Genomic DNA, 130,507 nt, shown 5'->3' on the forward strand with positions numbered 1-130,507 from the left:
TCTAAGAACCACACTGTTATCCTTCTGGAGAAGATAAAAGAATAGATGATTGCTTAATTAAAGTACGTAATTTCTTTAGATCAGTTCTATTGCAGACAGAATCGTTCTATCCTCATATTATTGTATGGCATGCCATAATCTTAGATTCATGTGACAAAATGGAAATCATAAAGCTTAGAAGAAAAGTTACACAATACAAATAGGCATGTCAGATTTGAGAAGCTGAAGAGAGCAAAATCATCTGTCTATTGTTTCCTTCCCGAATGCTGTCTTGTACTTCCCCTACCTCAGTTGGAATACCATTAAGGCTGCACATTTGCTTTTCAGTAAGGTGTAATTTTCCAAGAAATGATCACACAGTAGCTTTAATTCTAGGAAGTCCTGTCCTTCAAAATAACGCCTCCACCCCAGTTCAGAGCAACAGTTCCTTGCATTTGTTTTTACATGAGTTATTGTCATGGATGGTGGCTGTGATTACTGCTGTGCAAGGGTACAAGTAAGGGCAAAACAAGCACCATGTATTCTTCTTTCAAGACACATGAAAAGATAAATGAAGCCTCTGTGTCAAGCAGTGCACTCTGAGTCGAGTCTGAGCAAGAGTAAAGCCTGATGTCTGGGAGTGTTTGGAAAAGCAGATAAACCAGAGGAGAGTGGAGGGGGTGGTTGTTGGTGGGCTGTGTGTAGGCTACCCTGAAGAGCCAGGTGGAACGTGTCTGGAGTGACAGAGAGCAAGGCACAGAGTCACAGAGTTCCTTGGGAAGAGTAAGCCTGCTACGGGCTTTGTGTTTGTTGGCAGAAATAAGACTTTGCATCCATTTCTGTGGGCCAGCAGAACTGCACCTGCAGAAGTCCTTTACTAATACAGTCATATCTCCTAATAGGAACATAGATAGGCCTCTGATACTAGCAAACTGCTTAGCTGGAATGTGCAACAGGAAGAAGAAATATGCTATTTTATTTATCTATTTATTTTAGTTTAGTTTCAAGGCTTTTACCAGAAACAAGCTGATATTGCTGTCTTGGGTTGGTTATGGCTGTACTTGTGGATGAGTGTGCTTTAGGGTTCATGGCACTAACAGTTGGGAACAATCGAACTCTGATATTTGTTTGAAGCAATGCTGCCATTTTTATGTACTGAATTTCTTCAAGCTCAGTTATGAGGACAATCAGTTGTTAGAACAAGTGAGCTATTTGTGCCTTGCAAAATTATATGCTTGGGCCTGTTGCTTTGAGTTTTTCAGTGATTCAGGGCTGGAGAAATCTATGTTAACATTGGAGCTTGTTGATAAGGATGCCAATTTCACTTCATTAATTCCTATATTATAGGAAGCTAGTCCATTAGCCTGCAGTGCCACCTAGCCTTCTCATCCTTTGGAGAGCAGAAAGTATGGTATGACTATTTAAGAAGTTAAAAATAAATAGGAAAACATCTATGTAATGAACCTTTTCCTCCTTTGTTTAAAGATATAATTCAGTCTCATCAGAAGATATTCACTAGCATTCTGAAAAATCATTATGCCAGTGTTGGGGAAAAAGCAGTGGTGAAATAGACAGTTTTTTTCAGAATGTTAGTTCTTTGCACAGTGCAAGTATTACTCATAACTTGTAAGGTCTGAGCTTGATGAGGAAGCAGCCAAGCTGGTGCGCGACTATTAAATATTTTAACAGTCTGATTCATCCCAAAGTGATTCAGAGACTATTGATAGTTGCTCTGTCAGGAGTTACCTTCTCTGTGGTAAGTTGCAGTGATTAGTGACATACCACTAGTGCTCTGTTTAGTGTAGGGTCATGCTCCTGGAATTGGAAGAAAAGGTTGAGACATAAGTACAGAACCAGGCTGGGAGCAACAGCCCCCGCTCAGGTTGGATGCAGGAGGTTAATGAAAGATAAAAAAAAACACGTCTTTACACCTATGAGCTCTGTCAGCTTCTGGCACAGCTCTGTGCTTCCATCAATCTCTCCATCCTGTCAATTGACTCTTCTTCCTCACTGTTAAAAGGCAGAATTGTGTTTTCCTCACTCTTTTGGTGGTTAGGTTCACATTATTTACTTGCTCTTCAAGTGTTGATCTGACTTGTGTGTTGTTAGTAGGTGAGAGGAAAAATAAAATCATCATTTTGACCAGTACACTTCCAGGGCATCTGTGACAGCTTCTGCTTTTCTAAATAACAAATGCAATTAATCTGAACTTTTGATTGTATGGCTCTGTGGAAAAAAATGCACAGCTTTTTGCTTTGGCACCATTAGCCTGAATCACTTTGCATTTAGAGCTGAAAGAGATTAGAACATCAGGTTCTTTGTGAAAGACAACAAATGGTGAGTAAAGCTCTGGCCACACTAAAAATGTAAAGAATAGGCAAAAAGTGGAAAATGTGCATTGCCACAGGCTGCTTTAGTGCTGGGGATTCTTTCAACTAGTTTGTGATTGCCAAGTAAAACCTCAAACCAAGCCCAATGAATATGGATAGGATGGGGCAACATTACTGTGTTTCTGTGATATGGTTTTCAGCTTATATTATAGCAGTATTCAAAAGAATTGGTAGCCAGATATGTCACATGTACCACAGCAGGCTGCTTCAGATTTGTGGGTGGGAGGAGTGAGAAACAAATCTATTTCGTTCCATCTCCAAATCCTGCTCTATTTTCCTCTGTATCTGTAAATCTTCCTTAGTATTTGATCTTATTAGATGTGAACAGTTTTGTTTGAGAAGGTACTGCAGTGGATTTGGGCTTGATTAAATAAAGAATCAGCTGAGCAGTGCATGCGTATCTGATGGTTAGCCATGGCCTGTTTGTACAGATGATGTGCGAAAGCATATTAGAGTTCCCAGGGTGTATCTTTGCATTAAACAAAGCCCATTGCTGAGTAGAATTGTAAAATGCTATCCATAGCAGCTTACAAGTTGCATTTTACTCTGCTCACCTTTCAATATTTTTATGATTTCTTCACTTTTTATATTCAGGTGCTGATCAGACTGCAAAGAGAATAGATATAGAGAAGGGAACACTTGAATTCTGTGAGTAAGGTATGATGCTTACATGCATCTTTTTATTGGTATCCTATACCCTTGATAACTTTTCTGGAATGCAGCTATGATTTGACTGCAGAATATGATACTCAGCCGGACAGAAAAAAGAGACCTAATACCCATGTATCTGATACCTGCACACTAATCAGTATGTGGTTTGAAGGTGCTGGACCAGCCCAGTTTAGCATCTAGTGAGCATGAATGTGTCTTGAGCCAGTTGACCAAGCGTGCCAGAAAGGGTATAAAATGCCATAATTTGAAGTTTTTGGGTGCTGTATTTGTTGGAGTGTGCTTTAAATCTACAGGAGTAAGAGCCCACGTTTTCTGCTCCTTGTAATGTTACCGCCAGGTTATTGTATGGAAAGCAGGCAGTGATCCCAGCAGGGTGTGGACTCTGCATTTAACTGGTTATGTGGAGATGGAGAGACTGGTGCACATCAGGCAAACCTGTTTTCTGGGTCTCTGCTCTGAAGACCGCCCCCCCCATTCCCCTGGCCTGTCTGAAAGTCCTCTAGCCAGTGGAGTTTAGGGCGTACACAGCAGAGGGATAGATATAGTCCTAGTCCAGGAAAGAGACAGCTTACACACACTGAGGGCTAAGCTGCAGCTAGCTTTTTGGATCTTATCCTCATCTTCACAAGTATAACATTGCACATCAGTTCAGTTATCCTTGATCCTGACTGTATGCACTGCAAGTTTTCTATTCAGCTAAATTTTGGTCACTTTGTTTCTGTGTACCTCTGTGATGGGGAGCTGGTGACATATCTTTTCCCTTGCTGTTTATCCCTGCCATCTCTTTAAATTATTGTACTGTCTTTTGGTGTGTTTGTACGGTATGTAATAACATGAGTCACCACGTTATCCACTGCATGCTGTTACTGTATCATGGTGCAAGTAAGTAGTCTTAAGATGTGACTGAAAAGCTGTTTGAAGCTAAACCTGTTTATCTCCTCCGGTATATAGAAAGTTACTGATATTGCTCTTGTCTGCATGCAGTGGCTGATCTTGAGCTATGACTTAGTGCCATTAATTTGTTAATAACATTCGTAACTACTTGTCTAATCTTTACCATCAGAATGAACATGGATGTTCAGCATTTCCACCCTAGTTTCGCTCTTGTATATTGATTGCCTATCAGCTGACAATGTTGCTTCATGTAAACAGAGTCCAAACTGCCAGGGACCTGAGGGCACAAGTGGCCCCTAATGGCCTTGCCCGTTCTACCCTGAGCCTCTCCCAGCCCTATCCATGGCCCAGCAGCCCCATTTCAATCCAGCCCAGGACTGTCAGCCTCTGCCCCAGCTATGCCTGCCTTGGTAGGATGTTGGACTCCAGCCCTGCCCTGCTGGGCTGGACCTGTGCATTGGTGTCCCAGCTTGACATTGGACCTTCCTCCCTGTGAGCCTGCCTGACATTTGGCTGAACGGGGCTGCCATCTCCAGGCCTGCCCTGTGCACCTTGTTCATGAATTGTGGGATGGGGCCATGAATAATGAAGGTTCTGCCGTGCCAGTCATGTTACTGCATTCAGTAATCCATACCAGTAGGAGCAGCCAGCCTTCAGTGCTCCCTGACTAATAACCTAATATTTAAAAGTTGGGAATTGTTGCTGCAATGAGAAAGGAGACAAAATGCAAAACTGAATGGAGTTGAATGCAAATATTAATTTTGCTACCTTGAGCTACTGACACGTACCTAGCTTTCAGCTATGGCTCCCCACAGTCTTGCTAAATCTTTTAAATGCCTAATTTGACAATTTTTCTTCCCTTTTTGGTACAATCTGAAGGTAACTGCTTCACCTATTGCATTAACACAGGGCAAAGCATAGGCCCTCTGGCATTGCTGGCATCCTCTGCTGATTTCATCTCTCTGTTTTTTTTCTATATCCCACACTCAATAACTAGAGTGGAATCAGTCATCTCAATGTTATGTGCTAAGTCTCAAGTGGAAGTGAGATAAAACTCCTTCAATCAAAATGCTTCTTGTGACGTTCCTGGAACAAAGCTGCAAAGCTCCAGCACCCACCCAAGAGGTGATTTGTTAATATAGATGGAGGTAGAGCAGTAACTCTCTTTATATCCTAGCATATCCTCCACAATCCTTAGGGATCTGATAAAATACCATCTACTTTCTAAAATACTATTTTTTACTTCCTTAAAAAGGGTAGTCTTGGCTAATGTACTCAGAACAGGGTAAGAATGACAACTTGATGTGGGCAAAAGCACTGTATACAATCCAAAATAACCAGATGTTAATATAATGGACAGCCAGGGATGGTGCACCTCATTTGGAGATAAAACCACTGTGTGTCTTGGTGTTTAAACTCGGCAGCCCAGCTGTGAAACATACTTGAAATCTCCATTGTCTACTGGGTTTCTAAGAAGCTTTGGAAAGTGTGTGAGAATGAATTAAGGAAAGGTGTTAATTTAAGCTGGGTTTCCTGACTAGTAATGCGAGTAGACAGACCCTCAGGTGCCACCATGAACTCCAATGCTTCCATTAATTCTTTCTTGCACTTCTGTTTTCCTTTTGTTCTTGTCCCCAGTGGAATATTGCAATGCTATTTAGACTGTCCAGCAGTGCCACTTTCCTGAATGGGAACCTGGAGGAGGTGGCTGAAGTGCTTTCAGTTATGACCTTGATACTATGTAATTACTAAAGCTAATACCTGCTTGGTGGTTTTCTTTTTCATGTTGGTTGGTAACATTACTGTCTACTTTTAACCCTTTCACTGTGTTTTTTTCTTAACCTAAGAATGTCTTATCTGATTTACAGGCAGTGATTCTGGAAGGCACGCAGTTTTATGTTACAGATAGTAAGTGAATAACCAAAATTGAACGTAAATGAACACCTTCTAAGTGGTTGCCAAGGATGTGGAGAAACTTGGGAAACTAGTCTTCTAAGAGGCTGTTTAAAAGTGAGCTTTAGACATAAATCTGGAGAAATGTTTGTTTTTGTGATGTCCGGAAAGTAGCCTCGGGATGTGCTTTGATCCTGAAGCTACTTTTAGGACACAGAAGAAACAAACAGCTTTGGGATCAAAACAGATCCCGTGTAAGGAGAATCTTTCTTTCCCTTTGTATTTGCAATTAGTTTGAATGCTTTTTAATGCTTAGACTATGATACCTGTTAGCAGTGACTGTCAGCAGCATTGTACTCACACCTCTGAAATAGAATAGTTTGGTTTCATGAGTGATATCAGCCTGAGCTTTTGGTGAAACATTTTAACACAGTCCAAAGCAAACCATGCCTTGTAAACAATTTACGTGACTAAGTAGCTTATATGAATGTTAGGACACTTGTATTCAGGCTGATCCCTTCTATCAGGAGTTATAGTAAGTTTGCTACAATAGAATGAGGTAAAAAAGGGTCCCTCAAATACTGGGCGCTGTGGAACAGCTTCTTTCCATGAACACTAGAGAGCCTAGAGCAGGTACATTCATGATATTGCTCTTGCAGTTATATTTCAAGTTAGGTGGAGTGAGTCTTGGTCTTCTTGTATGAGTGACATTTACTCTCACTCCTATAGCAGAAGTCCTTTAAATAACAAAAGCACATTTAGACTGGTTTTGATCACCTGAATTTAAAATAAAGCTCTTAAACTTTTTTTTTTTTTTTTTTTTTTTTTTCTCCTTCTTCTGTCTCTAAAATTGTAAGTGGGTTTCTGGTCTTTTTATTTTTTTTCTCTATAGGTGATTATTTTAGAAATGTTTTTAGGATAGAGCATGTAAGATTGTGACTGTCTGTCACGTTCTGAACTACTGAATATTTATAGATGTCTGTCACTGGAATATGGGCCTGGTTAAGTCTCTTTCATTTATTTTTAGTGAACTTTGGGCACTGCAGACACTAGAGTTAATTTAGCAAGTAAGCAAGTGGACAAATGTGGGAAGAGATTGTGTGCTGCTCATCTTTTCCAATTACATCAGCTATTCTCTCTCATATTTTTAAAACATCATTGCCAGAACAGCAGAGAGAGCCAAAAGTAACAATCTCAGGATATCTTTGACAGTTTAGCAGGAGCCCTGTGGGATTCAGTAGGAGGTTTGCTTTACAAGTGATGGCACAAGTGAAGGAGCTTAGCTCCTTTCAGTGGGAGCCTTTTATTGCTTAGCAGTCTTTAGAATGATGCCTGGGGTTCAGTCTGTCCTCTAAGCAATATCTGGACGTTGTGCTGTAAGGGAGTAGGAGGCACCCACTCCCACCTGCACAAACTGTTCCTGCAAGCCTCAGACTGCTACAACCAGATGGTTAAAGGTGCCTAAACAGGGTAACTGGGGGGTGATGGGTTGGAGAGCTGGGGTGCTAGCCCCAGCATCACGTGTCTGAAACTGCTTAGCCCACTCATGGAGTAACCAGCCTGGGTGAAATTGCTGTGCTGGAGTCCCTACCACGCTGCATGCTCAGACCAAGCTGTGGTATTCCCCTTTCAAAATACAAATGTATACGGTTAGACCTAGAACTATTTCACCCTCCTTTGGCACCAGCTGGGGGATAATTTTCATGGCTGATTCTCTGGAGCTGGCAGTTAGCTATGCAGGACGCGAATGCACTCTCTTTTCAGGCTTGCCTGCCTCCAACACAAATCCTCTTGCAGACTGTGTAACAAGTCGTTTACAAAAATGCAGCTCTATGGTCTTTTCCTTCTGCTCCTGACAAAGAGAAGTGAGCCCTTCTTGCAGACGGGATGGTTCCCGTGTGACTCAAGACAGTGTCGGGATGGGCTGGGGCATGCTGGGCTTTGCTGATGTAACAGGCTCCCTGCAATTTTCATTCAGATCTGGTTGGCTGAGAGCTGGCAGAAAGCCTCAGATACGCCTCCAACGCAGATGAGGTCATCTCTGCTTTTTTTTTTTTTTTTTTTTTTTTTGAGCTGCTCCAGAAAGTCTGCGGTGTCTGAACATTTAAGGTCATCATGCCAATTTGCACACCACCTTGTATCTCTGCATGCGGGAGCCCATTTCTCCATCTACTACACCCCTTCCCAGCACTATCACAGACCCCTCTCTCCCTTTAGAGGGAGAGGAGGAGCAAAGGGAAGATGAAATTACCGCAGTGGATTTTATAATTGACTCTTGCATCCTGATCAGAGGAAAGCATTTGCTGGAAAGATGTTGCAGGACTGCCCAGATCTAACACGAGTGTGAAGTAGCTCCAGGACAGAAGAAACTCCAGACCTTGCCACTAACAGTAGTGAAACTACTCGCCGTGCCCGGTCGCTTCATCCCTTCCCCGCCCTCCCACCGTGTGCCGCGCAGAGATGCATCCAGCCAGCAGAGGAAGGGGTAGGTCTCCCCGGCTGTCAGTCATCAAGGGCTGCCCGGCCCGGGACGAGCTGATCCCGAAATAAGGACTCGCCCTGGCGGACAGCAGAGCGCTGGGAAGCGCCCGGAACCGCACCGTGCCGGGAAGCGTCGCCCGCTCGGCATCCTCTTCTCTCTGGAGCCGCTGATCCCTCGCTACCTCCTTCAGAGAACTGCCTGTTAACTTCGGCGCCGAGGCCGGGTCTGCCCGCCCGGCTGCGGGCAGGATGGTGGCTATACCATCCCCACTCTGCCCTGGGGGCAGCCAGCCCGTTCCTCTTTTTCGTCCCACCGCCGAACCGCGCGCTGGAGCCACTGTGGCACCGTCGCTTCTCCACGTCCTGCCGGGGACGGAGAGCCCGCTCCGGAGCGCCTGAGCGCGGGCCGAGCCCCAGCACCGCGGACAGCTCCCAGCGGACAGGTGCGCCCGGCTCCGTGCCTCGCAGCCGCCGCTCGTTGCGTTCTACAGCCGCGTTGTAGCAGCGCGCTGCTCTGCCGAGGACGCCGGGGCCCCCCCCAGTCACGGTGCTGCCCACGGCGGTAGAAGAAGGTTTATCTCCGGGCTCGGAGGCTGTCTTCTGTAGATTGGGATTTACGAGCCTGACTGCTGCTTGGTTACACAAGTCTATGGACTCCAAGGTGTGCTACTGAGTTAGAAAGAAATCTGGGATCTGTCACGCTGTGGAAGGGTAAAAGCAACCCTATAGAGCCAGCAAAACAAGCCCAAACCTCCCTACAACCAACTTTACCCCCCACCTACTGACCATAAGCATTTCTCCTCCCTTCATTCTTCTTCCTTTGGAGGCTGTAGGATGAGGCATTTCCTCTGTCTGTCTCGGGGTAAAAGGATACCCTAGGGGCAGCAACACACATCTGGCAGGGATTGAAAGGTTTAAATCCAGCCTCCACGGCAATCAACAATGGCCAATGAACCAGTGATTCTGAATGTGTATGACATGGTGAGTACCAAACAGTTTTGATTATGGGGAGCAGTGGGGCTGGGTGGGAGCTTATGCTTGGAGGCGGACACTGTATGAAGAGAAGCCCAGCACAGTTCCTCAGGGAGGATGATATCCACCCTCCTTCAGCAATCTCTTCATCTAGGCATGTCATGTTCTGGCTGTCAGAGATGATGCTGACCATGGCATTTTTCTTTGAAACGTTTAGCATATTGTGCCAAACTACAAGTAAAACTGTACTGGATTTTCTGCAGAATTTTTCAGGAGCAGCAGTGGGTGAGGGGAGGACTTTTTAATTTCCAGTGTCCCAGTTAAGGAAGGACATATGATCACCTCTCTCTCTTTGCAGGAGCCACTTGTCATTTAATTTTGAGAGATCGTGCACTACCAGGCTGTGGAAAGAGGGTTGGGATGTCATCCAGGGATGAGAAGCATCTGTGGAATTGTAGTAGGGATGTTGTTTCCAGGTTAATAGTAATCTGAATCAATCCCTTATGCATGAGATCATAGTTAATCATAGTCTCTGAAGGTTAATTGCAGAAGAAGGAGTAAAAAAAAAAAAAAAAGTCAGAACTGGTGAAGTTTCAGCATAGGGAGGAGCATAGGGACATGCTCCTTGGAAATATTTTTTGGAAGTTCATAGTGTAGCAAGTTGATTCTCTTGCTCTGTTCTTGAATAGATTGTAATTGGAAACTACCTGTGCTGAAAAATCAGAAAATCTGAATCCTATCCTTGGCACAAAGACCTAAAGAGAAGATGGCTTGGCTCAACCTGTTTTTCTCTCTGACTTAGCACAGGCTTAGGATAAGCATGTTCGGATAAGGAACATTTTGATAGTGATTTACTTCCTCCCTGCATTTGTTAGTGGGCTGAAAGACAATAAATACTTTTCCGGAGAGTAGCCACCAAAGAGCAAAGAGTAGGCTCTGGTAAATGCCAAGCATCTTTTTATTGCAAAAATTAAGTAGTCTTTTGTTGGCTAGAAAAGCTGAGTTATTTCCTCATGGAAGGAGGGTGTGGTAAGGACCGTTTGGGTAGGATTGTGTCTGTGAAAGACAGTCTGAAAAGCACAACTAGAATAACTTGAAGCTGCCTCTACCAGAGCTACTATAGGCAAAATTGAGCAAGTTGGTGTAAAGTCTTTCCTTAAGACTTTGGTTTTGAATGCTTAATGGTCTATGATTCTATTCTACAGATGCTTGGCAGCTTAAACTGTGAACTTTCCCAAGCTGTTCTTCAAGCAAGGGCTGGTAACCCAAGTATCTGTTGGCAAGTTCTTGGTAATCAGAGGCCAATATTGCAAATGTCAAAGAGTTCCTAGCTAATAATTTGAAGAAGGTAAAGGGGTTGTGTTGCTCTTCTGTTTATGCACTATCTTCCATTTTTTTTTTTACTTTGTTCTGCTGAAGGCTGTGGTCTAAAGTTTCTCAGCCACTATTGAGCTGTTCCAAACCAGTGATATTTTTCTACTGAGCTGAAAAAATGTGAATGCTGGACAAACTTTGTCTTTGCGTTTGTTTTTTAATGCCACTGACACTTAAGATGAAGCCCTTAGGAAGCTGGGGAAGAAGAAACTTGCTATTTATGGTCACTGTGTTCTGAGATTGGAAATCCAGGCACAGTGAACTGAATTGAGATCATTGGTTTAATTCACAATGACTTTTACTTCCTGGTAAGCCACAAAAACCTTCATGTGTCAGTACTAACTCCATAGGGTTAAGCACAAGTTAATACTCTGTACATAGGGACCATTCTATTTTCATGTTGCATCTGTTTGACTACCACTGAGTCACCTCCAGTTCAAATTCTGCATCATGATTATTGAGGCTACATGCTTTTCTATTGCTGCTATGATTTTAACACCATGGAGTTTGGAATGTAGCCATGCAAAATCTGCACTTTGTTACATTGTGGTGGGGAATTGCGGGGGAACTGGGAAATGAGCACATTTGTTTGAGTGGCTGTTGGAAAACTAGTCTTGAAGAAAAAAAGACAGCTGGGGTAACAATTAACTGGATGTAAAGCTCCGCTTTCCTGACAAGCATCATGACCCCTGTATGGCATCTGGAAGCACTTACACTGCAGGAAAGCTTACCCTTAGGGCAGAAGTTCAATTATGGGCTTTGTGCAGCCATGAAATACTCACTCTGTGTAGTCTCATGTATTCAAAGATTATAGCCATTTATCCTTTTACCCATTGGATAGTACCAGGCTTGAGAGAGAGGGGAAAGAAAAAAAAACAACAACAACAACAAAATCTTGTACTTAATAAGGTGCTTTGCAGAAATTACTGAAGCAGGTAAATCTATTTATGAGACTTGTTTTTTTTTCAGCATCAAAGAACTGAGCAAAAATCACTGGGCATTCCAAGTGTTCAGAATATCTATACCAAAAGCAATTTCTTAATCCCCCAGCGTCCAGGGTGATTATATCTTATTTACGTGTTACTAAAGAACTTCTACACACCTGTACATGCTTGCAAAAAGAGAGGAAGGGAGAGCTTTGCAGGAGTATTTTAAAGAGTATACAGGATGCTGAAGTCTACTTTAAGTGTGCGTGTGAATGCAGAATAATACAGATCAGGGGTTAGGTCATGAATAGATCTCATTCCCAGTTAGAATCTATCTCTCACATGGACTTAACATAGGCCAGCAGCTGTTTGGAAACCTACCAGAAATAACTGGGTCTGTAAGATCTGTGGCAGTTTGCTCTGATCAGCCCCTTATCACTTTACCTTTGGAAGTATAAATCACCAATTTTCTCCTGATAACTTGCAGCTCTCTTCCCTCCAACTCCCCCTGATAAGCTATTTATTGTAGATTATCTTACTTGGATCACAGGACTGATTTCCTTCAACAAGAATCTCACCCTTTTTTTTTCTGTCTTACTTTGAAATAGTTGACTAAATCATTGTAATATTAATAAATGTCACTTCTTTAAATCAGACACATGACTGAATGAAGAATGACTGCAGATATTGCCTGGGTTTAAATCTTAAAGCAAACTAGCTAAACATGTTCAACAAAAAATAATCCATTTGGCAGAGATTCAAGCTGGGGGCTCTTGTGATGTTTTCAACTTACTGCATAGCACAGTCATGCTACCAAATTTAAAGAAAATGTATTTATATCACTGCTGTCCTTCTTTTATTGCAGGTATAGTTGTTCTGAATTTCCACTGTCTTTGCAGCTGATAACACACAAAGCTTTCTGTTTGATCTGCTGGCATTTTTGCTTATGCTTTATGCCAGTGAAAATGAGACCCTGAGCTGTTTTGCAGAGAAAAATGGGAGCCCTGGTCAATCGGCAGTGTTGATGTAGCAACTGTTTGGATGAGAAGGATGAGTCTTTTTCTCTTCCTTGTCCCACTTTTATCCCATTGACATTGCTTATCATTCTTAGGTAAATAGCATTCAGGTTATAGTAGGCACAGTAGCTCTGAGATTTCTTCTTGTGACTTCTGACTTTAGAGAAGTACCAAAAAAATGTAATGATTTATAATGGCCTTCCCAAAGTCTTCCAGTCCTTTATATCCTATACATCATTTGCTATCTGAAGGGCTGATGGCTGTTAGCAAAGAGCAGCCCTGCAGAAGAGTAAATGGGCTTTCTCTTGCTTCACTGATCAATGGGTGACAGTGTTGTCATTTTGATTTCTCTATCACATCACTGAATGGTCCAGCTAAGTAGCCCTGACAGAAAGACCTCAGGATACCACTGGCCTTCTTGGTCAAAGTGCACATTTTCGGCTCACGGTCAGCCTGTTATCCATCAGGACACCTAGGTCCTTCTCTGCAGAGCTCCTTTCTGTCAGGTCAGTCCCTAATTGATGAATGCAATTATTCCTTCCCAGGTGTAGAACTTCCTCTTGTTAAGCCTCACAAGGTTTCCCTCTGCCTAACTCTCCAGCCTGTCTGGTGTGTCAGCCAAACTTCCCAGCTTTGTAGTATCAGCAAACTTGATGAGAGTGCAGTCTATTCCTTCATCCAGGTCACTGTTGAAGATGTTGTGTAAGACTGTACCCAGTGTTCCCCCTCGAGAACATTGCTAGCTACAGGCCTCCAGCTAGATTGGCTGCTGATCACAACCCTCTGAGCTCTGCTAGTCAGATATCTCGCTGTCCTCTCATTTGTTCCACACTTCCTAAGTTTATCTATGAGGATGTTGTGGGAGACAGTGTCAACAGCCTTGCTGAAGTCGAGGAATTCTCCTTAGCCAAGGGAAAATTACGTTCCATTCACTGTGACAGTAGAGTGGGCTATTAGTATTAGCTAAATGGACTGATATCCTATCTGCAAAGTGAGGGCTGAGGAAACACTGTGGAGGTACCAAAATAGCTCCTCACTCTGTGCAAATACAGGTGAATGAGCTGTGATGCTAGACAGTGACAGTACAGTTATTTGGGTACAAGTCCTAGCCTGTACTTTTTGTACCCTCTGTCCTATTGCCAGGGAGTGTGTGTGTCAAGGCAGAGGCTTTGCAAGTGGGTGCCTTCACTACAGAGAGAATGATGGGGGCAGAAGGTGGGGGGCTGACCTAGACTGTCCTTTCTCTGTTAGTGGTATTGCAACGTTTCAGTAGTAGGTAGTACCTACCTAAGTAGGTAGTAATAGTCTATCATTCTCCTCGGAAGAAGTGAAGTAGTTCTAGCTGTACCACTGGGGAACAGGGACCATGCTCTGTATAGCCAGTCAGCTTCTGATCTCCCAGCAGAAGCTGATCAGAAATTGATCGCAGCCTGTGAGCAGATCAGGTGAGGAGAAAAGCTTTGAAGAGGTTGCTTATTTCTGACTTTAGAAATGCCTTTCAGCTTTCCTAGGGAGCAAGGCTTGGCAGGATGGTGCTGTATCAGGAAGAGGAAGCAGTTTGGCTCTCTTAATTCAAGGAGGGAGGTAGGGAGGGGATTCTCAGACAAGCAGCTTGTGGTGGGGAAGGCTGCATGTGATGGTGTTCTACAGCAGATGCTGAGATAGCGTGAGAGTTGGATTTTGTATAATTTATGTGCTCTGAAAAGAGAGGACAGGCCAGTGATCTGTGAGGAAAGGCTTAAAGCTAGAGGGTCTGTATAGCCACTCTGCAAATGCAGAATGCTTTAGTGCTTTAAGCTACTTTTTCTCATACAGAACAGTATGAGAGAACAGGAGATGGGAGCTCCTTTGCTGCTTGTTCTTTGCAGCTGAAAAGGATTTTTCTTTAACATGTACTGCTTGCATCTGATTTGGAGGTAGTGACCTGTGTATATGATTAAAAACCAACGCAATCTTGCTATCCTAGCATTGCTTTTTGTTTTTCTGCACGAGTGTGTGAGACTCTGGCCACTACAGTTACCTGCTTTGGGATGAAAGGAATTAGAGGCTCCTTGTATTTCTAGCTTCAGTACACAAGGAGTCTTTGAATCTATTTTAGAAGCAGCAGCATGATTGCAAGCAGAACACTTCATTCTGTGGTGTGAATGTTTTAAGCACTGACTAGATCACAGAACATTTTATTATCTCTCTGTTTGGAGGAAAGACTAAGTCTCATTCCTCAGATAAATGTCAACACGTTTGTGATTACTGTAAGTAGAGGTCTGTGATGCTTTTTAGCTCACTTAGTCAGAAGGGAGAGAAATCCTCTTGTGGGTGGTGGCCCTGCTTCTTGCACTATTCACTAGTTGTTTGTGAGCAGCTGTGTAGAGAAATACAGCCTCACCTGACTATTTCTAAGAAAACAAATAGAAAATGGATATTTTTTTTCATCAAATAGCTTGATAGCTGTAATGTTTCTTGGTATGATGAGCTAAAGAGATGCTCTGAGTTAATACAGCAACTTGTGGTCTTGAAAGATGAATTGATATGGAGTCAGTGGGATCTTTCCTTTCTCTTTCCTCTTTCATATATTGGCCAGTTAATTTATCAAACAGAACAGAATGCTAAACATTGCCTCTGGGAGATTTTAATTAAATTCTGGCAACTCCAAATATATTAAAAAAGTTGTTCTGAAACAAAACCTCCACTTCTTAAAACACACTAAATGAAATGTTTTGACTCTTTTAAAAAATGTTTGCCAATCATCTCCGGCCAAAACCGTTTGCCAAATCTGAATTACTTCCATTCTCAGAAACACATTGTTCACTGGTTTGCCATATTCTTAGAAAAGCTTGGTAGGGGTACTATATCCTTATTTATTCTGTGACCACTCTCAAAGCTCATAGAAATTCCCTCTTCCGCGAATAAGCTCTGGCTTAGGAAGCTCTGTGTTGTCTTATCTTCTTCACAGGCTTCTTATGGAGTAAGTTTAAAGGTAAATCTTTTAAATTTCTGAATGATGAAGGAAAAGTTATGGTCTTGGGATTTTATTGCTGACTTCATTTATACAGAGCCTTGATCTTCTGTCTTCAAATCATATCACATACAGCATGCTGTGTAGCAAGACAGAATGGTGAGATAACAGTTGTCTGGTGTCTAGCAGTAGGTTTCCCCACAGTGCTGTAATATGCCCTACATGAATGCTAAACTGTTTTTGTTTCTTCAAGTAATTGAACTTGCCACTTGCAGCATTGGGAGGGGAGGACCAGGTGCACCTCAGATGCTTGTTTTCCTTTTCTTCCTGGGGCTTTCATTGGCCTTTTGTGCTAGCTCCTTTATGGGACTGCGTTTAGACTGTTGAACTGTGCTTGTGCTGCATAATAGGTCTTGGGTTCACAGTAAGTCAGGTGAATTATCCCCTGCAAAAATCTGTAATGGCAATAATCATACTGAGATACTTGTTGTTATGTGCCCAGCAAAATCTCTGGGAAGACTCTTGGTTAGAAACCAGAGACTGGATAGATCAACACTGTGGGTGAGGGAAGGCAGATAGTAGAGAGTTGCTCTAACTAGATGTGAGCAGAATCCTTAGCCCAAGGTGTGAGAGACTACTTCACCTCTCTTGGATGCAACATTTCCTGGTGCAAGTGTCTGGCTTCATAAGTGCATAAATTTGGTGTTATGGCAAATCTGCTGGCAGTACATTCAAATCTTCAAATAAGTCAAAGCTCTAGCTGAGTAGCCTGGCAGTGTGTGCAGGTGGGGGAAAAATAAGGCTTTGTTCTGCTTTTCTACCAGACTGCATCAATTCGATTAGAGTGATGACAGGCTGACCGCAGGCAGGCCAGGCACAGACTGGGATTTCTGCCTTGCTCTGCCTGAGCATGGGAAAAGGAGAAGGAAGGCAGTCCAATGGTGCAGATCACCGATGTAGTCAGTGCTTGATTCAAGCATGTGAGGAAAATGATGACGTGGAACTAGACATCCATTCTCTCTTGCATCTTTGGAGAGAGGAAATTAATTGGCAAATGAAAAGATGCAGCAGCTTACACACTGATCTGCAGCTGAGTTCAGCAGTTCAAGAAGAAGGACTCAATGCAACATCTGATCTAAAGCAATTCAGAAGCTGCAGAGTAAGTGGCATGGCCTGAGTTAATAAGTCCAGAGATGAAGTGTGCCCATTTATGCATAATAAACAGGGTTTTGTTGTCTTAGCAACAGCCTGAAGATGCTATCTGAAACAGCCTGTTTTGATGTTGTCAGGGTGACAGGCTGTCTGCCTGTCCATGTTGTTGCTGAGTTTCTCCAGCACTGCAGTCCTTAAGCTGACTCCAGCTACAGCATTCACCCCATCAGCAGCTCATTGAGCCTGTTGCCCCATGAACTGACTTGAATTGGTTCAACGAGGATAATGTGAGAATTCTCACTTCTGTTAGTTCTATATGCACTAGGGAAAACTGCTGTACAACACTCTCTCCTTTACCTCAGCATTGCAAATATAAGAAATCTTGATGAGAACAGTGAGCTTAGGAAAGGGTAACACAGTATGAAAAATGCATGAGTTCTTCTGGAGCAAAACCTCACAGGTCCTCTTGTAAGGCTGGCTCTCATGACAGTGCTGTTAATGCAGATCCTGCAGGTTCCAGTCTGACTTAGTATCTCTAAAGTCATTTCAGGTGCCTGAAGAGGAAGGATTTGGCTTGCCTATGGGCAGGATTTCAGGTGTAAGGTCAGTTGTAACTTGGAGATACAAAATTTTTTTTTTTTGCTGCTGCGATTTGTTCTTTAGACTCATCTATGGGCAATGTCACAATCTGCTAACCTGTCTCTCTGAGCATGGCTCTGGGCCATTCTGAGAAAAATGATTGCTTGCTTTTGTGAAACTGTGAAAGCTGGTGACTATTGAATTTTCTCTGCTGCTTTTTGTGTTTTCACCAAACATTTAGGCAGGCTCCTGTTAGAACACAACACTTCTGGCAGCAAGGTTTAGCCTCTGGCTGTTTACACTGTCAAGTCGTTAATGTCCCTCAGATATATATATTTTTAATTTTTAAAGAAATCATAGTATTGTTAAAAGTTGATGGGTTGACAGTACTGGAGACTGTCATTCTTAACCAAAAAGACCTGCTCTGTCTGTTGCAAAGCAGACCTTTCTGCCTTGTGTGCTTCTTCTGTTTTGAGGTTTGAGGCACTCTGGTGCCAGGGCTCAGCTGGCCATCTAGCTTCCCGTTGGGACAGCCCCTGGGGATCAATTATACATGCAGAGGGGGCTTCTGCTGCAAAGAGCTGAGCACCAGTGACAGAAACAGAGCCACTAAGTTGGAACAGCTGTCAGATCTGTTTCGATGGGTGGTGGTGGTGGGCAGCTAGATATATATTTGTGCATTAGTGAGATGGACTGAATCTATATGGGTGTTCTAAGACTCCAAGCCACTTTATTGACTTGGGTTGTGCTTATTTGATTCTTTATTTTGATTTCTCTTGCTCCTGTTGTTATGCAAAGATGATGTAGCTGAAACTGGGGAGGGGAGGCGAGGCAGAAATCAATCAGTATGTTACATCTATATTTCTGCTGGGAACTAAGAAAAGCAAAACTCACAAGTCTGACTGTTTTCACAAAGTGACTCAAATTCTTTAGTGGGATGGAGGGAGGAAATTTGATGTCGTTCTGTGTAAACAATGGATGTTCTTGAGAGTGAATGGTCTAGAGGAGTGAAAATGTCCCATTGCTTCAGAGCTTTATCTGATAATCAGTGAGATTTCTCAGGGCAAAATATGAGGTTACGTCCTAAGAGTGGAAAATTCGTCTTAATCAGTAAATAATTTTTTCAGCATTGAATATTAAGGTGTATGAAAAAGCAGTGATAAGGGGAAGAGAAATGCTTTTGTCTGCGATTGATTTTTGTTAGGCAGGGATGCTTATTTACATAAGGGATTGCCGGACACTAGAAAACGCTGAAAGCATTTCAGCCTATTTAGTTAAAGTGCCTTCATCATGTGGGTCAACACATAGGGTCATCTGCCGAGTGGATGCTGATGGGTTCACGTATCTGGGAGATGGAGGAACTGGCACCATGAAAGCTCTGTTGGTGACATGCTTTGTTTAAACTTCAGCCCTGGATCTGTTACTGTGCTTCACCTCTAGTCTTACTTAAATCAACAGCGAACTCCTCAATATCTGCTACTAGTGATTTATACTGTATGTTAATGTAAGAAAAGGTTCCTAGGGTACTGATTGCTGCCTGGGGGTTAGAGTGCCTGAGGACCTCGACGGTGAGTTACAGGTGGCCTTTTCTAAAGGTTAACTTTCCCTAGGTGCATGATGCAGGAAACCTTGAGTATTTCTAGACATCTGTTCTTGGCCTACCTGTGTGTCCTACTCTTTTTGAGGCTACTTGAAGCAGGTGACCTTATATTTGCCATATATTTGTCTTCTCCCAGCTCTGGATTTGCCTGATGAATGTTGGATATAGCAGAAAGAGAAGATCAAGAGGTTAAGCATGGGGGACTAGTGTGAGATGTCATTCTCTTTATCATTAATATATACTCTTGGTGGTTTGTAGGACCTCAGCACAATTCTAGTTGAATGAAATCTGGGCTGTAGGTGAGATGCTTTCTTAGCAAAGCATTTACATGAAAAATGAAGGGCTCTGTTTACCTGCCTAAGCACAGGCATTGGGGGCCAGCTCAGGATATCAACCCGATGTCCGGTTTCCCCTCTATGAAGGTCCAGGTCTCTTCTCTCATGGATCCTGTTCCACAACTATCAACCTTGTAGACATGTTTGGAGTATTCTGAAGCATGATATGTTGAGAGGTTCTGACACAACTGTTAGATGTGTGCTGGGGGAGGATCAGTGGTATTTCTGCATTTGACTACTACCATCTAGCATGCTGATTCATCTAGAGTGACAGAGACCTGGTTAAAGTCCCTGAGGGAGTCAAACTGTCCCTTCATGCAGGTCTGCCACAGAAGCAGACAGCAGGACGCTCAGGATCTGGTCATTCTGGGCCTGTTGTGTCAAAACACATAATATTTGTTTGAAATATTCCTTTAGTGAAGAGTGGATGATTCCAGTGGGAGCTAGCTGCTCCAGGAGGGCGTCTAGGCTGGAACCATGCTGTGGCATTATTCATACTTGTTCTCTGGTCTAGTGAATATGTATTTTATATAAGAAGGGATCTTTCCTTTGCTTCATGTGAAAGGGAACTACTTTACCATGAAGTGCTGAGAAGTCTTGACTGCAGACACACCATGAGAGTATGGCTAAGTTGCTTCCTTCTGAATCCCTTCTACCAGGCTAAGGAGATTTGGAATTTGGTCCGTGTCCTCCTGAACTAGTGCTTGTACTCATTGTTACTGGGTACAAACAGAAACCACTTGCTATTCCTTGTAAATAGAGGCCAACTGTACTCCTATTGCTTTGTTTCCTCTTAAGACATTTTCAGATAGAAGTCAGTCTTTGTTTGCCCTGATTCCTTAGTTGACTATGCAACCTGAAAGATAATGCAGCCTCTCTTCTGAGTCTATCCTAGCATTAAGGATAGGCAGGCTAATGCATCATCTTAAACTACCCTGTGATGATGGCATTATTGAAAGGTGGGAAGGCAGTGTTGGATGTTTTAGAATCTGCAGAGGCCGGAGCAAAAAGTGCATGTTCTGAGCGGAAATCCTCCCACTGGCTTTGGCTGATCTGTCCACAGTTCTAGTGCTCATTGTTCTTGATTGCAGTGTCATTTGCTGTGCCTTTGTTCACTCTAATTTTTATGGCTGCTTGTTATCCAAGGCAGCTGGCTATCTTCTCTTTGGAGATGTTGGAATGTTGCATGGACCAACTCCACTTCCTGCTGCTGAAGCACTGTGCTTCATGGGCTTGCTACTGTGTGGATACTGAGGTCAAATGTTTGAGCAATGGTTTGTACCAAACTAAAACAGAACAGAATAATTCTGGTGTGAGCCAAATAGAAACAGATCAAAGAGAGGCAAACTGAATCATTCCATTTCAAGCTCAAATCTTGGGACTAAAAGAAAAATATTACAACATGTTATTTTTTTTCCTTGATCTTCATAAGCGAAAGGTGGCTTCTCCAGAGCAAAAGCTTTCTGAAGGATAAACAAATGCAAACCATATGAACCCATGCAAACTTTGCTTCTTTTTCTGTCTGTGGACAGTTCTGGCTCTTCCCTTGGGTAGTGTGCTGCTGGCAGGAGACAGAGGCCAAGGTAGCCAGAGGACTTGACAGAGCCAGGCAAGAAGGCAGGATGCTCCTTGGCGGGAAAGGGAGGACAAAAAGTCATCTGTCCCACACCTTGTTAACTGGATTAGTCCTTCCAGTCTTGCAGCACTTCTAAGTGATTTTTTTTTTTTCTGTCCCTTGTGTCCAGGCACAGCTAATGAGAGGGGCCGTTTCTTCTGGGTGTTGAATCAAAAGGCAAGAGAAAAGGAGGATGTGAGGGAGATGCTTGTACTTCAGTCCCTCACAGTATTTCTTCTTCAGTCTGATGGTAACCAATCCGAATTTGAACTTTTCAGCATCCTTTAAAATTCACCCTCTTTCTGGGAGGACAGTAAGGAGCAAGATACAAGTGGCAATAAAACTGACCTCTTCAAAATCCTTTGCCACAGTGAAGTTATTCTAGGAAGCTAATGCATCCATCTGCGGCCTTAAGTGCCGTTTGCTACATGGCACGTTATTGAAATGCTCCAAGGATTCCCTTTGTAGCTTGTAATTACTTTGAGATATGCAGCTCAGTTCCTGTTGCAGCTGTTGTTTTGGATAATTTTGATACAGTTAAAGCTCTTGCCGGATCAAACAAATATGCAAATGGAAATTTTTAAAGTTTATGTGAAGAACAAATTAATATTCTCTAACATATCAGGTACTTAAAAATCCTGTACTTGGTGCATCTGAACTTGGATTTTACTTCTCACACTCACAGGACTTTGAAGCATGTTTCCAGCTGTCTGTTACCTCTCCAGAGGTCTCAGAGGTGTCTCATTAAAGCTGATGTTAAAGCCTATTAAATACATGAAGGTAGCTTCTAAGGATGCATCTCATTTAGCAGAGTTGTCACTAGGAATTGGCTGAGATCGTTCTGCTCTGATCCCCCAGTGACTGGCGTAGTGAAATTACCTTGAGAAGAGCAGAATAATACCTTCTGTGTGCTGGGAGACGAAAAGCAAAGTGTCTGGAAAAGGCTGCTGACTTACTAGGGGCGTGCCAACCTTGTCACCTTCTCTCCCTACCAGCTCCCCACCCTCCTCCTTGAAAGTGCAGCCTCAGCTTGCAGAGCTTGCAGATGGGAGGCATCTGTCCTTGAGCTCTGTGTCTCCAGACAGTTAATTATTAATCATCGCAATATCCCTTATGTCAAGCATCTGAACTGCTCGTGAGGCATGGAGAACTGTTTTATCAGTCAGGTCAGTAAGGTTTCAGTGCCCTACTGCTCATTATTTGTGATATTGTTGTTCTCTCAAAGAGCTTAAGTACTTGAGGACAGACAAAAACACCCAGAAATAATGGTAATCTCATCTGAGCCCCACATTTGATGACCTAGTATTCCTAGAAACATTCTGTATGCCCAGAAACAGGGGCAGTATGTGTAGGAACAGGGAAAACAGAACAGAAATTAAGCTTGCATCATGGATCCTGCAGTACTGGTGCTATACCACTGGGTGTGTTTGGAATGTAATGCTACTGCAGTGTAGATATTGTTGTCCTTTATGAGTAAAAATCTCCCTTGAAAGGCACCTAAATAACATTTAGATCCTGTGGATTCAACTAGATACCTGTCTGTGAGATGCAGTTTACTACTGCTCGAGGAACAGTGGGACATGTGAGCTTGTGTGAGGCACCTGCAGTTTGTGTTCAGGTAGTAGGCTAGGTGGGGGGGCTTAACAGAGACAGACCAAAGGGCGGGCATGAAAGAAGTCATTCAGCTTGTGTCAACGTGTAGGTTGTTTTTGAACGTTGGGAGTATTCAGATATGAGAACCTGACTTCCAAATCCTTCTAGCTGGAACTATCCTAGTAGGAAGGGAACAGTGCCAGCACTTTATTTCAGTTTTACTTGTGCTTACATACATTGACACGGATCTGGAAAGAAATCAAAATCCCAACTCCTTTTCATTTATCCATTGGACGGTTTTTATAAGGAGTAAATTTGTTTCCTTCCTCCTGTCTGCAGAAAAAGCGTTTTGAATAATGTCACAGTGCGAGGGTCACCCAAACAAAAAGAAAGATACAGAGCAGTGTGGCACAGGATGCCTTTACTAAATACCTTGCAGTCTGCAGCTGTTGCTAGACGCAGTGGTAGTTCTCACTAAACATCAGGCATCTGAGCTCTTTTCAAAAGTGTTCTGGGTAATCTGAAATCTCTCAATAGCAAGAGCATTTTTCTAATAAGTTGCTTGAGCTGACAAGCAAAAGCAATGTTATGCTTTCCTGCCTCAATTTAAAACCTTACTGTGTGAATTCTTAGGTATGCAAGTGAATGAACCATTAAAACAGGATCATGCATGTGACTTAGCATGCTCTTTTCTTCCACTGTGGTACAATTAATGCTAAGCTTTGCTAGGGCTTCCAATTCTCTTCCATCCTTCTGTCTTTCCCAGGATGCCTTTATGCAGAGTGAAATAAGCGATGGTGAATCTCACAGGATGCTTTTTTTTCTCAGTGAATCAATGATGGATTGTCACTGATTAGCATAGCTAGGGTTGACTTTACTCATATTTCATTCTATCCTAAGATATCATGATAGCAGCCAAACTTGAATTTGTGTGTAATAATAGAAGGGGAGAGATTTTTTTTTTCTTTCTTCAGTTCAAACATAACATCATGTTCAATGACACCACTGTGTTTTTCTGAAAAGTACAAGTGCTTCGAACGTGTGGGAATCAAAACCTCTAAATAGATTGTGTAATGCTGCCAACGAAGCATGTCCTTGGACCCTAGCCGAGAACAGACAAACCTTCATTTTGACTCTAAAGCACTGGATTTTTGAGAAAGACCAAAACTATAGTCCTAGTTTCATCACACTCAACACTCTCTTCCCCCCCCCCATCATATTCACAGCAAGGTGCTTAAATCTCTTTGCTTTGGTTTGCCTCACCTGTGGGAAGGGAAAGAGTGCTCCTGTTGGGGTGAGTAGAGATGACTGTGGGATGCCAAAGGAGTTAAACGCAAACAGCTGCTTGGAATCTGAGATGTAACTGCTTGGCCTGGGTTGAAGGAAGGGCAACCAGCAGCAGGGTTTCTGGGAGGTGAACTGGGGGCCTGCTGATGGGATCTGCCTGACCCATGCCCATAGTGAGTAGGCTTCCAGCCCAGCTCTTGCCACCTCACTGGCTGCCTCTGACTTTTATGTGCATGGGATGATCTCCCCTGTTCTTGCCTGCTACCTGGGGATGTTTTTTATTGATCAGCCCATGCACCTGCTCCTGGCCTTTGCTTTTACTGGCCTTTGATTGCATAGGGCAGATGAAGTGTTTAGAGGCAGCTGCTGTTTCTGTCATTAGCGCCCAGGCTTCCTAGGAGAATGCTGCTGGCTTTGTGACAGGCTGAAATCTGAATCAGAGGGAGTGTTTTGCTTTAGCATGTACAGAAGGAATGGGAGAGCAAAGTAAGGAGGAGGGGAAGATGTCATTGAGTTTGTTATTCATTTAATTATGCTAGGAGAGCACAGGCAGTCTGAAATGATGGTGTGCAAATTGCAGATGTGCATGTTGCAACACACTGGTATTGTTGCAGATGTGCAGTGAGTGAGTAAGAAAATAATGTAGAGCAGAGGGCCATGTACACTGTCTTGCTAGGATACATTAGTTCCCTGTGAGCAGTTCTGTGCTCTGGGGTTGCTGCCGATACTTTCCAGTTTAAAGCAGTTTTCAGTATCTGCATTGTGCTGCTGTTGCAGGTGCTGTAGTAGGAGGGTGCCCAGGAGATCTGTGTAGTCTTTTCAACCCTGGCATATGGTCCTTTCTGTCTTCTCTACTGTACTTCCCAGTGCTTCCCTGGAGAAGGAAAAGCTGTTATCCTCATCCCACAACTGAGGAGCTAGCATGCAGAGAGAATGGCTTGTCTAATGCTTCTGTGTCTCGTCGTTGCGCTGTCTCTTGGGATTTGATTCAGCGTTATGTTTGTGAGACTGTTCTTCCTTTTGTCCAGCTGTGGCTGCTGAAAGTACTCTGATTTCTTTTTAAGGATTATGACAAACATCTCCATGCTAAGCGTTTTATTGAAGCTTCCCAGTTTACCTGTGCTTTCCTTTGATGGATTTCAGATAGTTTCCAGCAGTGGAGAGGATAGTGGGTCAGAAGCACTCTTCCACAGCTCATTTTTCTTAAAATGAAACCTCAGGCTCTGTATTGCTATCGTGATTCCAGTTTGAAAGAAAACTCTTAGGACTTCATGTTGTACTGTTGACACCAACAGGATCAAAGATGGTTCTTTCCAGACCAATTAACTTGCAGAACAGCTCTGGTAATATAATTCAAGAGGCTTTTCTGAGAAGATGTCACTTAATATACAGGGGTAGATGAGCCAGAGCTAGAAGAATTAATGCCCCACTTATTTCCCATGACCCTGTATAAGCCTTGGACTGAAATAGAAAGAGATGAGGAGAAACAGTCAGTCCTAGTTTTGCCCAATGGCTAGGCAACAGGATTTGCATGTATGTTAATCTACCCAAACTCATCTTCTGCTTTAGAAACAAAAAAAAAATTGCTTCGGGTCAGCCTGAAGTCATTATGCTGGCCAGTTTATACAGATTATCTTTTAATTTGATGGCTACTAGATTTGAAAGTGGTTTTGTGTTTCATCTGAGACTTGTCAAAATAGAAAGCAACCTAGGATTTGGGGGATTGGGATACAGTGGCATTACCCACTGGGGTTACTGGAGATGGTGTGTTTAAATACTGCATGCACATCTATGCTCTGTGGATGGCTTGACAGACTGTAGGCTTTAGGAAAGAACTAGTCTAGCAAAGAAGGGGAGAGAGCATCTGTCAGTAAATAGGTGGATAAAGATGCTCTGTGCTGCTTTTAAGAAGCACCAATCATCTTTATAACTTTGACAGGTGGCACAGGGGCAGGGAGGGGAGGAAGAGATTCAGTGAATCGTGTGGGTGGTGGAGAAATTAATCCTAATGAAATGGAAGAGCAAATCCACAGTGAGCAGAAAGCTTTGGATTTCTGCCTTGCTGGATATGGATAAATGCAAGAGAATCCCTTTTGCATGCAAGAGCTAATTGGGCAATTACCATGTAATCTCAAAACCATTGCTTAAACTGTATCCCAACTATCAGAGAGCGAGAGACTCTCTTCCAGCAGTTCTCTGAATCTTCAGATAGGAGTTTGAAATAGGTCTCCACTGTATCTTTCTCTCTCTTCTGGGAAATAAAATTTTGTTCCTTTTTAAAATTACTGTTATAATATGAGAACTCACTTTCAAGAGGTTTGCTTTTCTTTCTTTTTTTTTTTTTTTTTTTTCTTTTTTTTTTTTATGTTTTCATTATTCTTTACGCAGAAGAGAACACACGAACACATGAATGGCCAAACTGGCTCGGGACAAGGGTTCATCTAGTCCAAGACTGTTGTTCTTCCCATTGCTGGAGACAGAGCAGAACAAGCATATAACATGTCTGGCTAACTCAGAGTTTATGACCCATGGCTCTTTCTTCCTTTTGGTTCTCTTGAGCAGATGCATAAACCCTCCTTTACTAGGAAGTAGGCAGGTCTGCTCTCTATTGTGAAAAGCCCCCCTACCAACTACCCTGCACTGAAATGTCTGCCACTGGCTTCTTTTGATGGATCTTGTAGCTGACAGTGACTCGTCAGTTTCTATCTCTGTTTTTCATGCCACCTGCAGAATCCTATTCTATTCCTTTGTCTCTTGACTAGCTATATGAAGAATGTCATAACATTTTTTTTAGAAATGGCAGTTAGCCATGTCAGTAAGATCACTGCTTTCTTGATATTCACTGACTTTTCCAAAGAATATCGCAAAGTGGATTTCATGGAACTCCCCTTACAGAAATTATGTCGACCCTTACTCAAACAATCATTTGTATTGATCTGTTAATTATATCCTTTATTATAGCTTCTGTTAGTTCATCTGGACTAGATGTCCAGTTCACAGATGTGTTGTTCACTGGTTCTCAACCTGTCTTCAGTTTAAAGATTGGTACTACAGTTGCTGTCTTCTAGTGTTTGATTCCAAAGACGCTTTACACAAGAGAGGGTGCCCACGATAATTACTAGTGTCCTTGTTTTACTCTTCTGTCTTCATAGTTCCTCTGAAACCTTTGCATGTGCATTGTTCCGTCCCTGGAATTCTTCAGGGCTGATTTTTGTCTGTTCATATTGTATACTCATCTGTGTCAACCTTAAACAAAGCCTCTTCTGGTTTCCTCACTCTTCCTACTCTTTCTGCAAAAAATACAAGTGGGAGGTTCAGGCAGGGGGATATCACCAGTTTTATTTTAGTGGAAACAAGAAAGCTCTGATGCAAAGATTTTATTTAGTTTCTTTGCAATAAGCATGTCAGTTTTAAGCTCCCTGTTTTACAGCTTTGCTATTGCTTGGCCCTACAGGCTTTTCTGATGTGTCGAAGGAAGGATTGATGGAATAGCTAAATGTTACTGGAGAGGCTATCCTTACCTTCTTCAGGTCTGTCTAAAAGCTGTAAGTGACAATGTCTTTATTTGCTGTTAAAAAACCCCCATACTGAGGCAATTTGAGTGAGGCAATTTGGATCAGTAAAAGAGCTCTGCATATTTAGAAGTTTTCTAACCCCCTAATGTATGGGTTCATGTTATCTAAATATTTTGTGTGGCTGGACTTGAGCTGAAACTTCAGCGTTATGATGGTGAATGATTCTATGCTCCAAAGAACTTGTCTGAAGTCTCCTCTGAGCAATGGTATTAAAGATCAATACTGAATTAAAACTTTAAAACTCAGTACTGATTCCTGTTTACTTCAGACATCTTCCCAATGCTTGCTTATGATGTGAAGCATGTTGTTTTCCATCTCACCTTTCTGTTGAATGTAGTTGGTATTCTTTTTCTCTGAGGGAGAATTTCTTCTTTAGAATTGGCACCAACACAGTGATTCAGCATTGAACTGGTCTTGCTCTTGTCCGTTATCTTTGACCATCTCATCTGACAAATGTAGAATCTGTGCCTTGCTAACACTGAGTTGGAAAGGAAAGCCAAGAAGATACCTGCAAACACAACTGCTCAAACCCCACTGGCATTAGTGTTGGAGTGAGATAACAACCATGGCTACAAGACATTTAGAAATACAGATGACTGCACTTTTTTTTTTTTTTTTTTTTTTGCTAAGAGACAAAGATGCATTGGTGGCCTGTATTTATACCTCTAGCACTGTTTTCATGCTTGGTTACTTGGAAGTTACTGCTGTTGAAGGATAGAAAACCAAGCTGTGTACTTATTCTTATGGCTCACAGTGTACAAGTATACCTTTGAGGATATAGCAAGCTGGGAGAAAGTTGAGAAAAGTGCTTTGTGTGTATTTTCATTGCTGAAAGATGCTGGCCTCTGAGCAGGCTAACCATTGACACAGCATAAGCACTTCTAGAGATTCAGCAGCACTCCTTTGCAAGTGACTACACTGTGGAGGAGGTATGGTTAGGAGAAAATTGTTTCCTTAAGGAGGCTTGCCACGGACAATTATATAGTGCTGCACCTTTGGTGCAATACTGAATGTGATTCTAGGTTTTATTACTAAAATGTATGTGAGAGGAGGTTAACTGTCAGTCTAGCTGTGGCTGACTTTGAACTCTGGGCATGTTTTCTTACTGTTAGCTGCTGTTCTCTAATCCTTCACTTTTCTGGTGCAATTCTATGTGTGTTTGTACACGTGAACAAATACATACCATTTCTTGTGCAAGTTTTAACTATATTCTTCACTTGGATGAGTCAACACTCTCCTGCTGACTGCTGGTATCTGCCTTCGCCTGCTGTTAATAAATTATTTGACAGTAACTATGAGACCCAGCTATGAACTGGATTTTCACTGTATTTCATGAAGACACTGTAGAAAGTGGAACAAGAAAGTTCTTGCTCCAAAGAGATCACAAGCTACTTTTTAACTAGATTTGATAGGATGCATGCAACGGGGATTGGTTTATTAGCTTGAGTAGGCTTAACTGTTTGAAAGAAGAAAACTTCCACAGATTCAAACATTCCTTTGGCTGTAGTGTCCAGTCAGTTACACCTTTGTTCCCTCTCTGAAGTTTTATATGGATTACTTTTTTAAAATTGTTTGGATCTTTTTCACTGGCAGAGAAGCTGAGGAATATTCTGAAGTGTGAAGGGAAAAAACAGTAAAAGGAATTATATAAATGATACCAAGCTTACATTTCATAGCGCAAAAAAAGGTTTACCATAAGATGAAATACAGTATCTGGGTTGCTGATCTTATTTGTTTGACAAATGTGTTTACCTCTTACATGCATTTATCTAACTCGGGAGAAGGCAAATAAATGGAGTGGGAACTGAATGGTCTCAAATCTATCCACTCGTCACTTCAGTGACTTTCATTCCTTCAGTGTCCAGATATTTCCTTCTCATATAGGATTGAAAATCTTCATTTTTCTTTTGGTCTACAAGATAACTAACTTACAGATTTAGTGAAAGAAATGAGATCCACATCTCCTTCATCTTTTGTGAGGGTTACGTCCGTATCTCAGTGGAGTCCAGTTGCGTGGAGTTCTGCTTGTGTTCTCCTGCCTTACTGTCTGAACATTGCATAGAGCCAGTGGATTGCTTTAGAAAGACTGGTAATTTCTCAGGTCTCTGCCTGTCAGGGCAGCATTTTTGAGCATTCACAGAACTTGTCTATTGAGTTTAGTGACCTATTATTGCATGGGTTTTTATTTTTAGTACTAATCAAAATGGGAGTGTTCTGCTTCACTCCTAGAAATGAGTTAGTTTGCTTTTGAGAGCTATGGATCCTTGTCAGCTGAGACAGAGTAAGGCCTTGGTTTTTCTGTCATAGGTATCTGAGCAGCTAGACGGTTCTCGAAAGAAGTAAATCATAGGGAGAGTTTAATCTGAGAGCAGATGTCTTTGATACAAGAAGATGTTGTGAGCTAGATGAGGCATTTACAGTGTTTACCCTGTTCTGTGTTGGCCTGGCCACAGTTCAGATTAGCTGTCTACTCTGCATGCAGGAAAATTTTTTGGCAGACCTCTGAGGAATCTGACAGATGGTACCATTTGCCTGCTGTGGTACAGATATTCAATCATTTCCCTTTTAACTAAAATAAATAGAAGCCAAAATGCCATTGTAGTATCTAATGGACTTTGATAGAGAAATAAAACTGGGAGAGTGAGGTGGGATATTACTGGTGAAATTTATTACATAAGGTAAACTATTCTCCTTGATCTTCCTGATCTGTTTCCTTATCCTGCCTTTCCCCATCAATCCTTGATCTCACTATTTGTGTTTCAGATGTACAGGTATTATGAGATGCATGTCCATGGAAAAACCAGCCTGCTGAATTGTCGTTGCATGGTCGTTTCAGGTTTTCTTCTAGGCATATGCACAGTGGACTAGCATAGAAGTTATGTTTTAGCACTAGTCTAAAGTTTTTACCATACCCAGTAGATGGAATTACTTAAAGCAGCCTGAGTGATATTTCAACACTGGTCTCACAAATGCTGTGGTTTTTGGAGGGAGGAGTGAAGACAGGTTTAGTGTTTTCCATAGAAGCTGCACTTGTGGGATGGTTGTGCCTGTCCCTGTGGTGGGGGTGTGACTCTTGTGAGAAACAATCACAGAGGCTGTCCCACTGGAGAGCCATGCAGATGGCCATGTTTCAACCTGAAATTACATGATTTTCACCCAAAACAGTGTCTTCATAGTAATAAATGCTGAATATTTGTTGCTAAGCTCTGGAACTATCTGCCATTCCCATCTTTTGATAATGGATCACCATTAAATGGCATTAGAGCCACACATCCAGTGCTGCTTATTAAATAAAGACAGTGGGAATCCTTGAAGAAAAATAAATCCCCTGTAGCCCTCAAGCAAACCAGAGTACAGCATATTGCATGAGAGTCATTAAGAAACTCCCACAGCTTTTTAATTTTTTCCCAACCATCATGTCATGCTGCATGTATTAATCACTCTCTTGCATCTTCATATGGGGGATAAAGTATCCTCAAAGCTGTTCGTCAGCATCCAAAGCTGAGTGCCACCATTTAGAAATGATTACTCAGACTTCCTACAGTATTAGTGGCTAGTGTTGTTTTCAGTCATTCTAAATAGTGCTAAAATTACCCAGTGTGGAAGCCATTTGGTCGTGAGCTATAGAGGAGTCACTATCTGCACTTCTGTGCTTGCTGTTTTGCTTTCAGTTTTGTGCTTTGTAGTAGACAGGTAGTACTCCAGAAACCAGTGTGACATTAGACTAGGTTACACGGCAACCCATTTTTTTAGACAGTGACCTTCATAAGGAAATGTTCTTTGCTCTGCTCTTGTATAGTCCTCTTCAAAGCAGCTGGAACTGGCCTTTTGGGGAAGGTGTATTTGAATTCCCATGGCACAGCGACGTTTCATCACTGCTATGGCTGAGTTCCTTGGCTTCCGCTTTGTCCCTTAAATTTTAATATAGAAGCATCACTGCATTGCACTTCTTCAGTAATTGTGATGCAGACAGAGACTTTATGATTATGGCACAAATGTACCCATATCCTTTCTCTCGTAGGAAAAGACAATGCAGAGAGATGAGGCACAGTTTAGAACTGGCACTGTATTTGAAGAGTTTTATCCAAGACAGGACAAAGCAGCATAGGAAAAAAGGACAAGGCTTGCTGAGGAAGGCTGTGTTTCCCTGTATTTTCCTAAGCTAAGCTGGTTAGAAACACTGCCAGCTAGGCATGGCCCCTGGAACCTCTCCAGGAAAAATCTCAGCTTGCACAGTTAAAGGGTTTCCCCCATGCATGCTGGAGAACAGATTCCCTTCTTAGAAGCTTAGAGATAAATATTGATTTTTGCAATAGCAAATTAATGTTAATGGCACTCGGCCAATTTCTATCATGGGCGTAGTGAGATATTTTGAAAGTGTTCCACCAAAGCCAGCAGGGAGTATGGCTTCCTTGGGTGCAAGCAGCCCACACCCCTGTCTTCTGACAGCTGCTGCTGACTCACGGGCACAATTGCTGCTGGCAAGTGGGTGAGAAGGTCAGAATGAGAATTTACAGGTCTGTATGGCATGTAAACACTGAACTTGATTTATGGCCTTACACAGCACTTGTCTGGGCAGGAGATCTAGAGAATGTATTGTTGGTTTTGTTTTTTGTTTTGTTTTGTTTGTTTTTAATGGTTACTTTATTGCCCAAGGGGATCCATGTTCACCAGCAGTAGGTGTAACTCCTGGCTGTAAGGTGCTGCTGTTGCCATTAGGAACTCCAAGGTGAAGTCTATGTCCACGGACTTACAGCAGAATATGAATCTCATGTCCTTTTTTGACATTCTACCTATGGGATTGTCCATACAGTCTTTCGGTGTTTTGTGTATGGATGTATGAACACACTTTGGTCTCCTATTTGAAGCTAAGATAGTTTTCTTTTGGATAATAATTTTCTTTACTTTAAAGTTGATGTACCTTTTCTTATTAATGCCTTACTGCTGAAGAAGTCAGCATTTGTCTAACAAATCCTAGCCTGCCAGCCAGCAGATTCCTTTGAAGTTGTCCGCTGCCTCCTTTGAGATTCTGCAAAACAGGTAGAAAGTAGTATGCTGTTCTGTTTTTTATGAAAGGAATGGAACAAAAGGTCTGCTTATTTCACTGCCTGAGGTGTTCCTGGCTCTTTGGTGACATTATGAAGAGGCTTCTTGTCCCTTTGTGATGGCTGTAATTTACAAGGACCTTGTTACCTCAACCTTCTCTGAGTAGTTATCCATATAAGAGCTTAGCAGAAGTCAGAAGTTGCTTTAACTTTCTTAGTGTAAAGAGAGCAGATGTCACTGCTTTTTGTATCTAGGAGATGCATGTTGTCCTTGGTGAAATTATTAATGGAGTAAGCTATAATGCAGAAATGATGGTAGTCTTGTAATAAGCAAGGCTGTTGATATGAAATGAAGATTAAGTATATTTGGATGATTTGGCTGTCTAGGTAAGTGTCAGAATAACTGAAAGAATCATCGTTTGTGCAGAAGGGCTCCAAGAGGCTCTGATGGCTGTACCCATGAACTGGATCCTGCTGAACAGTAGTTCATTCTTGAATTACTAATGGATGGAGAGTGTATAAGAAAAGAAGATTCAAGAAAATCTGCCCTACTTGGTCAGACATGGGCAGTTGGCGTTCCAACACAAGTGTATGTGTTCTGGCTAGGCAGAAGCAGCCTTAGGGAGAACAAGACAGAGCAGAAGAATCAGTGTTATATGAATACTTAGCCACTAAAGGAGAGAAATTCAGGTACCTGAGTAGGGTGAGAGCCTCTGGCAGAGAATCCTTAACTGCCTGTTTATATGGTGGCATGGATCTCTTTCTCTCCTGATGGGCCTGTTTACGTGCACATACATCACATTGGTGGAGAAGCTATAGTTAATGATTATGGTGTTCATCTTGGATGTGACAGGCTGAAGTTCAAATTCCTGCTACAAATCTGCCAGAGCAGAGAGAATCACTGTGCATTTGAGCACCTCAGAGCCAAGCTGCAGATGTCTGACAATTAGCTGCTCTATGGAGAGCTCAGGGTGCGTGTTCCCTATGGCCTGGTTTTCCCAACAAAGGCAAATATTTGGTTCTAAGCAAACTTGATACATAGACTGGAAACCACATTTTCAAAGGATACACTAAATGTCACTTTTCCTTCTGTACTACTGCCTGTCAAGACAGGACTAGCTTCTGGACAGAGCTGGTGAAGAACCACAGAGTTGGGCAGCCTCTTGAATGTGCCAGCTCTTGAGGAAAGCTGTTGAATGGAAAGGTGAAGCACAGAGCCCTGAGGCCATGCTGTTGGCTCTAGTTTGGCCATGACTTGCCTAATAATTCTACAGTCTGCACTCACACTTCAGAGGCCCTGTGGTAAGCTGGACTGTAGGTTATTAATCTCCCTGTGGTTTTGCATGAGTCAGCTAATATGGTCTTTGGGAAACCTGCTTCCTGACATGCCCAATGGACTGCGCTGAGGGCTTCCAATGCACATGGGTACACAGGATCCAAAATATACTCAGCTGAGAATGTTAATAGCTTCCTAGATACTACCAGTGTAAAATGTTTCAGGCCATTCAATACTTCGCCATGCACAGGTACACTAACGCTTTCTTGATATAGTTTTCGGTCATATAAATCTTTCCTTGTGCTTTCTTACTGCCAGAAAACTCAAGAATAGTTAGCTTAAGTCTCGCTTCATTTTAAACTGTGTACGATACTCCTACTTGAATTCTCTTGTACCATTCTTCAAAAGTCTTCTTGCATAATTCATGTCAAATGTTTGCAAATTTCTCATCTGTAGTCATTGTCTTGCCAAGCTATTAACTCTTTTGTATTAATTCTCTTAAGTCAGTCTGTGATCACTTAGCTGTTCTTTCTGAAAACTTCTCAATTTGTCATTGTGAATGCATCTCAGGGAAAGGTACTGGCACTTAGCTGAGTTCATAGCATACACAAGTTCTCCGGGTGTATTTCTTGCCTTTTTCCCCCTTCTAACCTCACTTTCTTTTGTCCAAGTGGAAAATGACTAATATGTGTGAGTCATACAGCAACTAATTCAGTCCTGCAACATGAGAATAATTCTACTGCATGTGAACAAATACTTTGTACAACTTACCTACATCGTCTGACTTTTTCAAGAGAGTTCAATTCCCTTTATGCTGTGAACTTGGTTTGTACGCAGACGGCAAATGAGGTACATCTGTGAAGCAGAGGATTCACTGTGCATAAGAGCTTTATCAGAAAATATGTTCAAAAATATGGCTGCCCTAAGACTGAGAATGAACCTAATTCCAACTGTATAGACTGCATCACTTGAAGCAGTGACTTTACTGACACTCAGTGGTATACTGCAAGAGGGGCAGAGTTTTAAGGCTAACCCAGGAGTTAAAACACTTCAGTATAATCCTACAAATGGACACATCTTTTTCCTTCTAGCTTCATATTCTTGAGATTGATTGTACAGGGATGTTCTCAGAACTAAGGAGATGGAGCATGTGAAGTGGTGTGCAATAGTAGGGAAAGCCTTTCTGCAAGGGTTATTGAGTTTACCCATCTCTAGCAACAACCTTTCAGTGCTTCCATCAGATGTTTGCAAACCCACCCTGGCCTCCTTCAGGCGTACTCAAAACTGAGGTTAAGGGAAGCAGGTAGAGGTTGGGAAAAGGGCATATTGCTTCTCATATGGCACAAATAATTTACTACAAACATCGTGTTATGAACACAGATGCCCAAACTGAGCTATTGATGTCATGACTGCTGTGACAAACCCTTGATCTTGTGAGTTGACTCCTGCTAGCTTCTGTGTGAACCTGCAAGTAGCAGAAGACGCAGAGATGTTCATTCTGCAGGGACAGAAAACAGTTGCTTGATCTAGCCAGCTAGCTGCTCTCTCCCTCCACTGGAAAGGCAGGTCCCCGATCAAGTTCCAAAACACTGGTTGGATGAATGTTCAGTATGCCCAGCAGGAGTTGGCTGCAATGAATGCAGCTTTTGCCAAATTGGCCAGAGCAGCAGGTTACAATTGTGTGCAACTTGAGGGAAAGGTTACCCAGGGGTGAGCTTTCTCCCTGGTATGGCTGCAGGAAAGAAGCTCTGTTCAGGATGATGCATGCCATCAGTGCAATAGGTTGGAAAGTGGAGTGGCAATGGAGAAAGTCAATGATTGTAAGAGTCGTCAAGTGATGTTAGTATGCTGAGCCAGGACTATGCCTGCCCTTTTGTAGGATGAAGTGGTAAGTGAAAACACTGTAGCTAATTTTTTTTTCATAATTTTAAGTGTATAACGTTCAGAATATACCCAGAAGTTAACAGCTGAAATGCATGTTATTTCCTTTCTGCTGCATGATTAATGTTATTCAGTCCTGCTGTTCTTCCAGTAAAATCACATTATGTCACAACATTGAAGCATAAGTAGATTTCCAACTCTCCCTCAGCAGCAACATCAGTTTTTAATCCACATGTGGAGTTCAGAAGCCACAGAAATAAGCCCTTTATGTTTCATGATTGCTAAGATTTTAGCACTGGTTCATCCATTGGGCAATTCAGAAATGTATCATGATGTCTGAAAAACCACAGCAAGCTTCAAAGAAATTCCTCCTGAAGAAACAGCTAAAGAATGTATTTAAACTAGCTTGAGAGGAAAAGAATCCTGAGCAGAGCCTGGCTGAAAAATATAAGAGCTGCTTATGACAGTTGGCTCTCACAGTCCTGTAGGTGTCTAGCCTGTCTTACCTCCCCAGAGTGCAGGTGTTTCTCTGCTGGCAAAAGGCCACTCTGACGTGTTGTGTTGCTTTGTCCCTTCTCTTAGCTTAGCATTTTATGGGGTTGTAGGAGGAATACATTTAGCATCATAAACTGTAAATTCAGGCTGTAATTGTCTGGAAGATTCCCTGTTTACTAAGATGTATTACCAAGAAGAGTGAGAAACTGCCCTCAACAGAAGCTGAGAAGGGCCAGGCTAGGAAGTTTAAACCCCTCTCAACCAAAATGCACTGAAGCGGTCAGCTGCACAAAGAGGTGCCTTGCGTCTTTCTTTCTGCGGTGTGATCCTGCTCCTGAGTTCTTCTAAAAAGTCTTAATGTCCAAATCTGAAGTGGAGTCTTCTCATGTATGGCCTTCCATCTAAGTGCCACATCAAGCTCTCCGATTGCACTGAGGCTGCAGCCTTCTCTGCACTCGGTTGCTCTCCTGTAGGAAACCCTGGAGTTTCCCAGGCTTTGATCAGTTCTGCCGCTGGTTGTTCACAAAGGTGCCAGTGACTGCTCTCTATGAATTGTTTTTCTTGAGACTTGCCTTCTGTTACCTATCACAACTGGAGACTGATCTGCGGGTTTGATTTGTAAGAGAACTGCTTACTGCAGTATTGTGTTTCTTTAACATTGTCTGGCATTTAAGTGAAGTTAGCATACCTGAGTAAAACAGAGGCTTTTGGCTAATAGGATTTAGAGCGATCTGATAGCTGATGCAGCACGAGACTTGCAGACTGATCCCTTTTGCCAGCAACAAAGAGAGCACGGCATAGAAGGTGATCTTCCAACTGAGAAGAGTCATATTCTGTGAGTTCTACAGGGTGAGCACCTATCCAGACAGCTTTTCCCAGGTATAAACTACCAAAGACAGGCCTCTGCCATCACTCTTCTCAATATCCTGTTAAGCTTCTTTTTCAGTTGCTGTTCTGCATGCATGCATTTAAATCCTTTTATGCTTAATCTGTATTCACAGTGTATTAGGGAAATAGCATTTTAGATTTGGTTAATATAAAAACCTTGACCCTCCGGGGAAGTGAGTGTAAAAGAGACACAGGTCACACTGAAATGAGCTTGGGTCTCATCCAATTGCCAAAGAAAACTTACAACAGCCATGCTATATAATTGTCATTCCACATGATGATGATGATGATGAGGATGATTTTTTATTACTAGAGCTCTGGGCCAGAAGGAATGAACAGCAGAAGGACGTGGACATATTAGCAGAGCTGTGTGCATGCTTGGGGCTGTGGGACGCAAGTGAATACTGCCATAATATGACTAAAATGCCTTGACAAAGATTACAGGAAGCCTGCTGTTCTTCATGTCTATAGTTGAGATAATGCTTCCTTCACTGCTGCAACCATTATTCAGAGAATATTCTGTGAGCTGTTTTAGGCTCTTTCCTTCCACCTCTGCAGGCCCAACATTCTAGATTTTGGTTTGGTTTGGTTTGTACAAAAATTCACAGGGGGAAGCTGAAACTCTTTTGAAGTTGCTGAGCATTTGTATCTGGCCTTAGAGGGCTCAGATTTCACTCATGGATTTCCTGAAATGGTGTTCTCTAGTTTCCTCTGTAGCTTTGTTGTTTGTGCTCTCATCTCTCAGATCTGGATCAATACATGTCAGAAAATAGTGCCAAGGTACCACTTTATTGCTCTCTGGCAGGTCTCCTGCATCAATCAGATGTTCTGTTTAATACTGGCTTTTGGCTTGAGCTTAAACAGCACAGATAAATTTTTCTGGTGTTTGATATATGACTGACCAGTACATTTATGACCATTCACACTTCGTTGCATGTTTTCCTGAAGTTGCCTAGATAAGGTAATGGCAGGGCCAAGCACTACAATACCAGGAAAAGTCTGCATGGTGTATCTAATAAATGCAGAGGAAAGAAGAAATGCTTCTTGTTGGTCAGACTCCTTTCATGGAGCATACCAATAGCAGCTAGAGCCCTGGATGTCCTGCAGTGGGATCTGACAAGCCGAGGCTCTCTACTGCGGTGAGCCAGCTGCCCTGTCCTATGGACAGTTTTGTCTCTAGTCTCAAGGGAGCTAGTTAGGTTGGACTGCTTGGTACAGGAATGCTGGGAAGAATCTGATGATTCCACAGAAAATAATGGTCTGAAATAGGGCAGATAAAGAAAAAACTAGTGATAGAAACTTTGATGTTATAGTATGGCATCAACCGAAGATTGAATTGAAATATAGATGGATCTCTCTTTCTGGAAACCTATGTTTTCAGTAGCAGTTCTTAAAAACTCATGCTCTGGAAAGTCAAAGGGTGGCATTGTCTGCAAGTGCTGCACTATCTGCTTCTTTGTATCAAGCTAACAGAGGCATAATGAAGCTCTTTAGTTTCTTATCTACAAATATGAGATATGGTTTCCCGTCCCAATAAGACTTTCACTTCTATTTCCGAGGAGTAAAGATGAATAAAATAGATAACATAACAACTGACTCAGAGCATCTCCCGAATCTAAGCTATCTCACCAGACGTTTAGAACACTGAAGCAAACTAACCATGAAATCAGGGATGGCTTGAATTAAAACTGGAAAATTCCAAATTCTACATCATCAGGGACCTGCATGAAAAGATCTTAACTAATACACTGCAGAATGCAAATGGGAAGAGGTTCCTCTCTGGTTTGAATTTGATTCCTGGGCTGTCTCCTGCTTTTCTGAAGCAGCTGCAGTCTGTTTTGCCTTCACCCTTGCCTCTCTTCCCTTCTGAGCTGTTCTTTGTCTTGGTTTGTGATGGAAACAAGACAGAATGGTCCAAGTCCTTCTGTATAGGCTTTACAGCATGATTTTGCAGGCAGCATGCAATGCAGATATGAATCACAAGTCCCTCTAAGATCCTGCTGAATTCAATCCCCCAGCTCTTTCATCTGGCTCAGAACAGGCTGCAGATTTTTTTAATTTTTTTTTAATCTAAGCAATAGCCAATTTACTCAAGAGATGAGTATTTGCTGACTGTTGCTGCTATTCATATGCTCAGAACTGCAAAGCCTTTGGAAAACGAGGCTGGCTCGTGCTTATGTCTACAAACTGGATTTCAAATCTGGCTTGGATTCTTTTTTCCAGCTCTGCAAGTGACTGACATGTTCACTTCAGAGTAGTTTCCTCCTGAGACAAGCCGTGGGCTGTGCCCCAGTGCCAGGCAGTGGTTGCTGCATGTTCAGTCGTACACTGAAGGCACATTCTGCAGTACCCTGGAGATAGGGGTGAGCTGAGGACAGCAGCAATGATTCAGAGCTGCTTTGCATTTTGGTCTTGATAATAGTTGACTGCAAATAAAAATCTTCAGTATTATCTAAGATGCAAATCAGATCACACTTCAATAACACCCCTGTGTTATTAAGGTTATTTGAAAGAAAACACTAAAAAGTGTTTTTGCTTGGTTGAAATTTAAGTATGGCTGAGGTTGTCACAGGTCTGTCCATAATTGTTCAATAAAAGGTTTCATACTAAAGAACACATCATTTAAATACAGAAAAGTCTGTGTTATGGCTGTAATCCTTCAGCACCTGGCATAGCAGAGAAATACTTCTGTTTCTCTCCCTTCCCCTCTGGTGGAGCCTCCTCACTAGCTGTCCTGCTGTCTGCAGCCTGTCTCAGCTCCCTTGGTTGGGCAGGGGTTGTTCTGGGGCTATGGCCATGCTGGGAACAAGAATGGTGCAGGCAGGTGGAGGACGGGATGGGCTTGTGTCATGACAGTGCTCTGCTTATATGAGGCGGTTGTATTTAGTGCATTATTTTTCTTCTTTGTTTGCTTATTTGTTTGGATGCAACATGGACTTTAACAAGGAAGAAGGGAAAACTGTATTTGAAAGTGGATTTCAATTTAAATTCTTTGAAATACAGAAGCCAGTTGCAGCATGGCCTCTGCGGATAGCCTGACTAGCTAATATGCAAGAACATTTCTGATTTGAAAAGATCTTATTAGTTACTCCTGTAAGCAAAGCAGCTGGTGTGACCCTGGTGTGTTGCACTTGTATTATTGCTGTGAGCCAATAGCTCAGCCTAGGGGAGAAGGTAACCTACTTACCCTCTGGAAGCAGCTACTGTGGGACTGCAGAAATTAGTATTTCTGTGACTCTTACTGATGCTATCTGAGAGCCTGAGGTATTAACCCACGGGACTGGGAGATGAAAGAACTGAACTGAGGGCATGCCCTCGCTGCCCATGTGAGATGGTCTTGGGCTCCTTAGCAGATGTGGCTGATATCATATGGATTCTTCCCATATGCATCTCCTTCCACCATAGGAGCAGGGGTATCCCTCCTGCAGTGGGCAGGGAGACAGAGGTCTGTGGAGAAGGGCAGCAGAAAACAAGGGGGCATCCATCCCCAAACACCGGTGCGCTGCTCAAGAAGAGGACGTGCTGCTCATGTCTCAACTCAGCTGGTGGATATTGAGGGCTGCTTGGTCTAGCTCTGGTTTAGTGCTCTGGTGTGTCCAGACCAGAGAGTTTGCATAATTCAGTGATGAGTTAAATAGAGGTTTGTATAACCAAGATGTTATAATGTATAACCAAGATGTTATAATTGCAATATAATCAAGAGAGTAAAGCAAAGCAGACAACGATCACAAAAGAGAATAAATGGAAGAGCTTACCCTTGGGTTGAGCTCACCAGAAGATACCAAAAGAGGGGATCTCCAGAAGAGATCCTTCCCCTCTGGTAGCCAGCTCTTAAATAGGTCCAGGAGGGGTGGAGCCTGGCTCCACCCCTTCCGGCAGCACAGGTGAATTGCCTTCACCTGTGCTCCTCTGGCTGACTCAAGGCTCACCTCAGGTGATTAATCAGAGGTTCAGGCCGTGACTCAGCAGTTCCCATACAAGGTTCTACAAAAATTGAAGAGAGCAGTGGGAAGGGGTCTAGGTTGGGTCAGGTATCCTGCACTAATAAATGATCTATGATACCAAAACTCAAAGAACAAGAAGTATTACAGGGCTTGCTGGAAGGAAAGGAAGCTGCTGTACTGCCAGAAGCAAGAATGCTGGGGAGCACAGTGTAAGGTATCAATACTGACCAACCCCACATCAAGTCAGGCTGGGGGCAGCACTTTTCACATCAAAGCTACTGTGTTTTTCCAGAGTAGCAATGGTCATGCAGAAAGCATTTCCAGGTGATTTACAGAGTTACTGCATTCAAGGCAGTCATCAAAAATACATAAAGAAAGCAGAGTGCGGGAGGTAGATGGAGTGTGCCAAACCTCTGGCTGCCTGAGAGCAGAGGGTTCTGTTCATTATGTGGAACTCCATGTCACCAGGCACCAGAGATGCTGCAGATCATTGTGGCTTCTCCAGAAGCTGTTACCTGACCCATAAGAGAATTTTCACTTAATGAACCTATCTCATCATCATACAGAGAGACAAGTGAATGCCGCTCTCTTCCCTTGCAGTGCTTGATTATAATAGGAATTGCATTGCTGAGATTTACTAGAGATGCGTTTTCACTGCATGCTAACTGTAAGTGAACTGTAAATACACCAGGCGCTGGCAATTTCCACTCATTGCCTGAAAATATCATTTCTGCAGCAGCACAGCTCCGCAGCTAACCTAATAAATACTTGTGCTGAGCAGGGCTCATTATCTCCAGTGCAGCACTGCCCTGGCATAGCTGCACAGCTCCCCACTCCAAACAAGCCCCAGCTAAGCTAATTCTGGATGTCTGCACTGTCCTTCACGGTGTGGTGGAAACAGGCCCTGAGCAGTGCTGGCAGAGGAGTGGTGCATGCGTGCTGTGGTGCTCCTCTGCTCTATACTTAATGAGGAAGAGCTGGACTCCAAAGCAGCAGTTGCTTAACAGCTCCTCTTGAAAATTTGTCTCGGAGTTGGGTAATGCTGTGGTTGCCTCACTCCTGATTTTGGAGCAGCCAGACTTTAGTCTCTTCTGAAACACTGCTTGATAACGTGATGTGCCTCTGATCAAAATGTTGACTGGTATGTTCAGAACTCCTTTTTTCCTAAAAAGCAATTACTGATGATGTAGGTAACTACTAAATGGTGCTCCTCTGACACACAAGAGAAATGGATTTGTCTCCAAAATCTGGTTGCCCAAATAAACCTGCCTAAAACTTGCAGAAGATGTTGGGAAGTGAAGTAAAATAGTGTGCAGAAAATATCTGAGAGTGCTTTAACTCAAGCTCTTCAAGATCTGGAAGATAAAGAGAAGTGAATCTGAAAAAATAGAGAAAGATATTTAAATGAGGAGAAAGATGAACGACCATGTCTTGTCAGAGCCAGGTTTATGAAGGTTCAGGTCTGTTTGTATCTTAATATAGGAAAATGCCTTATATGGCAAGGATTAGATGAGCCTGTTTTGGAGAAGTAATCCCAGTCAGCTGTGCTGACAAGGTGCCCACTGCTGTCACTCTATAAAGAGTCACAATTTGTCTCAGAAAAATTACAAAAATATTTCTTGTCCTAAAGAGAAGTTGCCTTGAGAAAAGGAGATGGAGGGATGCGTTAGGGCAAGGCTGCATGTTTCTTTCCTGCTAATAATTCCAAATGTGACTTTTTTTTCTTACTGTAGTACTGGATAAATGAATACACCTCCACCTTGGGCATTGGTGTCTTCCATTCTGGCATTGAGATCTACGGCAGAGGTATGAAGTATTTCCTTTTCATTATCTTCAGTACATGGGGAAAAAAAAACAGCGTGGCTGGTCTGATCTGGAAAAAAATCCAAAATTTATAGTTTTTGGCAAGAATGTTTTGAGCAGTGAAAAACTCGACCAGTTCTGTTTTAATTTGTTGGGTAGTCCAGCTAGAACTTCTGCAGTTCTGCCATGAACCAAGTAGCCCTTCTGATCTTTAGTGTGTAATTGCAGACTCTATAGCTTGTGCAGGCATGTAGCAGAATAGCAGGAAGGACCAGCAGTGTAGGAAAGTCTGGGGTGGGGGAAGAGAGATGGATCAGTAGCTGTATTGAAACCTATATAAGGAAAGTTTGTGCTAATTCTGTGTCAGAGTAAACCAGCTTTGTGTTAGTTTTTATCAGCGTCTATGGTCTGTAAGTTTTGAAATAACCAAGTGGTTTGAAGCTGAGTAGAGCATCCAAGGGATGTGGTCAAAGTGTCTGTGAGAAGAGATGCAGCAAAGTGAAGCTAAAGGACAGGACAGCATCACGGACTTTCCGTTTCCCCCTTCAAACAGCGTTAAATGGGACTGACTGAAATTATCTTACTCATGGTATTTTTAGCTAGTGCCATGTAGCAGATAAAATGCCAGGGGTGCTGTGCTCTATCTCAAGCACAGTAGCTTTCATAGGCCATGTGAGATGGCCCATATAACATGGAGGGGCCTCCAGGCTTAACCCACATGCTAAGGCAGCAGAATGTAATTAGCTTGGGTTTTTTTTCCAGCAAAGAATTCCTCATAGCTGCCTGCAAATCCCTCTGGAAGAAGAGGACAGATTTCTTTCTACTCTAGGAAAGGCTTCTCCCAGCTCAGTATCACTGCTGACAGCCTCTCATAGTATTTCCAGATGCCTCTGCCACTCAACTTTGTACTGACAGGAAGCCATGTGGACAGGCACAAAGAGGTGGACCCAGCAAGCTTTTCTGGCACTGAGAAGTAGATTAGCAGTGCTAGGTACTAATTAGCAGTGCAACCAGCAGTATTAGCACTGATGGAACCTGCTCTGGATCTGAGGCTTTGAGGGTATCCTCAGGCTGCTAGGTAACTGGGCAGAGAAAATGTCTTTCAGAGGCTGGCTGAAGCTGATTTTGGCAATGGCCCAGCCCCTGGTGCTGATGCTGAGCTTTAAAGACAGCTGCCATCCTGACACAGAGTTCATTCGATTACTCACACTCTGTCTGTTTTCTTTCCTTGTCAGAGTTTGCCTATGGAGGGCATCCCTACCCTTTCAGTGGGATTTTCGAGATCACACCTGGCAGTGCGGTAGAGCTTGGCGAGACCTTTAAATTCAAGTAAGGGCCCTTTTCTACATTTTCTTTCCCTGCTAGTAGCTGTCTCTGTAGGGAGAGCAGGGAGTCCTTTCCCCCCTTCTCTCTCATTAGCACTCTCACTGCCTCCTTTACACAAACCTTGTTCAAATGGAGCTCTGCAGGGGTTCTTGATGGCTGATAAAACTTACACTAAATGAGGAGTGGTGCTGAAGTGTGTTTAGAAGGGTTTAAAAGTATAGTTATAAATCAGTGTAGTTCTCTCTTCCCATTTTCTTTGCTTTCCGTGCTCCTGGTTTTACCTATCAGCAATAATGGAAATAACTGTGTGATACAGAGCCAGTGCATGGGGAAATAAAAAGCTACTCTTTTTATGAGCATCACCTTGTTATGGATATTGCAGAAGTCATCTCTTGTGTTTATACTTAGGCTGTCACAAAAGACAGGCCAGCTTACTAGAGGAGTCTGAGAGGATACTTCATTAAGGGGTTGTTCAAGGTGCTCGGGCTTTGGGGCTGTGGTTCAAGGAACTGCCCTCAGAAGATGGGACTTGACTTTCACAGGCTATGGGTTTACACTGGTGGTGCTGCAGACTTTAGAAGAACAAGCACTATTGAGTGAATACTGAGAGAAGCAGTATGTTCCCACATAAAGCTCTGTCTGCTCCTTTGTGGCCCATACCATGGAAAACGTCTCTATGACGGGAAAACTGTCTCCACTGTCCTACTGTGATTTTCTGCTGAGCAGCTATGGATATAGGGGGAAACAAGCAGATGTCCCTGAGATGTCCCTGGTGGTGAGCAGAAGGCTCTGGGGACTGCTTCTGTGCTGTAATCTGCTTTACGGATAAACTTGAGGATATTAGCATGCCATTTTTTTAAGTGAGAATCTGTCTGATAGCCCCAGATATGCATGTTGATGACTTACACCTGGCCTTCTTGCAATTGCCTTATCATTTCCTTTTTCCTGGTGACATATCACTCTCTTCATTCAAGCTTTCCATGTTTCCTGTTGTGCTTTGTTTTTACTAGAGAATCCATCGCACTAGGCACCACAGACTTCACAGAAGAGGATGTGGATAAAATTATGGAAGAGCTGGGCAAAGAATACAAAGGCAATGCATACCACCTGATGCACAAGAACTGTAATCATTTCTCTGCTGCTTTGGCTGAGGTGGGCACAGCTGTTTTCTTTCTCTCTCTTTTTTGTTTTTTGCTGTTTCAGATCTGTAGTAGTGCTTACAGAAGGGGAAACAGAACCAGACCATCCTGCCAAGTCAGAGCCAAGAGTCAAATCTCTTGTCTCAGCCCTTAATGTTTTTGACAGCCTGTTGATGTTCAAAAAGAAAGGTTAGGAGGTAGAGATGCAGCAGGTTTATTACTGGTTTGGTTTAAACTTCCTGTAAGACTTGGACGTCCTGCATCCAAGCTCATTGAATAGGCTGCAGAGCAGAAATTGCAAAGACAAACCTGGCCAGCACTCAAACTTCTGTCATTTTAATAGCAAGAGCATAAACAACCCTCCGTGATCTGAAAATGAATAAAAATGGCTTAAGTGTTCTGCTAACAAAATATTGCAGTATTCAAGAAGTGAGTGTTCTATTTTTTTATTAGCGTGCACTATTTTTAATTTTTTTTTTTTTTTTTTTTTTTTTAAGTATTGACTTTTTTCTCATACTTCTTTGATGATTATACATTTCCACTTTGCCAAAAATACTGAATTGTAGGAGAGCTGTTATTTCTGCTCAGAGAGAACTGAAGCATGGAAAAGTGCAAATTTATCCTGAATTTCTGTTAATTTGGGATATTCCATTTTTCAATTGACCAAGATCCTACAATTCTGAGGGAAAGTTGCATTTCCTCCATTCCCCGCTGAGATGTTCAAAGTTGATGTTTCATTAAGGCATGTGTCTTCAGCACTTGCATAAATCTGAATTTCGGATCTTGACCTGTGCCAGAAAAGAAATAAGAAACAGAAAGTGCAATTGACCTTCTATCTAAAACCAAGACCATGTTTCTGTGTTTTCTGCAGGAATTGTATGGCAAATACAAGGATAGAAACTTTTTTTACTGAGTTCAACTACTTTAACTGCAAAACTTTCACTTCATTTTCTGGTGTCCCCATCCTCAGTCACTGCAAATCTTTCACCTTTCCTCATTATACAGAGCAAGAGTCCAATAGTTTCTTTTGCTACAAGTGACCATTTCCAAACAAGGCCCACCATGGATCCTAAGTGAGATGAGTCTGTAAAAGAAAAAAAGCCACCACCATCAACAACAAAACATGCATGATGGTTTTTTTGTTTTGTTTTGAAGAAAACCTCTAATGAATCTGAGAACCAGCAATTAATTTGTGAGGGACTCACATACACTCTTAGGAAAACTAATTCTTAATTGATTTCACCTTTGCTAACTATTGGAAGGGAAAATGACATGAGCCCATTCAGTAAATGCTGTCATGTTAAAATAAGCAAGGAGAAAATGTGTCAGTACAGAATGAGTTTCAAGCAGTAGAGTGTCTGAACTACTGTTTTGGAATCAAATCATTAAATTACCACAGAAAGCTTACAGATTATTAAAACAAAATGCAAACTTAAATATTTTGAAGGAAACCTAACAGAAAGCTGTATGATTATTAGTGAAAGCTAAAGAAAGCTTTACTTGGAGCAGTGAAATAAGGCCATTGCTTATTATATACTTTGACATGTAAAAGCTCTGTCTCATGTCCAAGCCATAAGCTCAAAGCCCTTTTGCCTTGATTCTGCTGGAACACATCAGCAAACTTTTTACTGCCCTTTCCTTACCCAACCTTTGAAATGTAAGTCAAACAAGACAGAGGTTAATAGGAAACTAATAGTATATTTTAAGTTTAAGATTTGTAGTAAAGGTGAAGTAAACCTTCAGTGAACACCTTATCAGGAATGGAATGTAGGGTTAGGTTGTCCTACATTCACTTTCTTAACAGATTAAGCAGACCCATATGCATGGACTTGTTGCTGCCCCTTAACACACCCGGATAATAAAATAAAAGCCTAAATAGCTAGTTCTGACATTTCTGCTCTCATCCTCTTCATTACTCATATGGGTAAATCAAGGTGGGAAATCCATCTAAAATATTAACAGCATGATCTAACCACCACAGAACTCAAAAGGTCAATTTAATAAATCCTTCAGAGCCAAGCAGGATTATTTTGCTGCTCTTCACATAAGATTGTGCTCATTACCCTTGTCTAAACTATTAAAAATGCAAAAATAGAGGAGGTACACTTCAGGTCGAGGAGTAGGAGGCCCTGGATGGTCTCTAGCATCAAGATAAAGAAAAAGGGGCCTAAAAATCTTAAATAGCCAGTGTTAAGACAATAAGAAGTCAAAGCCATTCAATGTGTCTCAGTCAGCAAAACTAGAACTACATGTGACTACCTTATGACCGATGTCTCCATCCTTTTTTGTAAGTGCACTAATTTGACAATTACTCTGTTTTAGAGCTAGAGGTGTGAGAGAAGTAGCATAGCTTAGTTCGGGACAGTTCTGACCACATGGTTGAAGACTGCTTGAAATCTGATGAGGCAGAACCTCTCGAACTAAAAGCAAGTTTCTATTCTCATTTCTCAACATCTGAATGCTAGCTTTACTTTGCAGCCTTAGTGCTTTCTTTTGTTTTTGTAGTACCCATTAAAAAAAACCCAACCAGCTACATGTAGAGTTCCAAGGCAGAACCTTCAGCTGGTAAAGGTGAGCAGAATGCATTAACTGCGTGACACGTGGCTCTCAAGACTACGGAAATACGTCATCACAAAATGTAGAAAAGAGAACTGAGATCTGTGCTCTAAACCAATGCTGAGACTAGTCTTGGTTTTTATATTGTCCTTTCATGCTCTCCTTCTGTGCAGGAGTAATAGTAATACTAATTAGCATTTATTTATGCACAGTTACATTAAGCGGCAGTTAAAAGCAGAAAATGGGAACAAGTATTCAGAGAATTAAAAGAAAGGATGTTAGAAGCTTTGTTTGGCAAAATAAATGTGCCTGGGGCATAAGCAGTGTGGTGAGTTCAGAAGATTGTTCTGAGCCTCCTGCCTAATGCCAGGCAAGTCACATCCTTGCTTTGTGCATGAGTATCCTATCTTGTATGCTGGATTACTTCCTTCCTTTGAAAAGAACTTTGAAATCTTTTGATGAAAGCTGCCTTATCTGCCATGGTGAATTAGCTGGCTTGTGGCTTGTACTGCTCTGTATCAGCAAGCAAAGTGGGAGCTGGGACTTGATAGCTGTGTGGTGATCATAGAGTTAGAGAATTGCTCAGGTTGGAAAAGATCATAAAGATAATTGAGTCCAATCACGACCTCACTGTGCTACCCTACGTCTAGCAACCCTCTGCTAAATCATGTCCCTGAGCACTACATCCAAATGGTTTTTAAACACATCCAGGGATGGTGTCTCAACCACCTCCCTGAGCAGCCTATTCCAGTGCTTAACAACCCTTTTTGTAAAGAAGTGGTTTTTGATATTTAACCTAAACCTGATGTGTGAGTTAATGAGTTCACACAGATATATCCGGCAGGCCTTAGGACTCGGCTGTATGGCTATGTACTTGATGGCCATGTTTGGTCTTCCTGATGTCCTCACTTGGCTGTGGACTTGCTAATTAGTATCCATACAGACCTTGCCCTGGTGGCTGGTCTGCAGACTGGGAGGATCCCATCTGGTTACCTGCACTGAAGGAGCTGCAGCCGAAGCCTTGATTCTGCTGAGAAGATGGATGGGAAGGCATAATGCTGCATTTTCTGGCAGCTTTCATGGAGAGTGAATAACTGAACATGTATGACCAGGGTTCTTCTCCTGTGGATTTTTTGAGAAACACTTAATCATTTGGGAATTGTAGGGTACTTGAGAAGTAAAGAACTGCCTGATAGATGTAAATCTCTGCCTATTAAGTGCTGCAGACTGTCTTCAGTTCTGAATGAAGTTCTGCTGTAATGCAGTGCAGAACTTCTTAGTGAGCAGCAGGCAGTCATGTAGGAGAAACTAGAAGCACTTCCTGAGCGCATGCCCCACTTCAATTTCAGGCACCTGACACACCATCACTGGATACCATTTTGTGGCTTTCCTTCATCCTCACAATATGTCAGTGAGGGAAGGTGAGGGAGCTCGATCTAATTAGTGAAAGTCTAGTTAGTGTTGTCTCAGCCACTCTGACTGCTATATGGTCTTGTGGTACCTGTTTTTATAAAACCACTTAAGCAAATTAGTTGTGGGTTACAGTAAAGAGGTTCATCAAACTGGGATTAGGAATTTGTGTACAAGGAACTGGTTCATTTCAAGCTGCTTGTGTTGGCAGTGACCAAAATCAAATAGTATCAGCATCATGCTATCTGAGAAACTCATCAGGAGGACGGGCAATCCTGGGGGGCTTATGCCTGCAATTTCTTCAAAAGAAAATCAGTTGTACCACCAGTATCAGAGCCCAAGATTCCTGCATTGTTCTGAGCTTCCGTGCCTTGCTGTCTGTTGGTATTGCAGGTACTTCAGGGAGGGGATGCTGCAGGCACGCAGCAAAGATTTTAGCATGCTGATAGTGTTGTGTATGTGGATTAAGTCAGGACGACTTCAATATTGGGTAAAGTCCTTCTGTTTGATCATCTGCTGGTAAGTCACTGTGTTTCTGACAATCCCAACTGTACATGCAAATGGCCCTCCAAGGAACAGCAAAATATTTATATTCTTTATGAGTTGCCCTGCCTGACGAAAGAGGTTATTAAAACTCTCACAGATGGAAAAAAAAAAAAAAAAAAAAAATTGACTACTAAATATTAGAAAAACCCTTTAAAATAAAAAAGACAAAAATGATTAGATCTTTCCATAACACAATTTATTGAATTTCCTGGTTTTCAGAACAAGGACATGATATAGCAAAAGGATAGAAGTTGTAAATTGCTGTAAAGCAAACATAAAGGAAGAAGAAGGCCTGTCAGCCTGACCTCAGTACCGGGGAAGGTTATGGAGCAAATCATCTTGGATGAGATTGCACAGCATGTACGCAGTGTCCAGGGGATCAGGCCCAGCCAGCACGGGTTCGTGAAAGGCAGGTCGTGCTTGACCAACCTCATCTCTTTCTACGACTGGGTGACTAGTCTGGTAGATGAGGGAAGGGCTGTTGATGTAGTCTTCCTAAACTTCAGCAAAGCCTTTGACACGGTTCCTCACAGGCTTCTTCTGGGGAAACTGGCTGCCTGTGGTCTGAACAGATATGCACTTCTTTGGGTAAGGAACTGGCTACAAGGCCGTGCCCAGAGGGTCGTGGTGAATGGAGTGAGGTCCAGCTGGCGACCCATTTCAAGTGGTGTCCCGCAGGGGTTGGTACTGGGGCCCATCTTGTTTAATATCTTTATTGATGACCTAGATGAGGGCATTGAGTGCACCCTCAGCAAGTTTGCAGATGACACCAAGCTGGGAGGTGGTGTGGATCTGCCTGAGGTTCATGTTATGCAGATCCAGAAGTTGTATCAGAGGAGGTTTAGGTTGGACATAAGGAAGAACTTCTTCTCTCAGAGAGCGGTCAGGCACTGGAATGGCTGCCCAGGGAGGTGGTGGAGTCGCCGTCCCTGGCAGTGTTCAAGAGGCGTCTGGATGACGTGCTGCGTGATGTGATTTAGTGCTTGTGGTGGCAATGGTGATGAGGGGACGGTTGGACTGGATGGTCTTATGGGTCATTTCCAACCTTGTGATTCTATGATTCTATGATTCTAAGAATACATCTGTCCTTTCAGCAAAAACCCAGTTAAAGTAATTGCTGGCTGTAAGCTCCACTGCAAGAATCCACAAGTCTGAGGTCCTAGCCATACCACTGCTGTGCAGAAGCACTTGTCATTGCATCTTGGGGAAACAAGGAAGTACACTATGAACAGTGTGCTTGGGGTGCTGAGAAAGAGGTGCAATTATGCCATCACCAAGCCTATTCTTTGAGTATATATAAGGGTAGATGCACGCAGATGTAGGGAACTGTGAAACTGCTGTCAGAGAGCTCTTTTCAGTGCAAGAACATGGTTTGTGATTACTCTGCAACTCTTCAGTACAATTTAGACTTGTGGAAGGCAAATGCATAGGTGGCACAGCTTATACCTCCAGACACATGTAGAAAGGTTGACTGCCAGTAGACAAACTGGGGGCAGGTAAGCACAAGCCCTATTCATTTGTAGGCACATGGTGAGTGCACAGTGCCTGAGGACAGCTGCCTGAGAACACAGCAGTAACTGAAGGACCAGAGAGGGGATGAGTGCTTTCTCCTTCCAGGTTCTTCAGTCTGGTGATATTCCTCAGTACTGAGTAAGGACATTGTGTCGCTGCAAGTTAAAAGATTCTGAAAAAGCTCCTACTGCTTAACCCATTCACAAACAGGATGACTCATTTCACTTCCCACCAGCAATTTCCCGTGCTTCTGAAGCTTCCTGTCTTAGATAAGCTATGGAGCTCTTTTCTTACCAGTGACAACAGTTGGTACAGCCTGTCTCAGAAGAGGGCAAACCAACATGGGAAGGGAGAAAAACACTTTTGAATCAGTACCAGAACTGGCAGATAAGTGGAATGACTCAAGGAAATCTCTCCTCCTCCCTTCATCAATGTTATTACTGCCAAGAAACTGGAACAGTTGCTATTTAAATAAATTGTTTAGCACCTTGCAATAGGCCACATGACAAAAAATTATCAGAGAAGCGAGGCTTTTGTGAGCAGCAGGGAAAATAACCCCTTTTATTTCCCAGGAGCCAATGGTGGGACAGCAATAAAGTCTGTGAGTCTTCTGAGCCCTTTTGGCAAGATCTGAAGTTGATGCTTATCAAAAGAAATGAATTGAAAGACACTGATTTGATTGACCTTAAAGATTGTTGATGTTGAAAAACTTTGCCTGAGGGCAGCAGAGACAGAAAGTTTTATTCTTTTATCATGTCTTCTCTCACTCTTCTTGAAAGAGGAATAATTTCTTGTGATTTGTATGTATGCAGAACAAGTCAAAACACTGTATTCTGTAGCAGATTCCTGGCCTGAAATTATTTATCTGTCTTGCAAATGCTCTAAAGGTTTTGTTTTGTTTTGTTTTGTTTTGTTTTTTGAAACAAACAAAAACTTAGGAGAAGGTTGGGTCTATTAGTAGGACCAGTTTGGATTTCTAGGAGCATTTTCAGAGAATCATTAACATGGGATAAATTTGGCTCAGAAATACTTGAATGGGCTGGTATGAATTCCGCTGAAGTCAACATATTCAGAATTTGGCTGCAATTAGAGCTGGTGAAGCAGAGTTAAACATCTGAGAGTGGTCAGGCTTTGGCACAGGCTGCCCACGTAGGTGGGGGAGATGCTGTCCTTGCAAGGTGTTCAAGAAATGTGTAGATGTGATACTAGGGACTGTAGTTTAGTGGGGAACATCAGGGGTAGGTGGTTGGACTAGATGGTCTTAGAAGTCTTTCCCAATCTTAATGATTCTATGATTTCATGATCTCTATTTGCTTCCTAAATTATGACCCAGAGAAAGGTATTAAAACTGACCAGAACCAACACTGAAGTTAGTATGCAAGGCTAACTTCTACATGTGATCATCCTTCAGAAGGCTCTTTAGGGTCAGACTGATATCTCTTTATCCACCTTCCTCTTGTACTCGCTGATCCTTTTCACCCCTTTACTCCTTTAAGTACCAATGAATCTATTTTGTTATTGATCAGTATTTCGTCATCCATAGAAAACACATTCCAGGAGAAGAGAGAGGCCTGAATCAGAATCAGTGTATTTGTGGTTTTAGAAGTCAGAATCTTACTGACACAGCACTGTGAAGTTCCCCTGGGAGTTAAATAGCACCCTCCCTCCTGAAGTCAGCAGGAATCTCAATTCAGTTGACAGGGATGTTCTCCAAATGATGACGCTCTGAAGGTTAACTGATGGAGTCTGCATGGTGAATCCTGCAAGTGAGGATTCATGCAGGCATCTGGCCTCCTACTGTTGGTTGCTGACTACAGTATGAGTCTTAAATCTCCATGTCAGGTTGGATGGATTGCTTGGTAAAGCCATACAAACAGAATCTCCCTGTGGAGGCTGTGGGGTTGTACTGAAGGGACAAGTGATGGTGGTCAGCACTCCATTCTCTCTGTCTGTCACTTGTCCTTTTTCAGCTAAGGCAGAACTGACAGCATATAACAAACTTGCATCAGAATCATGCTTCCCTTAAAGTAGTTTGACTTCCTAGAGATTTGCTGAGAAAGGCAAGTTTGCTGAGTCAAGGACCAAATGAGGGCAACTTGTTAGTCACAATGCATAATTCAACCCCAGAGCTTTCCAGGTCCATCCCCAGACACACATGAGCTCTTGTAACATTATTAAAACTAGAAAACTTTCCTTAGCTGTAAGCCCAAAGAGAAGGGATTAAAGATCAGAGAAGGGAACTTCAGGAGGCCTGTGTGTCACAGTCAAAAGCAAGAGAAGCTTTTATAAACCATTCTGCAGCAGGTCCTAAGGAGACAAGTAATACCCATTTATTTTCCTTAGTCAACAGTTGCTAAAAAGTCATCTCTGTTGTGAGGAGGAGATGTGTGTTTTGTTGTGCAAAAGCATGCATGCTAGTCTGTTATTGGCAGAGGACAGAGCACTGCAGACAGGCAGGAAAGGGGGACAGAAATGAACAACAAACCGTAAGCAGCCACAGGGTATAAAAAACACGAGTAAGCCTTGGTTTCCAGGCACCTGAGCCAGTCCTCACACAAGCTGATGAAAGACGTGCTTTATTTTAGTAGCCTCGTAGCTAGTTCTATGAGGAACAGGATGCGTCTTGTTTTCTGTTTTTAAAATACCACATGCATCTAGAAGAATGTTGCTAATAACGACATCCTGCACTCATAAATTATCCTCATGATTTCAGATGGATGTCATTTTTCTCTCAATACTGCCTGTAAATATGCATGAATTTGACTCTATGCTGTTAGTGAACTGCTACATTGCATTCCAGATGTGCTACTGCATTCTGTAGTGACAAAGTGAGATTTCTAAGGGTAGTTTGTGTATCAGTTGAAATTTGTGAAGTATGTGGGGAGTCCTTGGAATGAAGGCTACAATAAAAGTACATTGTTTTCCATCATTAGCCTTTCTAGTCTTGCAATCCTGAATGAGTGCTCTATCCCAATGAAAGTGGTTAACAGAATAAATCCGAACATGCACATTCCAGGTCTCTTGGTAATTCCTTTTCTTCCATCTACCTACTTGTGCGGGGGAATAGTATGGCAAATAATTTGAAACAGAAATCAAACTCTCAAAATGTCAAGTTCCGAGGACATCATTTCAATTTTTTGAAAATGGTCTGATTGTGCTCCATGAGCCTCTGCAGTAGTTTCAGGTTTTCTCTTTAAAGTGATCTATCTAGCCAAAAATATTAAGTGTGAAGATACTATAAGAGTGAGTTTGGAGAGAAAAATGGGAAAAAAAACAACAAGCCACCACTGCCACCAACAAAGAAAACCAACACAGCAAAACATTTTAAGGTCCCTGGAACTGGTATAAATGTGGATATTTTGTGCCATCTGTTTTACCTTGTTGTTTTATTTTTGCAGCTGTCTTTCCAAACCAAAAGCTCTGTGGCCTTTCTGTTATAATTAAGCATAACAGCTTGGAGCTAAGTTAATTCATACCCTCTGGGGAGTTCATCTCATGGAGCCTTTGAGCGTGACTCTGTGTAAGAATGCTAAGAATACGTCTCCTTTCCACAAACAAAGATGGCAAGGAAAAACCATGTCCTTTTTGCCAGTGCCTGAAGTGTAAATGAAGTGTCTGAGTATGTTGATAGCTTTTGAAACTGGAAGCTTTTGCTTAGGAGTCCTGCCAATGCTGCCAGACAAAGTCTTCCCCTGTTCCTATGGCTTTCAGTATTCTCTGTACTCATTGCATTGCCATCCTCAGTAACCTGCTGCTGTGCAGTGTTAAGAAAGAAGGCTTCAGACTGAGATGGAAACGTAGGATTTTCCTGGTTACCTATTCAAGAAAAAGGCTGCTGTTAATGTCCATTAATCCATGGATGTGGATTGGCCTGGACATGTTCAACTCACACTTTGTGTGTGTGTGCACATATATATTTATGTATGTTATAACATATGGATGATCATGCTGGGCAACAGCTGTTCTCAGCCACTGGTCTTGAAACAGCACCTCCTTGGGTACCAGTAAAACCCTTTGCATTCTGTAAGACATGTCAAGGGTAATACTGTACATTAGCTCAATGGATATGTGCCCTGTGTGGATGCTACCTCATTTTCAGCAAGGCTGCTAAAGTGGAACTGGCGGTGCGTGGCTTAGCAGATGTTCAGTGCTGAACTCTCAGAGGCTCAGCCTGATGATAGGAATTGAAAGAATTAGCATGCATTGTTTGAAGAATGTAATGTTACTTCTGGGCATCTTGATTTTCACAGATTAGGGCACTACGTGGTTACTTTTGGGAGGGCTCACTTAAAAAATAAGTTCTTGACTTATGCCAGGGGTGTCCAATGTTTTGGCTTGCAGGAATTGTCTTGACACGCATATCAAATTTATAATATAGTTAATGTATCTAAGTAACAAGACTTATTCTTAATATATTTTTTATTTAAATATAAAACACAGGGAGAAACAAAAACGTAAAATTAGTGGGATATGTGACCTTGTATTTCTGAAAATAATTCATCAGTGTCTGGTTCCTTGGCACTGGTTGCAAATGTTAGTGAGTTCTCGAGGTGCTTGTCAGAAATTTTTGATGAAATATTACTTTTCCTGTGATTCATCCTTGAAAACAGTGGTTTACAAATGTATGTACTGCCAAAAAGCGATGATGTATAAGGTGTGATTGTGAAGCACGGGATATTTTTGTCTTTTAAGACAGGTCTTACGAAAATCTAGTAAAGAGACATAATCACATTTTTCTTTGTATTGAACGTCTGGTTGCAACTTCATATGTTCCATTTGAAAATATGTAGTTAATGTATTCATGTCAAAAGGAAATGGAGTTGTGAATATGAACAAAAAGATGATTTTTTTTGGAAACCTGAAACCTATTCTCAAATTCTTTTATCAAAACTGAAAAGAAGGCTGCATATTTTATGCTAGTGTTTAGCCAACACATAAAAGTGCATGAAATTATTTGCCATATCTTGAGCTTGCCATAAATTTCATTTTGAACTGTTATGATTTGAAACACAGCACAGATAAGTTGATTCTCACCTTATGCTTAACTCTTCTAAATGAGTGTTCAAATCCACCAAGAATGCTGTATCTATGAGCCATTTTTCATCTTCAATTTCTGGCACAAAGTTTCCTTTTGGTTCCATAAATGAATTGATTTCATTTTGCAAATCATGAAATCTTTCTAGCATTTTATCCTGACTTAGCCACCTTCCTTAAGAAAAGTAAATGATGTCTCCATAATCAGCATCCATTCTTTTAAGGAACTCCTGGAACTGGCAATGATTCAATCCCGTGGACTTTATGAAATTCATAGCTTTGATGACAATTGGCTTGATGTTACCATTTTTAAAGCTTTTGCACATAAATTTTCTTGATGTCTGATGCAGTGATATTTCATCAAAATGAGTTGCCAGTGGTAATTGTGTCATCTTCTATTAATTTCATAAGTTACTCTTTTTTACCAATCATTGTCGGGGCAGCATCAATAGCTGTACCAGATGAGTTGTTGACAAGAGCTAACAAAAATTGCTTTAACGTAACTTTTGCTGCTTCATACACATCATGATATTTAGTTGTGTCTTCTAACAGCACCGAAGAAGCTATTTCTTCAGTGATTCATTATCAATACCTCTGATGAAAATGAAAACTTGAGCCGTATCTGTGGCATCAGTACTTTCATCTATTGCTAAGTCATAAAAATTGAAATTGGCACTCTCCAGATTTCCTTTGACAGAAGTTCCTACTTCTTCTGTGCACCTGGCTACAGTCTGGTGAGACTGATTTTAGAAAAATCTGGTTTTTATCAGGACACATTACATCTATCACACTTTCCAAATATTGCTTAATAAACTCATCATCAGTAAATGGTTTTTATTTTATTTTATTTTTTGCAATCAGATTTGCTACCACATAACTAGCATTTACAACTGAGTCTATTTGTGTTAACTTTTTAAAAAAGATTATGTGGAGATGACAGACTTTAGTTCCACTGTTTTGTCTTTACAAAGCATTCCTTGATACGCATCGAATTTGGCAGCGTGTTTTTGCAGATAATGTCCTTGCAAATTGTAGTCTTTGAAAGCTGACACAGTCTCCTTACAAATTAAGCATAGTGCCATATTATTTGTCTCGACACTGCACTGTTCTCAACAAGCAGCACAAGCATGTGCCAGGTGTAACACACGTGGAGTTTGATGCAACTCAGTGTCCGTGATGGGTACAAGAAACAGTCAGCACTGCACTGCACCCTCCCCTTCCTCTGGTTCCAGTAACAGTGCCAGTCGCACACCAGTGCTTTGATTGTTGCCGAGTGATGGGTGCACACCAGGACACAGCTGCCACCATGACGGGGCAGGGCAGAGGGTGGCCGCACTGCGAGATGTGCGGCCTGTGGGCCGTGGCTTCGGCATGCCTGACTTATTCTTCTGTTCATGGCCTGAACTGCCCCAGGTGCATCATCCAGCACAGCACAGAGCCTATTGCATCCAAGCATTTTGTCTTAGGGTCTACAGCTACTCAGTCCTTCAGCCTCTTTTGAAAGGAGATCCTTTTGTGAGACTACCTCAGAGTAGGTCTGGCATATGCCAACAGACACAGAGTGCTTAGAGTGTAGCTCGGAGCATCACTCTCGTTTGAAAGAGGAGAAAGAGGAGGAAAAACAGCTCACTGATAGCACTGTCCTCTGCAAGGCGGAAGACTCAGCCTTGTCCATTGATGGGTAGCATTTAAATCTGAGTTTTACAGCTGTTTCTCTGCTCAAACTAAAGCATACAGGAACTTTAAGATCTTGCTGAGAAATTAACCCTAGCTCTTAGGGTTTTTAATGGAGGGAAGAGTCATGGGTTGCAGTTCTTACTCCCAGAGCTCTTTATACATTTTAACCAGGGACTCATTAGTGCAAAATGGCAGGCTTAAGATGCTGAGAGGCTCGCCTTAGGTTCTAAATGAGCTGCCTTTTGGTGAGCTGAAATCCTGGTGTGGATTCGACAGCTGAGCAGCAGTAGCACCCAACCTGTCAGGACCAGCTTCTCTGTCAGATTTGGCATCAGCCCCAAATGTCTGAACTGCTGTTACCGTTCGACTCTGCAGATGCCAGCTGGGTCACTCAGGCTTTAATGCAGTCCTCACATCAACTACAGCTCTGGGAGGCATGTGTGACTGTCACAAGGTGCCACGCAGTGGAAGCTGCGCGTACATGCAGCCTGCACAGGGGCTTCTGCCTGAAGTGGGGACTGGTCTCAGGAAGCAAGCAGGAGCTTATCCCCTTCAAAAGACAGAAACCCACCTGTTTGTCAGGCAAGAAAAAAAAAAACCTCTAAAATTCCAAACTCCAAGAACCTTTAACAAAGGTGAGAGTTCTGGTTGGGGAAACAATGGACAGTAACAGAGTTCTGTGAGTTCACTGCTCCAGTGTTTGGTTTTCAGTTGAGAACTGCCTTGAAGAGCCTCAGTAAGCACATTTTCTGTGGACTCATATCCAGTTGGAAAACATACATTTCCTTTTGCTTTTGTTGTTTTATTTAAGCTCAGTTGGCTTAATCCCATTGCAGTCGGGTTTATTTGATGTTTCTCCATTAGCTAAGTACTGCTGGGTGCTGTAGCACAGTACGTTTTATGGCAAGGAGTTGAAAACAGAGGAGCAGGTTGTAGTGTTAGTGGCATTTCCTGCAGTTGCTTTTTTGCTCCCGTTGAGCAGTGTGTTTTGCTGAGCAACTGTAGGCTTCTCTAACAAGAGAGAAGCACAACTGAGGAAAGGGAAACCACTTTGACTTCATCAATATCCTTCAGCTCCCCAGCCTGCCCTTTTCTGCTTGATGGCTTGCTGTCCACACATCTCTCTGTCCTCAGAGAGGCTTCTCCTAGCCTCACAGATTCATTCTTGGTGAAGAAGCTCCCATAAACAAATGGCAAACATCTCAGCATCGCTTCCACGTTGGGAAGGGCTATTTCAGTTGCTATGGGATCTGCTTAGAAAAGAAAACCATATCTTAAAATCACATTTCCATTCCAGGCAGTCTAACCTTGTGCTGTTCCTTTGTTTTTTAGCTTCTGGTAATTTTCTGAAGAAATCAGAATCATGCTCAGTTTTTGTTTTCCTACTGATATTTGGGGGCATGTTGTTAGTAAGACTTATGGCTTCTTGAGAACTAAATTCACATGAGTGCATATGTCCCAAGGAGCCTGAACTGAGTCACTTTCTACGCAGGCAGTATGTTGCTTAAGTTCTTGGGGAAGAAAAATAGAAATGCTACTAAATCTAGAAGCAATTCTGCATTTGTTGGCTTTGTCTCAGGATCAGTGTTTCAGTGTAAGATATTGAATACAGTTTTAAAAAATAAGGAATATTCTTGTGAAAGCAAGAGATGTCTGGTGAGAAAATTGAATACATCAGCCAATTTTCTATGAATGAGTCTTAAATGCAGGTAGAAGGAGCTAGTTTTTATTGATTCAAGCAGTAGTTCTAGCAATGGAAACCAAGGATCTGGATGGGAGAACTGCTACTGAAGGAATTAGTCACAGGTTAAAAATATTGGAAATACAGATTCATATGTTTGTATCTAAGGTTAAGTAGAATGCAGCACTGTTAAGAATTGAAGTGGAAGTTACATTTGAGTTATAATTTACAGGATATTTGGTAAAGAATGGAAATCTATGCTTGCAAGTAATCTTAGCAGCTAAATGATTCTGCTCATTCTCTGATACCTAACAATAATGTCTTTGGTTTCACACATGGATTTTTAAACCATGTATGTCAAAATAAAGTGAGTTCCATAGTGGAATTAGCATGGTCATGGGTTGACTGCCTGCTCCACACCTTGTTGGGAATTCCATGCTGTTGGAGTTAGCTAATTTAGTTGTACTCAAGGGGACTGCTGGACTGATGCAGAGATTGTTCTGGCCAGATCACAGTATGCATCAAGGACCATATGGTCATCAGTCCTTAGAACTACAAAGCAGGCTGGCCTGTCCTCCAGCAACTGCTCTAGTGCTGCTCCCTAACAGATCTCTTAGAATCTCTAAGCAAGCTCTGCATTTCCGTTGTCAATAATAGACATCTCACCAGATAAGCTCTTTAGTGGACTAGAAACAAACACCTTTTGCAGTAATTAGTATTAAATTAAGTGTAGTTTTAGATAGGAAGAGAGTGGCAGAAAGAGCAAAGTAATGTAGCATTGGCAGAAGGAGCAGCATGGGAACCTTGGAACCATTAATCTACATAAAGTGGGATTAGTGGGGTGGAATTTCCTCCCAGTCTGTCCTGTAAACTGTACTGGAAGGAGAATTCAGGTATTATGACCATTGTACCTGCCACAGACTTTAGGCTCTGGAATGCTGTTGTGGGACTGGCTGCACTGGCAGTATATTTACCACAGACAGCTCCTTCAGGCTGATTAGCTCCTGGTGCCTCTTCTGTGTCTGCTAAGAGAAAACAATTGTGAGAGTTATGTTTGTTCCTCTTTTCCCCACTTTCAGGAAATACCACACAGAGAAATTAAAGGGTAATTTGACAATAGGAAAAAGAGTAGATACCATGGCTTGACTGACTTGGTGCGTCAGCATGAGGATGAAAAGTGAGCAGAAAGAACAACTTCTTAGATGTCTGCAATCTGCCTCATTGGGCTCAGCTTCTTGACTCCTCAAAGTCTGCCCAGTAACGGCCTAAATCTTTTTGCAAAATTTTTGAGCCGAAGATGTTGAGGGCCATGAGCTGTTTTCCCCAGTCACCGCTCTGATGCTGATAAGGGCTATGGCTGGCAGAGCTCTGTGTGCATGTTGAGAAGTCACTGTGTGCAGTCATTTGCATTTAGAGCTGTTTTTAGCTGTAGAAGATGCTCCCTGCATTCAAACAGCTCTCATCAGAGCAACGGGGAATTCACCCTGCTGAGATGATGGTGAAGATGGAAATAACATTGCCACTACAGATGCCTTTTGGTACTATTAACTGTGTTCTTTTCTTGTTTGCTCCACAGATCCTGTGTGGGAAGGAGATCCCCCGCTGGGTGAACCGCCTGGCCTACTTCAGCTCCTGCATCCCTTTCCTCCAGAGCTGCCTCCCCAAGGAGTGGCTGACCCCAGCAGCCCTGCAGAGCCACATCAGCCTTGGCTTGCACAAGGAGGAGCATGGGGACACAACAGACGAGGAGTCTCCCTCCACCTCTGCCACTCCCTCAGCCTCAGGCGCCTCACGAACCTGTAGACATACCAGGGTCTGAGCTGTGCCCACTATGGCCTCTAGTAACATTCTCCTCTTTGTTGTGCTGTTTCTTCCTCAGTCACCCTTTCGCACACCATGGTTTCTCCCCTCTTTTCTCTTTTTTCATCTGACAAAGCAGGGGAGGGAAGACCCCTACTACTGAGGAGGAGAAGCTTCAGGCCCTATTCAAAAGGCTGCTACTACAGTTACTTGGCAAAATGATTGTGAACTCCAACACTGAGCTGAGGAATGTGGCAACTCTGCTGGATTCTCCTCCCAGGATCCCCATGCTCCTTGATCCATGGAGAATGCTGCTCTCTCAGACATGAGAGCTCATGTAGGAGCAGGGAGCACCATACTGTGATGTCCCTCCACTAGGACAGTTTTGTCTTTTTATCTCTTCCCCCGCACACTTGATCCCAGCAGCCTCCTCTGTATTTTGGCTTGGATTGCCACATGGCGAATTTCCTGCTTGCACCCAGTGAGGCAGGCAGAGCCAGAACTCAACCTTCTCATCTCTTAGACCAGCAACAAGCTCCACTCAGCCACATCCCTTTTGTAATTATCAGGTTTCTAATTCATGTGAAGGAATTGAAAGGTGCTGATGTTCTTACAACTACCAGTTTTCATTATTCAAATTTAAGAGCTCGACTGACTGCCCTGCTCTTGAAAATAATAACAAAGAGAACCCAGAAAATGAATGTGTTACTATGGCTTTTCTTCGGGATTAAAAAAAAAAAAGCTACTGCTTAGAGGCAGCTACTAAGTAAGTGCAGAGATGACTGTTGTCCATGTTGGTGCTTTTTGGCACAAACCCCTCTCAGATCCCCTACTTCTAGGCAGTGTTCCTGGTTACCTTTCTTTTTCCCCAGGCTGGCAAACGTATCTCCTACCTGACATTTGCGGGCTGTTTTTGAGGGAAATGGCCCTCTGGAGCAGTAAGATAAGGGGAAGAAATCTACTGGGAAGATCAGTACTTCTTTCAGCTTTTTCTTCTGCACCCATAAACATAAAACATGTCTCCTGAGCCACCCTTCCCCAGACCATTGCAGAGCCAACCCAAGAAGGTAAAAAATAAGTGATGAACCTGTTTCCTCCTCCTCCCTTTCTGGAGGTGGAGGGGGAAACCTAGGGCCACATCAAGAAAGCATGGGTGACCCTTCCCATGCATGGGCCACCATGGTGCCTTCTGTTGTGTGCACTATATCACTGGCATGAAAAATTGGCAGAGCTGGCTTGTTGGTCTCTCCAGGCAGGTTCTTTATATGAATCTGGGTGTTTCTGTTCATTCTGATGGCTGACAAGAAAGCTGAGGAGGGAGAAAAGGAGAGGTATACCAACCCTTCTACTCAATTACCTCACCAAGGTTTCAGAAGATGCAGAAGAGCATCAAAGGGAAACCCAAGCCTCTCTCCCCCTTCTAGCTCCTCTTGACCACACAAAGGAGGATAAAAAAGAACAGGTCTGGTGATGACAGGAGGTTGCAACTTTAGAAACGCTGTTCTCAACAGCTGCTATCAAGTCAGGACTTTCCCCTCCATCCAGAAAGAACTGTAAGTCCTTCAGAGATGTTGTTTCCTTTTACTCTTGAAGGAAAACCAAGAGCATGCTAAATCCAACCAGCTGTTTCTTTAGCTCAGGTATATAGAAGTGCATGCTCTCAGTGCTGAAGGTCTTGGCTATGATGCACATCATGTCTGCACAGACAGTGCTTCATGTTTTGTTACATGTGCATACCTCCAGTGAAAAAGGAGAAAAATGTGTGTTTGGACAATGAGCATTTTACAACGCACCTTCCATTTTCATCTTCTGAACAAATTGCTGCAAGTTCTGTACTGAACTAAAGTTATACTCCTTATAAACCTTGGCTACTCACAGTCAGTACTGCATTGTGAGCAGTTCTACAGCTCCTGGTATCCAATCCAGCAACCTGGCTTGTTCCAGGATGTTTAATAAGATTTCCATCCTGTTTTCCATTCTGCTGCCCAGAAACATTACACAATGTACTGTTGTGTGCTCTTTTCACCTGCAGTCATGGTCACTGTAGCCTAAACCAGCAATGCAAGTTCCATTCGTCTGAAGTTCCCAGGGTGCCTGCCAATAGCCAGCAGCACAGTATGTGCAGGGAATTTTAAAATCACTTTGTAGGTCCTTCTCTGGAGGTGAGTAAGAAAAGGCTTTCCCAGAGCTTTTGCATAGACCAGGGATTCCTGATCTGACAAAAGCCAGCCAACCAGCACCCTCAGGTTACTATTCTGCACCTGAGCTCCAGATAAAACATCATTATACATTTAGGAGAGAACTACGGCTCCAGTGGCACATTTCACAAGTAAGACCCTCACAGTATTCCAAAAGATAAAATATCTAACTGGCTGTGTTGTAACAGACAAGAAAGCTGCACTCAGCCTTCTTGGGGATGTGGATAAGTGCTTGAAGTATTGGGAGTAACACTTGGGGTGAACTGTTGTTGTCATAAAAACTAGATGTTTATCTACTTTTATGTTTGTCAGTCTTTTATGTAGGGGTCATAACAAGGAGGCATGCAACCTCTGTTGTAAGTCAAAATGAGAATATATTCCACTCTTCAAAAAGGTTTCTCCTCACCCCTCTCTGTTCAAGGTGATTGAACAATGACAAGAACAAAGGGACACTGTGGAAATAAAATATATATTGATAATAGCTTTATCTCTGTAATTTAACAGCATTTTAGATTATTAAAAATGAAAACATTTTTAAAGTCTAATTTACTGCTTATCTCTGGCACAGCATGTTTGATTTAAGCAAATCTTATCCTTCTGAACATAAAATTATTGTTATTATCATGTAATTGTATAGCATTTGCATTCATATTTGCTTTCTCTTACTCTTCTGGATTGGAACATCATGGGAAAATTTCAGATACCAGTAGTTATCAGTGGAAACAAAAGAACAGCCTATAACTCTTGACCAGAGCACTCAGTGGCACCAACACAACCCTTTAACCCAAGACTTGTTGGGCCCTTTTAGAATTTGGAACATGAGGGTGCTGACTCTGCACGTGGGCATCAGCAGCTGTGGATTATTTCTCTAACAGAGAGCTAATAGCAACAGGTGAGAAAGTAACAACAAAGGTGAGGTTAGCATAATGCTGGTGTTACATGTCAAACTGTTTCTAAGGAAAGTTAAAGTGAGAGGAATGAGGTAAGCAATAACCTCTCTTCTCAGCACTTCTATGTCTGTAATGGCAGCTGTCGTGGTTTTGGGAGATTCATCCACCCTCAGTACAGCACAGAGATGGGCACAGGACTGTTCTCTTCTCTTAGCTCCCATATGAAAGTTGGCATTTCTGGAATTCAAGTATTTGACTGAATGGTAGAACTCATTCATTTGCTACCTGGAATAAATAATGAATGGTTCTAAATCTTGGAGGAGTTTATCTGTGCAGCCAGCTTTGTTTTGAAAGGATATACAAGTTTCTGGGCTGCAATGTGATTAGGATAAGGGATAACAATGTGGGAAAACTGACAGTGTTCTGGTGGCTGTCACTTCCTTAGGAAACAAAATGAAAGATGTAGCTAATGACCAGACTTTGGGGACTGCCTTAATCAATGAGCTTTGACAGAAAGGTCAAAATCATGAAGGAAACCCTCTGGAAGGATGTCTGTTCCTCTACAGAAGCTACTGGGGGCTACAGGTGTACCTTGCCAGCACTGAGCTGACTGTCTTTTGTTGTAAGTGAAGATTCAGCTGGCAACGCAGCAGTTATCCACCAAGTGAATATTAACAAAGCCTACATGCTGCCCTGGGGAGGGCAGATGCTGTGTGTTTCTTTGCAGCAGTGATCTCAGTGCTTTATCGCCCCTGAATGGCATTGATTCCTGCTGCTCTGGTCCTGCCCTGCTGGGGTGTCCCAGCTGTAGAAGCTCCTGATCCCTCAGTGCCTCTTGCTTTCTCTAAATGTCCCTGATCTCAGTTTAGACACAAAGGCTTTTCACAGAATCACAGAATGGCCTGGGTTGAAAAGTGCCACAATGATCATGTGGTTTCAACCCCCCTGCTACGTGCATGGTTGCCAACCAGCAGACCAGGCTGCCCAGAGCCACATCCAGCCTGGCCTTGAATGCCTGCAGGGATGGGGCATCCACAGCCTCCTTGGGCAACCTGTTCCACTGCGTAATAATTTCTTGCTTTCTCATTCCTGTGGCTTCAAAGCTCTCTCTCGTGAAGGCAAAGTCCCTGCTCCTTCCCCTGTATGCATTCAGAGAGCACTAACTGTATGTCAGGGCAGGTGTGGATCGCTGCAGTTTTGCGGACGGCACTTTGATCTCACCACGACGGCCACACCGCAGCAACTCTGCTTTGCTGGAATACGGAGCGAACCGCCACTCATGAGCGTGATGCCTTAATATAACGACGCAGTACATTTATACGACGCTAGGCAACAGCTGGCCCGCCCTACGAGCCGGCCTCAGCGGCGTGCCGGCCTCGCGGAGCGCAGCGGAACGCCGTGTGCGGGCTGCGCCGGCGGAGGGAGCGGTGTGGCGGGCGGTCCGGCGCCGGAAGCGGCAGCAGCGGGCGGACGGTGGAGCCTCATGGAGCGGCTCCGCAAGCTGTGGCGGGGCCGCACGATGACCTTCGGCGTGCCGCTGCTGGTGAGCGGGGCGGTCAGGGAGAGGGTTAAGGCACGGGAGGTGCGGCGGGGCGGGAAAAGGCGCTGTGCGGATACGTTATGGATGCCGTGGCCGCAGCTTTCCGGTAACGAACGAGTCCGATTCGGTGGGGAGGCGCAGCTGGGGGCGTGATGAGGCGTTGCGGGAAGCACGGCGCGTATGTGCTGCTTCTCTTGTGGGGTCGAAAAAGTGCCATAAAGCTTGCGAGCGACCAGTCTTCCAAAAGGACAAGGTGCCTTGGCGGGTCCTGCAAGGTGCACGCAGGTCATAACACTGTGGGGAAAAAGGGAAACGTCGTTCTGAGAGACAGAAAGATGCAGGGTGAAGAGATGGACTCCTCCGAGCCCTCAGCGGGACGAGTTTAGCAGCTCCTGTAAACTCGGGAAGGCCCGGCACGTAAAAGATGCAGCAGGCGTTGTGCTGCTGGGGTTACTGCAGGCACCCGGTCAGCTTGTCCTGAGAAGTTCTGCACGGCTGTTGATACGTTGTGGTTGGCGATGCTTTTGTGGCTTGTGAAAGAAGCGCTGAAGTCCACGCACGTCGGATCGGCTGCTGAGGGAGAAGGGACTCTTCCTTAGGATGGGAAGTTCGTGGTACTCTTTAGGAAGGGATTAAAGAAGCAGCTGCCAGCACGGCTGTGGGTCCCAGACCATGGCAGCCCTTCAGCACTTCTGATGCTTTTGCACGATTTCTCATCAGTCTATAGCAGAAGTTTTGGGGTGACTGTTTTTTTTTTTTGTTGTCTTTTTTTTTTTTTTAAATTAATTAATTTATTTTTGACTTTGCACTCCAGAATTTCATTCCCCTTTCTTTACTTCAGAGATCCTTCCTCCGGAGTCAGTGTTAAGCAGAGGAACTCTCTGCTTTCTTTCTTTCTGGGGTTTCACGTCTCCCCTGCCTTAAAATTATTGTCCCCTGTGAATGTCATCGTGCTGCTGCCCAAAGACTACCTAACGAGGAAGGAAAAGGACAATTCATGTGGCTCATGGCAGCTCCCCAGCTGAACATTGAACTCTGAAAGCACCTCAGGAGCTGAACACAGTTTTGCTAAAAGATCAACTGCAGCACCAGTGGCACTGAATGTGTGTCCAGAACTGCAAAAGTGTGCCTTTGTGACCTTCAAGTTCTGCTGAATTTGGTGATAATACTGACATACAAGGTCCTGTTAGAAGCTTGCGTGCTGTGCATTTTTTCACTAGACAGAAGTTTATTCTTCAATACTGCCGGACCTCATCAGCGCTATATTTTTTTATTGTAATTATTATTATTGAAATGAATCTCATGTCTTGCCTCCTTGCACTGCATATTTGAATAAAAAGCCTCTATAGCACTCTTTAAAAATACTCCAAGGTTAAAGAGATGGTAACTCAGTGGTAGATTAGGCTCTCGCTATGAGCATACATGCACAAATATGTATTAAAAATATTTCTTCCTTTTTAGTGTAAATTATCTTCTTGATCCTTTTATTTCCCCTGTGTTCATTTGGGAGTTGTTAGAATATTGTCGTCTGAAAGGGATTTTCTTGGCTGATCCTTAAAACCTTAAACTGACAACAGCTTTGCCAGGAAGATGTGTCAGTTGCAGTGTTTGGGCACACTTTTTCCAGCTTGTGTGCTGCTGGCCAGGCAGCCTGAGGGCTGAAGTGGAGGTGGTGACAGCTGTGTTGGTGCCAGGCTGACTGCATGATGTAGCTCTGAAGTTCACTGTTAGGGTGGAGGGCTGTGCTGTGGTGGCTTAAGTGTCTTCGCCAGCTGCATTGGCATCTCTTTCCTATCATAATGTAAAATGTCTCCTTATCACATGAAGCCTACCATACACAAGCATTTTCAGGGTACTTGGTTCTATTCCAGGAGAGCTTCATGACTACTTTAAAAAACATGGTAAAAATCATTAAATTGCATGCTCAGGACACTTTCCAAATCTTGTGTTTGTGATTCAGCCTTTGGCTGATTCCAAACGAGGGTCTTTCATATCCTATAAGTTGCAGAAGCCACATGCAGCTGTGGTTCCAGTTCTCCTGTCAGCTTATCAATATGAATTTCTCAGTGTCTTCACAGGCAGGACGCACAGTCTGTGCTCATTTGGGCATTTCTGTTTTACACCTGTTTAAGCATATTGCTCTATACATGTGCTATTTCAGATTTCAAGCTTGTAGAGCATTGCAAAATCCTTCATATCTGTAGATGAGGATTTCCACATCTTTCCTTTTCTTTTGCTTTCTTCTTTTTTCCCTCGTCATGTAATGACTGCGTGTTCACAAGTGCTTTCCTTGTAGGTCTCTTCCTCTCTCTGGATCTTCAGTGTTTCAACTACTGTGTGCAGTGTTGCCAAAAGAGAAGATGAGGGCAGCCTGGAACTGTGAAAGATCTTTTTTTCTATGAGTAAATTTTTTCCTAAAATGTATTTCCACCAGCGTTCATGTGCACAGACTGTCCTACATTGCCATCTACATTGCTGCCTTGAGCAGTGCAGGTTGTCTTTGATAGACACTTCGTCCCAGGCATCAGAGGAGCAAGACATCATTGGGTAATGCTGTGACCATGTGTTCATCTCCCAGGAGACCCACAGAGAAGCCCAGCAGTGTCTCAGGCCACGCAATGAACTGCTGGCCTCCCAGCCTTATCGACCTGCTCCAAAAACCCACATTCCCACCCATCAGGATGTGAATTTCTGTCTGTGGATGAGTTTCTTTCACTGCTGAATTCGAGCTCAACTGGAAGCTGTGGCTCTTGCTCTCTCTGTAAAAACTGTTATTAAATTCACTTTTGATAGTGTATGAAAAAGGATTGCTGCAATCAACGTTTTTTTTTTACTTCTAGATATGTCAGTGCTATTGTTAACATTGTTGGCATCACTCAAGGTGGTGGGGGGGGAATGCAGGCTTGAGGAATTGGCAGGATTTTCATTAACATCCATTACTTGTGGAGTTTTACAATGAGATGTGAAATATGCAGAACTGTCAGCTCATCTGTTTCTGAGCTCACCTTTGGATCAGTGCCTTCAACTTTTCTTTTTGATTCTTAATATTTGAGGAGTATCTTCCAGATAAGTATTAGACAAACAAGTAGGTGCTCCTTTCTACTTTTTGAACCCGTGAGTGCCCAGACTGGTAATTTCAAGAAGGAATCCAAATCTTGGCTTTTAGGAGCTTCTGGAGAAAGAGAAGGTGGTACCCAGCAGCTGCAGCTTGGCCACCATGGCAAACCTGGTTTTCAGACAGCTGCAGCTGCTGAGTGAAGTTCCTGGGTCATCTGAGCAGCCCAAGCCATCAATGTGTGTAATGCAAAGTGACAGGGCTGTGGCTGAAAATGCCCTTTTTTGCTAATTGCTCACACTGAGGAACATATGGCTTGCTGTCTCTTCTGCATTGTTCTTAGGTTGGTTTCTACTTAATGCGTTTGCCATGCTTTCCAACCTGTTATGAAATGGACATTTTAATAAACAAATGTGTTTGTTTTTTTTCTTCCTAAGACACAGAATAGTAGCATTGCAAGTGACAGGCTGAGAGAGTTGGGGCTATGCAGCTTGGAAAAGAGAATGCTCCAGGGATACCTGAGAGCAGCCTGTCAGTATCCAAAGGGGGGCTGTAAGAAATAAGGGGTCAGACTCTTTAGCAGGGACTGCTGTGGTAATATTAGGGGAAACAGTTTCAAACTAAAAGAGGGAGATTTAGATTGGATATGAGGAAGAAGTTTATTGCAGTAAAGGTGGTGAAGCGTTGGCACAGGTTGTCCAGAGAGGCAGTGGATGCCCCATCCCTGGAGACTCAAGGTCAGGCTGGATGGGCTCTGAGCAGCCTGATTTCACTGTGGGTGTCCCTGTTCTTTGCAGGGGAGTTGGGCTGGATGGCCTTTAAGGAGCCCTTCCAAATCATACGACTGTAAGTCTAAGTGTGTGGACTGGTTTTGGTGTATTGTGGCCTGTAGCCACTCGTATTTGCAACTGTCAGACTGACTGCTTTGAACATACTCTACCTTGAGCTGGTTAAGGCAGTGCTTGTCCAAGTGCAGTACTCTGCCTGGAGTTCCAGGTTGCATAGCACTGCACAGGGCTGCGTTACCAGCTGGTTGTGACTGCCTCTGCTGTGTGCCAGGTGCTGCCCCAGGTGAGGATGCAGCCATCTATTGGCGTGTTTAATCTGTTTCTGGATGTGGTGCAGTTTGTAAGCTCTAATGTACACAGTAAGTCGGAGCGCTCCCTTACTTGATTGTGCTCTTGAATCAAATTAAGAAATTTGTATTTTTGTTTTTCCCCTGATCTGAGCTGAGAGTGGTTGCGGACAAGAAGAAAGGCAGACCTGGTTCTGCTCCCACTGGGAGCAGGGTGAAATCTCAGTCAGTTTCAGAGAGGATTCTGCTCCGGTTCTCTCTCAGCAGCCTGCGCAGCACTGGCAAGCAACTCCTTTGAGTGGGAGCTGGCAGAGGAGGGCGCTTGAGGCTCGGCTGATTTTCTTGGCAGTGCAAAATGCTGCTTTATTTAGGAAACAAATGGGAGACTTCAGTCCCCTGGGCTGCCAAATCGCTGTCTTTCACCAGCCCTACACTGCATACATGACAGTTCTTTAGAAAGGAAACCCCGAAACCCTTTTGACTGTGATCACTGCAAACTAAAATAAAAATCATTCATAGCTGCTCTAGTTTTGAAGCTCACAATGAGTAGTTGGAGGGTTTTGCAGCAGCAGTCCTGAAGAAGAGGCTGAAAATTATCACATTCCTTCACCAGCAATATTTATCATAACATTTTCCTGCTTTCTTTACACCGTAATATGTGTTGCCAGCACTAATTAGTGTGGTTTCATGTAGGGCTCTGCAACAAATGTAATGTACCTTCGTGATCTGCCTGTCACAGTCACTGCTGTAACAAGGATGAGTCTCTCTAGCAACAGGGATGCTTGTAACACCACCAATCACTGCTGCTGGAGAAATTGTTTCCTGTTATTGTTTTAGCCCAAGGGACTGAAAATGGCTCCAAAAAAGTAGGGATCTGCTCTTAACTATATTCTTGTGCTGTTATGAGTCCTTGGTGAACATCGTCTCGCTGTGGTTGGTGACAAACACAAGTGTTATCCATCCTAACACACAGTTCAAATGATCAGCCTGATGCCATCTATAACTAATTGCATAACATACTTCCCGACGCAGAAGTGAACAAATAGATTTTTAAAAAGAATTAAAGAGAGTTTTATGTCATTTTTTTACATAAGACATTTATTGAGGCTGCTGAGTGTATGTGACAGATGGTGCTCTTATGTCACATCCTATCTTTCATTTTGTTTTGCAACACGCAAGTCTTCCATGCATGCATAATTGTATTACAACGTTGTAGGGTTGTTTTTTGTTGTTTTTTTTTGTGTACTCACTGAAACATAAAGAAATGATCCAGCACGAGTTCTTTGATGGGAGGTTGAGCTCACTGTGCTGCTGAGCTGCTCACCCTAACGGGTGCTGAGTGCTGCTTCACCAATGTGTTTCCTGGTTTTACATCCTAAGCTAAACTTTGGGAGGAAAGGAGAAAGCACAGCATTTCATCACTCTGCTGAATGCATTCAAGTAATTAAGCAGGTTGCGTTCACTCCATAATAAAGTTTGTGCTCTGTATCTGAAGCATGTAAAACTAACGGTTCTGTTGCAGAATGCCGTTATATCTCAACTTTCCGACTTGGGTAGTCTTCAGTTGCTCATGCATTTACATTTTATGATTTAAGCATATGATTATTAAATCAGGATGGAGGAAAATGTACTTAATTTTCTTTTTGTTTGGAGTTACCTTCCCAGTTTTCACTTTAAGTGGAGCGTCAAGTTGCATCTGACCTCATGAAAATGTTGCCAACCTAATTGTTCTATTTATATGGTATCCTGAATAACTTCTGCTAGGATTTCCCCTGCGTCTCTTTTGTCTGGGCCTGTCTGGCATTTGTTGGAACATACTGGACTTTGCTTTGCCCTTGACTTACACTGAGCAATTTAATTCATTGTAATGCTTTTTTATCTTGCAAGGAACGTAGAGATTATCTCCATTTTATAAATTGGAAAACTAGAAACGTGAGTGAGAGTTATGGAGTATGCAAAGCCAACAAGCTAAGAACATTGCTGAAATTTGTAGTGTCTTACCCCACTTCTGATTATTTTGCCTGCTAAATCTAGATCTATCATTGTTTGTATGTCTGTACTGTTCCCTTTAAATACAATTATATGAACAAGGTGAGGACATCTTCCCTCATAGTACAAAAGAGAACAGCAATACTTAAGCCAAGGCCAGTACTTCACTCAACACATTGTCTGTCTCCAGGTACTTTGTTACCTTTAACGCTATTACAGTTGCACAAACTCATTGATACCTTCCTGTACTGTCATTGCTTCTTTTACTGACTTTTGAATGCAGTTAAATATATATATAATTAACTTAAGAGCTGCTGTGGCATAGAATCATAGAATCACCAAGGTTGGAGAAGATCTGGAGGAAGAGAAACTGACCATCACAGTACTGGAAGTGTAAGGCATTCGTATTGATAATGACTCTAAGCGACGCGTCCAGCTTACCAGGCTGGCTGTTCTGCTTATGCTGTATGAAAAGCAAAAGGAAACCGAAATGCAAGTTTTTTGCCCCAGGAGCAGCATAAAGATGTTGTGAATAAGGTTACAGTTTCAGGCCAAAACTTGTCTTAAGGAAGAGAAGTGTGTGTGTATCAACTTCTTTATCATGTGTATAGCTGCAAACATGAAATTAATGTATAATAGATGGCTGCTGTCAAACAAGTGAAACAGTGTGGTGAGGCCAAATGAGAGCAGCACATGATTTATTTCATGCAGCAGCTGTCTGCCTCACTTCCACTAGCTACTTTACAGAGTTTTAGATGATCTAAGCTAAAAAAGTCCCCAAACATTTGCTTTATAGTTGAACGTGCCTTTGTTCTTATTACATTTCATAACAATATACTTCATGCAATTTTGTTGTCAGACAGGCTAATTTTGAAGTGATGCTGCAAGGATTTCTGCTTTCTCCCTCGTTGAACCTGCTATACACCAGTGCATCTGCTTTGGCTCCACCACAGCCACTCTGACATCACAACCATAAAGCGCTGTTTGTAACTATAAACTTGACTGTAGTACTGCTGATTTCTTTCTTTAGGACATGACATTTGTTAAATTAACACATAAGATGTTAATTAACATAATTCTCATTAGAACTTAAAGAATATCAGCTAATGGATTTTTTTTTTACCATATTAAGATTCATTTACTGTCTGTTCCTTGAGACTTTCAGCATATGGTGTGAAGATAGCATATCATCAGCTGACATACCAGATACGGCTGAATAAATCTTAAATAATTTTCAGGCTCTTTTAAACTATTTTGAATGCTTTTATTTTCTGTTTCCTGTTACTTGTTCTTAACAGAATATTCATACATAAAGAAAGCATTATTTTTTCCTTGATATTAATACTTCCTATTCTATTGTATGTATAGATGAATCAGTATCTATCCAGAAGAACAGCATTAATGCCTTGAGCTACAAATACGGGGCTGTCCCATTTGTGGTAGGCCTCTCAAAGGATTTTCTTACCAACCTTTTGAAGCTGTAGCTCTGTGATATATCCAGCTGCCAGACCACAAAACTTTGCTCTCTGTGTTTCTGTGTCAGTATGTGGAGTGTTCTTCACAACATCTAAATGTTTAGTTGTTGTACCGAGGGACATGGTTCAGCAGGAAATGTTGGTGATGGTTGGAGTGGATGATCTTGGAGATCTTTTCTAATCTTGGTGGTTCTATGATTCTTTTTTCTGTGGTGGTCCTAACACACACTTTCATTGTGTTGTTTTTCAGCTCTACATTGTTGGGGGATCTTTTGGACTCCGTGAGTTTGCTCAGATAAGATATGATGTCCACAAACTACATGGCAAGGTACTTCAAGTGGTTTTCTCTTCATTTCATTTTGCAAATGTGCTGACTCATAAAAGATAGTTTGCTCGGACAAGCAAAATATTAGTATTAGGAGATATTATTTTATGCTCTTAGGCAGCAAGCAGTATAGATAATAGAGGCTGAGATAATAGCAAGTCTTTTTGCCAGCTGTGGAAAGTGATTAACAAATAGTTTGGTTCCTACTGTTGTTTGTAAGTGGCAATTCTGAGTCTGGAGAAAGGAAGTGTAGCACATCAGGAAGGAGGTTATTAGAAAGATTTTGTACCTAATTTAGACTAAACAACTTTATATTTTAAAAGGTGCACAAGAGAAAGTTGCTGCCCACTGGATGAGGCTGTGCATGGCCCGGTTCAGCCTGGGCTCACATGCCTGCAGGGCTGGGGTACTTTGTGAGCCTGCCATTGCGATGCGGAGGGTCACTGTGGTCCCAGCGCTGCTGACTTGCAGAAGGTGTGAAGCTTTTTAAAGATGGTAGAGTGCTTCATATAAAAAGTGTTTATGTGAGACTCCAGACACTGTGCATAAGATGTTCACTACAGAATTTGTAACATAAGTCGGAGCGGGCTTGCGGTGGCTTTCTACTGTCAAATCTTTCAGGTCCTCACCTGTTCAAGGTGTGGAGACCCTCATGTTTCGCCTTAGACAATTGTTATGGGCCGTCTGAATTCCTTCATTTGTTCTTCATTGCTCTCTGCACTGCATACCTGGCTATGGCACATGAAGCACCATGCAGCCTGCTACTGCTCAGACTCTTACGTGACATAGCCCATAAGATGGGAGAAGAATCTTAGTGCTCTGGCTGGTTACTTTTTCCAGTCCTAGGCTTTCAGAACCAGCTGTAGCATTTAAGTTTTCCTCCAATCAGGTGGCAATCACAGGAGGGGGGAGAAGATTTCTGTTGTTCCTGTCAGTTTCTTAGTCAGATCTGTACTCAGTAGGTTACATTTGACCTCCATTAATTGAACAGTGACCGCAGCCTAGGGTAAAAAGGCAGTCATGGTTATGCTTATTCAGACGTATGATGTTCTGTGTCTCAGCATTTGTAACCAAGGGAAGCATCACTGAATTAGACAGCAGTATATGGAAGCTCTGAGGGGAAGCTGCTTGCACCTTGGAGTTCTCTGAAAAGCTAAAAGAGGACATCTGGATTCTGCTCCAGCCTGTATTACTTAAGGTTGCAGCATCTCTTTTGTTTCTTTTCACGATTTTATTTTTGAATAGATGAAATTTAAATAAAGAACAGTATAGATTAGCTGCAATCTAGCAACACCAACTTTAGGCTGGTAGTTACAGAGAGACAAATGAAAGTAATGCGTTCCATTAGTTTCTGTTTCTATGTCCATGAAAACGGAGTTAAGAACCATTCTAATTCAGCAACTACGAGAGCATAAGTGATTAGAATGCAGTCTTCTCTCTCTTTATTGGTTGAAATACTTCACATGTAACTTAGGTAAAGAACAGTAATCTGTGTAATTTAAAAATGCTATTAAAAATCCAATGATCATAATAGATCTTCACTGGTTGAGACATCTTTCTGTTAGAGTAAATGTTTTTCTTATGTAACACACAGAAGTCCTTAGCAGAAAAAGGAAGAGTGCACCTCTTGGGGAGCTGGACAGTTGTATGCAAATTGATGTAGACAATAACAGAAATGGAATCTTTTTTTGTTGCTCCTTTGGAATAAAAACCTTAAATAACACTTTTTCTATATGGAGCTCAGTAGGCTTTCTCATCATTTAAATTAATGAAGCTTCATAGCCTTGCTGTCAAACATGGCAGGTTTATTATCTCCATGTTACTGCTGAAAAAATGGAGGTTGTGGAAAGTTAAGCAACCCATCTGGATATAGGGTAGGCTTTGTAATGCCTGAGTGCCTGTCTTTTCTGGTTGTATATTAAGGATGTGCAAATTATGTTGTACCACTTATTGTCAGCATGGCTGCTGAACTTAAGTGTCTGCTAATTCTGCTGCTAGATAGACAGGACTTAGATGGCTCAGCTGATGTGTGGTGTTAGGATTGGAACAAAAACAGAGCTGCAGAAGGAGAGGAACTAGCAGCAAGAACAGATATTCTGTCCTTTTAGAATAGCATCTTTGGATATCAGGGCATTGTTCACGTCTATCTCTTTCAAAAGAAGTAAACCTCATTAGGAACACCTTGATTTGACTTGGGATACCAAGAGCAGCTGTATTCTGCAAGCATGCTGAGCAGACTGCATTTAAATAAACTTGTGCCAAGATGCTTATTGATGTAAATGCCTCTTATGCTAGACAGAATCAAGGATTTCTCCATCATCTGTTGTTGCCAAAATAGCCATTGATGCAGATTAGGCAACTGTTTCTTTTCTGGGAAGAGTTTATGCAAATTGCAGTTGGACATGCAAAACCAGATATGCTTATGGGAAAACCACCTTGAATTAGTGGAGAAGCAATGGGTGGGATTGTGTAGGCATGTTTCCAAGCACCTTTATTCTCAAATGGAAAACTAAGCTCTGTCTTTGTCGTACTTTAATGTTGCACATGTAATTGAACAGAGACACCTTTAAAACAGAAAATGTGACTTCTGTTTAATGTACAAAAAATGTTTAAAGTACATAACATTTTTTTGAATTTATATTTATTTACTTTGTGCCCACTTTTGCCATTCAAGGCATGGTTAGAGACGTGCTAATTCAGATCTTATTTTGGATATGAGTCTTGGACAGAAGTAACAGACCAGCGATCTGTACTGTTTGCTGATAGTTAATGTGAAGGGCTGAAGAGCAGCAATGCATCAACTTCCTGGGGAAGTCCACGCTGACAGCAAATCCTTAGCAAACCCTTCTGACTAATAAAACAGAGTTTTTAAGCTCCAATGCAGCTTTATTGGGGAGGTGTTACTGGGAGGCAGGTTCTCAGTGTGAGGAGACTGCACCAAACAAGTTCCTTCAGGGTACGTGCAGCACGAGCACTTACAGGTAACCTGGAATCTTGAGGTCAGGAAGCAAAACATCAATTGATTATAAAGTCTGCAAATAGTTCCTAAGATGCGTTGTGCAAGAGTGCATTGTTGTACTGACCTCTTCAGTGGTTATAAGATATAACATTATTGTAAGATCATAAGATGTAAGATCCCAGTTCACTCCTCTTTTTCTTTTGTCTTGAGCAAAGACAGCGCACCCCAGAAGTAGAATTCTAAGAGATCACCTTAGTAATGTTTTACTGAGATATAAATGACTGCAGAAGGCAGTTACTGAATGTTAGCGAGTCTCACTTTCTCTGTGAAAGGAAGGTAATTAAAGCTGCTCTACTTTACATAGGCAATAGGCAAGTTAATTAAGTCAAATAGAATTATTTAAATTCAAATGAGTATTTAAAAAAACATTTCCTCAGTTGAGATGCATTAATTCAAGTGTTTTGGGTCGGGGTAAAATAGTGCAGGCGGAAACAGGAGCAGAGAAACATCCTGTTGCCATTAAGGCCTTGTATCAGGTAGGTATGCAACTGGCAATTGCCTCAGGAAGGTCCAGGAAATCAGCCCAGCATGTACTGGTTGCTGGGAGTAGATAGTCAACAAGGGGTATCTGCCTATTAGAATGCTTTTGTGTTCCAGTCTGAAACATTCCTCTGCACTGAAAGTTGTTGAAAGCACTGATCATGACAACTGCAGCAGCTCGATATTCATACAAGGCTGCAATACCTACCCAAAAAGGGTAGTGCATCTGCAAGTGAGTGGACAAGGCTGTGTTGCTGGCTGGCATTACACAAACCAGCTCAGGTGTGTATACAGGAATGGCAGGTGGAGCCATGCCCCGAATTACTGCTACTAAAACTGCCTGTTGGCTATTGCTTCTGTTTGATGGAGCTGTGCTTGAAATCATTTACAACTCAGTATTCCCTAAGTACAGAAGTCTGACTAAAACGTGACTGACTTCACCATTGTAAAGGAGTAATCTGACCAGGTGAGGTCATTGCAATTGGACTGAATGGGAGAAGCACAAGGTTTGTTCTAACAATAACTGATAGGCATGACTCTGTGGCTGCCAGCCCCGGTCATTCCATACACTCAGTTGTCTTCTATTTTCTGCAGACTTTCTGCTTGATTTTGTTCCAGATGCGTATAGACTCATCCTCTGGACTTCTAGATGTGCCAGCAGCTCCTTCCAATGTAAAGGTCAAATTAAATTAACACTGTTAGTACTTAAAATAGTCAAAATTGGATTATTTGTACAATTAGAGTTATATAAGTGAAATCAAAACATTCAGTATCTGCTCAGCTAAATCTAAATGTATGCTTGTGATGCTGTGCATTGTCTGGGATTCACCTTGCTCATGTTTCCACTGTCTTGAATGCAGAGCCTAGTTTGGGAGCTATCCACGCAGCCCAGTGTAGATGGTTTGAGCCAGGAATGCCTCCTTAATATGCTTCTTTCCTTATTCAAATAAATGCTTGACAATGATGTTCTTGTTTGACTGCAGGAAAAAGCAGAGAGATTAAGCTCAAAACTTTATTGCTACCACATTTCAGTGAGATGCACCATCCTTAGCCCAGCAGTATATTCAATTTGACGGGTAAATAGTAGGTGAGATAAACATTTGTGTAATTTCAGGTGCGGAAGCCTCAGATCCTATTTTAAACACATATCTTACTGCCTCTAGAAATACCCATCTCTATTCAGTTGACTGTAGCAGAAGCCTAAACAGTGTTCATGCCTGCCCTTAAAGTTCTTTCCCTGGAGCCTTGTGCCTTCCCTCAGAAGGAACTCTTACTTGTTCCGCTGGTGATCTTTGAAGTATAATGGGATTATGGAGAGCTGCCTTTTCTGCTCCCATGATGTCATAGGAGGTAGCATTAAAAAGAACCTGTTGGATGCAAGTGTGAACAAAACTGAATCAAAACCTTTTTAATTAATGTTTTGTGGATTGTTCTGGATGGGGAAGGTGTCTTTTCTAAGTTTGTCAGCAAGGAATCATGGAATCATTTTAGGGTCTGTCACTGGACTTGGTGGAGTAACTAAGTCTTCTCAGCAAGCTTTTGGCTAACTTTTATTTACTTAGAAATGCACCTTCATGTATTTGATTGGTTTCAGTAAGCTAATGACACAAGCACAATGCGGCAAGGAATCGAGGCTGATGATTTTGTATTTATTTTTACTTAAGCAGATGAGGTTGGCCTGAGTCAGGCACCTAACAAGGACAAACTTTGACTAATTTCCTTGTGTAAGTTGATTTAAGTGATTTTCAAAGACTAAATTCACTGATCTTGGTCCTAGGTCCTCCAAAAATTAAGAAAATAATACGCTGAAACCTTTGATGCTTTAGAGGCTCTCATATGCATAGACTTAAGATTGCTTGTAGGGAAAAAAACTCTTTGTCAGTCATTTCTCATTATGTAATGGAGCACTTTTTGCTAAATTAAAGCAAACCTTGCTTTCAAGCATGGCCTGCTTAGTGGAGGGTTTTAGAATTGGATGTTAAGTGAAGCAGCCTGGCTCCTGTTGGCAGGGGGATTTGAAGCTTGTTATATCTTTTGACTGTGGTTCAGAATCGTCCAAGGCAGTAATTTCTGCCCTGCAATATGGCACAGAAATGAAAGGTAGCAGAGCTGCACTGTGGTGGTACCAGATGTTCAGACATCAGTTTTCTGTTGTTTCAGTTCAGTCCAGAGGGACTGTATGGAAATAAGCTGTCTATGCTATTCTTGGAAATCTTTGAGGTTCAGCTGCTAGCGCTGTATTTGTGTACTCTGCATCGATTTAAGGAGAAATTAATCAATTTTGCTTGAGCTCAGATTACTTTCCCACTTCATCTATAAACAGTGTTTACTGAATTTGCTATGCTCGACAAATAGGTGAATTTTCATTTTTCAGACATCCTTTCCGTTTAGCATTTTAACCTCTCAAAAGCCAAACATGTATCCAGTCCTGGGTTCGATAAGATTTTTGTCTCTCTATCCAGAGGCTGATGCTGTGTGCATGCTTTCAGATGGTTTTCAATCACCTGCACCCCCTGCTTATTGCCACCACTGACAGCTAAAAACACTGTGGGACAGTCTGGAGGTGACATATGGCCCATACCTGCCTTTTCACATAATCCCTATCAAGTTGAAGAAAAATGAGACTCTGATGAAGGGAGCCTGTGCTAGTAGTACCGGGAGACCTATGAACACCAAAAGACTTCTGCTAGTAACCTGAACTATATATGGGCTATCAGAAACACAGTATGGTTGTTGAAAGCTGCAACAGTCTCATTAAATTGGGATATGGTGATAGTAATATTATTTGGTAATACACATTTTTTCCTACCATCCATGCTATGCTATGTCTTTTTGAAAGGATACCTTAATGAGCTTTGCTGAATGAGAAGTGGCTTGTCTTAAAGAGGCAGAAAGGTGATGTGTTTTTAGTACAGATTGGAAATAATTGATTTAAAGATTCATGGGCTTAGTATCTGACTAGATCAGAAGCTGTGATTCCTCTGTTCTGTGGCTGCCTGGATGTTTATCACTGCTGGCCTGAAGGCCCTTCGTGTGCTTAATATTCTGCTTTAGGCCAAGCTCTCTGGTGCTAGAGATTTTATGGTGTTGCATAGCATGTCATTTATTGAGTATATAGAAAACCTTTTAGGCTTGGTTAAATATATCCCTTGATCTATATTAAGTGAGATGCGATCTCCCTTAGGTGAGCTGATGAGTACAACCTCCAAGGCTTCGTACAGAATGACTGTAGAAGTAGAGATGCTTTCTGGTACCTTCTGGTTTGGTCGGCACGCCCTTACCCAGGGTGTGGAAGGGAATTTAAAGGCACATTTTATTTGTCTGGGAAACTCCTCAGTCTTTCCTGTTGTTGCTCTGTAGTTACTGTTGCTCTAATTGCTGCCCAGTGTGAATTCCCCTCCTAGGCATTTTAACCACCTTGCGTTTTGATTTTTTTTTTTTTTTAATTTTTTATTTCAGAAGTCTAATTCAGGCTGTGGATTTTGCTGCACAACCAGGTGCTAGCTGCCTGTAAATCTCCTTCTGAATCTTGAGATTTGTGTGCCAGCAGAGTGGCTGCTGCTACGTTGCCTGTTCTGAACAAGTAAATGTCAGATGGCCTGGTGTGTTGTTCCAGCTTTCTTGTATGTGGATGCACTTAGAAGATTGCCATAGAGTGAATACTTCATGTGAGGGCTCTTGTGTTTCTGTCCAGGAAAACGAGGACACAATTTCTGTCCTACCTGGCATATCTTACTTGGGAGTTCTCAGTAAAGGCTGCTTGCTGCGTATGTTCTGGATGGTTGCACACAAGGTAACTCTATTTGGATGGCTGACAGTCCCAGTGCATATATATTCAGCAGGATTTCTAATCATCTAGCAACTGCGTCAGAGCTACTGCATGACTGTGCTGCCCAGCATCTGGAAATTCCAGGCAAGTGGCCAAATCTTTCTTTTCTTTTTTTTTTCCGGTTTGGATTGAATTTCTGGGTGAAAAAAAAGGGCTGCGTCTAGGGAAAGCTGGACATCTGGCAGATTTATCTCAGATTATTGAGCTTCTCTGTGACAAAGTATGAAATAGAATGCAAGTATTCCGGGTTCCTCATTTTGAAACAGAAGCCATTTTTCCATTTCATAATTCTTTATGGTCTTTCTTTTCTCTTGTCAAGATTAGATTCAGATGAAGAGAAGACTGTTAAGTGGAGAAACTCATTATAGTGCCATTGCAAGTGGAACTAATTTTGGTATATAAAGTGTTGATAGATTTCAGAATTTTACATTTTATACAGCGCTAAGTATTCTATTGTTTGTTGTTTGTTTTTTTTTAAATCCTGTCACATTGACACGATTAATTACTGGTATTTTTAGCCATGCAATTGGAGGGATTGCAAGTGTGTAATTCAGATGCAGGTAGTTTTGGCTCAAGCATAACATCCAGCTGTTTTCCCCTCGCCTCCCACAAGCACCAGGAGAGCCTTGCAGTCTCCTCATGAGGCCCTTGCTTGTGTTTAGATGGGTGATATATTTTCCATGGAGTCTGCACTGAGCCTCCTGTGTGTTGTGTCAGGCAGTGCTTAATGCCTTTTTTTTATGACATACAAAAATGAGAACAGGAGTGAGTGCTGAAATGAATGTTGTAGCTGGTATAACATGGTGTCTTGCCTCTCTGGAGTTGCAGGATGACAGAAGGTCTTTGAGTTTGCATGTAGTCCTAGTGCAGGCAAAATGGCAGCCATGGGGTGAGGAAGTTCACAAGCTCTCTTTAAAGCCCATCCACTTCTGAACCCTTAAAGAATATACATGTTCTTACACAGCCTTCCGTGTTCTGTGATGAATGGGAGCAGGAGACTCTCATTTAGGTATTCCCAAAGGAACTTTTCTTTCTTCACTGATACAGGATGTAGAAATGCAAGCTTTGCAATACTGCATAGAGAGAGAACTTGCCCTATTATTATCTACAGTGCATGAATTAAAATCCTTCTCATTCATAATTCCCGTTGAACTTATTATAGTTGTTTTTTTTTCATGTGGGATGCTTAGCCCTTTAAAGTACAATAGTAGCCAGAGGGCTTAGGGACTGCTTTCTGCACAGCTGTTGTTGAGTCCTATAGTATTTTTTTAGTTCTGGAAGCATTACATGGTCCATTTATGTTTTTCTCTGCTATAAATAGATACGTCACATTTGAAACAATACAGTAAGTAACAAGATCCAATTATTTGGAATATCTAATGGCAAATTGGAACTGCAAATTTTCATCTCGCATAATGGAAAACCAGTAACTTCATTAGTCATGTTTAATTTTAATTACTCCACATCTCATTATTATGGCTTCCTCTAATATACCCATCAGAACATCTGAGCCTTCAGCAGGTAAACATGTTCTTTATTTAAAAATAGTGGCAAAATATCTTTCAAAAGAAAAGGGTGCACGACATACAAATTCTAGTCATTTTATATGTACATTTGGAAGGCAGTAAGCTTTGTGCAAGTATAAGAATAGGATTTTTCTTTTTCTGTAAAACTTCACTAGATGTCAGTAAGGAAAGTATTTTTACTGTAGGGTGGAAAGCTGTTATAAAGGCAGTAATTCCTTTAGAAAATGGATATTTAGGATGGTGGTTGTTAGAAAAACCCACGTTTTTTTCAGTACGTAATTTGTTGCAGAGATGGAGGTCGGAGAGAACAAAAGCCATTGCATGAAGTTCACATTGAATTCTGAAAGTTGTTCCTGTTAAAATACCCATTAAAAAATGCCAACGTTGTTACAGTACTTACAGAAAGTTTTAAGACTTGTAGCCAAAATCAATTGTTGAGGTTAAAACCCAGCAAAATATTTTTCTTTTGTTTTATATTGAGAAATATTTGGACTCAGAAGAAGACTTCAGTATATGTTTTCTTCCTGGTGCAGGTGATGGGTTGTTCGTTGTACTAGAAAAGCTTAGCGGTCTTTTCTAACCTTAGTGATTCACTGACAAACAGCGTGGTGCCAGGCTAACCAACATGGCAGAAAATACATTCCAAGCTGCACGTGTCAGATTATTAACAGCCGAAGCATTATAAGGAATTCTGGGAGGTTTGTTGAGGTGTTAAAAAGTGCTTGAAGGTAAGTTAAGGTGTGATGAAACTCGTATTAAATATGGTAAAATCTTTTAGTAGATTTTATGAATTTTTCATAAATTATACCCACTTTGAGGAGAAGAAAAGGAGTTACAAAGGCTTTTGTAACATTTCCTTTTTCTGGACTGATACCTTAAGGGCATTTAGTTTGTATTGTGTACTTCATACTGTTTAAGTGGCTGTAGCAGGACGGGTATTGCATACTAAAGAGGCTTCACAAAGGCACCTTGAGAAACATTCTTTATATTTCTGAAGCAGATATCTTGCTCCTCTTGCTGTTTTGCCTGTTAATGCTTTGTGGTGGCTGACTCAGCAAATTCTCCAAGCACATTCTTCCAGGTTAAGAGACCAATGGTCCACATTTCAGCCCAGAGGACTGAACGTGCTGCTGCCTTACTTTTCACCCCTTCCTGTAGCGACAGATTAAAGCATTAAATCCTCTGTCAGTAAAAGCAGGCTGAGCCATTTCTGTTTTTCTTGCATAGTTCACTCTGAGGCCTTGAACACATTTTTCCAATTCACTTGGAAGCTCTTACACTTTTGTTTCTTGTTTGGAAGAAACTAAAAAGGAGATTGGGGGGAAACTGCACCCAATTCTTGGCAAGTTCCTCCCTTTGTGCTCTTGGGCTACAGGGGAACCAGGATATAGTAAAGCTTGGGGGTGCCACCCTTGAGACCCAGACTGGAAAGTTCTGCCCTGCAGAGGTGGTTGGGTCTGCGCTTAGGGCTGATGCATCCTCATGTACACAGCAAGATTTGGGTTTTCTTGCAGGGACCTTTCAGAAGCACAAAGGGTTTTGCTGTTGCTTCCAGAGTTTTGTACCAGAAAGAGCAGTTTTTGTGCTGAATTTTACTGTGAAATGAAATTTATGGTGGCATATTCAAAGCCAAGGTCTAAGGTGCTAATTTATGTTTTATATATCAAATAAATGTGCACCTGCAAATCAAGCAGGATATGAAGGCATACCATTCATTGATTAAATGCTTGAGTACCTTTTTTTTCCCCTCAGAAATCAGAGCTGGAAAACTTTGTTAGCTGTGATGATTTTATATGAAAAAATCTAGATGTGCTTAAGTACTTGCTAATGAAAGGTTTGGTTTGGTCTCCATATTAACTTTGAACATAATAGCTTGCATTGTCCTTACATTATTATGTGAAAATACATGGTCCAGAGTTTGAGATTGTAGGTGCTTTCTGTTTGTTTATTTGTTTTAATCCATCTGGAAGCAAGCAGAAGATTTAGATTTTGAGAGATTACTGGCACATCATGTACCAAAACTGTGGGAACTGCTTCTGTAATAAGATTTAATATTGCTCCTTTGGAAATGTCTGCATTGATTTCTGTCAGAGGCAGGATTAAATATATATAGTTCTTGTTTGTCTGTCTGTGTTCTATGCAGATCTTATGAAAGAGTCAAAGGATGTGAGCCTGAGTGTTGGATTTGTTCTCAGTATCGCCTCAACATGCAGAAGTATTCCTGTCCAAGCTTGAGCAATAGCCTTACATACATGTTTTCTGTGTATTAAAAATTCGGAATAAAGTAATTAAAGGCTGCTGGGAATGCAGGCACAAGTAATGGTATGTTTTCCCTTGCCCTTTGCTCTTGCTGATGCTCTGACCTTCGTTCTCTTACTGCCTTCAGCCGAATGACATTTATCTGTAGATTACAGGCACTACCCCGGTCCTGGGATGTGTCGTCTCATGTGCACAGCTGCCCAGGCTGCTTAAAAGCCGCAGGTTGGAATATTTGTGACACAGACTTTTGTAACAACTTACTGGAGTCTTTCCTCAAGGAAAATTTAAGTTGCTCTGCTTAGGACTGCTGATTTTCCATCTAGAGGAGTTGACATGATCTGTGGATTTGAAGATAGTATTCTATGGGACAGCCTGAACTGGTGGTTTTTGTTTTATACTAGGTTTCAAAAATGGGTGTGGAGAACAAACTGCAGGATTTCATGCAAGCAGTCAATTTTGTGGGCTGTGTTGTGGATGCTGCAGGAGAATTGTGGCCCATCTGTTTATGCTGGTGTGAGCAGATGGGGGAGAAAAAAAAAAGCTTAATTCATGTTCATTAAATCCTATCCATCGCCCTTCCCGTTTCTAAAGTAAAAGCTGAAATCTTTCAGTGGGATATTATTTTGTGGAGAACTGGGTAAGAAAGAGTACCCATGTTTTAGTAAAAATAACCAACTAGTTTTAGGGTAGACAAGTTCTGTCTTCTGGAAATGTTTGCTGGAGGGAAAGTTTTCTGAGGCTGGAGTGCAAATATTTGGTCAGGCCCTGGCCACCAGCGTATGGCTGATGTGAGAGGGGCCTGTTGAGGCACAGGGCTCTCCTCATGGCATGGCTGTCCTTTGGCAGCATTGCTGTGTAGCATGAGGGAGCCCACAGTTTTAGAAGATGTTCTGTACTCACAGCTTGGCTTGCCCTAAAACCCCAGCCTACAAATAGTGAGAAGGTATGGGTAAATAAAGGATAACTATTGTGAAGGTGGGCTGTCTGAATTACACACATTTGTGCATTTGTTCTGGGTGACAGGATGCTGCCTTGAAAATCAGAACGTGGATCAATTCATTGCTGTCTGAGGACTGAATGGAGGATGACGCTGCTCAACTGCTTTAATGCACTGACAGGGGGTAGTGGTGGTGTTCTTTGGGCTTCTTGCTGACAGAGCCATCCTTTGGGTATCTCTGAGGTAAAATAAGCGATGTTCACAGCTCTCGGTCACTGTATTTATTATTTGCTTCTAAACCAAAATGAGCTGTGGTCACTGAGAACCAGCCCAGAGCTGTTAGCTAGAGAATTTTTAGTAGTTCTTAGGGTTTATAACCATGCCAGGAATATTTGTGTCGCAAATAAAAAATACCCTTTACCCAAGAGAACACAGGGGCTGGCAGCTTCTCACAGCACACTGCAGAAGGCCCCAACCTGGTAGGGGTCGTGGGCTTGAGGTGTTCCTGCCCGCCTTGAGGAGATGCTCCAGCTCTGCACCCAGAGCCAGGCTTGGAGCTAATTTGAACTGAAAGACTGGAACGTTAGCCTTAACATGAGAAGTGAGCCGTCTTCTAAAAGGATTTTAGAGACTTACAGCTTCAAATAGCTGCCTACTAAGATTTCTAGGCATATTTTTGTGATTTACTGCCTGAAGTTTTTTGTTTTGTTTTGTTTTTAAGTCTTTCTCTTTGATAATCTTGAAAACCTTTGGAAGTTTAGTAAGGGTAAATTTGAAGGTACGGGAGCTTGTGAGACAAGACAAAATTATGGTTTGATAACTTTGCACTTACAGTTTGTGTTGAGATTTGTCTGTATACCTACCCTTGTGTTTCCGAGAGATGTAATGCAAAATGAACTTGTATAGAGCAACGTACTTTGAGAGGGTTTCACTCACGTTGCTATGAGCTCTATGCAGAAATAGTAAGGGGTGAACCCATTTTGGGGAATGGTATCTTTAGTACAGATGTCCAAGCCTTGCTGGTGGCTTCTCATGAAAGCTGTCCAGATACTTTTATTGTGCCTTTCAGTAGCTTTTCAGCAATAATTTCAAGATGCGCAGTAATTAAAAGAACAACATGCATCTCTGAATTCCATTTTTAGTGACACAGCTTGGATTTAAATAGATCTTAAAGGAGTATCGGAGATTTGGCCTGACAGGCAATAGGCTGGTGCAAATGGATGTTGTCTTCTGTTCCTGACTGCCTCCTAAATGATGGTGCAGAGGTTACTGCCAGTGCCAGGCTGTGAGGGCATTTAGGCTTTGCCCTTTCCCATCAGCTTTATCAATGGGGATTTGTATTCACAGCATAGCTGATGATTCATTTCAGCACGTGGCTGAATACTTGTAGCTCTTTCAGCAGCACGTGTGTTGGCATGGCAATCAAAATGAAGCAAGATGTGCTTGTGCTTGGCTCTTGAGGAAGGTGTGTGATGTGTGGCACTTCTCTGGTTCTACCCACACAGTGAGTGTTCCTGGTATAATCTGAGATTGTGGTTCTTATTGATGTTAATCTGCCTTTTCAGAATGGCAATAGGACCGTTATATTTCCTTTTTTTCTTACTGTACTATCAGAAGGATTATGTAGCATGGTACAAGTGCTGGGAAAGCAGAGCTTCAGAGCATGCTTTCCTTCAACTACCCTGTTAGTTCTAAAAATTATTTGTGACCTTCTGTTCAGATTTGGCAACTGCAAAATGGGGCTTTGCAGCCAAGGCCTTAGAGCACGTGTGACTCGACTTCTGAGCAGAGTCAAGTTTGTTTCAATTATACATTATAGGTAAGTATGTAGGGAAAGGTAAAGATTGAAGGAAATACATTTTTGCTACCTGATATTTTTGTCCAACTACAAGCAAAATACCATGTTCTGCAGGTTGGATTTGAGTCTTTTGTCAACTTGTCAAGTAAATATTAAGCCCTTTCCAAGATGTTTGCATCATTTGCCCTCAAGATAGGGTTTAATTGCTATTTTTTTCAGTAAATTAATTTGTTGAATAAAATTTGTGCTTCTAAAGAAGTAGATTTTCTTTGTTTCTTGTTTATGGGATAGTGGTGTTTTTTTCTGAGAAATTTAAACCATGCTCTTTCATTTTTGCATTTTTGTCAGTATTACAAAGATAATGTGGAACAGTTACAAGTTCTGGGATGTCTGGGATGTATCTGCTTTAGCCAGTCTTCTTGCTTCACAGAGGGAAGAATAAATATGGAAGTAAGTGTGAGGACAGAAGGACCTTCACTGCTCGTTTCCCTTCACCTTGTAGGAGTTAAGTTATGGCTGCAGCTAATTAAGTAAAGATGCTGCTCCAACCGTGTTATCTCAGGTGTCTTATTAACTGAAGGGAGAATGTAGGAGGAAATGAAACTCCCTCCTTCTTGCTTCTTCACTTGCTGGAGCATTTATTTCCCCTTGTCCATATGTGTGCTGTGAGAACGCTAAGCGTAACAAATGGTGTTTGCATTTAGTTCTGAACGCACTGAGGTCTGCGATCGCTCTCATCTCAGCAAACACAAGCTCTGCAGCCTGCCTGGCCGCCCAGCAAGGTCCCACTCTGTGCCTGTGATGGATGGGTTTGCTGCTCTAATGAGGCATGGCTGTTGTTGGAGGTCACAGTCACAGAAAGGGAGAGGCAATCTGTCTGCAGTGAAGGGCAGTTCTGAGCAGGCCTTGAATACCAAGGCACAGACATAGCATCTCATTTTTTATTCAGTGTAGGAGACCAATATAGGGCGGAATCTGAAGGTAGAAGCCAGGCAAGTTCTCTAACTTGTATTCCCTCCTTTCTAGACTCATTTTAGACTTTCAAAGCCAACGATGATAAGGATAACTGAGCACTTTTCAATCAGATCAAGAAGTAGCAAATTAAGAGTAACAATTTATGTTGATTGAATTGTTCATAGTTGGACTAGTGAACCATAGCTGTAGAACTGAATACATTTCCAGTCCCCTCACACATCTATTGGTTTAACAGCATTTGTATTTAAGGTCTAAAAATGAGAATGATTTGTCATGGTAGATTTGATAGTCTAACTGATTAGCCTAAAGACTGTGTTTGAGTACTGCACATTTGGCTGATTTCTGTTTGAGGAGAAAGAAGACGAAACACTTTCTCTAAGGATGAAGAAATTTTGTGCTCTCAGGCCTTTTAAGAAAGGCTTAGGAAGGGGAGGGATGAGCACATCTCCCTCTGGGCTCAACTGCATGAAATTTATCCACTGTTGTTCACTCATATTTCTGTTCTTGGGTTTGTTCTTTGACTAACTGTAGGTTGGCAGTAATTGTCAACATTGTTGGTATAGAATCAAAGCATATGGTATAGGAAAGAGCAATGTGTTCTCCAGAAAGTTGGAAATATGATTATGTGTGGACTTTGTAAAGCAGAGTGTGTTGTATGCCTGTTCTCTGAACACACCATTCAGGAGTAAAATATGTAACATGAAAGCAGTTTTTTCTTTGTTGGTTTTCTTTTGTTTGTTTAAGGCTTTATTTACTTCAAAACTGTTGATCTGAACAGTTTCAGGTGGAAGTATCTAATGTTGTGCAAGTATGGGTCTAATTACAGATGTGCTTCTGGTTTGATATGAAAGTTTATTGACTTGTCTCTTTTCAGCCCAGTTCATCATACTACTGTCTAAACAAACAGCATATATTTGTAGGAGAGGAGGGATTTCATGTACTGATCTATTTGAGGTTTAAATTTCTTTTTAAAAAAAAAATCTTAAAAGCAAACTTTATTTATATTTATATATAAATATATATATATTTGTTTTACAGGTTGATCCTGCTTTGAAGGAAAAATTGAAGCAGAACAATGTGACGTTGGAATCTGAATATAAGGTAAAATAAACCTTGGCTCCCCTTTATTACCCTAGCTGCTGGTGGGGTGGGTCTGTCCCTATCTAAAATTAGATCAGCCGTCTGCCTTGGACTCACTGATGTCCAATAAAAATAAGGTTTTATGTAAAGGAAGATTTTTGAACATGCAATGCTTCTTTCTGAAAACAGCTTTACTTTGATGTCCAGGTGCCGACAAATAAATTTGACTATGTGTATGGTTTACCTGGTCTATAAAAGTAGAGCTGATGCTGGGCTTAGATGGTATGATTATGTGTATATGTCAACACTTCTACTACGTAAGTTTTGATGCTCTTTAGCCTGAACAGTGTACTTGATGTGCTGCCTCTTACCATTTTCTTGCTTTTTAAACTTCTGTATAGCTTTCAAACAATCGTGATTACTTTCTCACTATTTCAGGAAATTTTATAGAGAAATATTTCTTTCTTTCCTCCACAGTGCATTTTCTTCAAATATTACTGAGCTTCAAAATAGCTATTTTGTCCAGTTTAATATTTAGAGTTTCATAAATCTTCAGGTCTGCAGAAAGCCTTGTTAGGAGAACTGGAAAAAGGCTCCTTGTATCCAGAAGCAAAGCATAAAGCTAATTCAGATAATTTGGATGTTTTAAAATTGCAGATCAGATGTCTAGTTAACACTTTGTCTATCGCCGTGGTCTTCCCGGTGATTATGGCATTCAACATTACTGTCACAAGCCCTTCAAGGGCTTGATTGCACCCATAGCTCTCACACTTAAGTGTCCAAATGGTGGTACGTGGTCTTGCTAATAAAACCTTTCTATTACATTACTCTTCTGTGACTCATCTGTGAAAGAACTCTCAACCTTTTGCACTTTTACCTATGCAATTTTGCAGAACATCTGCCTACTTGCTAGACTTATGAAATGTTTTACCATTACTGAAAATAATTTGGAGCTGTGTTCTATAACAAACTGTGTTCTTTGGTGTGGGAAATAAAAAGTTTTGATCTTTAAGTACATGTGGAAACTCAACACATACAAATCCAGTCAGTTCTGAATGCCTCTGCAATTACTCTGCATCTCGTTTTCCATAGAATATGTGTCCACTCTGATTCATTTATATGGAAGAACCACAAGCAGTAAAAAGAACCGCATCTCTATTTTACTTGCTGCCTAACCACAAAATCAACTGATCTGTATTCAGATATGCTTAGATTTCTTTCCAACAAGATAAGTAAATAGTTGAAGGATAATATTTAAATGGCCATAATTGCATCAGCTTTATGGAGAAATCAATGGTAATAGGATGTGGCCCGCATAACAACGTATTACAAGCCTACTCAGGTAATGAGGTTCCTTCCTGATGGACAGAAGTGACAGAAGCAATCTTACTTTTTCTTAATCTAAACTGCTGAGAGTTCTCATGCTGAAAGTTTTCCAAAGCAGTGCTTGGGTTCTAGGGAGGGCAAACCAGTATAGGAAAACAAATGGATGTGAATTTCCACATAATTAGAAGAGATCCAGATCATTGTTTTGGTCTCCGGTCTCAACGTGTACTTTACTGCGAGCGCTGACCCGCAGGCAGGAGGCATACTCATTCCTTGCTTCAGTGAAGCTGGCGGAACCACCAGCAGTTCGGCAGTCAAGCGTGTACTTCACGGCCTCTCTGTCACTATTTGACAGTTTTAATCAATACTTACTGCCTCTCTATTCTGATGGACAAAATCTGACCAATCACTGAGTTACCGCTGACATTTAGGAGAGCACTTTTCTGCGGACCCCGTGTGGTCCAGCTCTTAAGAACATCTAATTCTATATTTAGGTCACATTGGAGGATTACACTGGTGGCTGTTTCTAAATTTGGTGTGATAAAAGATCAAGGGCAGTTTCAAAAAAAAGTTGCTGTTTTAATATGTGAAGCCTTATTTTATGATATTATTAGCATTATATCTGCAGCTGTTACTGAGGGGACCAAGCCAGCTCTTCTGAAGCATGATTGCTTGATGCATGCAAATGTCCATTGCTCTCCCCTCACGATGACTTTTAAAGTTATCTTCTTGCCCTTACAAAAGTCTACATTTTGAATATGTACTGGATTCTTTTAGAATGTAATAATTTCTGCTTAAGGATGTACCTTTATTGGATTATTACAGACGACAACAACAGTTCTCCTATTTCATGCCTGTTGAAGTCTGCACTTTTTCTTCAGTGTGATGTGGTGGTGATGAGGAAAGATGTAATCACAGATACAATCAACATACAGCAAGAAAATTAACAAAGATGTTTTTATCATCTTGTTTATTAACTACTACTCCCTCAAACTAAACAAACTTTACCATTTATTCATATAGGAATGTTTTTGGAAAGTGTGCTGATTTGAGCAAGATTGTATTTGCATCTGAATTATGTACGGCATTTCTTGTATCTCAGATCTGTTAGTAATGCCATTCATTACGAGGTTGTACCTCATAGGAACAAGCTACCTTTGCGTGTGTTCTCTGTTGTTTAGGCATTCCTCTCACACACTTCTGTGTCCTCATCCAGCCAATTAGTCCTTGCTGCTCCCTTTTGCCTAATAAATCACAGCTCTGTCCACTAGTGTCACTGGTACTAATGGAAATGTAGTTCTGCTGCTGAGCTGTGCCTTGTAGAACACACTGTAAAAAATGTCAAGTTCTTGACCTGTGACAGAAGTCTAGAGTATTGTATTTGAAAGTGCAAAAAGACTGTTTGGAAGAAAGGGGTAAAGAACTGATTATGGTGATGAGTAACAAACTTTTTGTGGATACCTAACAATCAGAATATATTCCTTGTCATTGTTTAAATGTGATGCCAAAATTGCATTCCTTATTTTGGCATTTTGTTTCTGTACTTTTGTGAAAATAGTGATGTAGTAAACAGTAAAAAAAAATGATCCTGCTTCAAGTCAGTCACATCGGACCCTGAAATAAAGAATTGTTGTTTAGGGTTTTTCAAGCAAAAAACCCAACAGCCAATAACAACCTTAAGAAGAACATATTAATAACCTACAGAATTATAATTTTATGATGGAAAAATCAGTTGAGTTTAAACCAGATATGTTTTTAACCAGCAGGAACTGAAGTACAGTTGAATAATGTAAATTATTGCTGTGAAAATAGTAAATGAGAAGGTAGAAAAGATTGATAAAAGGACATCACAGAGTTTTCTTTTAAGTAATTTGACAGGTTGACATATCTAGGCAATACTGAGTTCTTTTTTCAGTGATCTGGAAAGAACTGTAAAATCATTACTGATGTACAAGTGACACCAAAGTATTGAAGTAGTCAAAGTGTGGCCAGGGAGGTGCTGGGACCTCTTCAGCATTACTTGGTAAGCGGGGCCCATCAAATGAGCGAAGTACTCGTTAAAAAAGCCTCCCTTATCTGTTAAAAAAATGGAAATGCAGGTCAGAGTGGACTGTGTGATGAAATGCAGCAACTCTGGAAAAGATTTAGGAGTCAGTGAATGAATAATTCAGATTGATCTTCTATAGTGGTGCTGTGGCATAAAGAGCTAATTCAGACTTTATAAATATAAACTGGAATGGCAGATAGTAGGAAGAGATGACTTTTACTTCTGAGTGTGTTATTGATGAAGCTCGTACTCAAGCGTAATATCCGCTTCTGATGTCCACATTTTGAACAGGACTTTAGTAATCAAATAGGTTGCAGAAAAGGCTGAATATGTGCACTTAGGGCTTGAGAAAATGCCTCAAGGAAACTTTAAAGATTTGAATACTTTTGAAAGTGCGTAAAGGAACGCTAGTTGTATATAAATACCTTCATTAGAGGAAAGTGCCAGCTATTGACGAGTTCCCTGGTGCAACAAAGATAGTAACAAAGGCCATTATTAACAGATAGGAACATCATTTGAACATAACAGGAAAAAAAAAAAAAGTCTGGCTTACAGAACATTAAATTGCAAAATTTTGAAGTTTTCCTTCAACTGGTTGTGAACTGTTGGACTTGGCACAGGATAAGTGAGTAGAGTACAGTGCTGTGTGATTGTCTAGAGAATACTACTCCTGATTTAATGTATCTGAGTGGTTTGCAGATTTTGTTCCTCATAATTTGATAGATCAAATAAAGGTCAGTGTAAGCTCTGAATGGACGCCTCACTGTTTGTCTTGAGAATTATAGCAGAGATATTGCAATGGCAGCGCTGAAATGTTTATCCAGAACAGTTAAAAAATCAAAATCAGAGGTATGGTGGGGTGGTTTGGGACTATAACCTGTGTATTTACTGTCTTAAGAGTATTCAGTAGATACATTAGAGGTACGGATGGGAGGACTGTACTGGAAGATAATTCAGCAGAGGCTGAAATCTGCAGGCATCTTGTTGGTTCCCTGGTTGATACCAGAGGATTACTGACTTTGTTGTTATTGTTTGAGAATTAATGGATTGGCCTGTTTGATTGATTTACTTCAGTGTCTGTGAGCTAAATGCTAGTGGCTATGTATCTTGAGCTGTTTAAGAGATGTTAAAAATATTGGGGAAGAAAATCCACGCTGGTTTATGACACCAAGTCCATTATGACACCAAGAGATGAGATGTTGTTCCTTCTTCCTTTAAGCCCTTCCCATCTTTTCTTTGTCAGAGTGTTGTTAAGCAAAGCTGCTCCAGACAGTCATGGGTTCTGCCTGTCTTCCAGGTTGTACATTGGACAAGCACTGGATGAAGCTGTTTGCATTTCAGTTACTCCAGTGTAAACTGAATTGGGGACTCTTTTTTTCACTGTAAGTCCTCATCACTTCTGGTTTTGTAGAGAAGGACAAAGTGGTGTTAGCTTGCCATAGAGACTGCTGTGGACAAGACAAGGGAAAGATTTTGGTTAAAGATACCTTGCACTAGGAGTTTTATTCTGAGTGTGTATGCAATCCATACCCAAGCAGTTTTCTCCTCCTTGCACTCTCAAAGCTCTAGTGCCTCAAAATGTGATCAAAAAACTGAACAAACAACAACAATCAGATAAAGGTGGAATTTAGTGGTGGGTGGAATAGGGTCTTAGGAAGAGGTGCTGTGAGAAAGCTTTCATTCAGAAAGAGACACATACCTCCTGAGGAAAGCTCACAGGACATCACTTCCCACTGGCCTTATTTCTGGAATTCATCTTTGCAAACAGTCCTCTAATTTTTTTTTTCTACTCATTTTTATAGCATATCTCTTTGCATGGAATTCTCAGTAGGTATGAACTGTTTCTTTATGTGGATTGCATCTGCATGTTTCTTAGCCCCGTAAGATGATGATGATTTCTCATAGGTAAAAACCAAAGTAAGGCAGCTAACAGTGCAGTCTGGCAGCAAACTGGACTGCAATGTACGCATATGTTGAACAAATAATCTCTTCTCTTTTTTCCAAAATAGACATCTTTGTAACTGCCTGCATCCTTGTGTGGCTTTTTAACCCAGAAGAACAGAGCAGCTCTCATCATGTTAGGGCCAACTCTGTGTGTTCTCTGTCAACAAAAGTTTTTTTGGTTTTTTTTTTTTTTTTAAAGAGTAGGGAAAGTGACATCCACACAGCACAACTGAATTTGTTCATTTATGGTCCTAGGGGAAGCAGCTATCTCCCAGGCAGCGCTGGGAGTGTTCTTCTGAGGAGCTGACTATGTAGAAATGTAAAGCACATCTGTCATTAGTGGGCCTCCAGTGGGGAATTGCTAGATCTTTGGTATGAAGTAACTCTAAAGCAGCTTTTAATACAGTGTATGGGAATTTAGCCATGCCATTGAGGCTTTATACATTCCTTGCATTTACTGCCTCTGAAGTGGATGCAGCAAAGCAAGTAGTGTTATGGAATGGACAAAAAGAGAAAAGGGAAAGCAAAACTAACATGAAGTGGCCAGTGAAAAGCCACTTTGCCAGGTCACAGAGATAAGAGCTTCCTTAGAAACTATCTGGAATCTGGAAGTCAAAGAATACTGTGACTGCCAGATGATGCCCATATAGGCACTCCAGCTGTTTGAAAGACTTCAGAAGGTTGCTAGTACAGTTCTCACATGCTTTTTCCTTACTTTTCAAATTACTGTAGACCATCTTCATGTAGCACTTAAACAGTACAAACATACTGTGCATTGCAAGTTACTGACAAAGAGTGGGATGCTGTATGTCTTAAGAGACGTATTGATCAAGCAGGAGAATGAGATGGTGCTGGAGACTGATCATGGATACTGGCAGTTTTTAATGGAATAATCAGGTTCTTAATAACTGAGTGGTCACATTCCCTGTTTAACCCCAGGCATTGTGATGTGTCTGGTTAGAGTTGAGTTTTGTTCATTGAGCAGTTACAAGGCTGAATGAAATGCTGTTAATGTTTTGATCTGCGGTGCTCCGTCCTCTCATGGCATCTTCCCAGCAGGTCACTGAGGCAGGCAGCATTCACTGTGCCATCTTACAGCTCAAAAATGAAAGTGGAGGAGGTTTAAACCTGAAACATACTCCAACCAAAGTAATACCCCAGAATTTACCTCCTAAAACTTCCTCTTTATTCTTGGAAAAATTCAGATAAATGCTTCAGTCATTCTCAGGTACAACATTTTGAGGGCCCATTGGTACAGACAGATTGAATGGTGTATTTTCAAGCTACTTGTTTACTATGCCATCAGCAGTATTGCTGAGAAGTATCTTTACTGACCTTGGCAGTACAGAGGGGCACCAGCACCCATATCAGTGTCCTCATCAAACATCTGCCCAATAACACAAATCAAAAGTTGCCATTGATGTCATTAGAAAAACTATTTTTGACTGGAAAGGCTGAAGTTGCTCTGCTAACAGCTGACCAAAGCCATAGTTTTTCAAAGAGAAAAGCATTCTGCTTAAGCATATAAATTGACAAGCGAGTTCTGGAAGAGAGATGTATTGAAAATCAGCAGGAAGGTATAGAAGAGAAAGGAAGTTGTAAAGAACAGCATCTCTGTGTGCTGCCTGAGCTGGCTGAGACCAGGATAGGGGCGGTGCTGTGTGCGACACAGGTTGAAATCAGGAGCTTGGAGAGCTACACTAGTTAATGCAGTTGGCTGCTGATTTGAAAGAGTGTGTTACTTTGAGGTAGTCATGTAAAGGCTTCAATTGAAGTTTAATTTGACATTATTGTTGTATAGTTATTCTAGTTGTTTCTTTTCTTGTTTCCACACACTGGTGTTAGTTTCGCAGTTTCACAGCACCTGATCATTTCTTCTGCTGGTGGTCTCTTAGCCCTTTCCCTCTGATATTCATTACAGCTTTTTTTTCTCTCACATAAGAAGCCTGTAAAAGCCTAGTTTTCGTATCTCTTCAGAGGGAAAAACATCAGGTGTGACTTGTAAGTCCAGTGTATTTCGATCCTTGTACAATGCTTTTCGGTTTAGATGTTCAAGAGGTTTTGTGTTGGTTTTTTTTTTTGTAATTGTTAGACAGATATATTTTGCCAAACTTTAGATACATATAGTGAAAAAATAGTTCACACTTGAAAGTGTATTTATAATCCAAGTAAGATACGTGAAAGAAACCTCTGTGTTGCCAGCTTAAAAATTCAGCAGGCGTTTGTGGGCTCCAGACAGGGACAAGCTGTGGAAATGCATCTGCTCTACCTCCTAGCCACAGACCTAGAGGATTCAGGAGTGATTTGTTGCTCTTACTACACTTCTGCACTGCAAAAGATCTTGGATCTCCTTCAGCCAAGCTCAGCTTTCAATAGTTGAAAGAGAGCTTGCACACATCCCAAGTGTCTGTCCCTCTTTTAGAGGGCTCTGCTGCAGAAACCAGGACAGACCTTTGCAGAGTTCATTATGATGCAAAGTTGGCAAGATAAGACACTTAACATCCAGAAATTTCTCACTGCTGTCAGCTTGGCTAAGTCTCCCGAAGTGTAAATTCATAAAATAAACCTCAGTAAGCAGCTTTTTACTTCCTAGCGCAAGTTAACCATAGCTTATTAAGACTTCCATATACCAGGGAAGTAGAAGCCATGCTAAGTGTACTTCATTACTTAGTTCACTGTGGAATTTGCTGAATTTTGGACATTTGATTTTGCAAGTGTAATAAAGAACTTGGGCTGTTCTTTATACGTTGAGTATTTCAGAGTTTCAATTCTGATGAAGGAAGAAACAATAAAGCGAATGACCCATGCAGCTTGAATTCTCTTGACTTCATCCATACCGCTCTGTAAATTCTTTGAACCCAGAAGTCCATCGTGTGTGCTGTGTGAGTGTGATGCATACATAGCAAGTTATTTCATGAGATTGAGTGTGACTTCCAAGATTTTCATATTAAGAGTAAAGGGGGAAGTCATGGCAAAGTTGTGTAACCATATAGTTCTAACCAACTACCTTAATTGTTTGTTTTATTAAGTAATTTGTATCACTGTAGCATCTTCACACGAGATTATGAGTGCACTCTGCAAACGTTAAACTTGATGATACCTCTGAGACGAAGGCAAGCATTTCTCATTCTTCAAATTGGGAAAAAAATGTAATAGACAATTTGGCATTGCAAATAGATGGCATCTATGATACAAATCCTTTACAACATTGCCAACTGAAGATATTTCTGTTCACTCTCAATCCTACGATTCCTTCTGCCATGCCAGTTGGAGTGTTTGCGTAGTCTTATGCTTAAATAGAGTTAATTTCTAAACAGTATATCCCAATGTAGTTCAGTTTTTCTGATTTGGGGCACAGCCCCACAGTGCTGAATTGTCCAAACTAAGGGGAAAATAAACTATGTAGAAAGAGCCTCTTAACCAAGCTCGTGCTAAGTTAATTGTTTGTGCTGTAGGTGAATAGCATTGGGTCCTACCGAAGGTAGCAACAAGAACTCTGTTGGTTTCATCTGTGTGGATTTTGCCAGTCTTCAGCAAAGCTAAAAAGATAATTAAACCTGTGGAGACTTGAATGCAAAAACTTCACATTTCTTCCCTTACTGAGCAAAAAATATTCTGACCATAGCATTCAATTTCCTAATACACTTATGTATAACTAATACAAAAACTAAACATTCTCTAGTTGGAAAAAAAGAAAGGTACCTCTTTTTAATCTTAGGGATGCTAATTATAGATAATTAAATCACAGATAATTAAATATAAAATTTTGTTGCATCCTAAGCAAAGTGAGTGAAACCAAGATTTTATTATGAAAATGAGATGTCAGAGACACGGCTCTGGGAAAAATGCTGTGGAAAAAATGATAATAAAGCCCGAGAAATGTGATGATAAACTTGAGGCTTTTAGTCCCTCTGGAGGAAATATAGTGTAAACCTTAACTCTGCACGTCTGCATCTCTGTGTCAGAATGGAGCTCTTCAGTCTGTCTTTCATGGACTTCAAGCTGTTTTGACAGTCTAGCAAGAACAGCCAAGTTTAATGCATTTCTTTCATTGCTTCTCAGCCATAGTATGTTCTTCCCTGGCTAAGCTTTTATCTGCAAATGGGGTTGCTTACTATAATAATGGGAAATAATTGTCTCTTTGAGTTAGAGTTATTTCTTTCTGTGGCACTTATCACAGAACTTATTGCAACGCGCTATGCAATAAACGGGATTTCATATGTAGGAAGCAGACTACAGCCAAACGTTTATTGCAAGTGGCAACTCTGAATTAAGTCCATCATTGCAGCAAGGCTCTACACGTATTTTTGCCAATTTGGGTTTGTTGTGGCCTAACAACGATCCTGCAGGAGTAGAACTCAAACTCTTAAAAAAATTATTTTACTGTAAGGTTTACAGAGGATTATGGCTTTTACTTACTAACCAACCAGCCAGATATTTGAACCAGCAGCTCAGAAGTGAAGGCTTCTTTCTGTCTTCTGCGGTGCACTGGTGCTACGTGGGCTGTTTAACAAAAGTTTTAAAAGTCAGATGTGTTGCAAAGAGTTGAATGTTCTTTTTTGTTCACTGTGCCTGCCTGCATAACTGCATTTTTTCTTGGATTTACAGCTTCTGTCAGTCCTGTACTTTTAAGAGGCAGTTTAGCTGATTTAGGAAGTGAATCAGTAGATTTAATGGACTACACTGATCTTACTTTAAACAGCTAATTTTCATTATCCCTGGGGCTATTTGAGACGAGCAGGGAAAGTGGGGCTGGTCTGATCTGATTACATTTCATTGTAGTCTCCAATGATTGACTATTTAGTACATTTGACTGGGAAAAAAAGCTTTTCACTTTTAAAACTGCCAGACTGTATGGATTTAGTAAAAGCTGGAGATGGCTTACCATCTTTGTGGTGAAATTAGGTGGGCACAGTACAGGGGTCTAAAAATAAAAAAAAATGAAACCAGTCCAGTCAGGTTCGCTTCATTTGGAAAGAAACCCTGCCATCATGCCTGAATTCTAACAGTGTGATGTGGCTTGGGTAGTCTGAAGAAGCTTTGTAGAGGGAAAGAAGTTACCTTTTATGTAAATATAAAGAAAATAAATAAGAAAAATGTTTCTTTCTGCATTCTTTAATTCTTTGTGTTTTAATTGACAAAAAAAGAACTCATCTGCGTGTAGTTTGAGGCAATTGCATTTACTGCAGAGAGCTGTGGTAGCTTTATTCTGTCACTAGATCACAGTGTGTTTTCCAGCTGCTTTTACTGTTTCCATTGGAAGAGTTTCATAAATTCTTTGAAAAGCCATTGTGAATTTCCAGGGCAGATTAATACAAACTTTTGGTAAGGTTCTCCAGTATGCATCTCTCTCTTGATAGAATTACATAGTGTATCTTCAGGTTTTACAAGCTTTGTGGTATATATTTTAAATGCTGTTTCTTGTTTGGACTTTGGGAGCTGAGCACCCTTGGGAATAGTTTAGAACTTCACAGCTGTGTGGTACCTCTGTGCTTAATAAAATCAGCAGGCCTGCCATATGCTAAAGCACAAGGTTATTTTTAGTGTAGTTTCCTTGAAACTGCTATGAATCAGGTGTTAAAGTCTGAATTTGCAGAGTGGATAGTTGCTGATGCATGGGATGATGCGTCCCTTCCCTGAGCACCCTCCTTCTCCCTCTTCCTAGGTCAGCACGGATCCCTTCCAGCTGAAATCAAATAGCAGCTAGTTATAAGATGTATAAATAGTGAGGGCCATGCTTCAGAAAGACCCGTGCCAGCTCCACTGTATGAGAAACTCAGCTGCTTCTACCTTGGGAAAGTCTGCTGTGTCTGTGTTCTCGTAGATCTTCTGTTGAGCGCTGCCTAATTTCTTTTGATATCTGACAAAACTTATTGCAAATTGTAGAAGTGGCAGAAAACTTTTATATAACGTGAACTCATAGTAGCAGGTCTGTTATAGCTGTTGAATTGTTTTGCAGTTATTTTTAAAGTCCCTTAGTATTTGCATGCAAATTAAAGCAAATTAAACTACAAGCTCAAATTAAACTACATTGCTCCAAAAGCAATGCCTCCTATTTATTTCAGTGCAAACTACAGCAAGTAAAAAGAGCACAGTAGCACTATTTGATAGAGCAAGCTGTCATCTACAGAGCATTGGGTGGGGTTTGGCTCTGGGTCTGCACCTGCTAGGTACTTCTGCATCTCTCCCAGACTGTGGAGGTGAGTTCCAACAGCAGCAGCTTCCTCAACAGCAGCGCTTGATGGGTGAAGCTAGAGGGGCTCCTCTTTCTCCTTTTTGCTCTCCCCTCAGGCTAGATAAAGACTGTGGTGAGTGCCTCATCTGAGTGGGGATAATAGGAACAGGTAAGGAGATCATTTAAAATCTAACTAGTTTTTAAGTATATGCTAACAGCCTGGCCAATAAGCACATCCTATGTTCGACTTTGTGAGAGGCCTGTGTCTATTGGGTACCATATAAAGCTAGGCAGCAGAAAGCGTCGTGCACTTCTCTCCACTTAAAACTGCATGGATTTGAGGGAATTGCACTGTTACTGTCTCTCATAGTGCTGGATGATTCCTCTTTTCCAGCAAGATTTGTATCTGTGCTGACAGAATACTTGAGGTCAGCACTAAAAGTGATGCAGCTATACCAACGCTTATCGCTCCCAACTCAGGCAGACTTGCACATGAGGAACTGATCTGGAAAACAAGGTGAGCGAAGAAAGAATGAATACAAAAATGCTTTCAGTCATGTTCAGATGCTGTAGGTCTTCCTATTCTACCTTTCCTTATCTGTTGATAAGCAGTGGCAGTAATGCCACCTTAATCATTTATTAGCTATATGAATACTTCCAAATTATTTCTCTTTGTTGTTGAACAACTTTTGGAGGGTGGATGACAGTTCTTCACCCCGATGGTGATGCTGTGTCTTGCACAGATAGAAAACAGTTCAGATTAATGCATATTTTAAATCATAATGCTTTCAAGGTGACACTTCTGTTTGATGTTTATCTGCAGAAATTGGAAAAATCTGACTTGGATAACTGGGAGAACATCAGAGGACCCCAGCTGTGGGAAGATTCCAGGACTGTTCAGAAGCAACGGCGAGAGGCTGCCCGTCTCAAGACAGAGTGATTGAGCAAGCCTGCTTTGCTGCCTACGGAACCAAGTCTCAGGCTGGACTACCTTATGTTCTAAACCAGCATCAGGAACAGATTTGGGATGGAGGAATTGTCCTGAGCAATTCATGCCAATATGTATATAACTAAATGCGAGATCAAACCAAAAAGCACTATGTTGTATGAAGCTCTTTGTTTGCTTCTGTTTGCACAGAATTCCACAGGCTGTATATGAGAGTTCTCAGTTAAAAAACAAAACAAAACAAGAAAACTGATTTTGGGAATATCACAGTTTTTCTTTTTCATTGTCATTTTTTTGACAACCACAGTTCAAAAGAGAGGTTCTTCAGCAAGAGTTCACATTTCAAGAGTCATTTCTCAGTGCCACAGTGAAAACAACAGTGCTGTCATCTTGATATGTGTGACCAGATAAGTGCTGCTTTGGAGAGCCCCTGCATGACTTCAAGCTCTTAAGCTTGGCAGGGACTCCACAGGCATATGAACTGTTCGGAAACAGTGAGCTTGTTTTTGGCTAAATAATGTTCTTGTGTTTCATTTTCAGGAACTTGTCTGTACAGGAGCATGTGCAGAGTGTCAGCTGGTAATTGGTCAAGTAGCATTTATTTAGCTGTGGGCTGATTTTTTTATTAGTTTAACTATCAGTGTCTGCATGCAGGCAAGACCTTTGTGTTGGAGCTTCTCAGCTTAAGTTACCAAGACGTGTGCAGTTTTCATGTGAGCAAGCATTGCAGCAGCATCTTCCTGAAGTACTGTGTAGTGGTAAAGAGCATCTTATGTGTATGATTACATGCATATTTGTGCACATGCTCAAAAATGCTTACCTTTTGATGAATTATTCTGAAACATCTTTTTGTCTTTGCTGTTTATTTGCTATTAGAGGAGGATATGCTTCTTCAGAGGAATAGAGCACTAGAGCACAAATTAACTGTAGATTCTGGATTCAGAGTATTCAGTGATGCCTATAGATAAAACCTTGGGAACTCACAAACGTGTGGTTATTCTCTCTGCAGGGGATTTGTGAAATGCAATTGAAATGTCCCTTTGGACACTTTATTTAGGGGTAGCTTCCTTGTGCTCATGTAAATCTTCCCTCAGCATGTAGTTTTTTCAGTCTCTTGTGATAAGGTCCAGTCTTTCAGGAAGAGAAATCTACCTTGATTTTTGAAGAGTTTGAGGAGCAAGTCATAAAGCAGTAAGTAAAATGACTTCGCCGTGTTTTCTGCAGGTTTTCTCCTGACAGAGCTGTGAAGACCATCAGAATGTGTATCTTGTTTGGAACAAGGCTGGAGCTGTGTGTTTGTGCTTTTCCCTGTGCAGAACCATATGTACCTTTGCTTCTAAGTAAATGTGCTAGCAAATAACCATGAGAGGACCAAGAGGAGCAGTACAAAACAAGGCTAATGTATATGCTATAAGGAAATTATTATAAAATTATTATAAAAACCAAGAATATGGGGACATTAAGCTTTGCTATAACTAGAGAAGAAGGAACATTTCATTGTTTCTACGTTCTTTTCTACCTGGAAGTTAATACGATGTTCTCGGGCAAAGAAGATATAAAATAAGCACAAATAAGGAGCAACTCAAACTACCTAGCTTGCTAAGCATCTTTTCAGCTCCTAAATTCAAATTCTGGTGCAGCTCCACTGGCAGCAGCAAGATTGATTGTTCAGAGTGCAGTAAGTGCACTGACAGCCTTCCCTGAGCTAGAGCTCCTACTAACGCTAGCACCATGGCAGCTGCTAAGGTGCTAGCTGGGCCACTGGAATTGCTTCCTTACATTGCATGGCATAGACCCATCTTAAGTGGATTCTTCAGATTCATTATGTCTATTCCAGAGGAAGTGTCTTCCTTTCCCAGCCTTGTCTGAAGTTACCTTTATTTTGCAGATGGTGAGGAATCAATAGCTTCCAGTTTTGCACACATTAGGTATGATACTACCCCTGAAATAAGCACGTGGCTTTCTAAGAACAGCACATAGGAAAAGTTACCTCTTCCCTCATGGGAAGAAGAAAAGATATTTCTCTTTGATGAAGCCCTTATGTGTATCACGTTCCTTCGTGGCCAAATCACACACTGAAAATAACCCATGTATTTTTAGGAAATTGATACGAGGGGTATTTTGGGATCAGTAATCTTATTTTAACATTTCTGGAATGTGGTTGCAGTTAATTCTGTGGAGAACACTTTTAATGTTGTGATGTAGGACCCAGTTTTGGCTTTTGATATTTCTTTGTGGGTTGCAGTGTTCCCCTACTTCACTTTCACAGGTGTTGTGTTTCTTATAATTTCCAAGGGCATATTTGTAACTGCCTTTGAGATGACATCTCTGGAAAGTGATGGACTTATCTTAGCACAGAAATGACATGCAGTTGGAAAACATTTTAACTTGCCCCTTCTCTTCAAGGTATGCGTGAAGCGATAGTCCCAGTTGGACTGAATATTTAGTGATCTTCCACTTAAAAAATCCCATTTATTCCCCCCACCCCCTTTTATTCGTTTTTGAATTAAAACAACAAAAACAAAACAAAAAAAAAACCAGCAGTGACATTTGGCAGCTTCAGAAGCTGTCCTTTTCATAAAATGGGTAGAGCTGCCTCAGGATTTTTGCCTTATTGCCATGCATTTGGACGACAGCCTCGTGTTTTATGCTATGCTTTTCTCGGCAACAGAATTGGAAATAATACTTATGAAAGTAACAGACTGAGAGACACTATTAAAGTCTCTTAAGTTGTCACACATCCTGAAATAGAAGACACTCCAGAAATAAGGAGAATTGTAGTTCGTAACACAGAGAGGCAAACATTTGTTGGTTTGGGATTCATGCTTATTTTGATTGGGTTTTTTTGTTTGTTTTTGTTTTGTTTTGTTTTAATTATCCTTCTGAAAGCCACTTCTGATCATCTCTAGGTACCTGGGAACAGCCCTACTAAGTTCCTGATTTGTCAATCTAAGCATCCAGCACCTGTTGCTGAGAGTCCAGAGTTGATGAATTACAGCTGTCTCCAGGATCAGGAGAGCTTTAGCAGAGGGTTAGAGGAGGTGGTCCCTAGAGGACCTTTCCAAGGCCCTGTGAATCTGTGTAGCACCAATGAGTGTCCAGCTGGATGGTTGCCAGCTGTTAGCACTGTTTCAGCAGTGGGAACGGAAGTGAAAAAGAAAAGTCCTGTTCTGGGCAGCCATGCGCAGCTGTGATATCACAAAATGAAGAGCGTCTCAATCAGCTCATGGGCAAATGGTGGTGACTGTGTTGAAAAACAATGTTTTGTAGCTGAGAATTTGCTCTATCAAATAGTGTTACTGTGTTCTTTGTAACTGTTGTGGTTTGCGTGGAAACAAATAGAAGGCGTTACTTTTTGAGGGACCTAATGAGAGATGAGTGGTGGAACTTTTAAAGCAGACTACAGAATGCAGAAACTTCTTAACAATGTCTTAGATACACCCCACCAGCAGGTGGGGAGCAGTCCTGACAAACAGGATCGGTAACACTGATCGGTGTTGGCAGGAACACGTGCACAGTGCTGAGCACTCGCATCAGGAGAAAACCATTTCTGCACAGAGAAGCAGTAACCTGGGGTGGTTTAAAGGTAAGCGTTCTGTGGAAGTTTCACAGTTAACTGCATGTACGCTGTGTACTGTGTTTATAAGTGAAACTTAAAGCAGTATGTTTTACCTTCTGAAATCCTTGTAATTCTCGATGATCTTGGATTTGCTTTAAGTTGCTCTGTTTGAACTTCCAGCACAAGCCCAGGAGAAGCTGCATGTTGATTTCCAGCATTTTCTATGGGCTTTTCTTTCTGTAAGAAAGAGGAAAGCCTAAGTATTATCCTTCAATTCAAGCGATGTTTCTTATGGGAACTGGAGAAAAATAAGGAAAAAAAGTGTTGGTCTAAAGTCTTAGAGAAAGCAGAAAAGCCATTTTGACCTGAAGATGAGCACAGAATTTTCCATAATTTTCTGTTTTTGGAAAGACTGCTTTTTCCTCAGTGTTTTCAGTGGAAAGTTTCTTTTCATCCTTCATTGGAGTAAGGTTCTCAGTAAACATCCCCTGTATTTTAGCCTAGCTAACTACAAATTTATATTCAAAGTAAGGTCATTGCTGACTGTTGGGCCTTCTTTTCCTATGAGGACTTGCAGCCAGACGCATCCAAAGTCTGGACATAGAAACAAGAACTCCATACAGATGCTTTTCTTAAACTCTTCCTTACCCCAGGAGAACCAAAGCAGTCTTTCCTACCGCTGGAATCAGACCGACTGTATTTTCATGCTGAACATGTGCAGTTAAAGTCCTCCTTAGCACAGACAGGTAATTAAAGTTTCATCCGCACCATCTCCTGCTTGGGAGGTGTGCTAAAATTAAATTCAACCAAAGGAGCAGCTGTTAGTGCTGCAGAAAGGCCATGTAAAATACATTCATACATTGCAAATGTGAAAAGTAGAATGTGTCGTGGTCACAGGTCATTTGAGGGAAAAAATAAACAAACTAGCAATAAGGCAGCACTGTGTATTACCCGTCTCTGCAGGAGAAATTTATGTGCTTTCACCCAGCATGCTTGGGGTCAGGCTTGATGTGCTTTAATTGATGGACAAATAGTGTATTTAATTTAACATTTAGCCATCTGTCAAGGTGGCAGATGAAATCCTCGGCGTTGATACTGACTCTACTGTGCATGTTCTGCGTGAAATCCTTTCCGTTATCAGTCTTGGGGAGCCCCAGTGGCTCCCAGGAGTCTTGCTTAATCCCAGGAATAATCAGAGAGAAACCCATCAGTCTGTCCTCTGGATGCATTCTCTTTTTTTCCTCCTTTCTTCCAGCGTTCTTGCTGAAAAGTAACAGCTCAGGTTCTGCGCTGCTTATTTCTAATGGAGCTGATTGCAAAATGTCCTCTGCTTTTTTTAGTGTTCACTGTCTATTGAGAGTTGAAGAATAGTGGTTTCTAAATTAATTTGAAGATGTCCTGTAAAATGTAAGCTCTGAAACACAGCCCCATTATTGTATCCCCTTAAGTATGGCACCCTGCATACACTGGGTCTCTTTTTATCTTTAGATACACAATGCTTTGCTCTCTGTTTTATGTACAAAGGAAATTAAATGTATTTTTTTCTATAAAAGATGAGATCTTCATCCATCACCAGCTGTCAGCTCCTAATAATGTTGCCCAGAGAAGTGTTATCTGTGATTTAGTGGCTTTAGTGGACTATCTTTTGTTGAATAGAGGATGGCAGAATAAAATTTCAGCTTAATATAGCTCTTTTCATACTCCCTCTGAATAACAGAGGAAAGGAGGAGAGAAAGAGCAAATAATCTTGGCTTCCCAGCTCAAGTTTCTTCTGTTTTACAGTACATAGGGCATTTTAGAAAAGGAAAGAAAATAAAAAGAAACTAAGAAAAAATAATTTAAGAAGTGGAAAGAAGAAAAGCTTAGGGACAAAAATAGTATTAGAAAACAGAGTGTTTCTGACTGGTCCCTCTGGATAGAGGAAAAAGGAAAATAATTTCTGTCTCAGGAAGAACTTCTGGGCTTAAAAATGCTCTTGTCTCAAGTCAGAATGAAAAGTCAGGTATTGTGTTTTGAAAGGCGGTGGTTTTTATAAATGATTTTGAGTGACCAGTGATGTTTTATTTTGCTTTTTGTGTTTTCCTGTTCTTGATTCTTTTTTCTCAGGGAGCTTAACTTCAGTAATGAAAAGCCACTGGTCTTAAAAGCATATTTTTCGCTCAAAAGAACATCAACACAGAACGTTTCAGCAATTTCCAAAACTTTTTCCCCCCCAGAAAATATTCTCAATAAGAGTGATGTAACAACATAGGTTCCTCTCAATGAACAAGTTACTAAGTGTTATTCAACCAGATAGATTATTTTTCTCTGATACATTTTTGAACCAACTGCTGTAGTCCATTCCTCAGTTAATTGGTGAATCTGTGTCTTTCATGCTCACTGTATGTGTGTAGCTGCACACGCTGTGGCAATGCACAGGAGTCTTATCCCCACACTGCACAGGGTAAGCTGCACGCTTGCAGTTGACAGGGGTTTTGAAGACCTTTTCTCTACTGTCTCCACAATGTTCTGCTCTCCTGGCTGATGATACTGCGGCTTTTACGTCAGCTGAGATGTTGTGTCTGAAAACAAGTCCTTCTGTCTCCCTCCTTTCACTAAAACTGCAACCTAAATTTATTTCTGTTCGTTTTGTCTTAAATTATGTTGTTTTGTATTAAGTATTTCAAGCAGAATTCACATATGCTGTAATATAATAAGAAGAAATCCAGCATTTTTCATAGTCTCACAAGGGCACTACGCGTGTGTAAAAGATAGGTGTATGTTTTCCATCATTTTAAATTACTTGTTGGAGGGGAACTGTTAGGTCAGGGCTTGAGCTGGTGATTAAGCACCTGGTGAAGGAGTGTGTGGTTGGCCCAGGGAGCGCAGGCACATTGCTTGCACCTGTGCTTTGCACATGGGCAAAAGGAGTGGACTCAGGTGGGAGCTGCCCTGCGCTCATATAAAGGCCAGCCACTGAAGGAAGAGCATGTCTTGCACCTAGGCTGCTACCTGAGGAGTGCTTCATTGCTAGAGAGCCCCTTCACCAGTTGGGTGAGTTCCAGTCTCCTTTTTGTTTATGTTTGTTGGCCTATCCACAAGTACTTTACCTGGTATCACCAAGAACCTGTCAGAAGCAGTTCTGCTTCTTCATAAACAGAATACCTGTCTAGCAATGAAGTGATTTTCAAGCGTGGAAAGATTCCAGTCTGCTCATGTTTATATGTTTGATGTAATTATATTCCATCCAATCTGGGGTCAAGTCTTACTGCTATTTGGCTATCCACCCCACTGCAAATGCTTTTTGCCATGCAAATGTGTATTCTTGGTGCAAAAGTCTGGAATTGCACACTTGTTATAAAGTCCTTTCGATCTCTGTGCTCCCTGTGAAGTGCAAACATGCTTATTGGTTGTGCTGAACTAATAACAAAATCATGAACTCGGGGCCCTGTGAATGGGACTACGGGCTCCGAATGAAGTTTGAAAATCAGAGCATGCTGACATTACTTTTAATTTCTTCTTTTGAGAAGCTCTGAGCTTCTTGACAACTCAGCCTCCTTTAGGAGCAAAAGTTTTGCTTAGAACATCCTCCAGCTAGACAATAAGTTGAATGGGCGGTAAGGTCAGTGGATCTATCTCCACCAAGTCAGCAGGGAACAATAAAAAGATATTTTCTGCCATTAAAGATAACCTTGTGTACTGCAAAAGCAAGAAGAGTGTGTCAGCAAACTGGCCCTGTGAGAATAGTTTATTGATGCTGCTTGAGGTTTCTTGTAACATGCAAAACAGCGTTATTAGGACAGTAGAAAACTGGGTACAGACCTTTCAGGATTATGTAATAAGAGCAGATCAAATACCATCTGCCTAACTTGAGAAGTTCTGTCTTCTGTTCCAAGGAGGCTTGCCCTGGCTCTCCTTGGCAGAGTGCACAGAGGCAGCTGCTGATCGCTTTTGTCCTCATCCCATCACCACTTCTTGCCCTTTTGGCTGAGATCAGATGCAGTCCCAGGCCAAGTCCTGACATGTCCTTGGCGTGTCTCTGGGAACTTGCAGCAGTCCAGGCTCAGTGACTTACTGGCTCTTTTCCATCTCTAACTACTGTCATTCCTGCTCCATAGGAGACCTGACTTAGATTTAGAAGTCATATTTTTAATTGTTATTATTTTTTTAAGAAGTCAACGCTTCAGGTAAGTCTCCCCCTGAGGACTTTGTGTTCGTCCGTTGGTGAGGTTCTGGGACCAGGCAAAAAAAAAAAAAAAAACCAAAAAAACATCTCACCCATCTTCCGCCCCAGCGGAAGGGACTTTTTGGAGAAGGGGCAGAAGGGGACGCTCGGCCTCCTGCTGCAGCTCGAGGGGCTCTCTCTCGGTGGGGGTCTGCCAGCAAAGAGGAAAGAGTCCAAGGACCACGAGAAGGAAAACGTGAGGCGAATAAAGGAGATTCAGAAGAAATGCAAAGAGAGGGAGCGGGCCCAGGAGCGCAGCCAGCCCAAACCTGTGAAAGCTCTGTGGAAATCCCAGAAATACGAAAACGTGGAGTCAAAGGTGAAGGCCTTACAATACTATGATGATAATACAGTGGTAATACTCCCATATTTTTCAAGTTTCTGTAGTTCCTGAACTTCTGAAATCCGAACTGAAGCACCCACAGGGGACACTGTAATCACCAGCCAGGCTCAGTGTATGAAGAACTCACCCAGTCCAGGCTTTTGTACACAGATCTATTAATTTGCAATTAAAAAAGAGGCAGGCAGAACAAAGTGAAGGTTTTGATGGCCCTGATTTTAAAAAACAAACAAACAACCCTCCCCCCTGAAAACTTGAATGCTATTTGGTCTTGGATTTTCTTGGGACATTGGGTGTTTCTATGTCTGCCCACCTGAGCTATGACGCATGCTGGGTACTGTGGTTGGAGGTGGTGCCTCTGTCAAGGTCTGGGGAATCACCCAGATAATGCATCCCTTCCTTCCTGATTTTTTTTCATCATGATGTGGCTTCAGGAGCCTGATCTTCATAAGAGGAGATTTTGGGAGAGATCTGTGCAACTTTTTCTGGTGAATTTGCTCAGAGCAGTCCCTGCTTTGCTTTCTGCAGGGGATCTAGCTTAGGGATTATATGGGATGTGTTATATGGTTGCATCAGCATAATTGCAATATGCAAGGGTTTTTATTTTTACCAAGTAATCCCTCAGTCACTTATGGAACAGGAAAATCATACGTATTATCTCTGGAAGAAACCATAAAATGATATGGTGACCATCTTGTTACTAAAAAAAGGAAAGGTGGGGATAAGTAATAAACCACATACCCTGGGCATGCAGTCTCTGTCTCCCTTCAAAGAGTCCTGTGCAGACCTGGAAGGAGTGGGCTGTCCTTGTGGGGAGCACAGCCTCATCTTGGTGTGTAGCAGTGAGCCTGGCTCACATGTGAATGTGTCATTGTGTTCATCTTTTAAAATGAACGAATTATTAGTTTCTGTAATGAACCAGTCATTCAGAAGGCAGTCTTCCATTTTCTTCTTTTTTTTCCTTTTTTTTTTTTTTTTTTTTTTTTAGAGGTAACTCATGTTTCTGGGTTTACAGAGCAGCTTGCTTCCGTGTTCCCAAGGGAATAACTCATTATCCTTTAGTATAAATTTCATACTCAAACGATCCCTGATCAGTAACTAGAACATAAAGTGCGTGTGCTATTTTTGTACAGAAAGATCTCCTGTGTTTAACTTTGTAATGAAGTTGCTCCGTGAGATGTGCGCGCTGCTGCAGAGCATCCACCTTCAAAGGGCTTTCTGAGATTTTAAGTAAATACTTGATTTTAAATAAATAAAAAACTTACGGACCCCAAAACAAGTGCTGGAATGCTTCAACCATCGATTTCTCCTATTAAATTTTGAAATTGATTACTTTGAGACACTCACTGACAGAAGTACCTTTCAGTCATGTAGCTCTTCTGTGAACAAATAAGAGGCATAAGGGGCATTTTTTCTGAAAGAACGTTGAAGAAGTCTCAGTACCTGAATTTCGTGATGCTGACAACGATCCTAAGTAGAAGTGATTGCATTTTCTTAATCTTCCTAAGTCATAAATCTTTTGCATAGTATTTTGCTTGAAGTAAAATTCTGTCTAACGTTTGAGGACTTGGACCAGGCTAATGTGCTCTGGTTTTATACAAAAACAACCATGTTTCTGGCTTTCATTCCCTTTTGATCCACTGTTGCTGAGATCTATTGCCTGCCATTTATAGCATTTCCAACCTGTAATTAAAGCTTCTATTTTGGATACCTAACACACAAGCAGGAATTACTGTAACTTAGTATTTAGGTATGTCTTTCAAACCACAGCAGAGAAAGAAAATGTTTCAAATGTGAGGTAAAAGCATTTGAAGCAACAAAAATTTATAGTGATCTAATTTTATGAATAAGCTGTAATTTTATTAACTATTTTCCCATCATTTTGAGCAGCTTGCTTGCATAAAGTCTGTCTTATCCATGGGCTGAATGTGGTGTTCGTTCTAGTTTTGTAGATTTACAAGTGCATCGAACATTTGGAGCAAGACAAACTGAGGATTTTTATAATCACCTTCTTGTTATCTAAGGTCTTCTGTATTTAAGTGCTATTCTGTCTGGTTTCTGAGGCCCTCTCCCCCGGGCAGCTGGCAGGGCTTTTCTGGCATGTATGCACTGAGTGGCTCATGTTCTGAGGGAGCATCAGGCTGCTGCATGTGATGGAGCCCTACTCTATGTCTGCTATAACCTTGGTCTTTTGGCAAGGCAAAGGCTGTACTGGCCTCAAAGAGTAGTTGAAATGGCCACGTTTGAACTGTACAAGCCTGGAGCTCTTTCTGTGCAGAAGAGCATGGTTAATGTTGGAGGGTGGAAGAGGGAATGGTATCCTTTCCCTTTGGCTGGGGGAAAGGGCTGGTAGTCATCCAAAGAGCTAGACTGGGCTGTGTGAGCCTTGGTACGTTGTGTTGTGTAAAGGAGGGACATAATGAAAATAAATGAATGCTCTTGGCCCCCAGAACCCCTTTCAGGTTAAATCACTGTTTGATTGCTAACATGAAAGCTGGAAATTCTATTCTACCGGAGGCGGGGAGGTGGGGGAGAGAACGAAGGCCCATGTGTATTTTTAGCATTCCTTGTAATCATGTCACCTTTGGAAATGAAGGCATCAGTGTATTAGAGCGGAGGAAGTGGGGAGAGGACATGTTCTACCAGGAGAAATGTCATGCCCAGAGTGGATTGACTTGAGTTGCACACGAGCTGTGCACAGTGATATCGCATCTCCCTCTCCCCCCAGATTCTCAGCTGCATTCAGCTTACTTCCTCATGCATCTCTGCGTTTCTTTCCAGGTGACTGTGCATTCCAGATAATATCCAACCAGAATACATCTGGCACAGGCAGAGTGCTCTGGGATCACAGAATTATAGAATGGCTTGGGTTGGAAGGAGCCTTAAAGCCTATCCTGTTCCAAGCCCCTGCTGTGGGCAGGGCTGCCACCTGCCAGCTCAGACTGCCCAGGGCCCCATACAACCTGACCTTGTGCACATCCAGGGATGTTCCCCCAGAGTGATTCCCTGTCCTGCCCAAAGAATAAGGCAGCCCCAGCAACGTGACATCATGTAGCTCAATGGAAGCTACTTAGAAATACCTATTTCTTTTATCTTTTTTCCATAAGGAGAAATCAGATCTAGCACAAGGAAGAGAGGAGGGAATCTGTTCAACAACTGATGTTTATTTGCTGTTCACCTCTGAAATGCCAATGAGCATTTGTGCTGTCTAGGTTGAACTGACTGTTGACCTTGGAGAAATCACTGACTGCTGCTCTTGAAAGAAATTGTTTCCTACTTCCTAAGAAGTATAAAAGAGGTACAGAAGGTCTGTCATGGTCTCCCTCTGTTTATCATGGATAAATCGAATCATAACTGCTACAAATAGAAAAAAAGGGGGTAATTGCTTTTTCTTCCCACCCTTTATTCTTACCACTTTCCCAGCTGGCAAGGGGTAAGAATTAGTTCTCTGCACTTATGCAATGCCCAGAGAAACGATCCTTTGCACCAGATAAATTCCTTGGTGGTGTTAGCAAGCAGCTCGAGCCATTAGCTGTCCCTTTTAGCTGATAGTAGAAAGGAGATCACTGCAATCACTGGCAATAGCTGTGATCTTTCCTAGGTGTAGAGATGCAGAAAATGTGATGTGCTAAGTCCCGTGTTCTAGTGATGCGCTCTGGGAAGGCTGGGGGGAGATGCCTTCCAGCCTGAGCTGTTAGTCTGTTAGTGGAGGAAGATGCCCAGCTGCCCAAGTTGGATCCGTGCCTCTGGCTCAGCTCTGGCAGGGTGTGTTGGCATCTGCAGTAAGAGACGAAGGAGCACCTTGCACAACTCTTTCAGCACATTGGGATGTTTTCATCCTGGAAGATAACAAAGTAGGAGGAAACAGTTGCTTAAGGAAGGTTGATCTGCTGCCTTCACCTTGGCTGGAGTGGCCTTCCTTGAGTGGGTATGAAATTAGTTCTGGAAGGTTTTTAAAAGGTTTTATTGTTGGGAGCATCTTCCATGTGTCCGAGAGCAGCTGACAGCCCTTACCTCTTTCTCATTCTTCCCTTGAGCATTATATTCAATCCGTTCTCCATTGTATTGGCACCAGCTGAAGTGTGATGTTTCTCCAGCTTGCCAAGTCTTCAGTCAAATGTATACGCTACCTCCAGCTGCATGACAGCCACCCGTAAAATTAGTTAAGTCACATTGATTTCTCCTGCTTCCTCTTTTCTTTCTCTGTGGATGAGCTGATGATCCGAAGGACTTTGGAGAACCCAAAGACCTGAGGTACGCGTGATGAAAAGTGAAATAGGTGGCACTGTTTCCTGTTTTTCTCTGAGCAGCAAAAGGTATCTTTAATAGATCTTTGTTTTTCCACACAACAAACCCATCAAAAGGCTGAGCACAGGTCTTCCCCCACTTCTTTGTTCATCTTACCTGGCTGTTAGTGACGACAACTTGTATTCGCACAGCACTCATCAAAGGATCTCCAGATAGACAGCCACCTTTAGAATCTATTTTTAACCTCCTTTTATAGATACTGAAACTAGGAAGCAGGCAGGTTTGTGCTATGCGCTCCTTCCAGCACAGCTGTGCAGCGGGGTGAGAGGAGGTGAGCTGGCTGCTGGAGCTGTGCGGGCAGATGGAGAGGGGCAGGGCTCCTTGGGGGCTCTTGGGCTGCCTGGTGCAGTGTGTAGCTAGGGCCAGGCAGTCCCCAGACACAACAGGCTACATCTCTCTCCCATCAACTCCTCTTACAGCAAAAGTAGTTGTTCTCTGGGTGACTTGGGATTGTCACACAAGTGTGGAGTGAGGCTTTGTAGTCTGGTGGTGTGCAGAGTGATGTGGTGGCTGGAGCGTGACCTCTCAGATGCCCAGGGAGCCTTGCAGCACTCAGGGAGTAGCCCCAGGCACACATAAGCACTTGCTTTAGGGAATCACCCATAATTTAAAGTGGAATTACATGCTTAACTTACTAAATTACTCTAGGCTTCACTTAAGTATGTAATTAGAAATTATGTACTAAAAGATAACAGTTTGTAGGGCCTGCTTGCTGTCCTGCTTCCATTTCTCCAAGTATTGCTTGGGCTCTTGCATAGTTCTGCCTAGGTCGTGTACCCAGCCTTGGGATCAGAAAGTAACAGGGACAGGATGGGAGTCTATAGGGTGCAAACCCATATGGTAAGTAATCTCAAAATCTAGGAACATTGCAGTGGTACAAATAGAACTGGAGGAGCTGCACAGGCACAAATCCGGAATGTCCTCCAAATCCAGACCATTCTTTAAGAGATTTTTCCCTCCAAGGGTGGGTTTGGAAGGAGCCAGCCACATCTATGCTCAGCCCAGCTGTTGGTGGGGCTGTTTCCCAGCATCACTGTCCTGCCAAGAGTGGGTTGATGTTTAGCAAGCTCAGCTGTGCAGAGTGAAGTCTTTGCATATCTCCCCTTCTAGTGGTTTCTCCAAATTGCTATCAGCATCCCAGAGGGACAGCACTGGGAATGCAAGCTGCCACTCCCTTGTGATAAACCAGTATTGAAGGCTACAAACAAAGGGCTGATAGCTGCTGAAGCCGCAGCCTTGTGCTGGAGACACCCATCTGCAGAACTGAAATAGGCAGATATGCATGGAGATACACAGAGGAGGAATGGGTCTGGACTGATCATATCAGCAAACAATGTCCTCATCTATCAGCTAACTCCTCGGTGTTGGTGCCTCCCCGAGAACACTTCTGTAAGGAAGATGTTCCTAGCTCCTCTTGTGTCTTAAGGCAGTACTTGGCCAAGGTATGAGAGTATGCCAGGTGGAAGGTGTGTTGCCTCGTCATACGAGGGAGTGCTGTCTGACTAACAGATTGGGATTGCCCGCTGTGGCCTCCACTTGTTGCCTGTTGTGCCTTTAACATTATGTCTACATTAACCGTATTTGTAAGGATGGGGAATGCAGGTTGAGAAGCTAAGAACTTTCAGTATTTGTATGATTTTAAATACAAGAGACAGGTTTATCCTTTACTTCTAATGACTCGTGCTTCTTTTTCAGTGCCAATTTGCCAGAGCTCAGAGAAGGCACGTTCACATTTTTGTTTGCCTGCTCTCTTTTATAGGTCTGTTTGCAGTGCACCTTTTCCCCTCTGACTGGTGCCTGTGGTGCCCACACCTGCACCTCTGGGCTCAGCAAGGTGTCACCGCAGACGAGATGTACTGGGAGAACAGAACCCACTCACGGACCTGCTCCCATGTACAGATCTTTCTGTACTTACTTTGCAGGGACAGAGGTGGCCAGGCAGTGGGTTTGAGAGTTCAGGGTGGTACCTGTCTCACTGAAATGAGATGAACCTTTGTTTGGTTTCTGGAAAAAGCTCTAGTCATGTGTCCTGATACACCCAGAACAAACAACAAACTTGCTGGTCAAGTTGTTCAAATCCTTTTACCTCATTACTCCATTCCTAAACTTCAAAAGGCATGTTTGGGCAAAGAGTTTTCCTTTGGTTCATCAGTATGAAGCTAAAAGCTGTAGTGAAATTTAGGAAGCAGATCTTGTTCCTCTTGAGCCTGTGCTATGTGAGTACCCTCAGCGGAGCAAGAAGAGATAGTGTCTGGCATGTGAGCTGTGTTAATGAAGCACAGGGGATTGTTCAAGGTTCTTTTGGTCTGAAGTCAGCATCATCATGAAATTTTGAAAGAGAGCTGTGCCTCCTCCAGGCTGTCTGCATGCACAAACCATGCTGTATGCTCATGGAGTGTAATCCTGCCTCAGGCCAAAGAGTCCTGCTTGAAGTAAAGCAGATCAATTAAAAATATTAAGTATTATTTTAAAAACCTGAAGTTGCAAAAAGGTAGCTGTGTTCCAGAACGCTGTTCCCATCTTGGGCTGTTTCCACCACTCAACTTTGGGAACCTAACTTCACCCTGTCCTTAGCTCCTGCCAAGCTTTGCTGGCCTGTGTGAGTACTTTCAGGCCTCAAATCCCACTGAGCCTCCAGGAGCTCTCCCAAGCCAAGTCCCACTGATGGTTGTTTTCTTTCATCTGTAAAAGCTTATTTCCCAGTGCTATTTGGATTTTTCCTTCTTCACCTCTGGTCCTAAAGCAGTTTGTTTGTTACAGCTAATTACATCTCTGTGGTGCTTCTCAGTCTGTTTCATTTCAGTGGAGAATGGTGTGGTTTGTATTGTTTTTGGCAAGATCTTCTTTGATCCTTGGGGAAGATGAACTGCATCATAACTGGTGCACACTCTCTGCTTTCTGGGGCTTTGTTCCTCCCACCTTATTATCTACCTAGCAAAACTTGATCTGATTTTAATTTAATTTACTGGTGTCACCTACCGTCTATCTAGTATTTAAGTAGAACCCAAGCACTTGTTCCAAGTACTTTAGGAGCAGGTTCTTGTGCTGCACTATACCAAAATGGAAGGTTCCTGGCCCACAAAATGAGAGCTGCATTCAGTTTTCTACGACTAAGCTGCCTCTCAGAGCAAGCTGCTCTATAAATGCAGCTTCTGCTATTCAAACAGAGGATAGCTTGCCCACACTGAGTAATTCCCACTCCCAAGGCGCCAGTGACAAACTTTGTGTCACTTCAACGCTATTGTTCAATTCATCCTGTGTGTTCAATTCATTTTTCCACAGCTTTTAGCAGCTCTAAAGTGTGAGCACAGCTTCATCCCCATTTCCTTCCTCTACAACTGTAATAAAGCAGGGAGAGGCAGAGCAGTGCATGTGTCTGAGGGAGCAGCAGCTCTTTCCAAATTCATGCCCATCATATGGCTGTTCAGCAGCTGAACCCTCCGCTGTAGCTCTTCTTCCTCCCTCTCCCCCCACCCTTTTTCTCTTTTTTTTTTTTTGTCATGGTGCCTCCTCATCTCTGATCTGATAGCAAATATCTCCTTTCATGTCCCTACATCAAGGCTGCCGTTCTGGCCTCCCATCCCATTTGCTTCTCTTTTTAATGCTGTGCCAGGAATATTAATGGCAGGCAGTGCTGCCCTAGAGCCTCTGGAGTAACCCCGTGCTTTGCTGGCTGGCTCTGTCCCATCCCCATGTGGGAGCACCTATTTATTGATCTGGGGGATGTGGAGGGCTAGCCCGACACCTTTCACAGCTGGCCCTGCTGTGTGCCGCTCTGCATGCCTCCTGCTGCCCCCTAGTGAGAAGTGTGCTGGCCCAGGCCTGGGCCAGTGGGACCAGAAGGGAAAGGAAGGGGGGCCGTGGTGGAAAAACCTTTGGTGTGTGCAGACACGGGTGTATTTCCAAAGCCTAGCAATGCAGGACGTGCTGCTGACCGCATGCCTCCTGCTCCAGGCTGTTCTGACTACTGCTTTGCCGCCCCTAATTCTGCTCACAATTGTAAGATCAATCCTCAGTCTACGCATGCTGCAAAGTTGAGAAAATCATGAGCAGGCTGATAGAGAGACTGACAAGATATAAAGGAAAGGGAGGAGAATGGGAGAAGGAGCAAGTTACTTGTCAAGTTGTTGTAATTAGGGATTTTCTTCCCATTTATCTTGGGGTAGTTCTATGCAAGTCAGTTGGGCTGCTCAATGTGAACCTAACTGAGTTTTGTTGCTGCATTAGTATAAATCTCCCACTGCAGAACATAGGGAGGGGCTCCTCCTCGTTCGTGTCTTTGTTACCCAGGAGGGGTCCATCCAGCCTGACTGACGCCCTGCAATATCTGGCTGATACACAAGTTAATAAGGCAAGGGAGGATCTGGTCACTCTGCATTACTGACAGCCCCCCTGGGCAGCCAGAGCATTGCACGGTGTGACAGCTCCTGCTTGCTCTGTCTTAGCTGGGGATGAGTCACCTTGAGTGCCTGAGTTCTTGAAAAATTCTGGAAAAAACAGGGCAGTTAAATGTCAGCCAATGGGGAAAATGTTCAGCTGGGGTAAGTTAAAGCAGCTCCACAGCTATCAGAGGCACTTGTCACCAGACACCCACTGTGAGACCTAGCTGGTTTTGCAGGCAGGTTTCATCGTGTGCACTCACCTGCAGCAAATTTGCTGGGGAAGGCTGATAAGATGGTCAAGGATTTGTAAAGAAACCTGAAGTACTGATACTCTTTTCTGTCTGAGACTCAAAATTTGCCTTATTGCTGGGGCCAAATAAGCAAAGAAAAGCTCAGTCATCTCCTGGTTCTCAGGAATTCTGGTACAGAAGCAGCTGAGAAAGTGTCTCCATTTTTGCCTGATCTACAGCTGTTTCCAGCTCCTGATCTGTCTCTTTAGTCACTTTGAAAACTGATAGGAATTATTGATCATATTTACCTTCTGTATGTCTTGACTGATTTGCTCTTTGGAAACCAGAGTCTTGAGATGTGGAGGAAAAGTAAAGCTTGTCCCCTGGGCTGGAATAAAAAAGTGCTTTTCCATACCTGCAATCTATAAGGAGGCTTTTTTCCATGAATATGCTGAAATGCTGAGTCCTTGGCAGGTAGGGAACTGTGACCCGTTTTTCTACTCTGCAGAGATGGTCCTCCAGCAGGAATTTCTTCTGAAGTCCCACTCGTGTGCATTTCTCCAACTTCCCTGAATGCACAGTTCTGGGGATCAGCGGGTCTTGCTCAGGAAGAGCACGGACATCAGCATATCCACCTCTGCCTGGCAACTTGCCAAGGTCCTGGTCCTAACTGAGGTGTTAGGGACAGACCTGACTCTTCATTTCCAGTCAGTGTTGTGCAGGCTTTTGTCAGAGCTGTCTGTGCTGCAGCTCTCATTTCAGGTCTTAGTGCCTGATGCTCAGTTCTAAGAGCGCTGAGTTCCAGGGAGGATGTGGTTGACTCCATCACCCCAGGAGCAGTGAGAGTTGCCTTTTACATGAGCTGTGCTTGACTGTGAGGTAAGCTTCAGATAGCCTGTAGGGAAGAAAAATAAATCTTAATTCTGGACACTTCTTGACTTACTTCCCTGCCATGTTTCCCTCCCTGCTACTATCTCTGTCTACAAGAGCATGAGTTTAACAAAGGAAAATTCCTGTGTGACTGTTAATAGTTAAATGCAGTTTTGTTTATTGAATGCTTTTGAAAACATAAAGAACAGCTAAGTGCGCAGGCTGTTGCATCCAAATGATTTACTGCTTTGCCTTTTATAGCTCTTGATTACATCAGGTTGCTGCATCAATATCTTGTCTATTACATTGCTGCCTGATGGGCCAGTCAGACAAGTGATATTATTGCTGGGTGAATTTTTCAGCTGGGGAGGCATTTCAAGGGGTTGTAGTGCAGATCTCCAAAAGTGGGAGTGCAGTTTAGACTCATGCAGGGGCAGATGCTTGTCCAGTCCATAGATGTAAAATAAATTAATTGTTTTCATGAAATATCCTGGGTATTTTGCTTAGCATTTGGCTGTACTTGGGCAAAACTCATTGTATCTGACTGGTCTGGGCTGTACTCTAGTGGTACAAAGACAAGTGAGGGCTGCAAACAAGAGTCGGGACTCTGAAATCTCTGAGACGTGGAGCTGTGTGTACTCAGCTCAGGATGAGACACCAGAAGCAATGCATTTCTCCATGTGGGGTTCACAAACTTCATTCCTTCCTAATATCAGCACGGTAGAATCCAGTGCATAGTGCCCCATGCTCCATTGGAGTTTGGTTTTCCCCTCAAGTCTCATGGTTCTTCTGGATGAGCGGCCTCCTGCCTAGCAGATTGAGTGTGCTGGGTAATTTTTCTTGAAGACCTAGCAGAGCCCACAGCAGGAATGGATTCTTCATGTCCTTACAGCAGAGCTTCATCTTGTATCTGAACACAAAGGAGTCTTCACTCTATCTTAGCAAAGGTAACTGTCTTGCTGCCTTTGCTTCTCCATTCCCCTTCAGCTGACCAACCAGCCTTTCCTGCAGACTGCGGAAGGTGTCAGAGTAAAGGGAAGCAAAGTTGTTGCTCAGTGTGTTAACTCCATGATGGCACAAAGCAACTAGAGGTGGAGGATGGGAGGGAGGAAATGCCCCAATTCCCTTTGAGAGATCTTTCCTTTCAGCAGAGAGAGGCTGAGTTAAAAAAAACAACTATAAAGCAATTCACTGATTTGTTGGTGAATGTGACGATAGGTGTAAGCTTAAGCCCTGGACAGCAACAGATTAGGATATGCAGGTAGGAGAGGAGAGGGTGCCTGTTAAAAATAGTTCTCATCAACAGTTCAATTTCCTACTGTAGCCAGAGCTTGTGCCTAACTTGTGTATGTCTCTAGATCAGATACACTTCACACTCCTGCTCTTTGGCTGCACGGTAAGACACGACGAGTGATGGCAGGAAATTGAACACACAACTGCGTGTCTGTGGCTGCAGGGAATGTGATGGCATTAGCAGTCTGACCAAGCAGCCCTTTCTGGTGACTCCAGAATCTCACTAAAATACAGTATGGAGCCTCAGATCCAATTTCCTTTCTCCTTCATCGTGGATGTACACGTCAGTCAGAGCGGTTGCCTGTCGTTATCAGATGATCCATCACATTAAAGCAAGGGGAAAAAAAAACCACACCAAAACTAATGCTTCACGGCCTTGGAGTTACTTTTCCTTTCATCTTAGCCCATAACACTTTGGTTTAGTTTTGTATTTTAACTACAGGGTTTGTCTCTATCCAAGTTCTCTGACCTGCTCAGCCCAGCTTGGCAGCCGCTGGTGGAAACCAAGCAGTGTGTGCGTCTGCACGTGCCCATGCGCTAGCTCCATCCCGTGCCATGGAAGCTGGAGAATTCTTGCTGCCCAAGTAATCCACTTTACACCTCTTTAAATGAATAATAAACAAGCAGAGTGTAGAGGCAGGGTGGCCAGTGACCTTGTGTGTCTGGCAGGTGAAGGAGGAGGTCCATACCAGGAGGTCCCTGGGCACTTTGCCCTCTTCTCTTCGGGAGGCTGAGCCATTAGTATTGGGACTGCAACCAGCTCCAGTTTAGTTCGAGGTCAGGACCAAGTCGATGCCTTGTTCGTTGTGATCTTGTCTTTTAGCAGAATACGTCAACTCAGCTGTTGTCATTAAAGGTCTGCTGATAGACTCTGTAGAGAGTTGGTAGCTATGATGCTCTGGACAGAGTCCATATTCAGAGTTAGGCTTTATCTCATCATCTGCTCTATTTTGCTAAAGTGATGGGAAGCTCTACCTTCCACCTGTGTGCTGTAGCAATGTTGGACTAATCAGGACGTTGTTATGCTCACCTCTCTAAAAGCATGTAGCAAGGCAGAGGACCAGAGCTGCTGGGTGTGGATAGGTGTGAGGAGGGATTGACCTCAAGTTCTGTACCAGCTAAAGAAGGTCATCCATAGCTCAGCAGTGTGCATTTTCTGAATGAGTCCTATAAGATGTGGAGATCCTTGTCTTGGCCAAAGCCAGTGCAGTGCTCAGACAGCTATAGCTGATGGGAGCAAGTGTTTGGATGGAGGCCTGGCTTAGAGCCTGCCCTCACCACTCTGAGAGTTGCAGGAGCCTTTTCCAGGCAGCAGAGCCCTGGAAGAAGTGCACGTGGCTGCTTTATTCACTATCTGCTGTTGGGAAATCTGTGAAGGTAACTTCCCATGCTCAGCATCTCAGCACCCTGAGGGATTTCTGTAGCAAGAACTGGAGCTTGTCTGCACGTTCTCATCAAAGAGAAGAGGTGACCTGGTTTGCAATGTTTTGTATCACTGGTTTCCCCAGCAGTATGTGGGGTAAGGTGGAACGAGAGGGAATCTGCAGCTGCACTGAAGAGAGGAATATTTTGTCTCCACCTTCTGTGATGAAAATCGCAGTCATAAAATTAATCGGTAATTTCATACTTCCTGATACACTATGAAGATGATTAGACACAGCAGCAGCTGGGGGAAGTGATGGGACTCATTGAGGCTTTGCTCTTTCTAATAATATCTTTTTTTTTTTTTTTTTTTTTTCCCTTCTTTGAACATGCGTTCCTTAAGCCCATGCTGGCAATGGTCTTAAGGTCTCAGCACATCCACCAAAGAAGTCCAACAAGGGAGCTGCAGTTGTAGCTCTATCTCATGAGGGCAGTAAACCATGAAATCACTGATGAAGAAATGAGGACAAAAACATGTTTTTGTAGAGGATGGATGAAGTAAGTTCCCAGGTTTCTGTATTTCCAAAGGCATGATGAAATGAGGTTCCCTTCATGGCTATACTGTATGCTTTTTCCCCTGCGTGCCTGGGTGATTAAAGCCGATAATGCACGTGGAGGGGAAGGCCATTTCCTTTACCTTTCCTGGGATCCCACGTGGGTGTGGCAGTGAACCCACCAGGTTTCTGAATGCAGCATTCTGGAGACGTGTTGAGCTAAAGGGAGATGCAGAGGGGATGGTGCCCCACCAGCCAGAGGAGGAAACAGGACCCTTGGTCTTTTGCCTAGTCCCCACATGGCAGCGCATTGCCTGTGTCCCATGGAACCACCTCTATTTTCCTTCTCAGTAACAAGCATGTTGATTAAGTAAGGGCTCAGCCCATTACTGGATGCTATTAGAACAAGCAACAGGGTGTCAGTAGGGACAGCAGCTGGAGAGGGATTACAAAGGGGTTTGTGGCACGTCCAAACTGAGGGCCTTGCTGCTCCTGTGCTGTGAGCAATGTAATGGTAAGCAGGCAGGCTGTTTCTCTTGTCTAGTAAATACTAAACTTGGTAATGAGCCACATAATAAGCCACGTAATGGGTGTTCTGAGCCACACGTTGATCCTCCAGAGGGCATTGCGGCCAAGTGTCAAGCAATTAGCCCTTGCAGCTGCCTTGAGAGATGAGAATACCTTGCTGCAGGTCTCTTCCGGCACAGGGCACAGATTGCTGTGGGGAAGCGGAGCTGCTCTAGACCTGCAGCATAAAAGATGCACTGACTGAGATCAGGGCTGAAGCTTTCTCCACAGCATGGCGTGAGGTAAAGTGTGGGAAAAGGTACGGCTGAGTGTCTGGGCAGAAACTGAGCCTGAGTAAATCAACTCTTTAAGGGTCATCCAGTGTTGTAGTCAGGGTCACCCACTTCATCCAGAACCAGGACATGTGTCAGAAGCATGGCCCAGCCCTGTTGTAAGACCTCTCTCCTCAGTACTGAGGGGGGAGCAGGGAGGGCATCATCCCTGCTCCCTAGCTCAGCTAGGCCAGGAGCACTCATCCGCTTGTGTTACCTGGGGAAAGGCCACACGTATCCTGAAGCAATGCACCTCTCCAAGGCCTCCCCATGCAAGGCTTTCACTCCTTTAATTAAACTATTAGCTTGCAAGAACGGCTGATGTTAATTTACATTAAAGGTCCTTTTTCCCTGGAGTTTTACAAACTGGGATCAGAGTCTCCTGGAGGGAAGCATGGCTTTCTTCTAACTGCTCAAGGGGAAGAGACAATCTGGTGCTCCTCACTTTGTCCCAGATTTTTAAAAGAAGAGACACGATTGCATAGGAGACATTTTTAGTATGTCTCAGCTGTTTTGCTAAAAAAATTATTACATTCACCTTAAGGGAATAGTAAAATCTTATTCTATCTTTATTCAGCATTTATTGTTATCCCCACTGGACTGTGCTATCGAGATCTGTGTTGTGGGATCTGGTAGCATCCCCTGAGGTCCGGGGCCTTCAGCTCCAGCATCTCGCACCTCAAAGAGCAGCAAGCTATGATATGAAGCCTTGGATGCAGTCCCTAGGTTAAGGCAACCCTCACCCTTGAGCCTAATATCTATTCCATTACCTGTGTTCTACCTGCATAGAATATAACCCGACCATTTTTCATTAGCAAAAGCAGTTAGTAAGTGCACTGTCTCCAGAATTGTGAAGGAAGAGGTGAAGGAGAAGAATCTGAGAGAGGCCGTACACAGCACGTAGCTGAAGCACCAGCTGCTGCTCTATGGTGCCTGTGAGTGCTCCTCCCCACAAACGGCTGGCTTAGTTTTAGAACTGTGGATTTTTCTTTTCTTGCTAGCCAGCATGCAGGAAGCAGAAGAAATCTCGGTGCAAATATTTAACAGGGAAACCAGAGTGGAAGAAGTACCACTGATTTTGTCTCTCTTGGGTTTTGAAATCGATGAAGTATGAGCTTTTCCTATTTACTTTTGGAATCTGAAATAATTTTGGGAAACAGCTAAAAAAAATAATTGACAAATCTGGGAGCCAACTCCTCTTCTAGAGCTCTGTGAGGCATCTATGAGAATCATCAGAATGTGCTGGTGTGCTTGCAGGCCTCTGTGATTGTATCAGCTGCTGTCATCTGTCACGCCTAGCTTCATCTGATGTGAGGTTTCTTGTTCCTTGGTGAGAGCGTGAAGACCAGCAGGTCCAAACCACTTCAATAATCAGAGCCTTGTGTATTTCTTCTCTATCTGAGAAAAGGGGTGTATTTCCAGCAGTATGGGTGCTGGTTGCTAATTATTAGTCACTGCAGTTGGAAGGGGCCTCTGGATTTGCTTGTGCTTGTTAGGCATGGTCCCTGATGCGGTAAGCAAGAACATTGGTCCTTCTTGGAAAAGTCTTATGCTATTGAAGACCCTCCAAAATATATACACTAGTTTATAATAGGATTGGTATTGTGCTATTTCTGTAAGATTCCTATAAAGAAGGAAAGTCTCAGAGCTGCTCAATCTCTGAACACCAGCCCCAGCTAGCAATTAAAATGCTGGAGAAAAACCCTGTTGAGTGAATGCCTGTTTACTGCCTGGGTTGTACTATCTTGCTAGGTCTGGTTCGAGAGTGTTCTTCCTGAGCAGGTACATTCTACTGCAGATATCCACTCACTGATACTAACACGGAGAATTTTAGAATCAACATGTGTCCTGGATTCCACCATAATCAAAGCCCAGCTTTGAGGTCTACCCTTACTCTCCTTACTTGTCATCAAAAGTTATCAGCAGTTAAGATGCTCTGGACACACAGTGATTAGCTACTATATGTACTTTTTTCCTTTTTTTAAAATTTATTTTTGACTTTGTTGTTGTACAGAATGTCTGAAGGATTAGGTTTATCCTCTAGGTCCTTGTTCATGTACAAAGAATACCTTTGGCAAGCACAGGCCGAGATACAGTTGTAGTATCAGTAGCCTACAGTTGGGCTTGTCCCTGTGCTGTACTCAGTTGCTGTTGTAAAGACAGTCATACAGAAGTACTCATCCTAAGATGGACTTAGAACTTCCCAGAAGGTTTAGTTTGGGGTCAGTTCTAAGTATTGATGGGAAGATCTTATCAATTCCTACGTGTTAAAGTCACGTCTGCAAATCAGAGATCAAATTTGTTTCACTCCTTGCTGTCCAGCACACAAATGCTAAACAAAGAACAAGCAATGTTTCATCCTTTCTTGTGCACCTGTTGCAGACAGTGATTCGCCAAGTCCTGTGTAGAAACTGCCCTCTGCTCATGGGAAATCCTATGAAGGCCCATGGGCTGTCACAGATATCCCATGGCTTGTCTGATGGGATCTTGTTTGCTGGTAAGGATGTGTGCATGAAGCCCAGCTTGGCTTTCAGAGCTCCAGTCATGTTTGCAAAGTAGGCTTTTTTTGTGAAGAGAAAATAAAGCACAAAGCTTCACGTTAAACATTTCCTCTGTAATCACAGCCTTGGAGCTGCCTCTAATGTAGTGATTCCTTTCCTCTTTTCCCCTAGAAAGTATTTTTTTCTCAGATCTGGAACTTCATTTCAAGGCTCCGGAGATGCATCATACCAATAAATGTCATAATGTGACATTATCCCATTGCTTCTGACATTAACCTAAGCAGGCACCTGATGAAAGCTGATGAAGTAGGAAAAGCAAAGCTATGAAAAAATAACATGACACAACCCAGATGCACCACGATCAAATCTCAGATGAGAAAAGGGAGCTGTGCTAGGTCCTTGGATACAAACTGTGGGTCAGGAGCAGTCGGTGGAACAGCACGAGTAGATGTAGATTATTTTGTGTCTGTCCTTGGCTCAGTAGACCACGAGCTGAAAGATCAGAGGAGAACAGCAAGATGGTGGGAGCCATTTCCCTGCATTTGCTCAGCTAGGAATTTTCCGAGAAGCCTGCAGCTTGTGATTTCTGCTGTAAAATAGTAAAAATATGGCCCTATCAGTCTAAATTTTGGATAGAAACTGTGTGGAATCCTTACCTGTGCATGTTAAGTGCATACTTAGAGAGTGAAGGAGTAGACATAGATCCTTTCTGATTCAGTTAACATGCTCCCAGAGTTTCTTCCACAATGTATATGACACTGGCAGATTTTTTGGGTTGTACTGCTCCTTGGCAGAGCAAGTTGATGCCTGCTCCACAGGTTGCCTGTACCAGCTGTGCTGCTTTCAGGTGTGTTCCACAGGCAGTGTCTCTGTTACCAGCATGGCTGTCAGCAGAAGACTGAAGCCATAGGATGTTGGAACTCTACCCTTAGGTGAGCAAGGCAAAGAAAAGAGAATGAAGTCTATTTTTCTTGTTCTGACCCAAATCTCAAGAGCTCGAGAGGCCTTTCTGATTGACAGGAGATCTTGCCTCTCAGGTTTCAGATGATCTTGGAGGAGTCTGGAGGGGAACAGTTTTTGCTTTACATGTTTACATATACTTTATAATCATGTGAGTATTTGGTAGTCTTTTGGTAGTTTTGGTTTAGGTTAGGTAACGCTCAAAACATCACGTGATTTTGGTATTCATTAAAACTGAGATCCAGGTTTGCTTAGTAGGTCAGTAGCAAGCAGTCTGGTAGTTTGAAATTTCTTTGATTTGCTAAAGGTAACATGAACAAGAGAGATTTATCATTATTAGTGTTAACAAATGAAGTGTTTGTATGCTTTCACTCCAAGCTAGTACTTTGCAAACACATCTCCAATACCAAGGAGACAAAAACTTTCACATTTCCTGTTGTTATGAACATTTTCTACCTGAACTGAGCAATACAAGACCAGGTCCATATGGAACAGGAGGAAAGAGGGAGATGCCCAAGAGTGTCTCTTAAACACATTAGGTGTGATTTTATGTATTGGGCTGAGGAACTGATGTGAAATGAAATGGCTGCATCCAATGGAGTTCTGTCTGTCTGAAGTTCCTGTCAGCTGCCATCCTGTGCACTGCATGAGGGTCTGCACCCACTAATGTGCCATTTGTACCCCCCCCCTCTTTGATGCCTCTTGCACTTGCTTGGGGTCACCTGATGATGAGTCCTGTGTCAGAGAGTTCCCCCCACGCCAGCAGGGCCACCTCACTAAGCGTTGGAGAGCACTGAGAGACTGATGCTCTTAGACTGGCATCCCCAGCTTGGGCATGTTGGCCTGGCTAGAGCTAAGCTTGTTCTCTGACTGGTGTGTCCTCATGTCCCCCACCTGGCCTGTCTTTTTTGGGTTTTTGGGAGACAAAAGGAGAAGCAGGTGGGGCTTATGGTGATGCAGAGCTGAGGCTGGACCCTGTGGGCTGTTCTCTGCTGCTGCCTCATGCTCATTCACCACACCTGGCAGTGATTGAGTCCTCCTCCAGCTGCTCCCCTGTTTCTAATTAACAACAGCAGGTTCCAGACCATAACTAACTGCTCCTGCAGGTTTCTGGACCCTTCCATCCTATTGTGGTGTGGTCAGGGCTGCCCTATGGGTCAATCACCAGGATGGAGCAGCTGGTGTTCAGGGACGCTGTGACCTGCTGGCTCGTCTCTGAGGGATGGAATCGCCCATCCCTGGTATGCAGCTGTGCTAGGAAACGTTGCCTTACAGCACCTTTAGTGGTTCATTACATTAGTGAAAAGTCACAGCAGCATGTATAACGGCTGGAAACTTGTGTCTGTGGTAGCAACAGGCAAAAATAGAGGGGATGGCAACAGAAGACAAACCCGTGTGCAAAGGTCACTGTGTGTGTTGTGCGAGACAGAGCTGCAGTCCTGCTCCATGGTCATGGAAACCAGCCCCTGGCCATCTCCTGCCCAAGTCAAATAGCAACTTTGGAGGCAATGTGTATTTTTGCCTTGGGATGACTTGCTGTCTCAAAAGTTGCTATTTGACTTTGGTTGAAAAAAAATGATCGGGTGCTTTCTGCAAGCACAAACCAAAGCTTGTGGCTTCGGGTAGTTACCAGGACTGAGGCTGCCTGTGTAATTACATTGCCTATATTTAATCTGTGGCAGATCCCTTAAATTTCAGATGTGCAATCAATAGCTTTTGCTGTGAGGCTTTGCCACTGTGTGCATCCCCTCCCCTGCTTGAGATGCACAAAGTCAAGTCAGTACGCTCGGAGGGTGAGCGCACGTTCCCATCCATCCATAACCCACAGAGAGCATAGAGGTCTGTGTGCGTGCATTACATGCAAGACAGCTGCTCTGCCTCTGTTTTGTGAAGGGTTTGCTCTGGTTTCATTGTGGCTCCCTTCAAACAATTCGAAAATCACCCCCCCACCCCCCAGGTTCAGGAGCATAAATATGCACGGCTTGTAATTCTGTTGCAGCTCTCGCTCCCAGCTGATAGGGTGACGTGGAGTTCGGAGGCTCGCAGATTGGCTTTTTGATTTGGCTTCTTGCTGCAGTTGTGCAAACCCCGGCGTCTCGCGGCAATCGGGCTGAGCGCCGCTCTGCTGCGCGGTGCGGAGAGCCTGTACGCGCTGGGGAAGCCCGGCACGTTCATTGCCATCTGGGGTACAGCCCATTTTCTTCCCTCCCTCGTCGACCCCCGTCCATCTCCATCCTCCTCCCCCTTCCCTCGCCGTGCCTGAAGCTGAAGACCGAGGCTGGTGGATTTACCGACGTTTCCCGTCCCCCCACCCCTTTTCCAGATGCACCTCCCCGCTCACCCTGACAGCTGCACAAGAGAGCCCAGGTTCCGTAGCGAGCACGGCAACTTGGACTGACATGCGGAGGAGCAGCCCCGCACACACGCACGGCGGTGGTACCCACGAGATGCAGTGAGCTCCGTTAGGAACCGGAAGGATTTATCCCAGTGGAGCCCCCCCACCTCCCAAAAACTCAGGAAAGCCGCCAGCAGGGGTAAGTAAGCGATGCTCCCCGGGGAAGGGAGGCTGGCGGCCGAGCGCCCTGCCGCCGAGGGGTCCGTGCGGACGCCGGGGTGGGGGCTCGGGGACCCTCTGCGGGCTCCGGCCGAGGGGGGAGCGGCGGCGCCGTGTGTACGGGGTGCGGGAGCGCCGTGCCCGCGGCAGCCGCTGCAGCCTTCGTGCCGGGGGGGCCGGGGAGCGGCGGGGAACGGCGGGAGCCTCGGCCGGGATCCTTCCCGGGGGTGTCGCGGCACGGCCCGCAGGGATGCCGGTAGCCGGGTGGGGGGGCTCTGCCTGGAGCTGCGCCTCTCATGCAGTGCTATAAATTTATTTCCTTTGGATTTTTTTGTACTCGTTTTCATCCCCCCCCACCCCTTTT

General features: G+C 42.5%; 2 protein-coding genes across 2 annotated transcripts; both read left to right on the top strand.

Moving 5' to 3' along the window:
* The first annotated feature begins 9,208 nt into the window (after positions 1 to 9,208).
* On the top strand, positions 9,209 to 64,126 carry LOC122157594 (deubiquitinase DESI2-like). The gene is made up of 5 exons (XM_042813436.1): positions 9,209 to 9,290; positions 42,549 to 42,621; positions 43,854 to 43,947; positions 44,955 to 45,096; positions 61,076 to 64,126. Exons 1-5 carry the CDS (start codon positions 9,252 to 9,254, stop codon positions 61,316 to 61,318), a joined length of 591 nt encoding a protein of 196 aa, XP_042669370.1. The 5' UTR covers positions 9,209 to 9,251; the 3' UTR covers positions 61,319 to 64,126.
* A 1,714-nt stretch (positions 64,127 to 65,840) lies between these two features.
* LOC122157596 (cytochrome c oxidase assembly protein COX16 homolog, mitochondrial) lies at positions 65,841 to 111,566 on the top strand. The gene is made up of 4 exons (XM_042813439.1): positions 65,841 to 65,930; positions 73,772 to 73,849; positions 89,708 to 89,770; positions 102,065 to 111,566. The coding sequence occupies exons 1-4, from the start codon at positions 65,871 to 65,873 to the stop codon at positions 102,179 to 102,181; spliced, it is 318 nt and encodes a 105-aa protein (XP_042669373.1). The 5' UTR covers positions 65,841 to 65,870; the 3' UTR covers positions 102,182 to 111,566.
* The last annotated feature ends 18,941 nt before the right edge of the window (positions 111,567 to 130,507 follow it).

This window comes from Centrocercus urophasianus, unplaced genomic scaffold, assembly GCF_019232065.1.
Source record: "Centrocercus urophasianus isolate 14NV4802_14NV808 unplaced genomic scaffold, USGS_Curo_1.0 seq_14, whole genome shotgun sequence".
NCBI lineage: Eukaryota > Metazoa > Chordata > Aves > Galliformes > Phasianidae > Centrocercus > Centrocercus urophasianus.

Excerpts from the sequence above, each read along its gene's own strand:
- LOC122157596 (XM_042813439.1), top strand. The coding sequence starts at position 65,871 with ATGGAGCGGCTCCGCAAGCTGTGGCGGGGCCGCACGATGACCTTCGGC. Across the intron at positions 65,931-73,771 it reads CCTTCGGCGTGCCGCTGCTG|CTCTACATTGTTGGGGGATC; the intron begins GTGAGCGGGGCG and ends GTTGTTTTTCAG. Across the intron at positions 89,771-102,064 it reads CGTTGGAATCTGAATATAAG|AAATTGGAAAAATCTGACTT; the intron begins GTAAAATAAACC and ends GTTTATCTGCAG.
- LOC122157594 (XM_042813436.1), top strand. The coding sequence starts at position 9,252 with ATGGCCAATGAACCAGTGATTCTGAATGTGTATGACATG. Across the intron at positions 42,622-43,853 it reads CATTGAGATCTACGGCAGAG|AGTTTGCCTATGGAGGGCAT; the intron begins GTATGAAGTATT and ends TTTCCTTGTCAG. Across the intron at positions 43,948-44,954 it reads GGCGAGACCTTTAAATTCAA|AGAATCCATCGCACTAGGCA; the intron begins GTAAGGGCCCTT and ends TGTTTTTACTAG.